The following is a 144179-nucleotide window of genomic DNA, read 5'->3' on the forward strand; positions in this document are numbered from 1 at the left end:
AACACGAACAGGTCCAGGGAATCTACGCACAGAAGCGAGTGTTAACACTACACCAAGCAATCGCAAAAGGAAACTTACACTTAGCCGGGCTTTACGAACTCAGGGGGTTCAACATTCCATTGATGAGCTGCTCCAAGCTGTAACCTTAGATAGCCATCCATCCATCCATTTTCTTCTGATTTATCCGGGGCCGGGTCGCGGGGGCAGCAGCCTAAGCAGAGAAGCCCAGACCTCCCTCTCCCCAGCCACCTCCTCTAGCCTATCTGGGGGAACACCAAGGCATTCCCAGGCCAGCTGAGAGATATAATCTCTCCAGCATGTCCTGGGTCTGCCCCGAGGCCTTCTCGCGGTGGGACATGCCCGGGACACCTCACCCAGGAGGCGCACAGGAGGCATCCTTATCTGATGCCCGAACCACCTCAACTGGCTCCTTTCGATGTGGAGCAGCAGCGGCTCTACTCTGAGCCCCTCCCGGATGGCCGAACTTCTCACCCTATCTCTAAGGGAGAGGCCAGCCACCCTTCGGAGGAAGCTCATTTCTGCCGCTTGTATCCGTGATCTCGTTCTTTCGGTCACTACCCACAGCTCGTGGCCATAGGTGAGGGTAGGGACGTAGATCGACCGGTAAATTGAGAGCTTCGCTTTTACACTTAGCTCTCTCTTCACCACGACGGACCGGACCTTGCGGAGCACATCACCCACCGGGAATGAGTCCGACTTATTGCCGGCAATGCAACGGTTGTACAGTGGGGCAAAAAAGTATTTAGTCAGCCACCGATTGTGCAAGTTCCCCCACTTAAAATGATGACAGAGGTCAGTAATTTGCACCAGAGGTACACTTCAACTGTGAGAGACAGAATGTGGAAAAGAAATCCATGAATCCACATGGTAGGATTTGTAAAGAATTTATTTGTAAATCAGGGTGGAAAATAAGTATTTGGTCAATAACAAAAATACAACTCAATACTTTGTAACATAACCTTTGTTGGCAATAACAGAGGTCAAACGTTTACTATAGGTCTTTACCAGGTTTGCACACACAGTAGCTGGTATTTTGGCCCATTCCTCCATGCAGATCTTCTCGAGAGCAGTGATGTTTTGGGGCTGTCGCCGAGCAACACGGACTTTCAACTCCCGCCACAGATTTTCTATGGAGTTGAGGTCTGGAGACTGGCTAGGCCACTCCAGGACTTTCAAATGCTTCTTACGGAGCCACTCCTTTGTTGCCCGGGCGGTGTGTTTTGGATCATTGTCATGTTGGAAGACCCAGCCTCGTTTCATCTTCAAAGTTCTCACTGATGGAAGGAGGTTTTGGCTCAAAATCTCACGATACATGGCCCCATTCATTCTGTCCTTAACACGGATCAGTCGTCCTGTCCCCATAGCATGATGTTTCCACCCCCATGCTTCACAGTAGGTATGGTGTTCTTGGGATGCAACTCAGTATTCTTCTTCCTCCAAACACGACGAGTTGAGTTTATAGCAAAAAGTTCTACTTTGGTTTCATCTGACCACATGACATTCTCCCAATCCTCTGCTGTATCATCCATGTGCTCTCTGGCAAACTTCAGATGGGCCTGGACATGCACTGGCTTCAGCAGCGGAACACGTCTGGCACTGCGGGATTTGATTCCCTGCCGTTGTAGTGTGTTACTGATGGTGACCTTTGTTACTTTGGTCCCAGCTCTCTGCAGGTCATTCACCAGGTCCCCCCGTGTGGTTCTGGGATCTTTGCTCACCGTTCTCATGATCATTTTGACCCCACGGGATGAGATCTTGCGTGGAGCCCCAGATCGAGGGAGATTATCAGTGGTCTTGTATGTCTTCCATTTTCTGATGATTGCTCCCACAGTTGATTTCTTCACACCAAGCTGCTTGCCTATTGTAGATTCACTCTTCCCAGTCTGGTGCAGGTCTACAATACTTTTCCTGGTGTCCTTCGAAAGCTCTTTGGTCTTGGCCATGGCGGAGTTTGGAGTCTGACTGTTTGAGGCTGTGGACAGGTGTCTTTTATACAGATGATGAGTTCAAACAGGTGCCATTCATACAGGTAACGAGTGGGGGACAGAAAAGCTTCTTACAGAAGACGTTACAGGTCTGTGAGAGCCAGAGATTTTCCTTGTTTGAGGTGACCAAATACTTATTTTCCACCCTGATTTACGAATAAATTCTTTACAAATCCTACCATGTGGATTCATGGATTTTTTTTCACATTCTGTCTCTCACAGTTGAAGTGTACCTCTGGTGCAAATTACTGACCTCTGTCATCATTTTAAGTGGGGGAACTTGCACAATCGGTGGCTGACTAAATACTTTTTTGCCCCACTGTATAGGGATCGAATGGCCCATAGCAATGGGCCAGACACCCCATACTCCCGTAGCACCTCCCACAGGACACCCCGAGTGTCACAGTTGAATGCCTTCTCCAAGTCCACAAAACACATGTAGACTGGTTGGGCAAACTCCCATGCACCCTCAAGTATCCTTGAGAGGATAAAGAGCTGGTCCAGTGTTCTGCAACCAGGACGAAAACCGCATTGTTCCTCCTGTATCTGAGGTTTGACTAGCGGATGAACTCTCCTTTCCAGCACGCTGGCATAGACTTTCCCAGGGAGGCTGAGGAGTGTAATCCCCCTGTAGTTGGAACACACCCTCCGCTCCCCCTTCTTAAAGATAGGGACCACCACCCCGGTCTGCCAGACCAGGGGTACCGCCGGCGTGTCAACCAGGACAGCCCTACAACGTCCAGAACCTTCAGGAACTCAGGGTGGACCTCATTCATACCAAGGGCTCTGCCACCAAGGAGTTGTTTAACTGCCTCAGTGACCTCGCCCCCGGAAATTGGCTGGTCATTCCCCTCATCCCCAGACTCTGCTTCCTCCTCAGAAAACGTGTCAGTGGGATTAAGGAGGTCCTCGAAGTATTCCTTCCACCACCCGACAATTTTCTCAGTCAAAGTCAGCAGTGCTCCGCCAGCACTATACACAGTGCAGGCGGAGCACCGCTTTCCCCTCCTGAGACGCCTGACGGTTTACCAGAATCTCTTCGAGGCAGTCCAAAAGTCTTTTTCCATGGCCTCTCCAAACTCCTCCCACACCCGAGTTTTCGCTTCAGCCACTGCCCGAGCTGCATTCCGCTTGGCCTGTTGGTACCTGTCAGCTGCCTCCGAAGTCCCACAGGCTAACCAAACTCAATAGGATTCCTTCTTCAGCCTGGTGGCTCCCTTCACCTCTGGTGTCCACCATTTGGTTCGGGGATTACCACCACGACAGACACCAACCACCTTGCGGCCACAGCTCAATGCAGCAGCTTCGGCAATGGAGATGCTGAACATGGTCCATTCCCTCGGAATGCTGTTGAAGCTCTGCCGGAGGTGTGCATTGAAGATCTCATGGACTGGGGCCTCTGCTAGGCATTCCCAGCACACCCTCACTACGCGTTTAGGTGCACCGGGTCTGTCCAGCGTCCTCCCCCGCCACCTGATCCAACTCACCACCAGGTGGTGATCAGTTGACAGCTCAGCCCCTCTCTTTACCAGAGTGTCGAGAACATATGGTCGCAGGTCCGGTGATATGATTACAAAATCGATCATCGGCCTGCGGCCTAGAGCATCCTGGTGCCACCTGCACTTATGGACACTCTGTGGCACGTTATGGCCAAACTGTGATTTTGCACAGAAGTCCAATAACAAAACACCTCTCATCCACCAGGAAGAACCCCAAAGTACAGGCAGCAAGCCGAGGGGATATTTGAATACCCACCCCAGCCCACCGCCTGTCACCAGGGGCAACTCCAGACTGAGAAAAAGTCCAGCCCCTCTCCAGGAGACTGGTTCCAGAGCCCAAGCCATACGTAGAGGTGAACCTGACTATATCTAACCGGTACCTCTCAACCTCACTCTCAACCTCACGCACTAACTCAGGTCTCCTTCCCGACGAGAGAGGTGACATTCCATGTTGCAGTTGCCAGTCTTGGTAGCCGGGGATCAGTCTGCCAGGGCCTCCGCTCCTGGCCGCTGCCCAGCACACAATGCACTCGACCCCTACAGCGCCTCCTGCGCGTGGTGGGCCTGTGGGAGGATGGGCCGATGTCCCCTTTTCGGGCTGTGCCCGGCCGGGCCCCATGGACTAAGGCCCGGCCAACAGACGCTCACCCTCGGGCACCCTCGACGGGCCTGTCTCCAGGGCAGGGCCCCGGTAACCCTATTCCAGGCAGGGTAAACTATTACCTTGATGTTTTCCTCATAAGGGTCTTCTGAATCGCTCTTTGTCTGGTCCCTTACCCAGGACCAATTTGCCATTGGAGACCCTACCAGGGGGCAAAAGCCCCCTGACAACATAGCCCCTGGGATCCCTGGGACACACAAACCCCTCCACCACGATAAGGTAGGAGAGGACCTTAAATAGCGGCCAGGGAAAACAGGAACTAATTAACGGCAGGTGCAGATCACCTGAGTTCTGCCCAGGCAGACAGAGAAGAGTGAAGGAAAGAGAGGAGGAGAGAGAGGTATGGAGAAACAACAAAAACAACACTGTGGCCCAACGTGAGCCAGCTGGAGAGACATGGGGACCATGACAGTACCCCCCCTTCAACATGAGCCTCCTGCACTGAAAAAAAGGGACTGGCCATCTCTTGGATTTATGTAAGCATCTTGCATGTATTTAACACAATTGCCTCATGTTTTAAAGTTAAATGTAACTATATAGTGTAAAAACTACATGATATGCAGAAAGGGTGTATTAAATTGTTCATATCATGTTCAGGTGAAGTAAGTCAATAAGATAGCAACGTTAAATCTCGTGAAACCACGCGTGATTTCATCTCGCGGGCTTTGGATCGTGGTTTAAAAAAGGCATCCATCTCAGTCAAGTCGAGCAGCCAACTCTACGTTTTTGGTATGTCTTGATTTTTTGAATTAATATTTACCATATTTCAGCCAAATGTAGTTAAACGTCTAGAGTGTCGCCATGTAACATGCTAAAAAAGAGCCGTTAGCTTATTTGCTGTTTTATCTGTTGTCAAAGAATTGGCGCTTTTTCATTTGAATTTGTCTTTGGCACAAGAGCCGTAATATCACATTAAACCTAATTATGAGGCACTCATAACATAATTTGGTTTTCTGTGTGAATAGATTTGCCAACTGACTCTTCAGTTACAATGTGTATTTACTGCACCGTGGTGTTAGTGAGATTTTGGACATTGAACAGCTTTAGCTAATATCATCAGCGGCATTATGCTAGCTTACATCCCTACCCCTCCTGCCCTCACCTGCTGTCCTTTTGTTTTTGTTTTTGTTTTTTTTGCTGCACATTGAGAGACGACCTCTATTCTGCATTTCACCAGGAGTCAGCTGATGGATTGTGGGTTCAAGGTGTTATGGTAAGAAAGTATATTCTATTTTCGTTTCTGTAACTTAATTATAATAGGTTTTTTATAATTATTAGGTGCATGCATACTCACCCTATTAATACAACAGAGAAATCCAAAATCTGCCATAGGTTTAACCTGTATGTATTGCCAGAAAGGTGATTACTGGACTCACATTAATGCACACTTGAACTAAAATGAGGTTGTAACTTGTGGGTTGTTGGGTTGCAAATCAGAAACAAACATCTTTGGATTTTTTTTAATCCCATAAGATCTGGAAACACAGTTTTTATTCAACAAAACATTACTGATTAACCAAGCACAGTGCCTGCTGTTATTTCAAAATAATTTTATGTCATTTCAGATGAAATGCAGCATTCCAGTGCATCCCAACCTTGCCTTTACAGTCAAGGTTTCTGACGGAGCTGAGTTTCTCTCTGACAGTCTGCTGAAAGTGTTTGCAAAGTGATCGGGGGAACAGGGCACAAAGCTAATGGATGTAGCTGCCATAATGACAGTAAGAACTTTAAAATTCTTTAACTACAAAGTGTATATGTATTGCATTAGGTCAGTAAAAGATTTTTATGCTACATCCATTGAAACAGTCAACTATTACCTGTGAGTAATGATTCCACTAAAAGGATGCCATAATTTTCGTCATGCATTTACTGGCCCACTGAGAAAAAATTATCTTTTTTTAAAAATAAATGTTCTGGAAACTATATATCCATAAAGTTGATGTCAAACAGGAACTTTTGATATTGCTTTGTAGATGCTGGTGTTGCATGTTGACTGGTTTAAAAAGTCAAGAGTTTTTGTCTGGGATCATTTTCTTCTGTGCTACTGAAAAGTTCACAAATCTTTGTTTTCTTTGTTATAATACTCAAGGATGACATTAATGCTCGGAGTCCCTCATCAAAGTGCTCCGCATCTGTGTGAAAGACAATTGCAACATCTTGGTGCAGGAGTTCATGGTGAGTGTTTTATGAGTAGATTGTGGCTTTGCAACATCTAAAAATGCATTTAGTTATCCACTTGATCCTCATTGGACTGGTTAGGACCAGTAGTCCTCTTTAATAATTTGAAGTTCACATGAGGCCTGGTAGTGAACTCGGCCGCCGGCCCTTGAGGCTCCACCCCTGTATTAGGGGTCACATCAGTGTGAAAAAAACTTTAAATTTGTCATTCTAATGAACAAAGGAAAATCCCACCAGTATTTACATTAGCTTTTGTTTGAAAAAAAAAAAAAAGACCAACTGACCAACAGCTAACCACATTGTGGGGCTGAAAGTCTAAATTCTAACATCTTCTGAGTGACATAACCTGGATTTCTGATGGGCCGGTGTCTTTCTAACAAAAACGAATGTAAAGCATTTGAAATTATTATGTTTTTCACCCTCTCTTAGAAACTCTGTTAGACCATGAATGGCAGCATGGCAGGCCACTCTTTGGCTATAGCTATTTACTATGTTGCTTGCATTGGTTTAAATTACTCTAACATTAGAACTGGTAGATTCAAAAGAGATGAGCTTAAAAAGGAATCTTAAAGAAATGTTTTGTGTTTAACCAGGACTTGCCTGAGGCCACTGCACAGATTGAGAAAACCACAATGAACATCTGTCTCCAGAGATGCGCCAGGCAATGACTTTTCTGATGTTGTTCTTCAAGATCTGGATAACGTGACCTTTGCAGTAGCCATGCTGTTTGGACCTTTTTTATTCCTTCAACATGAGTTACCCATCACAACTCTGCTACACTTTTGAGGTGATTCAAAGGGTGGTAATGGAGTTGGATGCAACTCAGCTCTCAAGAAAAGCTCACAACTAAGACAAAACTGCTCCTGCAACGAAGCTCACTGTTATGCATGTGAGGTGACCAGCTCTAGGTGAGAGGACATTTAAATCTCACACTTGTTCTGCTGCATTTTTGAAGCTCAATTCCAGGAACGGATCGCAGGGTTCATTTTTATATACTCTGCAACTGCCATGAGGACGAGCTGTTTTTTGTTGTTGTTTGTTTTTCCTTTTGCTCTGTACAAGTTCTGTTTGTCTGTTTGGCAGCATTTTTAAATTTCTCTTTGTATTTTTTCTTTCTTTTACTAGTGAAGAGATGTAGCGTGAACAGTTATACAGTCTAAATATCCCATATGGGTCGTGTGAAATGGTATTTTCAGTTTCATTCAGTTGAAGTAAAGAACGTTGAATATTTCTAAGTGTGCTGTTTTGAACCAAGATGTCACAGTATGATCAGTGCTGTATTTTTTGACAGTCACTGTATCAATGTTATTTTTGCGTCTCTTGAATAAAGGTTTTGACCTGCAAGTGCTAATTTCTTTAGTTATTGGGGTAAAATGGGTAGTGTTAATAGGAAGGTGTTTGCCAATTCAGTAACCTAATTTAATGTTAATGGAAACTAACATTACCTCAAATTGTTTAGTTATAATTGTTGTTTAACTGAATCTTGATGTCAGAGGCCTTAAATAGAATGTTTTGTATTGTTCTTTCCCAACATTTTTCAAAAGAAACAGTCTAATTTCTTTGCTGCGATTGATTCCAGAGAACACGGAAGAACTGACATTATTTAACTGTTGATTTATATAGATTCAGTAGAGGAGTAATGTCAGTTTAATTCTTTACCTACTGCAGTGAAATTAGACATGTTGTTTTGAAAGGTTACTGGTGGATGCCAGCAACCATCTTGGAAGAGAACAATACAATCTGTTATAAGGCCTCCATTTGAAAATTGTGTATTTGATACTAGAATATAATAGCAAAATGTAATTTGAAGATAACATGTAGTATTTAAGTGACCAAGTAGTATTGGGTAAAAGTTATTGAATGGTGTTGGGATAAAGTGAGAAAATTGTGAAGGATTAAAATATTTCAAGAGCTCAAATTACTTCATCAAAACATGTTTAAGTCACATTTTATCAACACAAATTGCACAAGTTTATTGAACATGAATAAATTGTGTTAATTTAACTCAATTGTTTAAGTTGCTGCCAAAGCAAAACATCTGTGTGCAACAAATGTCCACCATTGAATTAAGTAAATCCAACAACATATTTTTTTCAGTGTGGTGACCCAGGATGGAGATGTGTTGCACCTTGTGAGGCAAATGGTGTGCAATGGGCCTTGTAATCGGAAGGTTACCGGTTCAAGCCCCGGCTCGGACAGTCTAGGTTGTTGTGTCCTTGGACAAGACACTTCACCTACCGCCTACTGGTGATGGCCAGAAGGGCCGATGGCACAATATTGCAGCCTCGCTTCTGTCAGTCTGCCCCAGGACAGCTGTGGCTACAACTGTAGCTTGCCTCCACCAGTGTGTGAATGTGTGTGTGAATGGGTGGATGACTGGGTGTGTAAAGCGCTTTGGGGTCCCTAGGAGGGACTAGTACAGGCCATTCCATTTACCATGCAAATTGATTGTTGCTGCAGTTGTCCAGGTGGCTGGTCTCCACCTGGTCGACCATCCTGGAGGTGAACATGCTGGATGTGGCGGTCTTGGGCTGGTGTGGTTACATGTGGTCTGCGATTGTGAGGCCAGTTGGATGTACTGCCAAATTCTCTGAAACGCCTTTGAAGATGGCTTATGGCAGAGAAATGAACATTCATTTCACAGGCAACAGCTCTGGTAGACAGCAAATTGCACGCTCCCTCAAAAACTGCGACATCTATAGCATTGTGCTGTGTGATCAAACTACATATTTCAGAGTGGCCTTTTATTGTGGTAGTCTAAGGCACACCTGTGCAATATTCATGCTGTCTAATCAGCACCTTGACATGCCACACCTGTGAGGTGGGATGGATTATCTCGGCAAACGAGAAGTTCTCACTAACACAGATTTAGACAGATTTGTGAACAATATTTGATAGTAATGGGTCCTTTGTATATGTAGATAATGTTTCAGATCTTTAAGTTCAGCTCATGAAAAATGGGAGCAAAAACAAAAGTGTTGTGTTTATAATTTTGTTCAGTGTATAGGGAGTGCAGAATTATTAGGCAAGTTGTATTTTTGAGGAATAATTTTATTATTGAACAACAACCATGTTCTCAATGAACCCAAAAAACTCATTAATATCAAAGCTGAATGTTTTTGGAAGTAGTTTTTAGTTTGTTTTTAGTTTTAGCTATTTTAGGGGGATATCTGTGTGTGCAGGTGACTATTACTGTGCATAATTATTAGGCAACTTAACAAAAAACAAATATATACCCATTTCAATTATTTCTTTTTACCAGTGAAACCAATATAACATCTCCACATTCACAAATATACATTTCTGACATTCAAAAACAAAACAAATCAGCGACCAATATAGCCACCTTTCTTTGCAAGGACACTCAAAAGCCTGCCATCCATGGATTCTGTCAGTGTTTTGATCTGTTCACCATCAACATTGCGTGCAGCAGCAACCACAGCCTCCCACACTGTTCAGAGAGGTGTACTGTTTTCCCTCCTTGTAAATCTCACATTTGATGATGGACCACAGGTTCTCAATGGGGTTCAGATCAGGTGAACAAGGAGGCCATGTCATTAGTTTTTCTTCTTTTATACCCTTTCTTGCAGCCACGCTGTGGAGTACTTGGACGCGTGTGATGGAGCATTGTCCTGCATGATAATCATGTTTTTCTTGAAGGATGCAGACTTCTTCCTGTACCACTGCTTGAAGAAGGTGTCTTCCAGAAACTGGCAGTAGGACTGGGAGTTGAGCTTGACTCCATCCTCAACCCGAAAAGGCCCCACAAGCTCATCTTTGATGATACCAGCCCAAACCAGTACTCCACCTCCACCTTGCTGGCGTCTGAGTGGGACTGGAGCTCTCTGCCCTTTACCAATCCAGCCACGGGCCCATCCATCTGGCCCATCAAGACTCACTCTCATTTCATCAGTCCATGAAACCTTAGAAAAACCAGTCTTGAGATATTTCTTGGCCCAGTCTTGACGTTTCAGCTTGTGTGTCTTGTTCAGTGGTGGTCGTCTTTCAGCCTTTCTTACCTTGGCCATGTCTCTGAGTATTGCACACCTTGTGCTTTTGGGCACTCCAGTGATGTTGCAGCTCTGAAATATGGCCAAACTGGTGGCAAGTGGCATCTTGGCAGCTGCACGCTTGACTTTTCTCAGTTCATGGGCAGTTATTTTGCGCCTTGGTTTTTCCACACGCTTCTTGCGACCCTGTTGACTATTTTGAATGAAACGCTTGATTGTTCGACGATCACGCTTCAGAAGCTTTGCAATTTTGAGACTGCTGCATCCCTCTGCAAGATATCTCACTATTTTTGACTTTTCTGAGCCCGTCAAGTCCTTCTTTTGACCCATTTTGCCAAAGGAAAGGACGTTGCCTAATAATTATGCACACCTGATATAGGGTGTTGATGTCATTAGACCACACCCCTTCTCATTACAGAGATGCACATCACCTAATATGCTTAATTGGTAGTAGGCTTTCGAGGATGATGATGTGGACAAAATACTCATTTGCCTAATAATTCTGCACTCCCTGTATATAGTGCTTTCTACGCTACCTAAGCACACATGCTTCATTCACCCATTCACACTCGGTCATACAAGCTTTTTTTTTTCTTGGCAAGTGCTCTCTATCTAACATTCACACACATTCATACTCTAATGAATGCAGCAGAGAGCAATTTGGGGTTACCATCTTGCTCAAGAATATTTGGCATGTAGAATGGAATAGCCAGAGAAGCACAGTGTTGCAAGCCGTGTTTTTTTATTCACAGTGTTGCTTGGACTTCGAGTTTGCCCAGCTTTTCAGCTGCCCTCATCAACCCCTCACAACACACGGCTCTCCCATCAGGCTCCAGCATCCAACTTAAATGGGGAGATACAAACCACACACTGTCACAATGTCAAAGGCTGCAGGTTTGGGAGATTTGCTCCTTGCTGGCGCACATGTAGTGGGCCTTTATCCAAGCCAATGACAGGTACCAACCAGGAGTCCACAGAGACAGATGTGAGAAACCAATTCCTTTTGGGACAGGGAATCTTTGGGAGAGTGGGACAACCAGGCCTTTAGTTTCACTACCCACCCACCTCGCTTATCTGTGAGACGTCCACCTGGTGAGAAGGAACATGACCCTGGACCTCGGTGGAGAAAGTTTTGCATGCATTGATCTAAAACAAAGCGTACTTATAAATATGCATATGCAGGAGTCTGTATTTCTGTCTCAGTCTTGACCCCAGCTAACTGTTGCTTCGTATGACTCTAGTCTGCGGTGTGTCTCGCAATACTTTGGAATGCTGGCCATGCTGAAGTATTTCATATCCCCTAAATGTCTGTAGAGTGGCCCCTCTCTCTCTCTCTCTCTCTCACACACACACACTCACGCGCGCGCACACACACACACACACACACACACACACACACACACACACACACACACACACACACACACACACACACACACACACACACACACTATAAAAGAATCTTGGCTAGACTTCAACATGGAGACAGACCTCCTGCACAGTACTGCCTTTACCCTTCACCAGAGTTTTAAGTATGTGTGTATATGTGCTTCTGTGTCTCTGTGTATATGTCATTTTTGGGCCTAGAGCCTGAGGCCTGTATAATAAGTGTCACTCTATCTGTCAATGCTATTCGCCAAATTTGAAGCAGCTCATTTTGTTCACTGTGGACTCTACACTTCTGCAGATATAATCAATTATTTTTTAAATCAAGTAATTCATTGCATTACTTTTAACATAACTAACAACTAGGGTTATAAATTATTTTTTCCATAATGACCCAGCCACCTTAAGAGTTTGAGTTGGTTGATAAGTGCTTTTTGAAAAACAGTACATCAAAACTACAATGCCTGGCTCTATTTGCCTCATAAACTTTAAATACCTACTCACCTAAGAGGCACCCTATTCAGACACCTGACCCACCACAGCTAGGTCTTTTTGATGCTGAGGAGCAGTGGTTCTGTTATGAGCTTTTTTTAAGCCTTAATCCAGAAACCGTTCAGGAGAATCTTATTATCAACGCTTTGAAAATAGCTACTCGCCGCTTGTGGCCATAAATGAGGAAAAAATATCAACCACTAAATTGATAATGCACCAATCTATTAAAAGGTAGATCTGCATCTATTATAATGAAGCTAATTACACACCCAGTGACCAGACTCAGAAAGCAGTGGATAGATTTTAAATGTTTATTTACTGTGCGCTGGCTGAAAGTTAGTGGGCTGATACAGGGGATATTCCACAGCTCCAAAGAATGATGCACAGGAGCTCTGCCAAAAGACACAGAGAGTTAGCAAATATCCAGCGGTGATAAGGTGCAAACAGAGGCGGGGGGAATTTACTGAGTTGGTCTTTCTTAAATAGCTGGCTTACAAAGGCATGGAGAGAGTGCTTGTGCAGCTTTTGACTGAACACAAATCTATGAATGATCCAGAGTAAGAGTGGGCAGGTCAGGGAACAGGTGAGTGCTTACTTTGAGAGCGTGCAAAGTTTGGATTCAGTCAAACATTTACAGTCTTGACTGAATGACTGGAAGCAGGAAAATATGAAGCAGGTGTAGGAAGGATGACACCCACAGAAGATCCCACTCAGGGGTGGGGCCAGTGCATTGTTAAAGAGACAGAGTTAAAGATACACAGAAAACCAGTCTTCAAGGGCCACCAGCGACACCACAACAGCAGCAAAGGAGACCACAGACCAGCATAAACACCAGCAACTAGTTTAATATAATGGGACTGTTGACCACTCAAGGCACATTTTTGAAGTCATTATACAATATTAAATGATATACGATATATCGACTTGCTTCCTAAATCATTTGGTGTCCATCATTGACAATAAGCAGAGAAGTCTTTGTCCTGCTAGGTTTTTGTGGCAGTAGTCTTACCATGGACCTACAGACTATTAAAAAGTTTGCAGATGAATGATTTTGTAGGTTTTGCATGCAGCTGTGATAGCACTGAGGCTCTGCCAAGCTCAACACACACAAGGAATAATAATTGCATCTTCATAAGTACCAACAGAATGCTGAGGTGTACAATTGTAAATGGCTTCATTAAATGCAACGCATGCATGAATTCACTCTAGAATGCCCGGAACAATGATACTCTGTTTTGTTCAGATGTGGGTGATGTAGGATTGAAGACATATATTGCATCAACATAATTGATGGCATAAATGACATATTAATGTAATATGTCATTTAGAAAAAAATAAGAAAAAAGTGTGATGATGAATGAGCCAGTTTAAAAGGTAGCTGGTTAGTTTGACAGGCCACCAGGGTCAATGACCTGCAGTCCAACAGTATATAATGTTTATGTGACCTTCAGTTTCAGTTCCTCATCAAAATGTGTTGTAGCATTAATAAGTTATGGCAGATATTTTTCCTTTGTTTTCTTTCAATCTAAGGGCAAAATGGTTAATAAGAGATAAGATAAACCTTTATTAACTCCTGGAAAGTGGGAAATTTTTTGGTCAAGGCAGAAAGTACAAGTTAAGAGCATTAAAAATGAATAGCCCTGAAAATGAAACATTAAAAAATTAGATCCCTGCCTCTGCTAAATTATTTATATCCCCACTGGGGATAGAAACATACCATAGAAACATTCCCACTTTGTGTTGACCACATACCTGATTGCTGAAGTTAGGTTATTCAAAACCCAACTTGTAAAATACATTCAAACCTGTGCTATCTCACTGTTATTGAATGCAGTGAAATTACCATAAATGCATCTTACTTTTTTGGTGTCATTTTGATTTTCCCACGAACAACTGCAAAATACTGCATTACTGCAGAAACCCATGCTTAAATTATAGTAAATATTGTCAAATCTTGAGACTAAATTAGTTATCAAAAGCTTGCAAAACAACTTTTTCCCATCAAATCATAATTGAGTTTAACCGTGATAGCACCACAACAACCATGAAAGAATGAATATGCTAATGTTTTATTTTTGGAGTAAGAGTTTCAGCTGTGACTCTGTCCATAATTTCGTCGTACACGTACAATAACAATAAAGGGCTGTTCTTCCGTTCTTCAGTACTATTCTACACATATAACTTATTTGTATTATATAGCATTCTACAAAAGAACTAAAAACCAAACAAAAACAAAAACAAACTGTTGATGCAGTTTCTGTCACCTGGGGCCTGTTCTTCGTACCTCGCTAAGTAAGTTAGCTGGATTAGATTGTTGACGATTTCGCGTGATCTTGGATCGTTCGGTTCCCCGAAACTCATCCGGGACTTGCTGTCATAGCAACAGAGCCGTAAGCGTAAACCTGCTCGGGAGCAGGCTCACTTTATGTAAACAGGATTAGATCGCGGCCACGCAGGTATGTCCGCTTCATTTATACGAAAGCAACAGCGATATTTTTCCACTGTTTCACCATAAATAAATATTATCAATGTAACTAAAGATAATGCAGCACTTGATCCTTTTATTGATGTCCCACAGATACATACAGGTCATTTCCTAAAAAAGGGAAATGTACTATTAACATTCTATTACATGTATGTGATTATTACAGATGTAATTCATATTTCAGAGTAGTAATTGTAAATTACTTCGTGTAATCAAGATGAGAGACCACGGCTATAAAAGCGAAGGTGGATTTGGGAAGCCTGTCGCAGCCATGTCCTGTCCGTTTACGCGAGCAACCCATTGCGGAAGGTGCAAGATTGATAAGGAGAGTCCTCAGAATTCACCGTATATTGCGGGATAGACAGGATCCTTTAGCTCAGCGCGACAGTGTGCTCATAGAGAGATATCGATATTCCCGTGAGGGTATTATTTACTTAACCAACTTGTTGACGAGGGGGTGCAGGACCACCACCTGTCTTTTTTTTGCTCTGCCCTTTTCTTGGCTGCTGTTATAAACAAACAGATTATTCCAGGGTCTCTTTCCAAGAGACGAAAAGCAATAAAAGTGATAAATATTACCATTCTGTAGAATATTCTTATATTTCACTTTTACTTGTTCCCATGTTCTAGTGGGTCCTGTTGTGGCTCTAATGTGAAAGGGGATATAATATAACATATTATAATATAATATAATATAATATTGGATAATATAGTGTAATATAATAAATCTATGAATAAATAATAAAGTGACTGAATAGTGGTATTGTCATGCGCTTTGGGTGCCTTGAAAAGCGCTATATAAATCCACTCCATTATTATTGTTATTATTGAATTACTTACGAGTTTAATTTGTCAGCAACTTCCTGCCAGCCCTCTCTCCTTGCTTTTGCAGCCTTTGCAGTGTTCTCTTGCGTTTTAATTAAACTCTGAAACTCCTGAAATCCCTCAATCAAGAGTTCTTGCTCTGCTGCCGGAAAATACCGAGCGCGCCCCTTCGACATTTTCGCCGACCAATCAGCGGGTTGCCGATCAATGTTTCTACTATCGATGCGTAGCCCCTTTTACGACACCCAGTGATGTCACATTACTGCGTCCAGCTGTACTAATCGTCAACAACAGGTGTGTTCGGGGAACTGGATTAGCGAGCTCACGGTTAGCGCGATGGTTTGGTCTTGGATGTTTCATTTGATCTGTGAGCGACGTACGAAGAACGGGCCCCAGGGCCCTATTTCAGGAAGCCGGTTTAGAAAACTCAGAGTGAAAAACGATACTCAGGGTTGAGTAACCCCGAACTGTCCAACTCGGAATATTCGGTTTCAGAAAGGCTGATAACAATTAGTTCAGTCAACGCGGAGTTGCTTTAACCCCAAGTTAAGCGCACGCACGAGGATACATAAAGCCCTGATTAGTGGAGCACAGATTAAGCGAGTCACCATGGAGACGGAGGGAAAGAAGGCGCGGTCAATGTATTTTACAGCGCTTGAGGCCGAAATACTGATGGCAGCATATGCCGATAACATGCAAATTCCGCGGAAAAAAAGTAACACAGCCTCAGCTGCAAAAGAAAGTGAGCATGCATGGCAAAACATAGCCGACAGAGTCAGTGCGTGAGTGTTAATTTAAACATTGATCTAGGGATTTCCACCCATTTAACACGTTATTTTATCATATGTTATTTTATTTGTTATTTTATACATTTTATTTTGTGACGTGATGTGAGCGCAGGTGCAACCCAACAGGCCCCAAACGTGCCTGGCAGCAAGTAAAAATGAAATATAAAAATATAGTCCAAACAGGTAAGGTGTAATTGTATTATGAGCCATAGTGCTTGGTCTGTTTGTCCCATGTAAATCAATTGCAGTTAGAGGCTACATTAATTTTCTTTCTGTAAGCACTTATTGAAATTATCTGAGCACATTACAAGTACATATTTGCTTACTCTGTATGCTCAAATGTGACCCGTTATAGCCAACAGAAAAAAAGCGGAGGCCCGAAAAACAGGTGGGGGTCCTCCACCACCACCACTCACAGAGGCTGAGCAGTTGGCCCTCAGCCAAAACAGTGGGCGCCCTGTGGCCGAAGGCATCTCTGCGGGGACATCCTCTGAGGCAATAACCCCGCAAGACACAAGTGCCTACATAGGGGGTGAATTCAAAATAATACATGATGTGCATACATCCTTTCTTCACAGTCACCTTTGCAGTGCTACTCATTCATTTGATAAACTCTTTACCATAATGGATTATTTTGTAGTGAAGTTATTTTCCTACTGATTTTGCCTTGCCTCAGTCTTGGTTGTCTTTGAGAGCATAATGACAATGAAGTGTAAGGTGATTGGTATGTTTGTTAATTGCCATTTGGTCCCTTGTAAGTTATAAGTGACCTGTATAAACCTCATATTCTATCAGTTGATGGTGATGGTGTACTGCATCTGGTGCAGCCTCCTGTTGAGCCAGACCAACATGCAGTTGTGAGTAATACTCCACAGATTATATGAGTTTACAGTAGAACAGCAATGTTGTTTATTTCTTTACTACAGGAAAATAATGAAGAAACATTGACAGCTGTTACAGAGGAGGAAGCAACAGAGACACTTTATGAGGTTTACATCTTTTAATACTTTGTGTACAGGAAATACAGGCGACCAATAAAGCCAGTTGAACAAAAAATCTGTTTATTCTTCTTTCAACATGTTGAGGTGATGGGTCAAAGGAAATGATTGTGACATATGGTGTCTCTGACTGCGCTTCCATCTTGTATGTCCGTGGGAGGGTCAGGATGTTCATGGTTTGGATCACTGCTGATGTTTGGTTCAGAAGGACAGTGTTCTCCTCTAATTGTGGCAATGTTGTGAAGAATCACACATGCCACAATAATGTCACATGCCCTTTCTGGGGTGACCCTGAGTCTTTGCAGGCACTGGAACCGGGCCTTAAGCATTCCGATAGTCATTTCAATTCTGGCTCTTGTCCTGCAATTAGCCAGATTATATCGCTGCTGTGGGCCCGGTTCAGGGTCAGGGTAAGGGGTAAGCAAATAGGGTAAACATGGATACCCCCTATCACCAAGCAAGTAGCCAGTGAACTCTCCTAAGACAGAAGGATACACTTCAGTTCAAATGTCCCTGAAGCAATTGGTCTTTATATATTTTAAAGTATTCTCAACTCACCATGTCCAAATTTTGTGCTCAGTGTACATTCACGGAATATTTGTGAGTCATGGACAGAGCCTGGCCACTTGGCTTCCACATTTGTGATAATGTTGGCAGCATCACATATGATCTTCACAGTGCAGAGAACACAAATTAGCATCCATTACTATAATGAAATAATTTGTTAGTTTGAAATGCTACAGGGAACTATGTACCTGTACATTAATGCTGTGGAAAGACTTCCTGTTCACATAGTCTCCTTCATTTACTGAAGGAGCAATGATTGGAATGTGAGTGCCATCTATACAGCCAATCACGCCTGGGAACCCTGAAAATAAATGTAAAATTTAAGTAGTAGTCCAAGTATCACCACATCATAAATTAAGTTTTGTTCATCCTGATACCTGCAATTTTGTGGAATCCCTCTTTGATAAATCTTGTGGGTCTGTGATCGGGGAACACCACAAACGAGTGCAGGAGACGTTTCAGTGCAACTGTAACATTCCTGACTGCCCGACAGACGGTAGCCTTGGAAACGTGCTCAGCATCACCAATATTATACAGAAAGCTCCCGTTTGCAAAAAACCGAAGTGCAATACAAATAATATGTAATGAACTGAGAGCATGTCCGCGATGTGTCACATGCGTAATATATGGCCTGAGGATGTTATTCAAATAAATTATAGATTGTGCTGAGAAACGGTAACGTTCGCACAGAAAATCATCAGGAAATGATAAAATGTCCAAACGCGCTCTGATCACTCTCTCCCGGCGGAGAGCTCTGCGGAGAATTTGGGCTTCACGATCTACCGGCTCTTCAAGGAAGGGACACGCCATGTCCGACACTTCCTACTGTCAGGTTTCCGACAAAGGGGCGGAGACAGTCAGGGTTAGTTGTAGTAAACCTGCTAGGGGGCAGGTTAGCTTCACGGAGTGTGTCGTCATAGTGACTCACTCAGGCTTCAGCTGAACTCGCTTTGTGAAACCGAAAACCCAGAGTTTTCGTTAACTCAGGGTATACTTACTCAGATTTTGCTCTAAACCGGCTTCCTGAAATAGGGCCCTGGTGACAGAGGTCAGTAGAAATGATCGATTACTGTTGCCATCCTCTGAGCTGTATTTTCAGAGACGTGGTTACTAGTATGCTCTTATTTTGAAGGCAGCCTATTTTCCTGTAATTGTGCGCCTTGGCGTTCTTAATTGCCGGGACAGCCTCTGTTGACCCTCCGGATTTATCAGTTTCCATGTGACCGGGCTTTCATCCACACACACACACACACACACACACACACACACACACACACACACACACACACACACACACACACACACACACACACACTGGCCCTCCAAGGAGAAAGTACTGGACCTTGCCAAGAAGACAAAGGAGAGCGAGAGAGAGCGAGCGTGTGTTTTCAGCGACAGAAAGAGGGGAGCGCAGATACTGGGGAGCTTTCTTTTTTTTTTTTAATTCCACATTTTTTACGATTCTCGGATCATAAACACTTCAGGAGTTGCTCATATAAACATGCACTTACGAGGATTTTCTCTTTTACTGGCATACCTTCTCAACACCACGCTCGGCAGCGCATTGAGTCTCAACGACTATTATGAATACTACGAGCAGGAGCAGCTGGATGAGCCGGTGAGTGTGAAGCTGTTTGAAAGGAGCGCACGTCTCTGCTTACAGTAAAGTTTCAGCTGATGCAGTCACTGAGGACGTCCAGTGACTCAGAGATGGCGTTCCCACTGAATCACAGTATATTATCAACTTTGTTCACGCTGTGGATATTTAGGGATTAACGTGATCAGCTGAATATCTCATTCATTTTGCGTTCATGAAGGGATCAGGAATGAGGTGCAGGGTTCCCTATGTGACTCTGGTTCCTGTTGCTTAAGAATGCAGACAGTTGTCTTCACTGACATTTTGTTAGTTTAGAATAGACAGAACTCTACACAAGTGTCACTCATGCATGAAGATGTGTATCCGAACAATACAGCACTATCTAAAAAGTAAAATCGAGAGTGAATATAGAAAGAAAACCTTGTTGTTGCATTCTTTAACTGTGTTTTAAGCTAGGGTGGGAGTGGACTTCTAAAGACTATGAAATAATCCCGCTGTTGTCCAACTGAAAGTTAGTATGGATGAAAGATGGACTGGTGATCCCTCTCTGTCTTCTCTTGCCCCTGTTTTCTTAAAGATTCTGGGACCAAAAATCAGGAGAAAAGCAAGTTTATGATTTGCAGCCATTCAGACTTTGACTAGTTTAGTATTAGTATTTAAGAGACCTAGAATAAAGTGAAAGCTTAGAGGAGTCAATAATGTAAGTCTCACATGTAACTTTATTTACTGGTCTCTTAAAGGAAATAACTGCTCATCATAAGAGTTAACACCAATACTAACTATCCCAGCTGTTCACGCTGGTACAGCTGTTTTTCTGTTGACAACTATCTATATCCAACATAAACTTCTGCCAAATCCCAAACTCAGGGAGCAACCCACTGTGGTGACCTCTTGTGAGCAGCCAGAAGTAGCTTCTTCTCTTCTACGGTATGTGGGATATTGTTTGTTAGCCTAAAAGTTCACTTTTATTTTTAAATCAAGTTGAAGTCTTTGCATATTGCAGAGAATTTATTTGCACAAGTAACTGAATGGACAAGAATATTCAAGTTTTTTTGAAACACAAATGATCTCTTCATCTATTTGTGGGTGGGCTATGTTAATGATAATAATAATAATAATAATGGATACTTTATTGATCCCCATGGGGAAATTACTTGTTTTTCTCTGCATTTGACCCATTCACTCAGTGAAGCAGTGGGCAGCCCACTAAGCAGGCGCCCGGGGAGCAGTGTGTAGGGACGGTACCTTGCTCAGGGGTACCTCAGGGTAGCCGTTAAGTGGATTTGAACCGCCGACCTTCCAATCATGGGGCGACCACTTTACCTACTGAGCTATCCCTGCCCCGGGACAGTGGCAAACAGTAGTGAACCAGCGATAGGGACAAGGCTCATTGATTTCATGTGGGGGTGAAGGCTGGCTTGCGTGGGCCAGTCCAATTGATTTGACAAACTTCATGCTGGTTCTGATAGAAAGGTGTCAGAATACCCAGTGCATTGTAGTTTGTTGCGCATGGGACCGCACAGTGGCAGACCGGTCCCATGCTGACCTCTGTCCACAACCGAAAGCAACAGTGGAGGCAGTGTGATGTTTTGGGCTACGTTCAGCTGAGAAATCTTGGGTTTTGTGGCTGTTACTTTGAAATGTACCACCTACCTAAACATTGTTCCACACCATGGACACCCTTTCATGTAAACAGTATTTTCCGATGGCTATGGCCTCTTTCATCAGGATAGCGTGTCCTGCCACAAACCAAAAATTCCCCAGATTCCACAGATATCGATTGGATCCCATAGACATTTAATTGAGCATCCGTGGGATGTGCTGGAGAAACAAGTCCGATCAATGGGGGCCCCACCTGGCAGGAGTTCAATGATCTGTTGCTAACATCTTGGTCCCAGGTACCGCAGCACACCTTCAGACGTCTTGTGGAGTCCATACCTTAATGGGTCAGAGAGATTTTGCCAGCAAAACGGGGACCAACACAGTATTAGGCAGGTGGTCATAATGTGCGTGATCAGTGTATATAGTTCATTTCATCTTGATTCAACACTTTTTCCCCGCATCTCAGGTCAAGGAACACAGAAACACTTGATTTCAAGCATTGGTTCATGAACCAGCATCTTTTTTTTTTTTACATAGAGGATCTTAACTGGCTTGTGTTAAATTGCTATTATAATAATAATAATAATGGATTGCATTTACAATTCCACTATTCATTCACTATCACATTCACACACTGGTGGAGGCAGCTACAGGTGTAGCCACAGCTGCCCTGGGGCAGGCTGACAGAAGCGAGGGTGCCATATCGCGCCATCGGCCCCTCTGACCATCACCACTAGGCGGCAGGTGAAGTGTCTTGTCCAAGGACACAACGATTGAAACTGTCCAAGCCGGGGCTTGAACCGGCAACTTTCCGATTATAAGACGAACTGCCAACTCTTGAGCCACGATCGCCCTTGATCATGCATACATACCTGTTGAGTGTTACAGCAATAGTTGGACTAATACACCACCAAAAAGCTGCCAGCAACACAGATTGAACTGAATGAACAGAGGAACTGGAGGAGAGGAAGGGAACATTTTTCAGGGCAGCAGGGGTGGGTAGCAGTAGGGATTAGGAAGAGGTATTTTCAAATTAGCCACAGAAAAGAGCCAATGGAGGCAGGTGTCACAGGGGTCAAGGGTGTTTGTGTGTGTGGGTCTGGGTGGGGGGCCTTTCACTGTGTCTGATGAGGGTGAGGTGGCAGAGATAAATGCTGAGCAGTGGCATGAAGTCATGTGATCTCAGGGTATTGTAAGCTGCAATGATGAGTTTCTCTTGTAGCTCTGGCTGTTACTCTGAGAAGTTTCACCAAGTCATCCCTGCTGTCAACCTTTTCAAGACAGACTGGCTTCTTGCGTTTTCTTTCCCTTGCTAGTTGCTGCTAAGCACCAAATTTAACATAATCAGATTTTTGATTGCTCAGACTTTAACTGAGCAATGTTGTCCAAGTAAATTACCCCAAGCTCTTCCTTTCTTCTGTTTCCTTGAGGCTGACAATGCTGCTCGGGTGGCAGTCCTTAAAGTCATTCAGCTGTTGTCAGTGAGGCAAACTCCAACTCCACAGTGCTGGACTGCAGCTGGCACTGCTATTTCTTATTATTTTCTGGAAACTTGCCATGGGTTACTTTAAGTTGAACCTTCACCAGATGGAGAACTAGTTCATGTTCACGTGCAACTTTGCAGTGCCCACTGAGCCTATAGAAGAAGGACTGCTGTTGTTTCTTACAGTTTTACACATTGCTTTGGAGCTCATCCATGGGATTTATATATTAAGCTATGAAGCGTAATGAATATTGGAGCCTCTATTGGAGCGCTCCCTACTAGGTATCTTTTCTTCTAAGACAGGGGTGTCAAACTCATTGTACACTGTGGGCCACATACAGCCCGATTTGATCTTAAGCAGACCAGACAAGTGAAACTCCTCTTATGTGAGTGTAAACAAATGGCCTATTTAACTGTTTTTCTACATGTTAAAGAAAAAGCTCTTAAAATTCTGGTAGGTCATTGCTCAAACTTTCAATTTTTTTGTTGATATTGTTCTTTTTTAGCTGTAGTCATAAAACAAACAGATTTCTGTTGTAGAAAGTGAAAAACATAAACTTTCCTGAGAGGTAGAGCCGTGAAGGAAGTGCAATTTTATCGTGGTGGCAGCAAGACAGCCAAAGTAAGATCTTTTTGCAGAATCTGTTTACCTGCTCTTTAATTGTTTGCTGTTTTTGCTGTTTGGTGGTCGTTGAAATGGCTTTATGAGCTTTTAGCTGAGATTCTGATGTTTCTGTGGATACCATACACATCTGTATTTTAAAAATCAGATCTGGCGGTACATCACGTCAAACTAGAAGTTCTCCCTCTTGCCCCTGCTACCGGGGGCATTAGGGTTCAACCAATCCAAATGCATTTTGGGAGATGTAGTTTATAGTCAGTGTGCGCTTTTAAACACCATATAGTAAACTTATTTTAAGACAATCATGCACATGCTCTCATGGGCCACATAAAATAACATGACGGGCCACATTTTGCTGGTGGGCCTTAAGTTTGACACGTGTTCTAATATGTGATCTAGAAGAAAAAACATGTTTAACTCCTTGCAAGGAATGTGCGTGTGTGCGTGTGCATGTGTGTGTGTGTGTGAGACATTATAATGCACACTTGTGTATCATCCTTCCCTGATTCATTTGACTTACTACATTTGGCTTGGTCTTGAAGGAAGGATTCCCAGTCAGCCTCTCCAGTGAATCTTGTTGTCATTTATCTTTACCAGTTTCCTGTTAGCTCCTCTTTGTTTTTACCTCTCCTCCACGTTTTCATTGGCCCACAAGATTTTAACTTTATTTTTTTTTGCTTGATAGCTTTATATGTATATTTTTAGTTAAACCCTATCAACCTACTGATCACAAAAACAATTTCAGAATATAAATAGTGTTGCAGGGTAATAATAACACATTACACAAACCCACTCCTGGAATAACAGATGAACGTTTGTTTTTCGTTTGTTTTTTTTTAACCACAAATTGAAATACTGCATGTGCTAGGGACTTTTAACAAACACATTAAAGGCCAAATTTGTTGTTACTGGCAGCATACTGGGCATTAATTTACAGCGTGCTAAATGTTAGCACATTGAAATGAGTTTTTACTGAGACTTTCAGTGGAACTACTCTCACTGTGTGGTTCTGGCTAGAAGGCATTCAGTTGCTTTTATATTAAGTAAGGGTGCAATTAAAGTTTAACTTGGTAGTCAACTAATCTGTCAATTATTTTTCTGACTGGTCAGTGAGGCGGTGATTAGGTCCGGAACGTGTTGACTTTCATTTTTTGGAGGTCATCTCCTTCCGCCGAGGCATACTCGTGGGCCCGGTGTGAACTGCAGTGACGCCAGCGACCAGCCTAAGCAACCAGACTGTCCAACACCTTTGTTCAGGGCTCATACTCCTGCAGCTGTTCAAACTGGTGGCAAACCACTGCAGCCTGCTCCTGCTGCATGTCAGCTCGGCCACCATCTGGGCCTGCGCCTCAGCTGGCTGATTGCAGGTCCACCACACTGCAGCTTGGGTTTTGGCACCAATGTGTCAATAAATTACCCATGCACACATGGGTCCTTTATTACATGTGGAGGTTTTTTTTATTTTTTTTTATTTTTGAACAGTTTCTGCAGCAGCTGAGAAGACAGCTGGAAACCTGTTGCAGATGCTCAAATGGGGAGATGTGATCAGATGATAAAGGTCAACTATGTGTATTAGCCTCCCCTGACACCACACCCTGAACCCACTGCTCCACCCCTGCCACAGTGGACTTCAAAGGCCCTCTGATAAGAGGAGGCAGGCCAGAGACTGTTACAACTTTAACCACTCAAGTAGACAGTGGCACATTCAAAGACTCAGTGGATCCTACCAGAGGAACTGGCAAAAGCTCTTCGATTGTCTTGAGGTTTAGGTATTGTTACCATAAATCAGACAGAGTTTCAGTCAGTTGCCACCTCTGTTCCAACATCTTAGAATAGTTGCTGCTCTGCCTGGTAGAGGCTAGAGCTGTACTATAGCATATTGTCCACGATAATACTGATAAACTATTTTAAGTGTCATTGTGATATCATTGTTATAGCAACAATACGGGACAACCCCAGACATGTGTGACAGTCAGAGCCACAGGTTAACTTCCAGTGAAGATTTAATAATACAGGTAAGCAAAAAATCAGAGCCAAACTAAGATGCGGAGATTTTTAAGATACAGTAAAATGCTTTGTATTCATATGTACAATTAATCACGTCGTTAGAAGTTGAGCTACATTTGTGAAGAGATTTGTAATTCAAATCATTCTAACTGAAAAGGCTTTGACATGTGGGCACACTCATGCTTGTTTGCCTTTTTTGAATTCACATTAAATCTAAATCTGGTGGGTGTCTGAAGATCCTCTCCTTTATTTCTGTGTTTTGAAAGAAGGTGAAAGACCGCTGGTTTGGCAGCATTGCTAAGGTATAAGTCAGTCATCATCGAAGAGCTGACTATTATGAGCAGGGCCACAGATTGTGCGTAACTCTTGAAGTTGGAAAGATCAGTGTTTTCATAGATGTTGTAGTAATGTAGTTGTAAGTTTACATGAATGGCTATTCATACTGCCACTATGAATGCTGACAAGTTTGGCTAATATATCAATAAATAAAAAGATTTTTTTGTTAAATATTGAAAAAGTAACCACAGGATGAGCCCAGACAATGGCATTGTGGGTGTCAAAGTCATATGTTTGTGTTAGAGATGGGCCGATCCAATATTACGTATTGGTATCTGTCCGATACTGACCTAAATTACTGGATCTGATATAGGAGAGAAATAAAAAAATTAATCCGATCCATTAAATATCACTAAAGCACCTTAGAAAACTTGAGACATGGTGTAACTCAGCTCATAACCTTAGCACGTCGGAGCAGTATGCGTTAGTGATAGAGCGGCTGTGGCGTGTGAGACGTGTCTAATTGAGCATTTTGGAGCCTCGCTACCAAACTGGCATTTCATCTCAGAGAAAGTTATCCCATTATCCCAGAGAGAAGTAAAGCAAGTGTGTAAGTTCATCTCTGAATGTTTGTAAAGCATTCCAGCGTTAAGCTTAACAACTGATATATGGAGCGACTGCCTCTCTCTCTCTCCCTCTCCTGTTGCTACTTCAATCATGAAACTGATCACTGATCAGCTTTTCATGACTCCGTCTCTTTTGTTTGTTTATTGCCCACTTTGTGCCTGAAAGAGGAAGCCAGCGGCTAAACAACAGCAGCACGTTTAAGCTTGATACGCTGTTGTTAGAAAGTAATATTAAATAAATTCTACACCAGGATCTTTTTCTACGTAGCTGATAGCTGGTAACTGTGCAGGGGCGGATCTAGCAAAGTTTTGCCAGGGGGGCAAAAGGGGGGCACAAAGAAATACTTTTCTTTCTTATTCTCATTTAAAATGTCTAGCTTTTAATAAATAATTATCCGAATCTTACACCCAAAGTTTTAATCTGATGTAAAATGTGTGTCCGTTACTGTATATAGTAACTATTAAGTCTAATATACCCTAGTCAGCTATAGTACTTTTTCCTTTGGGAACCATCTGTGCAGTCTGCAATTCTGTTGAAGAAAGATGTTGAATCTATGTAATTATTGTAGAAAAATAATTGATTTCTGTGCATTTTTATTTATTTATTTATTTATTAAATTTTTTTTACACGTGCATTAAATTAAAGTTGACTACGTCGATTAAGCATCACGAGGCGGGGGGTGGTTCCCTATTTTTTTTTTTTTGCTGGGAGTTGGCAACCCTATTAGTTAGGTTGTTTAATATTTCTTTACTCTTTAAAATACCAGAATAGGGTGGAAGGTGTAGGGTTTAAGTTTATTAGCTCCGTATTAGGGCTGGGCGATATGGCCCAAAATTCATATCTCAATATTCTTTAGCTGGATGGTGATATACGATATATATCTCGATTTTTTTTTTAGCCATAAAGTAAGAACAAAAAGAGAGTTCTTATCAAAGCTGTGTCCCAGATCTCACACATCTCTGTAGTAACATACAGTGTAGATGTACATGAAAGATTACTCAGAAATAAATTATCAGCATTTATTAAAATAATGATCCATAAATAAAAAAAAATGTTGTTTTTGTGCATAACAAAAAGCTCACAATTGTGCAGTCGAAATGTAAACTAAAGACGCTGAGCATAATAACAAAGACTACTGTGAAACTGACAGCCTCGAGTGACGCCATCCAGCCCCAGGCACGGGGCGATCCGTGGTAACTCGTTAACGGTGATTCGCCGCATTATGGCATTAACGTCATTTTAACAAGATTAATGCTAACAGCACTAAAATGGTAACCTCCAAATGTTTTCTTTTTACCGACCAGCTAATCTTTGATAGCTGCCGTGTCCATCTTGTCGTTGCCTGCAGGTGAAGCGATGGGGGAGGGGGAGTTGTGTTCAGTGCAAGAGAGAGGCGAGGTGGAGAGTAACGTTGCGTACAGACAAAAGTGGACGAAAGAGATGCAAACTAGCTTGCTTGCTGAACTATGAAATATTTTGGGTGCAGTGTATTTTTTGCATACAGGTTTAACAGAATAGCTTTAGTGTTTGTTTGCTTTTTTGTTTTTTTTTTAAACTTGAGTATGAACTTATACAAAATGCAGCAAGATTAAAAAAAAAACACTTTTATTGATTAAAAAATACACTATATCGGATTCATGTCAGTATCGGCAGATATCCAAATTTATGATATCGGTATTGGTATCGGACATAAAAAAAGTGGCATCGTCCCATCTCTAGTTTGTGTTAAAAGTGAAAAGGAGTGAGCTGAAAGATGCTGAAACACTGTAGAGCTGAGCTGAAAAGGAGATTGAGAATGGGAATTCTGTGTGGGTTTTATTCAGAAAAACATATTTTAGCTACCACCCCGCATTTGGCCTTATATTTGCTACTGGCACATGTTTGCACATGTTTGCCAGAGCATTTTTGGCATATGCTGTCAAATTTTTCCATGCTGTTCTTATCTTTCCTCTTTGAACAACTTTATTTTTCCGTTTCTTGGCCTGTTTTTGCCTCTTTAGACCTCAGATGTTGGCATGGTGGAGCTTTGAAAAGTCCACATCACAATAACGCCTGTTTTTAAATCTGATGTCTTCAATTAATAATGTTTATCTTCTGTCTCCTCATGTGCTCAAGAAACATTTTCTTTAATTATGTATTTTTGACCTTCTGTGTGGACAGTTGACCAATTGTTTGATGTCTATACTAGAGGTAATAAGTGGTAACTTATCGGTTGCAGTAAGTGAAAAAGAATTATTAAAGTTGACACATGGTTTAAAAATTGGTTTGTATAATGAAACGTGAACATTTCTGTTAATTAGGTAGAAGTATAAAACTTGAAATGAACACTAATGCACATAATAATAATAATGGATACTTTATTGATCCCCATGGGGAAATTACTTGTTTTTCTCTGCATTTGACCCATTCACTCAGTGAAGCAGTGGGCAGCCCACTAAGCAGGCGCCCGGGGAACAGTGTGTAGGGACAGTACCTTGCTCAGGGGTACCTCAGGGTAGCCGTTAAGTGGATTCGAACCGCCGACCTTCCGATCATGGGGCGACCACTTTACCTACTGAGCTATCCCTGCCCCTAATCCTGCTATTTTCATTAGTATTTTCTTCACCAATAGACTGATGAGTGGAGGTTTTGAAATTTAAATTTTCCAACCAAAGTCTAAAGCTGTGTTAACATGCCAGTTTTTTACATAACAAAGTGGTCTTACTCAGGAGTGTCTTTAGAGTATGTTTCCTGCAGAGGTCATTACACAACATCTCATGCTTATATTACTACACTTGTTCATGCTGAGCACTAGATTTTCCATCTGACTGAACAGAAACAGTGCAAGTTGTGTTTCTGGTATTAATTTTCACTCCAGGAAATCTTGACAAATTGAGAATAGAAGTAGGGATGAAAAAGCAAGTCAAATATTGCTGTTTCTGTTATCTTTTAAATGAGTTTATGGTTTACACTGATCTGTAACATAGAAACTGTAAATGACCCTAAATTCTGAAATAGATGTGGTGAATTAACAGTGTATTTCCCTCACTCTCTCACTGAATCTGTCTCAGTATCATCCTGTATGTGGGTTTATGTTGGTCCATCACTTACTTCATCTTATAGGACTAAGGATAGATTTTAAGCTTTTATCTTGAACCAGTTACCACAAAGTTTCTCTTTCATCTCTTAGTTTCTGTCTAGCCTCTACCAATCTCCCCCCTACTGCTGTCTGTCTGTATCTCTCACTCATATTTCACAAACCCCTGGAGTCTGCAGAAGAATGTAGTGTGTAATTAACAACCATTTTGAAGGAATGTTTTGTGATTTATCCAGCTTAGGCTTACTACTCTGCCTCAGTACAGAGATATGTACCCTTTGGTTCCACGTACTGCCTGCTGAAAATATACATAACCTTACCACTGTGAAAAAATAAAATGACTGTGGTCGATTTAAAAAAACACCCAGAAGACATTGTAGTCAGATGTAGTCATAAACAATACTTTGAGATACTTAAACTTCTCCAATTAGGGTAAACCTCCTTTCCAATTCTACACCTAGAAAAGATCTTGGGGACTGGGGCCTCTGCCAGGCGTTCCTAGAGTAGTGTCACTATATACTTAGGTGTGCCAGGTCTGTCCAGCATCCTCCCACACCACCTGATCCAACTCACCATGTCCCAATCACTAGTTTTGGTAGTCAGGGATGTTCGCCAGGGCCTCTGCTCAACAAACATTGCACCTGACCCCCTGTGGGTGGTGGGCCTTCAGGATGGGACCCATGTCCCTTTAGGGCTGTGCCCACCAGCACCACACGCTTACCCTTTGGCACCCTCTCCTGTCCTGGCTCCAGGGCGAGGCCCTGATAACTCTATCCTGGCAGCGTGAACAGTTCCGTCAATGCATACTCATAGGGGTATTTTGAATTAGTCTTTGTCTGGTCCCTCACCCAGGATCAGTTTGCCATGGGTGACCCTACCAGGGTGCAAAAGCCCCCCGACAACATAGCTCCTGGGAACCCTGGGGCACACAAACCCCTCCACCAAGGTTTTGATTCATGGAGGGAATACATTTTTTTAAAATTTATATAGCACCAAATCACAACAGCTGAAATGTCAGTCCTATGTCACATAGAACAATGGTGTAAAAGAAGTAGGCATTATGCTAAACCAAATACTCTTAAGACACCCATTCTGTCCCGCCATATCACATAGTGACTCTAGGCAGCATTCAGGGACGTCACACTATCACATGCTATGACACACTGGGTCCATCTTTCATTATACTACATAGTACACTGAGCTAGTTACCCCAAGCACAGTTCGCCTCTGTCAGTGCGCCCCAGGGCATCTGTGGCTACAATGTAGCTTGCTATCGCCAGTGTGTGAATGTGTGTGTGAATGGGTGGATGACTGAATGTAGTGTAAAGCGCTTTGGGGTCCTATGGACTAGAAAAGCGCTATACAAATGCAGGCCATTTACCATTTACCATTTCTTAACCCATGCCAGCTAAGATAGGCAGTGAAAAAAGAAAAAAAAGGGGTCCTAGATAGCATGCAAATTCATATCAAGGTTGTGAGACTGCCTCATAATGTGGATCTCTGTAAGCCTATGTTGTTCATCATGTTAGAAATCAATGCTAAAAGGGGGAGGGTATGCCAGTGTGGCCAAGGAGTATCCTTGAGTTAAAACATGACAAGAGATTTCTGTCAACTCTTAACAAAGTTGCATCTGCTCTTATATAACTATCATTAGCTTACAATTTTAAGTGTTTAAGGTATGTGCTAACTAAAAATAAAGACAAGATGATAGTTTATTACATTTTAATAAAATTTGCAGATTGTTTCGGTGAAGTTTAATAAACTCCTTGCTATCTAAAATATAACAGGACACCGGAGTATATTCTCGAGCATCTCACACTTCTGATAATCAGCTGTCTGCTTGATGTTTATTCAGCTGTGTAAAAACTATAACTTTAATCTCAGCCAAGCAGATTTACTCAGGAACAAATAAAATACTACAAAAAGCCAAACAGTAACATTTTTAAGTTATCTACGTGACTTATATATCATGTTTAACCTGAGTAGCGAAAGACGGCGGTGGGTTTAAAAACGATTTGCTGGGAGTCCGGTGTTCTCACGGCTCTAGTGAGCCTTGCCCCCGGCTAGCTATCGAGCTAGTGGGTAACAGACGTCTCCAAAAACATCGGAGCGCTTTTGAAAATATGTGGTGTCCTGATAAACTGAGCAGATATTTGAGGCTTACACAGCTACATTCTCGCTTGAAAATATGTTAAACGTTTATTTTGTGACCCAGAAAGAATAATAAGAGTAATATTAAAACTAACTAGCTGCCGCCATTGTTGGAAACTAAGCAGGGCTGCGCTATGAATTCTGGGACAGAGCTACTTCTTCTTCGGGGTTTAACGGCAGCTGGCATCCTTGTACATGCAGTGCTGCCATCTTCTGTTTCAGTCCATTATTACACTCTTAAATCCTGCTACTTATTCCTGCGTCTTTTGGGATCTTACAAAGCTTCAAATGACGCGTCGACTATTAAATCAGTCATCGACGATTTTGATAGTCGACGTAATCGTGGCTAATATTTACAGTGTTGGGGAGTAACGGAATACATGTACCGCCGTTACGTATTTAGAATACAAAATATGAGTAACTGTATTCCGTTACAGTTACAGTTTAAAAAGGTGGTATTCAGAATACAGTTACTTTGTTGAAATAAATGGATTACACTGCGGTACTTTCCCGTTTCATTTTGTCGCGGGTCAGGACTGTTTGGGTTTTGTTTGACAGCTACGTTCTGTTGTTCCAGGCGGCAGCGTTACGGTTGCCATGGTTACAGGGCGACGCTCGCTCTCTCTCTACGACTGTGTGTTTCCTGGGTGAGAGAGCGCTTTTTTGTTGTTGTTGTTGTTGTGCTAAGCTAACAGGCAGAATGCTACAAGCATAGCTCTAAAGAATGTAGCATCATGGGCAGTGTAGTCCGTGCTGCAGGGAGAATGGACTGCCATACACGTTATGGTTCTGTGAGCGCGAGGAGGGAGAAAAAGGAGAGTGGAAAGGTACGAGTTGTCATCGAGGAAAAACGGGAGCTGGAAGCATGTAAATATAATAATAACCACTGCAGCCAAGAAGAGAGCCTGATGAGCCCAGTTGTAAGTAAGCTATTAAGACTCGACTGTACACCGTGTTCGTGTTTTCCTCCGAAAACAATAAGCTCTGTTGGAGCAGCCTTTCAACGCCTGCCTCTGTCTTTCGCAAGAAAAGTTGACCCACACAACAAAGTAAAGCTATTTTTCGGCTACGAGCTGACAGGCACCCCGCCATATTAGTCAGAGGTCCCTTTACTACAGTTCGGAGTCACGGACCTTCAGTAATAGTAATAAATCACACAGCAATAGTACATTCATGTTGTTGTAAAAACCACGATAATATATTAAGTAATCCAAAGTATTCAGAATACGTTACTGTCATTGAGTAACGTAACGGAATACGTCACAGAATAAATTTTGGGGCATGTATTCTGTATTCTGTAATGGAATACATTTTAAAAGTAACCTTCCCAACACTGAATATTTAGGTATACACACTTCTATCAAGCAAGCAAGTTTTGATTGTAACCCTTTTCTTTAGTATTTACTTTTAGCACATATTAATTAAACATCTGAAAAATCCCATTAACACAACATAAAAAACATAATGTCACTAGACAATCATTGTAGACATGAAGATAATTATTATCAAATTAAATTGCTCATATTCTTCATACCAACAAACTATCCAGAGTAAATGTGTGCTCAATAACAATGTTGATCCTTCAGATGAAAGTTAACAGGTGTTAGTTATACAAAATATTTGTTAGATACTGCTTTTGGTGTTTCAATGGGATTTGGTGACATTAAGAAAAAAAAAAAACAACTCAAAAAACAGCCTTATCTTAAAGAATGCAGTCAGGGCATTTTCTAGTACTATATAACATGCTGCGTGCAACTCTCTGTGGCTATTTGAGTTTCATAGTACAGAAAGTGTACGAGTGTATGACATCTGACACAACTTGAACAATATCAGAATTGTGTGCTGGACATGGTTTAGTGAATAACTGTGAATAACTGTCTGGAACAACAGAAGTCTTTACTAACCGAATACCAGAGTAACTTCTCTGTGATCTCTGCATTATAAATATTATTATTCTTAGGTGATTTTCCCTGAAAAGTATCTGGAACTTGTTCTGTCAGTAAAAGTTCCAGCTTCAAGGTTTCTTGAGACTGCAAATTAGTAATTAATAAAGCAATGGCAGATAGACATAAAGCAATGGCAGCAGACACAATGCTACTGGACTTCGAAGATTAGGCATCACAAGAGATCTTAACAAACTGGAGTCGGAGACATCCACCTCCCCTATGAACAGCGTCGTCAGTTCAAGTTGAATGAGGCAAAACACAGTTTGCAGCTGTCAAACGCTTTTGGAGGCAGAGTTGTTCCAATGAAAAACAAGTTGGTCAATGGTAAGGCAATTTTATAGAAAACACACCGGCAGCAGCTTTTTCCTCCAAGTACAGGTTGATAGGCTGGTGCTGCATAAGCCGCTTGTTGCATTCCTCTGACTCACTTCCTCTAAGGCCATGTTCTCTGGGGGCAACCCATTCAGTTCTTAAAATGGTTTGACCTGATGATCCATGGTAGTTACAGTCTCTTCGTCTTCTATGCTTCCGCACGTTGTCATCCATTCTGATACACATAAAAACTAAGACAGGCCTTTGTCTGCCTGTGAGTACAGCTTTCAGCAGCTCAGCATTACATGTGTCACACATTGTTGCTGCTGTTTCACAGCTACTACCCGCTAAGAAAGCACCACATAAACTGCCACTCACCTGCTTTATTTCTACAGTCACTGGAAGGTTCACATAAAGCCCACGCTCCCTACTTTAATGACATTCAAATGCAAATGTAGTTAAAAGTAACACTGATGAGCTCTTTTTGACTGCCTGTGATATATTCAGATTTAACCTATACTTTACTAAAACTGTGGCTGCTGTGTTGTATTCTCTCTTTTCTTTTTTCAGCTAGAAAATCTTGAGCAGAAAAGCAGCATACTCAATCTGTAGCCACTGTGTGGGTTGATGAGTTTTGGAAAGCAGATGTTATCTGATTTATCTTTTTTATTTTTTTTAAATAGTGTGACAGACTTTTAAATGTGACATATTTTTTACGTTTGGGAAGAGAAATTACATGATTGTTAAAGTGAGATGTACTTTATCCCAGATTAGGGAAACTGTTCTGTTACAGCTGTTCAAGATAAATTAAACAATTAAATAATTAAATTAAACACAAAGAATAAATTTGAGAATTAAGCACACTTAAGAATAAATAGACAAATAGTGTAAATAAAAGCTTAAATGTATAAAAACACAATTTAAAATGGCTTACTAAATTAAAGTGAACAAACTTAAGTGTGTAAATTTAAGTCTAACTTGAAGTGATCCCCTGCTGAATATCAAAAAAGTGCAATAACATGTCTTAGTGTGCAGGGTGGGGAAAAAACTATTAAGATTTCAGTGTTGTGTGTGGTCAGGATTGTCCATGTTGGACAGAAATTTGTTCTGTGGCCTCCTTCTGTGAGCCAGCTTTCCTACCCAATTTATTTAGTCTGTTGATGTTACCAGCTCCCAAGCTGCTCCCTGGCACACCACAGCAAAGTACTTTGTGCTCAGGATTAGTGACTGAGAAAAGATCTTCATCTTTTTGCTGCACAAATTGAAGGATACTGGCTTCCTAGAGAAATAAAGCCTGCTTATCCCCTGTGTTTGTCCTCCTGTTGTCATTGAGGATGCCAAGTTACTCGTATTCCCATACCACATGAGAATCCTTTCTCAGAATAGACGCAGGCTGAAGTCAATCACCATCTCTCTGGTCTTATTTATATTGAGAATTTTCCCTTCCCAATCCACTCAACAAAAATCATACACTCAATGCTCTGTACCCCTCCTCCTGTCTGTGACTGATGCATCCAAGCCCTACAGAATCAGAGCATTTTTGTAAGTGGCATGACCCAGAGTTATACTAAAAGTCTGTGGCTTATAAGGTGAACAGGAATGGAGACAGCACAGTCCACACACTGCACAAGAGCAAATCAGAGCACTGCCAAGTCTCACGTACTACCTGACTTACGTAGTCAGTAATCCATAAGACAGTAGGGGAAAGTGGGGTGCCACCCACTATTTCTAGGGAACCAAAGAATAAATTGGTCATGTGACCGCTCATTTTTGAAGAGTCAGCCACTTTACTCATCCTGCAAAGAAGAGAGCCTCTTTGAGAATTAAGCACACTTAAGTTCAAAAACTGATTTTTGCCTTTCAGAGTAAGGCAAGTGTGGCAGTGGCACAACTCACCCCAACTTATGAATATTTTAAACACATTTTAATGTAATGATATGAAAAGAAAAATAATGAAACTAAAAATAGATCAGAGTTTTAATTGGGAGGACAGGCAGGGCTTCCACTCCTTTAGAGCACATGGAGAGCAGTGAATGAGGTGGAGAAGGGGAAGTCCATTCATCAGGTGGCAAGGAAAATGAACATATTCAGGATGACATTAAAACGATACATGGAGAAGAAAAAGCTAGTTGGAAAAGAAATAAGACTAAAAAGAATATAGCCTCATTTCTTTTCCAACTAGCAGAACTAAAAGAACCGGACTTGCCAATCAAGTCTTTGACAAAAATATGAAGAAAGCGCTGGCAGATCATTTAAAAGCACTAGCAGCTTTTATGTGTTCTTTACTTTGTGCATTCTCAAAAGCCAGTTCACAGTATTTGAGTATGCACAAAGAAATGATATTTTGATCCAGCTGGCAGAGATATCAGAGGCAAAATCAGGTTGGGTTAAGTGTGCATTTAAGAAAAAGTAGTAGAGAACATTAATAATTATTTACCCAGGAAATGCTCATTATCAGTTATCAAAATGCAGATAGTTCACAGAGAAGCAAAATTGGGTACTTGGAGCGTAGAGCTTCAACTTTTCTAAATCTGAAAGTAATTGTGATTATCATTGTGAACTTTGCAGGCAAAACCAAATCCTACAACCGCGTTGGATTAGTTGAGAAGGTTGATGGTGCCGACACTGGTGCAAAGTTTTTAAGGTGAAGTAGTAATAGGTTTGTGAATGGAAAGCCCATTTTCACTTTCAAAGAAAGTGATGGAGTCATCCCAAGAGAAGATGTGCATAAAAAAAACAAAACAAAAAATAAACAAACATAGGTGGCTGTGGCTCAGGTGGTAGAGCAGATCAGCTACTGATTGGAAGGTTGGTGGTTCAATCGTTGGCTTCCCCGTTCTGCATGTCAAATATCCTTGAGCAAGATACTAACCCCAAGTTGCCCTCCGATACGTTCATCGTAGTGTGAATGCAGATTAGTTTGCACTTGTGTTTAGAAGTGGGTGTGAATGGGTGAGTGTGGCATGTTGTATACAGCGCTTTGAGTACTCTGGGAGAGTGGAAAAGCGCTATATAAGAATCGGTCCATTTACCATTTACAAACAAAAAATAACCACACCACAAAAACTTTGCAGTACACCCAGAAGGGAGCAGTGGGTAGCATCAACAAGTGGGATGCTATGGAGCTGGCCAGATGTGTGAAGAGAATTCCAGTTAATTTTGTCTTCATTTGAATTTCATTTTGTTCTGAACATGTGTTCATGTGGTGCTAGGCCTTGTTTAAGAAAATTGACTTTTGATGTGCTCACGTGACACAGTTGGCCTTTGATGTTGTAAAATAACTTTAAATAAACCTTAAGTAATTTTGTGTTGATTTTGTCTAACTTTTATATAGCTAGACAGTTTCTGAGATCAAAATCTACAGTTTTACTTTCATAATCAATGGCACAATTTACCCAAAGGTATTCTCTTTGGGTAAATTGTGCATATGCAAATCACCGTGTGAAAGAAAGAAAGCAGTCCTACATATTTGTTAAATAATCACATTTTAGGACATGTTCTCATCAAAAATGACTCAAAGTGTTACAGGAGGCCAAGAAAGGCCATAAAATGATGATATTTACCAGAGGATGAGAAAATATAAACTGACTTTCTTTATTTTAAGTGAACTTTGCACTTTTTTGTTTAAGTAAATCATCAATTAGTTTCCATAGCTTGCTGTCCTTTGTTTTACTACATGCACATGCACTCAAGTCTATTTGGGATTGTTGAGTTGGAATATTTGACACAACTAAATGCATATACAAAAAGAAATTTTGTTATTTCATTTGGGATTTCTAATTGTACAGTTTTCAATTCTCTGAATTCTCTAAGTCTCATAATTACAAATATTACCTCAGGTCTCTGACACGCATGCAGGCCTCTGGCTTCTCAACTGATTCTTCTGTGTTTCTATTCGTATCAAAACTCCTTCCTTCTTCTGTTTCTGTTCCACAGGGTTCGGTGCTAGGACCAATTCTGTTTACATTGTACATGCTTCCCTTAGGCAGTATCATCAGAAGACATAGTATTCATTTTCACTGCTATGCAGATGACACCCAGCTCTATCTATCCATGAAGCCAGATAACACACACCAATTAGTTAAACTGCAGGAATATCTTGAAGACATAAAGACCTGGATGGCCGCTAACTTCTTAATTCAGATCAAACTGAGGTTATTGAACAAGGCCCTGAAAATCTTAGAAATATGGTATCTAAGCAGATTCTTACTCTGGATGGCATTACCTTAGAATACTCACAGAGACTAGCAAGGGCGTATTTCTCCTGTATTGGCTCCATTGACTCCTTGTTGAGAACCAAAATTGAATTTAAAATCATTCTCATCACAAACAAGTCTCGAATAGTTTGGATTCAGAAGACAGAGACACTCTCTACTAGTTATTATCAGTTATTATCGTTAGGTATTATTAGTCTTTGGCTCTCTTCTACATTGTCTCCTTGTTCTGCCTTGGGATGACTTTTGCCATAAATTGGATCTTGTGAATGAACTCTTGTTGTGAATAAACTACACTGAAATGCATTTCGAGGTCATTAATTTGAAAAACTACAGCTTATTCATAAGACATGTGCGTACTAAACACAGTCAATCACACAAGTTCTTTTACTTATTTTTCCCAGGGTAGTTGGTTTGCTTAAAATCTTGGAAACTGCATTGAACTCTTGGTTCAGCTTTAGGTCAACAAAGTGGAGTGTGATACTTCAAGGACATCTGGTGTAACAGAAATTTGGAACTTTTAGAAAATTTGAAAAAGCTTGCTGGTAAAAGCTAAAGAGCCCCTATCTGTAACAAAAATCCGTGCTGTGAGCTGTTCACTTTGCTGGATAATTAACCTCAAGGATCCAGTCAGATATGAATGATTGTGTTTTGATATCTGTCTAAGAATGTATTCCACACTCGGGAAAATTACAGCAGTTTACTACATGCACATTTAGAAGTTAATAGGCTAACACAAGTAAAATGATCAATAGGGTGCTTTAATATAATGCCAACCATATTAAAATGTTTGGCTGATTATGGCAATGTCTGTGTTAATTTTCCAAAGTAGTTTCTAACCATCAAATGTTTAAATCTTCTAGAAAAAGTAAATAGCAGGAAAGGCCAAAATGGTGGCTGATTTGATGTCAGTTCTATTGAGTTCCCAGTCAGCTTTGTGATTCCTGCTCTGAAGTCAGAGCAGGAAACTGTGCCCTTTATCAGGTGACAAACAAGTCTTATTTAGGAGCATTTTGTTCTCAATTGTTTTGGCTTCCAGTCCTGCAACCCTGAACTGGGTAAAAGTAGGAAAATAGATGGATGGATGGAATTCATGCGACAGCTGGGAAAAGTTTTTCCCACGTAAAGGGTCAGAGTGTGTGTGTGTGTCTGTTTGTGTGTGTGTGGAGAGGGTGGGTGGTTTGGGGATTTAGACAAAAACAAAACAATAGTCAGACATATGGAGACATAAACATTAGGAGAAAGGAAAAAAAATCTGTACGGAGAAACTCCAGTAAGTATATAGAGACATGTAAGATAACATTACTACATTTTTCTAGTAGGAAAGTGTGTGCTCCACTTTCTGCTGTGTGTTCCTTCTAATTATTAAATGACAACATGTATAAATGCATGCATGTCTGTGTGTACAGTGTTGCTTGCACAAAACAGTTGTATTGTTACTGTCAGTCTGATTCTTTACATTGTGATCATTCATAAATATTATTCTAAACACACACACACACACACATCAGAAAAATACCCCTCTTGCTCCTGTGGGCAGTCTATCCTTTAAGCTCAGGTCCTCTACCTGAGACTCTATTATATCTGTATATTATAGGTGGGAATCACCAGACACCTACCGTGTCCCACCTGGAGCAACAGGGGAGCTACACGTTGTGGAAGAGAGCTGGAGATTCATAATAATAAATAATATAATGTAGAGTGGTGTAGGGCTGTTCGATATAATGATATATATCGGCTGACAATATAAAAAAGTCTATCGTTTCATTTTATGCTATCGTTTGTTTTGTGGTGTCGCAAAATAAACTGTTTATGGCAATATTTTTTCATCGTTTTGATGGTCACTGTAGTGGCTATATTAATTTCTTAAAGTTCTCTCTTTCTCTTATATTTAATATAACCACACTACAGACGGACAAGCGCCTGCTTTTATGCGTTGTCGTTAGCAACAACGACGGTAACACCATCGCGTGTCCGCTTGTTTATGTTCCACATAAACCTTTCACAATAAAGCTCAAGATCCTGTTGAGACTTTTCAAAATAAACTGAATCACGTGAAAGAGCAGATTAAATAATAAATACTCACAAGTAGTGGTAGATACAAAGCCCTGTACTGCCCTATAGATTACATTAGATTAGATAAAACTTTATTTATCCCTCGGGTGGGTTCCTCCGGGAAATTCAGTTTCCAGTAGCACAGCACCGACAGAAGTTGCAGAATGTGAGCAGAAATATACCATATATACACAAATATAAATACAGAGAATACAAAAGGGATAAATAGAATAAATAGGAATAAGAATACAAGGGAATGGCACATTTCAAGTATTGAAACTGTTGGATATGAACAAAAACTATTGCACAGTGAAAAGGCACTACAGCTTACTTGTTCCCCCCTCCTTTGTCCCTGTTTCCCCTCCAGCGAGGAGTTAAACAGTTTGATGGCTGGCATGTGGGACAAAGGACTTTTTAAGTCTACTGGTCCTTGACTTTGGGAGAAGCAACCTTTCACTGAACAGACTCCTCTGGTTGTTTATGGCTGTGTGCAGAGGATGCAGAGGATGCCCAGCATGGTCCATAATGTCCATATTGCACCTTAATTTGTTTTTATATAAGTGCCTGGAATGAGTCTTCAGTTGAATGTTTTTTAATAGGCAAAAAATATTTAAATAAGGAAATGGCGAGTCGAATTTTTGTCTTTTTTTTCTATTTTTGCTGATCCGAAAATTGATCCAATCAGTGACTTAAAACCGTGATCTGATCTGAACCGTGAGATTTTTGATCTGTTGCACAACTAATACATATGTATGCATATGTATACATATGTACTGCATATATATGCATACATATGTACTGTGATTGCATGATCTCTACCTTATAATATAAAGAGCTTGCTGTTGTAATTTAAAGCTATATAAATGAAATTGAATTGAATGAAATATGTATGCAGTACAATGTGTCTAAGACATTGTAGAAGTGAATTTGTGAACCCTCATGTTTTCTGATTCCTATGATTCCCGTCAAATATGAGCCTGATTTTACATATTTGTTGTCATCGCATCAGCAAACTATTAAAATTAGGAATAAAACTCCTGGAAGCCCTGATAAGTATGCCCAATAATAAGGCTCGAGGTCCAGATGGCTTTCCTGCAGAATTCTACAAAGAATTCTGGACGATTCTAGCCCCAATTTCTTACAGAACGTTGTTGGAAATCAAAGAAAAGGGCAGACTTCCATCAAATATGCTTTCTGCAAACATTAATCTACTGCTAAAACCAGGCAAAGACCCTCAAGCTATCGTCCAATATCCCTTATAAATGTAGACCTTAAAATAATCTGCAAAGCTCTCTCAAAGAGACTGGAGAAAATAACCCCCCTCTTAATTCATCCTGACCAAACTGGTTTCATAAAAGGTCATCAACAACTCCACATTCACAAATATACATTTCTGACATTCAAAAACAAAACAAAAACAAATCAACAAATACACGTAGACTACTTAATTTGATAGACTACTCATACAGTAAAAACATCGAAACTACAATATTTTCTTTAGATGCAGAAAAAGCGTTTGACAGAGTTACTGGACATTTCTATTTGCAACTTTACACAAATTTGGTTTTGGATCCTCTTTCATAAACTGGTTAAAAATATTATATAATTCCCCAACAGCTTGTGTCAAAACAAATGACCAGACATTCTCCAGCTTCTGTCTCCTGAGGGGCACCAGGCAGGGATGCCCACTCTCCCCTTCACTGTTTGCAATTTTTATTGAGCCACTAGAAGCAGCAATTAGACAGAATACAGTAATTAAGGGCATAAAATGCAAGAATGTGGAACATAAAATCAGCCTTTATGCGGATGATGTGTTACTTTTTCTCCAAAACTCACAAACCAATATCTCTGGGGTAATTGCATTGATAAACTCTTTTGCAAGAATATCAGATTACTCAATTAACTGGTCAAAATCTACAGTCCTTCCGATTAATTGCTCCTTCCATAATTCTTCTTCTACACCACTGCAATCGGGAAATATAAAATATTTAGGTATTAATGTTTCTCCCAAGCTTGCAGATCTAACTAAATTAAACCATATCCCGCTTTTAAAGAAAGTAGAAGGTGATCTGGCTAGATGGAAATGTCTACCCATATCACTCATGTGAAGGGTTGCCACTATAAAAATGATGGTCTTACCAAAAATAAATTATTTATTCTCAATGATCCCAACTAAACCGCCACAAGATTGGTTCAGATCTCTAGATTCATGTATGTCCAAATTCCTTTGGAAAAATAAACCCCCACGTATAAGCTTAAAAACACTACAAAAGACCAAGGATAAAGGAGGACTAGAACTGCCTAACTTTCAGCACTACTTCTTAGCCAACAGGCTTCAATTTATCTCAGGATGGTTAAAACATACCTTCTTAGACGAACCTTGACTATGAAGCGCCTTGAGGCGACTTTTGTTGTGATTTGGCGCTATATAAATAAAATTGAATTGAATTGAATTGAATGTAGAACAAGCACTTTAATCTAAGAGATTTCAGACCTACCATTTATCAGCTCAAACATCCAACGACATGAATGCTTCAAAGCGTCAACATCAGCTCTTCTCTGGCAGCATGGTGGGAGTTTCTAAAATTGACGGAGTCTTCATTAATCCCATGCAAATGTACACCTATCTGGAACAACCCTAACATATTCCAAAACAATAATATGATAAACTTTCCAGATTAGAGTGGTAAAGGAATCAAATACTTAGAACATATATTAGAAGGAACAGAATTTATTCCATTTGACAGACTAGTTACACAATATGGGATCAAAAAGGAAAGATTTTTAGAATATCAACAAATTAAATCCATAGTAAAAAAGAAATTTAAATCCGGTCAAGCTGAACTACAAACACCATCAAGTGTGGTACAATTTCTTACTCTTAAAACCCCCAAATTACTATCCAGAATATACAGAATATTTTCTAAAACAGATAAATCAATACAGGGAGTGCAGAATTTTTAGGCAAATGAGTATTTTGTCCACATCATCCTCTTCATGCATGTTGTCCTACTCCAAGCTGTATAGGCTCGAAAGCCTACTACCAATTAAGCATATTAGGTGATGTGTATCTCTGTAATGAGAAGGGGTGTGGTCTAATAACATCAACACCCTATATCAGGTGTGCATAATTATTAGGCAACGTCCTTTCCTTTGGCAAAATGGGTCAAAAGAAGGACTTGACAGGCTCAGAAAAGTCAAAAATAGTGAGATATCTTGCAGAGGGATGCAGCAGTCTCAAAATTGCAAAGCTTCTGAAGCATGATCATCGAACAATCAAGCGTTTCATTCAAAATAGTCAACAGGGTCGCAAGAAGCATGTGGAAAAACCAAGGCGCAAAATAACTGCCCATGAACTGAGAAAAGTCAAGCGTGCAGCTGCCAAGATGCCACTTGCCACCAGTTTGGCCATATTTCAGAGCTGCAACATCACTGGAGTGCCCAAAAGCACAAGGTGTGCAATACTCAGAGACATGGCCAAGGTAAGAAAGGCTGAAAGACGACCACCACTGAACAAGACACACAAGCTGAAACGTCAAGACTGGGCCAAGAAATATCTCAAGACTGGTTTTTCTAAGGTTTCATGGACTGATGAAATGAGAGTGAGTCTTGATGGGCCAGATGGATGGGCCCGTGGCTGGATTGGTAAAGGGCAGAGAGCTCCAGTTCGACTCAGACGCCAGCAAGGTGGAGGTGGAGTACTGGTTTGGGCTGGTATCATCAAAGATGAGCTTGTGGGGCCTTTTCGGGTTGAGGATGGAGTCAAGCTCAACTACCTACTGCCAGTTTCTGGAAGACACCTTCTTCAAGCAGTGGTACAGGAAGAAGTCTGCATCCTTCAAGAAAAACATGATTTTCATGCAGGACAATGCTCCATCACACGCGTCCAAGTACTCCACAGCGTGGCTGGCAAGAAAGGGTATAAAAGAAGAAAAACTAATGACATGGCCACCTTGTTCACCTGATCTGAACCCCATTGAGAACCTGTGGTCCATCATCAACTGTGAGATTTACAAGGAGGGAAAACAGTACACCTCTCTGAACAGTGTCTGGGAGGCTGTGGTTGCTGCTGCATGCAATGTTGATGGTGAACAGATCAAAACACTGACAGAATCCATGGATGGCAGGCTTTTGAGTGTCCTTGCAAAGAAAGGTGGCTATATTGGTCGCTGATTTGTTTTTGTTTTGTTTTTGAATGTCAGAAATGTATATTTGTGAATGTGGAGATGTTATATTGGTTTCACTGGTAAAAATAAATAATTGAAATGGGTATATATTTGTTTTTTGTTAAGTTGCCTAATAATTATGCACAGTAATAGTCACCTGCACACACAGATATCCCCCTAAAATAGCTAAAACTAAAAACAAACTAAGAACTACTTCCAAAAACATTCAGCTTTGATATTAATGAGTTTTTTTGGGTTCATTGAGAACATGGTTGTTGTTCAATAATAAAATTATTCCTCAAAAATACAACTTGCCTAATAATTCTGCACTCCCTGTATCACTTCCTATTGCAAAATGGGAAGCGGATTTATCAGTTAACTTAGACCAAAACTTCTGGTCTCAGATACGCTTAAAAACCTTTCATTTATTTAGAAATCCCAGTCTTAAAATAATTCAATACAAAATACTACATAGAGTACACTATACAGGTCATCGGATGTTCAAGATGGGCTTTACGTCTACCAACAACTGCTCACACTGTCAAACCAATACACCGGACAATTATATCCACGCTCTTTGGTTCTGTCCACCAGTTCAGAAGTTTTGGCGCGAGATATGTGAAGACTTATCAAAGTGTCTGAAGTGTAACGTTCCAACTTCCCCTTTAGTGTGTTTGTTGGGCAGCTTAGATAATGTCACTACAGAAAAAAATATAGCCCATATGGTTTTCAGTGCCCTATGCATAGCCAAGAAAACAGTCCTCGTGAACTGGAAAAATAAAAATAATCTTAATTCTAACCAATATAGAAATTATCTAATAGATTACATTAGTCTTGATACAGCCTCTACCACCACATCAGATCAATTGCTCTGGGCTCCTTTGATCAGCTCCATCACCTATTGGGGTAGGGGGTCATAGTTTGGTCCCACCTTCACTGTTGTGATTGGTGTGAGGGTGAGGACAGGCTTGGGGTGTCGGGGGATTCCCCAGAGGCGTCTTCCTTGGAGGGCTCAACCCGGGGTTGTGGTCATGGCCTGTTAAGGGCTCTGTTGGCTCTTAGGTGATGGTTTCCTCGTGGCTGCGTGCAGCGGGGCTAGGGGATGGTCTGTGCTGACGGACGTGGGTTACTGACCTGGGAGCCTGGCTGTCCCTGGGTGGGTCCGGGGCAGGTGGGGGGTTCTGGGGATGCTCCGTCTCCGGGCTGGGGCCCTGGCTGGGCCTCGGGGGCTTGGGAGCTTGGATCCTGGTTGGTGTGTCGCCGGGGTTGTGGGCGGGTGGGTGTATGGGGGCTCAGCCCTGGTGCAGGATGCCACCGGTGCATCGAGCCACCTGGTGGGCTCTTCAACTAGTGGGGGAGGCTGTTACATCTTGCAGGAGGTCTCCTCTCTCCAAGAACTGACTCTGCAGGTGGAGAGAGATATAGGAGAGGTGGAGGAAGAACTCAGCCTGGGTGTCTATGGTCTTGTGTAGTCTGGAAGATAAGTGGATGATGGGGTGGGTGCAGTTTTCTCTGTGGTGGGGTCGGGTGGGCTGTCCCGGGCTCTGTGGGGCCGGGCGGCGCTGCTGAACTGGGCCCCGGTCCGGATGGGCCTGGGCCCCCTTTCCCTACTGGGGACAGCGGGGGAGCTGGCCCCAGGGAGGGGTCACCTGCCTCCCTCTCCCGCTCCACCACAATCACCCACACATGCAGGACCTTAGGGCAAAGGTGTGTCACCAGGGTGCAGGGGGACATCTGGGGGGGATGTCCCCCTCTGTCCCCTTCTGGCTGCCTGTGCCTTAATTTTATCCCACAACTTAGACATTCACATTACTCACACTCTCATAACACATACATATCGGACCTTGGGGGTGGGCATGCTACACGTCGTCCAGAAGACCATCAGGGTGTACAACCTCACCCCTGGCGTCGTTGCCCACCTCTCAATTTTAAATACATGTAGACATTGAGGGCTATCAGGAGGGGCTATGCGCTTACCTGCTGCTCTCTGGCAGGTAGCTCCATGCCCCCCTGGCTTTTAAATGCACCTTAGGACACACATGCATCAACACTACAGGGAGGTTTGGAGTCTTCACAGACCCCCGTTCTCTGTTGCCTGTTGGGGTGGGGGGGCTGGGAGGAGGAGTTGGTCATCCAATTGGGGTCTGGAGTGTGGTGCCTCCCTGCTGCTGCGGAGTCGGGGCCGTCTGCTTCTCTCCACCCCAGGGAAGAGGGTAACACTACCTGGGTCTGGTGCAGTTTCCCCCTCCAGGGGCAAGGGTACCTAGACCTGGGGTATAGAGTACGCTTGGGGAGTGTGATTGAGTGTACAGTGTCTATTTATTTCTGTCTCCACGTTGGGTGAGTGCTGAGTAATTGCATATGAGAGCATGGTGGGAATCGATGTTTGTATCTGTGTGTGCCTGTATGCCTGTGTCTATATGTCAGGTTGGGTATCAGACGCCACCTCTCTGGGGACATCTCAGACCCTCAATGGTATGGAGGCCTATCTCCCCCCACCACTCCCCCTGCCAGTGGCGGACTCCCTCAGACATCGGTGCATTGGTGGTTCTTTGTGTCCGGGTACGGGCGTCCAGGTACCCACCGTCTCACTCCTGGTGGCTGCTTGTCGGGGCCTGGAGCCTGGGGCTCGCTCGGGCTCCTTCGGGTGTGGGGTACCCTCGGCCTCTCGGCCTGGGGCTCGGTCACTCTGGCACAGCTGGCTGCCGGCGGAGCTCACGGGCACGTCACTGCAACCCCCCCTGGCTTCTGCTCTGCAGCTGCTGAGCAACCCCTCATCTGGGGCTCTCCTCAGCTCTTTCCGGGATAGTGGCGCGGTTGCCCCTCTGTTGGTCTTCCTTGGTCTCCTTTGCTCTTGGGGCCTCTGATGGCCTTGATCTCCTCCATAACTGCTTCATGCCCAGAAGGACGGGGCTATGGCTCCCCACACCCTCTAGCAGATCATTACATGAAGGAACCTTTTAAATATAAGCTCGCTCACGCTCACAGGTGTACAGACGGGTTCTCACAGACACAAAGTACACCCTTTTTGGCTTCTACCTCAATGCACACTGTGCGCTGTCGATCTTACGTGCTGCACAATAATGTTTAATATTTAGTATTTACTGTTATATTCACATAGATCATTGCGATGATGTTATTTTTTATATTGCTCTCTTTTTTTGCTTGTTTTCTCTTTTTTCTTTTTCAACAGGTGATCCAGGTGATTGATATTTGTATTTTTTGTCTGTTTGTTTTGTTGGTTTTTGGTTTTTGCCCTTTATCACCGTCCCTCTTCCCCTCTCTTTTTCTTTCCCTCTTTCTTTCTCCCTTTTCTTTTCCCCAGTCAAGTCTGTCCCATGTTCAGCAAATGAAAATAAAATAAACAATAAAAGCAAAGGTGAATCAAATAGACCAATACGGCAAGGCTGGGATGGTCCATTTTGGTAAAGTAAATCCGTTGGGCATCTTTCTTTGCCTTTAGACAATAATTCTGATGGCAAAAGAACGAAACGGGACAGGCAAAAAAAAAAGAAGAAAAAAAGACTAAAGACTGTTTCCAGTCTGTTTCCACCAATAGACTGGAAGTCTTTAGTACCCCACAGAGTAAATGAAAAATCAAAATATGTCATCCATAAACAGCATATTATCTGCAGTAGAAGATGGGATCTGCACAGACACCCAAGCTTGGAGAAGCAGCCAAAAGAATGAGTTAACCAAACACTTCTGAAAAGCTAAATGGAGTTTAGCCATTTAAAATGGGCTCACCTGTGGACTAATGCATTGATATGTCAAAGTCACCCAAAACGCACAAACTGACTGACGGAGTAATGGACTAGCAGCTCCAGTGTTATTTGAGGTAGAATTGATGTTCCAGTTCTCCGTTAATTATTATTATTATTTTTTTTTTGCATTTTGTTTTGTATTGTTTCTTTTTTCAGTGGGCTTTTTTAAGGTGTTTTAAATATGTTGTATGGCTGCCTACGTTCACAGCAGTAAATTGCTTTATCTATTCAATAACTCCATCAGACTGGAAACCTTATAAGTGATGCATACTGTAATTCTTCCCACCCTCCTGCCCTTTGGTTAAGATCCTCGTCATACTGACAGACATTTGGCAGTGAGTAACCACTAGCATGTGTTCTTCATTTGTGATATCCAAAGCAAGTGTTTGCTCATGGTAAACCAATAAGATGAACTGCCTCACTGATCTTGCACAAACTTTATTTGTTGTTGATGCAACAAAAATGTCTTGTTACTTCACATACTTTTGTAGTAGAAAAGAAAAGTGTTTTTTCCCAGTGTTCCTGTGGTTTCACCCTCGAGTCTTCCAACTGGCAGCAGTAAGAAAGCTGCAGTGCTGAAGAATGCTGAAGAATCCTTTTCTATATTCATAAAAGTCATAAAGTCAAAGCCATTTAAAGTGCTCCCACAAAAACAGGTGATATACAAAATGAATAAAGGTCCCCAGTATACATAGGTTACATAGGAAAAGGCTTTGAGTCATTAGGCTGATAGTCTTGTCAGAGTCATATTTCTGAGACTCTGATTAAAGATTTTGTTGTGAAGAATTTAGGGGTATTTAACATTGACATTAAAAAGTAGGAAATTTTTATTTGCGTTTAAGAAAATAACCTTTAAGTTTTAGGGCATGCTTTGGACAATTTGAAATGAATTAGTTTGGGATGTTTGCCTTAACTCCAATATTGATTTGAATTGTGTTGATCCAAACTTGAAACCAGTCTTTGGCCTTGACTGTTACCTCATTGAAATTTCTAGCTTGCAAAAATACAATTTTACGATCATTCATTTAGGTAGAAAAGTGTTTCTAGCCCTCTTCATTTGACTATTATAAAATATGTAATAATTCTCAGTGAAAGCAGTGTTCTGAGTAAAGGTGTCTGTTTTCACTTTTAGGACACTTCACCAACGCCAGACTTGGAACAGAGTTTGCGTTCAGCCTCCAGTGTAGATGAGCTGATGAGTCTCATCTATCCTTCATACTGGGCTGCTGTGAAGTGTAAATCCAAACTTTCTGCTGCTGCATCTTCATCCTCCAAACTCTCCCAGCAGTCACAGGTCCGTCAGCTTAGGCCACTGGGTGATACAGAAGAGCCAACATTTGCTGCTGTCTACCTCAACTTGGATATCCTGAAAAGTATGTTTATGTTTTGTTTATTATGTTCTTTCTTCAAATTCTACTTCTTAATTCTTTCAGTTTCATAAAGAGGAGAGTGAGTCTTCTTTGATTTTGGATCATCTAGAATTACTATAATTAAGCTTTAGTGAATGTATCCAGTTCTAAATCTAATCCAAGGCCCATGCTCATTTGAGATTGAATGAGTCAACTAGGATTTGACATCTTGCACAGAAATCATAGCCACTGTAATAAAACAAAATGTATCTATTCAAATGATTGTTATTAGGTCTGCTTTTCTCTCCACAATATACATGATAAATACTACATTAGGAAGAACAACAAGTCACCGTAACAGTGGTCTGACTGTCTCTCTGTGTGCAGGTATAGAGTCAGAATGGAGGAAGACTCAGTGTTCTCCCAGAGAAGTGTGTATTGATGTGGGGAGAGAGTTTGGTGCTCCTACCAACGTCTTCTATAAGCCACCATGTGTGTCCGTCTACAGATGTGGAGGATGCTGCCACTCTGAGGACAAACAATGCAGGAATATCTCCACTGGTTACCTCAGCAAAAATGTAAGCACATTGTTTTATATCTTTTAAAATGTTCCCTTCTATTATTATTATTGATAAGCATTAGTAGTCCCCAGTCAGCACACCTTAAGACCACTTTGTCAGTCCGCCCCAGGGCAGCTGTGGCTACAATGTAGCTTGCCATCACCAGTGTGTGAATGTGTGTGAATGGGTGGATGACTGAATGTGTAAAGCGCTTTGGGGTCCTTATGGACCAAGTAAAGTGCTATACAAATACAGGCCATTTACCTACAATGTTTGGACACAATAGACAGATTCAGGACACTGATAGTGATTTAAAAGCTTTATTGAGCACTAAGTTAATGGCCTTGGGAACCGGTGGGCAGCATGGAAGTGCTATCCGTGAGAGAAAAGAGGCAAGATTACTCAAGGTCAACGTTGGAATGAAAATGTTGTCAGAGGACAAGGAATGGAGTTATCCTCGGGGGGGTCCAGGTTTGAGTCAATGGGGGAGTCTGGTTGGCTGGTGGATTACTCTGCCTCTCACCCTGTGATAGACTAGAGCACCCCCAAGGATAAGCAGAAGAGAATGGATGAATGGCAAAGCATGTAGTGCCAGAGAGTGGGCAGTCAGGTGAGGGAGGTTGATGATGGCTACTGAGCTCTTCCGACAAGCAGGTAAATCAGAACAGCAGATGAGCTTGATTTCAGGAAACGAGGAGCTGTGGAACAGACTGAAACAAGGAGTTAAGGAAAGCTGTGAAGTGATAACAGGTTTTCATTGGGATCCACATAGTGCCAAAGGAGGTTAAATGATCTGATGGAATTCTGCCATCTACCCAGTAAAGTACTGTACTCAGATTCAGCAGAAGTGCAAAAGTCATCAGTGCGGTCACAGGGCAGGCTGAGATGACAGCTTCAGCCATGACTCTGCCTGCAGAGAACAAAAAAGATATGGAAGTACAAGTGTGGAAATAGACAAAAACAAAACCCAAATCCTTTGAACTGCTTGTGTAATGACAGTTTTCTTTGATACAAAAATAACTGAAAGTTAAGGTTTTATTATACTAATTTTATAATAAATCACAGATTATCCCGTATTGTAGTTTGTCGCTGCATTTTTGGTTTTTTACTTTAAACCTGCTTTCATAATGAAGAAATAAAGCCTGGTGAATCCAATTTTAACTGGTTCATTATTTGGTGGCATTTCTGTGTTAACATCAGGTACATCTTAACCTGCTTCTATGTTCTATGTTTGTGTATTGTCAAGGGGTAACTAGGCAGGAGGCACTCAATCGAAAGGTTTACTGAGGACAGAGTGAAGATAAACCAATAATTCAAACACAATAATAATATAGAAAAAGTCCTGATTCCACAGGGCCTCATGGCGACACTCCAACCTTGTTGGGATGCCTACGGTGGAATTCCCTGACTATCTGTGACACCCAGGAGTGTTCTTTTGGACCATAACCTTCCCAGTCAACCACATATTGGAAGCCTCTCCCATAGTGTCTGGGATTCGTGTTACAGGGAAGGCTGGCTGGCTGTCATTGAACTGGGCTCGTGGGGGGCCTAGACATAACAGAGTGGTTTTTACTGAGAGGCATGGAAAAATGTATGAATCGTCAAGTTACAAGGCAGTTTCAGGTGAGCAGACACTGGGTTGGTCATGGATTTAATTTCAAAAGATCCAACGAAGTTGAGAGATCATTTCTTTGACTCAGTATGCAATGAAACATTTTTTGGTAGAAAACCAATTTCTGACCTGGAGGATATGAAGGTGCGACTGTGGTGAAGGTGGTGCTGCATGGAAGGGACAGAGAGCTCACCTTTTGTAGTGGGGAATAGTGGAAGATGATGCCCAAGTGATGATTCAAATGGGGACCGTCCAGTAGCCGAAGTGACACAGCAAAAGCTGGCTTCCAGCTCCTGATTTACTCACTCAGTTTGACACTTACTCTGAGGATGAAAGACTGACCTGGCTGCAATTGCTGAACAGTGTTGTTTCTATACCTGCGAGGTGAACCAGGGCCAACAGTCAAAGATTATGTCCAAGGGGATGTCGTATAGCCAGAGTACATGATCAGTGAGCAAGTGGGCAGTGTTTCTTTCACTTAACAAACATCTCTAAACTGCGACATATGGTCTCGTCAGCTGAACTGGAAAAACTCATTCATGCATTTGTGTCATCGCGTTTAGATTACTGTAATTCCCTGTTTACCAGCTTGGATAAATCATCTCTCTCTCTCTCCTCCAGGCAATACAAAACGCAGCAGCCAGACTACTAACTCGTTCTAGCAAGCGTTGTTTTATCATACAGAGCATTAAACGGCCCCAGATTATTTATCCAAGCTTCTTACAAAATACACTGCTGCTCGTCGTCCCCGCTCACAGACTCAGAGTCTGTTGGTTGTTCCCCGAACACGACTGAAGACAAAAGGGGATAGAACCTTTCAGTCTGTTGCACCAAGGCTGTGGAACAGTCTACCACCAGTTATGTTTGGTTGACTCTGTGGATTCTTTTAAAAAGCAGTTAAAAACTTTTCTATTCAAACAAGCCTTTTGTTGATCTACGTATTTTATATTCTTCACATTATTTAACTTATATTTGACCTTTTACATTGTGCATAATGTCTATTGATTGTACTTTTTATTTTAATCTTTGTGTACAGCGCTTTGTGACTGCCTGTCTGTGAAAAGCACTTAATAAATAAACTTTACTTACTTATTTACAGTCTTGAAAGTAGAAAGAAGATTTGGAAGAGCAATAAAATGAGCAGCCTTCAAAAAGCAATCAGTTATGTAAGTACAACAGTATTAGGGTTGTTGAAAATGGAGGAACGCCGGTAACAAAGTCCAGGATAATGATGAGAGGTAAAATAATTTCTTTCTCATCACACAAAAAGAAAGAAGAAAACAAAAATATTCAGGAATTAGAAAAAAAACACCAAATCACTAGAAGAAGCCTACGCGTGTGACCAAGATCAGGAAACATTGAACAAAATACGCAAGAAAAAACTAGAATTAAATGAAACTATTAATAAAAAAAACACAATTCCTTATACAAAGACTTCTCTTGCAGAATTTTGAACACAGTAACAAATCAGGTCGATTTCTAGCTAACCAGCTAAAAATAAAGAAAGAAAAAACAACTATATGTGCTGCTAAAGATTTATCGGGGAACACAATATATAACCCTGGAAGAATAAACAACATTTTTAGGGATTTCTATGAAACTTTATACTCACCACAAATAAACCCATCTAAAAATGAAATTGATCTGTTTCTTGACAACGTAACTCTTCCAAAATTACTAGAGAGTCAAGCAATGGAACTGGATTCGCCACTGACGCCAAGTGAACTCCAGGAAGCCCTGATAAGTATGCCCAATAATAAGGCTCCAGGTCCAGACGGCTTCCCTGCAGAATTCTACAAAGAATTCTGGACAATTTTGGCACCAGTATTCCACGGCATGTTGCAGGAAATCGAGGAAAATGGCAGACTACCACCAAATATGAATTCTGCCAACATTAGTCTCCTGCTAAAACCAGGCAAAGACCCTTTATTTCCCTCAAGCTATCGTCCAATTTCTCTTTTAAATGTAGACCTTAAAATAATCTGCAAAGCTCTCTCAAAGAGATTAGAGAAAATAACCCCCCTCTTAATTCATCCTGACCAAACTGGTTTCATAAAAGGTCAGCACTCCTCAACAAACACTCGTAGATTACTTAATTTAATAGACTACTCATACAATAAAAACATCGAAACCATAATATTATATCTAGATGCAGAAAAAGCATTTGACAGAGTTAACTGGAAATTTTTGTTCGCAACTTTACACAAATTTGGTTTTGGAAACTCTTTCATAAACTGGATAAGAATATTATACAATTCCCCAACAGCTCGTATCAGAACAAATGACCAGACATCCTCCAGCTTGTCTCCTGAGGGGCACCAGACAGGGATGCCCACTCTCCCCTTCACTTTTTGCAATTTTTATCGAACCTCTAGCAGCAGCATTTAGACAGGCTACAACAATTAAGGGCATAAAATGTAAGAACATAGAACATAAAATTAGTCTCTATGCGGATGATGTGTTGCTTTTTCTGCAAAACACACAAACCAACCTCTCTGAGGTAATTACTCTAATAAACTGGTTTTCAAGAGTTTCAGATTATTCAATTAACTGGCCAAAATCTACAGTTCTCCCCATTAACTGCTCCTTCCATAATTCTTCCTCTGCCCCACTGCAATCCGGAAATATTAAATATTTAGGTATTAATGTTTCTCCTAAGCTTTCAGACTTAACTAAATTAAACCACATCCCACTTCTAAAGAAAGTAGAAGGCGATCTGACTAGATGGAAATCTTTACCCATATCACTCATGGAAAGGGTCGCCACTATAAAAATGATGATCTTGCCAAAAATAAATTACTTATTTTTGATTATCCCTAACAAACCATCACAAGATTGGTTCAGATCTCTGGATTCATATATTTCCAAATTCCTTTGGAAAGATAAACCCCCGCGTATCAGCTTAAAAACGCTACAAAGAACCAAGGATAGAGGAGGATTAGATCTGCTTAATTTTCACCAATACTTCTTAGCCAACAGGCTTCAGTTCATCTCAGAATGGTTAAAACATACCTTCTTAGATGAGCCCTAGCTAGATGTTGAACAGGCACTATGCAAGGATCTAGAGATTTCAGACCTACCATTTATTAGCTCAAACATCAAAAGACATGAATGCTTTAAAAGTATCAACATCAGCTTTTCTCTGACAGCATGGTGGGAGTTTCTAAAAATAACGGAGTCTTCATTAATCCCATGCAAACGTACACCTATCTGGAATAACCCTGACATATTACAAAACAATAATATGATTAATTTCCATACATAGAGTGCACTATACAGGTCATTGGATGTTCAAGATGGGCTTTACATCTTCCAACAACTGCTCACACTGTCAAGGCAATACACCAGACAATTACATTCACGCTCTTTGGTTCTGTCCACCAGTGCAGAAGTTTTGGCGCGAGATATGCCACACAATCACTGCTTGCACCTTCACGGCATCTACTTTTAACTGGCATTTTTCAACAATGAAACCCAAGGAATGACACTGATTCGACATGAATTTCACATTTCTCACCTTTTACATACAGGCGGCTCTCCAGAAGCTGCTGAAGGCAGACATCACATTCATGTTCTGTAACTGACTTAGAAAAAAATCAGAACGTTATTATGGTACACAAAGAAGTGATTGATGAAGTCACACAGGACATCACTGACTAGGGTCTGAAAGACAACTGGTATTGTCCCAAACGGCAATACCAGTTACTTAAATGGACTGATGACACCTGAGACTCCAACTGGAGATACCGTTTGTGTTCCATCAATGTTCAGGTTATGTGTGCTGAGCCAAGGGTGTCTGAGAACCAGGGCAGTGTTGCCTGCCTCAGTGTTGGGTGATTGCCAGACAGAGAGAGAGAGAAACAGGTTGAGTTTTACGGATTATTTGTGGGAGCCACGTGCCATTTATTGCAGAAATTTGTAATCCTTTGGGAAGTGTGATCAGGGGAATGACTGAATCATTACCCAGAGTCTGATCAATAAAAGTCTGTTCGGTGTCTGAGTCAACTAATGCTTCAAGTGAGTGGGTCTGAGAGTTGACAGTTAGCTTTGTTTATTTTACCCACCAATATCCCTACAGTTACTGACAGGCTCTGCTTTTTTGGTGGCACAGGTCAGGCATCAATGAAATGTTACAGAATTCCTCTGACTCATTTCTTGTACGGCCAAGCTTTTGCAGGGCAACCCCTTCAGTTCCAGAAATGGCTCGGCCGATGATCCATGGCAGTTGCAGTGTCTTCTCCTATGCTCCCATATATGGTCATCCATTCTGATACATTTACACAGAAAGTAAGGCATCAAGTGAGTCATTAAGATCCTTTGTAGCTAATTTGCCTTTTACCACACTCCTCGACTCCTTGATCAGGGTTCAATCCCTTGTCAGAAATTTTATACTCTGCGATGAAGTGCTCAAAAAAGAGTTTTCGATTAGACTTGAGGACAGCTTGAGCCCATCTCAGGGCTTGTAAATGGTAAATAAACTGGTTCTTATATAGTGCATTTATACTCTGCCTGAGCTCTCAAAACACTTGCAGGCAATAGCTCAACCATGCAGGCAATTTTACACAGCCTGAGGAAAAAGTTCTACTGCGTTCCCAAAAAGCTAAAAAACACTGTGTGAGATATCCACCACTATTTTCTAGCTCGCCAGAAAAAGTGGCTTCTGTGGAAGCTCCAAATGCAGTACCTGTGTGGAACTCAAAGATGGAGTAGGGTTAACATTTGGTTAAAAATTTGGAGGTTTCATCATATCTTTTAATTTGGCAAGCTTTTGAACAATTGTGCCCTGCTCTCCAGAGCATTTTCATGTTTTCTGAGCTAAGCTTTGTGAATTGAGAGGATCCTACAAACTAACTCTGATTCCATGTTGCTCTTCCTCTCTGGAATACCTTTTTATTCACTGCAAACCGTTTTACTCTCCGCGCTAGTTTGCTTCATTCATCTTGGCCGCTGTTTACATCCCGCCAGATGCGGATGTGCAGGCAGCTCAGTGCGCACTCGCGGAGCAGATACTGCACATGGAGCGGACATTCCCGGACTCTCTCATTATTGCTCTTGGGGACTTTAACAAAGCCAATCTGAGCCATGAGCTTCCCAAATACAAGCAGTATATTAAATGCCCGACCAGAGAGGAGAGGACATTAGACCACTGTTACAGCACGATCAGCGGGGCCTATCGTGCGGTGCCCCGCGCTTCACTCGGACTTTCTGACCACGTCATGATCCACCTAATCCCCGCGTACAGACAGAGGCTGAAGCTCTCCAAACCTGTTGTGAGGACCAAAAAACTGTGGAGCAACGAGGCTGAGGAGGAGCTTCGCACGTGTTTGGAGACCACAGACTGGGACACAATGAAGGCTGCTTCTAACAGCTTGGACGAGTTTACGGACACTGTCACCTCCTATATCCACTTCTGTGAGGACAGCATTGTGCCATCACGCACCAGGGTGAGTTATAATAATGACAAACCCTGGTTTACTCCTAAACTCAAAAAGCTGTGGCTGGAAAAGAGAAAGGCGTTCAGAAGCGGAGACAGGGACTGCTACAGAGAGGCCAAGTACAGGTTCACTAAAGAAGTGGACATTGCTAAACATCAGCACTCTGAGAAGATGCAGCAGCAGATCTCAGAGAATGACTCTGCCTCTGTGTGGAAAAGTTTTAGGAATATCACCAACTACAAGCCTAAAACCCCCCACTCCACTGATGACTTGCTCTTGGCCAACACCCTTAACGACTTCTACTGTCGTTTTGACGAGCCATCAGGCAGCCTTCACACCTCCAACGGCCCCAACAATAGAGACACTTTGGACACTCATTCCCCCACCTCTCCCCCCTCCATAGAGCCATCACCATCATCAAACACTTCACCTACAACATCCCCCTCCTCACCCCACACAAAAGAGGATTTCACACCACCTCCTCCCACCACAACTCTTCATATTCATGAAGCAGGTGTGAGGAAGCAGTTTAAGAGTCTGAATGCTCAAAAAGCTCCTGGCCCAGACGGTGTGTCTCCTGCCACCCTCAGACACTGTGCAAACGAGCTGGCCCCAGTGTTTTCTGGCATTTTCAACTCCTCACTGCAGGCATGTCATGTGCCTGCCTGCTTCAAGTCCTCTACCATAATCCCTGTCCCCAAGAAACCAAGGATCACTGGACTAAATGACTACAGACCCGTGGCTCTGACATCTGTGGTCATGAAGTCATTTGAGTGCCTGGTTCTCTCCTATCTCAAGACCCTCACGGCCCCCCTCCTGGACCCCCTGCAGTTTGCATACAGAGCCAACAGGTCTGTAGATGACGCCATCAACATGGCCCTACACTTCATCCTGCAGCATCTGGACTCCCCAGGAACCTACGCCAGGATCCTGTTTGTGGACTTCAGCTCTGCCTTCAACACCATCCTTCCAGACCAGCTCCGAGGCAAGCTTTCCCATATGAATGTGCCTGATCCCATCTGCCGGTGGATCACTGACTTCCTGACCGACAGGAAACAGCATGTGAGGCTGGGGAAGAATGTCTCGGACTCCCGGACCATCAGCACCGGCTCCCCTCAGGGCTGTGTTCTTTCTCCTCTGCTCTTCTCCCTGTACACCAAATGCTGCACCTCCACCCACCAGTCTGTCAAGCTAATCAAGTTTGCAGATGACACCACCGTTATTTGACTCATCTCGGACGGGGATGAGTCTGCCTACAGGAGGGAGGTTGAACGTCTGGTGTCCTGGTGCAGCCACAACAACCTGGTGCTGAATGCCCAGAAGACAGTGGAGATTATTGTGGACTTCAGGAAACACACAGCTCCACTCCCCCCCATCATCCTGTCTGACACCCCCATCACCTCTGTGGACTCATTCCGCTTCCTGGGTACCACCATCACCCAGGACCTGAAGTGGGAGCCCACCATCACCTCCGTCATCAAGAAAGCCCAGCAGAGGATGTACTTCCTGAGGCAGCTGAAGAAATTCAACCTGCCAACACGGACGATGATGCAATTCTACACTGCAATCATCGAGTCCATCCTCACCTCCTCCATCACCGTGTGGTACGCTGGAGCCACTATCAGGGACAAACAGACTGCAGCGTGTTGTGCGCTCTGCTGAAAAGGTGATTGGCTGCAGACTTCCATCTCTGCAGGACCTGTACACCTCCAGGACACTGCGGCGTGCAGCTCGGATCTCAGCTGACCCTTCTCACCCTGGACACAGTCTGTTTGACCTGCTCCCCTCAGGCAGGAGGCTCCGGTCCATTCGCACCAGAACCTCTCGCCATAAGAACAGTTTCTTCCCCTCTGCTGTTGGACACATGAACAATAACCGTATGACTGTTCCCACCACTAACACATGACCCTACGCTGTGTTCACTGCATCATTCCATGTTTGGCACTGATCACCACCTGCACTCATGTATATATCATGTATATATCTATCTATCTACGTAGCACTTTTAATTCTTATTCTTATTTTTATTTTCATGTCTATTTAAGCGTAATTTATGACAGTATGTTTGCACTGAAGCACCGCAGCAATTTCCTAATGTTGTAAACCTGCTCAACATTTGGCAATAAAACCCTTTCTGATTCAGATTCTGATGTTAATTGCTGATTTGTTCTATCAACGGACCACTAGGTCAACAGGACTCAATTGCAGAATGTTTATTTACAAGGTGAAGGTAAAGCACAATCCAAAACACAAGAACAATATCAGGGATGGTCCTGATTCCACAGGGCAAGGTTCTCCAAGGGTCCAGTCTCTCCACAGAATCTCTCTCACAAAAACAGATCCACTCACCACTCTCACTAACAGTTTTTGCCACAGGAATCTGTGCACAGGTAGACAGGGGTATTTATTCTAGAGAAAAAGACGACCAGAGTGATCACAGATGACAGAACGGGGGCCTCACTAACTGTTAGTTCTCCAATGATTCTCCAAAGATGGTGGAATCCCTTAAGTAGTGGCAGCCAGGCAAGGTTATCAGGAACAGGTGTGTGATCACTCCAAGCTGTGTGTAGATCGAGGGGGGGAACCTGGTATGAGTCCCTCCACTGTCTCTTCTTGCCATTTTACTCCAAAGGTGGCAAATGTCAAACTCCAACAGTCTCCTCAGTTCTCCTCAAATGTTCTTGTCACATGCACAGTGAAGGTGCAGCTTGTTGGAAACACAGTGCCATTCATCCAGTCAGGCAGGATGGTGGGTTTGCCCTTCTTCTCTGATGCTGTTTGTCCACACTGCTGCTGCTTGCTGGGTCTCTTTGCTCAGGACTTTGCTGCTGTCTCTTTATCTGCCATGTTATTGCTCTTTGGAGCTGCATTCCTTGTCTTCAGGGAGGAGTGAGAGCTCGCTTGTGAGGTTGAGGGACACATGGAGCTGTAAATAATAAACTTGGCCTGAACGTTTCCAGTGATGTTAAACTATAACTTTCTTCCGACCGCTGCATGTGGAAAATTGATTCAGGTCTGCTTTTCATCTGAAAGTGACAAACTAAGACATCACCGCTCTCACAATCGGAGGCAATTACTTTTACACAGTGCACAAAGACACTGTGACGTCAGACACATTCACAATTTTTTCATCTATCACTTCACCTCATATGTCATTGTACTGAATTTGAGCAACCCTAAGCTTAATGCAGATTACTTTTAACAACTGACACAGACGTACACAAACAACACAAATAGGCCTATAACTTTCCCCAGCCTGCGTGAATCCGCACGACCGTTGAGCTCCTGGACTCGCGTGTACCCGCGCAGTCACTGAGCTGCACCTGCCTGCGTGAAACCGCACAGCATAGGCGTTGCTCTCTTTTGTTTATAAGCCTGCGATTAACCGCACGGCTCAGGTCCGCGTGAACCCGCGCAGCTACAGCGCTCTTCTTTGAACAGTACTTACTTGGTGCTGTTCTTGCATTAATCTCGAATCCCGTCAATCACCATCCAGCGAGGAGAAAAAACAGACAGCTAATCCACCGGCCCGATGACAAATTCTCATGTCTCGGGACTTTACTACAGGAACTTCTATACGTCTTGGCTGACGTCTTTCGGCATGTCTCCTTTTCCCCTCGGTGAATGTCAATTCTAGGGATCCGGCTTTGAAGGACCAATTAATGTTGGGTCTGTCTAGCACAGGCCCACCGCTGGAACGAGACAATTTAAAAACGCAGCAAAAGCATTGAACACCAAGTAGGCAAAGTTCTTCGTGTTACTCGTGCATGAGGGAGACCTGCCTGGAGCCAAGTGTCGTTCCACCACTTGACCTCCGTCAGACTCTCAGCCAGGTTCCCCATAGCGCTCCTTTTATTGTGGTTACATGAATATGCATAGGGTCATTAACATATAACATCTTACATAGGTATACATGTGAACAATACTAGTGTGTGTGTGTGTGTGTGTGTGTGTGTGTGTGTGTGTGTGTGTGTGTGTGTGGTCAGAGTGTGACCCCATAAAGACTTCCCTAAACCTGCTGGGAAGCACTTAGACTAAAACAGATATAGCTACGTTTATCCTACCATAAAACAATAAGAGAAGGTACGACCTCTCCCATGCTCCCAGAGTGCTCTCTAATGCACACAAAGTTTGCAGACTATCAAGGATCAAACCTCTACCAATCTACAACTAATTATAAAACTCTAAGCATGTATAAGTAGATATTTATAAGCATAAATGACAATCAACAATACAAAACCTAACAGGCCTCTCACTAAAACACATTTGTTCCCATTTCTTTAATTGAATCTAGGAAAAATGCAAAACATAACACAGCTTGATAGGCATAAAATAGTCATATTCAAAGCGCTGTTACCCCAAACCTTGCCAGCATGGTATAAGGTGTGAATTTAAAAATAGTGAGGAAATTGAAAAAAATGCAAAAACGTGGTAGGCCTAAAAAATATCTAAAGTAGATGAATAGTATCTGAAAGTCATGGTCTTAGTAAAAAGGAAAAATTCCAGCAAAAACCTTACATAGGAACGGAGAAATCTGGGAATCTGAAACCGAGAATCTCATATTTACAGGAAAACAACAGGGAGAAGAAACTGAGGTATGCCAAAGAAGAACTGGACTTAAAATCAGTGGCAGCAGGTTGTATGGAGTAATGACTGAAAAATATTCCAGCCACTCACTTGTGGTTTAGGGCTGCATTTCAGCCAGCAGTGTTGGGGATCTTGTCAAAATTGAGTATTGTCATATTTGGATCCACTTCCATCTGGAAAGTGTGTGATTTGTTTTTTTTGTTCTTTTGTAACGTGACAGTGATCCCAAACATACTGCCAATACATTAAAAGCATATTGATGGACCTTAACGTTATTTAAGCAGTGCAGGATCATCCTGACAGGGATCGAAACCAAAAGTCAGCCAACATCCAAAGAAGAGCTTTCAAATGTCCCTCAAAAACACTGGAGAACTGTTTTCATTGCATATGCCAGGAGCACGTAGGAAACAAGCTTTCATAGCCAGCTGTTGCATCTCTCTCTCTATCTCTTGTGCGTAGCAGACAAATGTTTTCTATTCTGCATTTCCCCATCGAGGGCACTAAACCTGTGGATCTCATTTCTTCCATCTTCTTAGAATGACATCCAGAGTGGCTTGGGTCAGCATAAGATATTTTCTCAGATTAACCTGTTCTTATTGATTATTATAGAAATCGATTATGCATTGATTATGGTAGGGTAGGTGGAAGATGTCAACCAGCCTTTTGGGACATTTACAAAGTGACTTGCTTAATTATTCAGTACCACTGTTAAATTCCGGAAGTTCCAGTTCAGAGGAAGGTCGCGCGCTGGACGGATCAATCGGTGGCCGCGTTACAGGACGCACTCGATGACGCAGACTGGACATGTTCAGAAACAGCTCCGATGATGATGTCAACGTGTTTACGGAAGCGGTTGTGGGATTCATCGGGAAACTAGCGAATGATACCGTGGAGACAAAGACTATCACAACGTTTCCCAACCAGAAGCCGTGGGTGGATAAAACCATCCGCGACGCTCTGAGATCCCGCACCGCTGCCTACAACACGGGACTCACGACGGGGGACATGGACCCGTACAAAGCCGCGTCATATAACGTGCGGAGGGCGGTGAAAGAGGCGAAGCAGCGCTACGGGAGGAAACTAGAGTCACAACTCCAACAGCGTGACTCTAGGAGCCTGTGGCGGGGACTAAGGACAATAACGGACTATAAAGCACCAACAACCGGTATGACGAACGCGGCCGTGACTCTGGCAGACGAGCTGAACACTTTCTATGCTCGCTTCGAGGCTGCAGCTAAGGACTCCAACAATGCTAGTGCTAGCGGCGCTAACGGCTGCAGACAAGAAGATACTGCCAGCAGCGGAAACGTGCTCGTCATCTCCGAGCATGAAGTAGGGAGAGCCTTCAAGAGAGTGAACACCAGGAAAGCAGCAGGACCAGACGGCATCCCAGGTCGTATCCTAAGAGACTGCACATACCAGCTAGCTCCTGTGTTCACTGAGATATTCAACATCTCTTTATCTCAGTCGGTGATCCCCACATGCTTCAAGGAGTCCATCATTGTTCCTGTCCCGAAGAAACCCCACCCTGCTTCTCTCAATGACTATCGCCCTGTAGCCCTCAGCTCAGTAGTGATGAAGTGCTTTGAACGCCTGGTCAGAGACTTCATCATTTCTTCACTACCAGACACACTGGACCCACTACAGTTCGCTTACCGTCCAAATCGTTCCACAGACGATGCCATCTCTCATCTCCTCCACACATCACTCACTCACTTGGACACTAGAAGGGGGAATTATGTTAAAATGCTCTTCATAGACTACAGCTCTGCATTTAACACCATAATTCCCTCCACACTCACCACCAAGCTGGAGCATCTGGGACTCAGCTCATCTATGTGTCAGTGGATCTCCAACTTCCTAACTGGCAGACCACAGGCAGTAAGGATGGGCGGACATGTCTCAGCCTCCACCACTCTCAGCACTGGAGCCCCCCAGGGGTGTGTCCTGAGCCCCCTGCTGTACTCTTTGTACACATATGACTGTGTGGCCACTACCAGCTCCACCACCATCATCAAGTTTGCTGACGACACCGTCGTGGTGGGCCTGATCTCTGATAACAACGAGACGGCCTACCTGAAGGAGATTAGGAATCTGGAGAACTGGTGCCAGAGGAACAACCTCCTTCTAAACGTCAGTAAGACAAAGGAGCTGATAGTGGACTTCAGCACTAAGCAGGAGAGGAACTACCAGACCCCCGTCATCAACGAGTGCCCAGTGGAGAGAGTGGACATGCTTCAAATACCTCGGAGTTCACATCACGCAGGACCTGTCATGGTCCTGTCACATCAACACCGTGGTGAAAAAGGCCCGTCAGCGTCTCTACCACCTCAGACGCTTGAGAGACTTCCAACTGCCCTCCAAGGTGCTCAGGAACTTTTACTCCTGTACCATAGAGAGCATCCTGACGGGAAACATCTTAACCTGGTTCGGGAACAGCACCATGCAGGACAGACGAGCTCTACAGAGGGTTGTGCGGTCAGCTGAGCGCACCATCCGCTCCGAGCTCCCTGACCTGCACTCGATCTACAGCAGGCGGTGCTGGACCAAGGCCAGGAAGATCGTGAAGGACCTCAGCCATCCCAACAACAGACTGTTCTCTCTGTTGAGGTCAGGAAAGCGATTCCGCTCCCTGAAGACCAACACAGAGAGACTGAGGAGGAGCTTCTTCCCGCAGGCGATACGGTCTCTCAATCACACCACCACACAGTCCTGACCCACACATATAGTTCTTACACACACACTGGACTTTCTGGACATTGTTTTCACTTCATTACTTAAATCACGCTGCTGTTATTGTGTATATGCTGCTGTTATTGTGTATATATTTATTTATATTTCTTCATACATTCTTATATAGTTCTATATTGTGTATTTTGTTGTACAGTTTTTTTATTTTCAACTTTAATTTATATATTTTATCTTATTCTCCCAGTTAAATTTACCCTTCATTCTAATTTGTGTTGTACAGTTATTTCATTTTTAACCTTAATTTATATTTTATTCCTTCCTAGTTAAATTTACCCTTTTTAATTTTTCATATTTATTTCCTATCTTATTCATAGCCTTTTCCTTTTTTGTTTTCTTTAGGTCACGAGCAGTTGTCCAAGCATTTCACTACATATCGTACTGTGTATGACTGTGTACGTGACAAATAAAATTTGAATTTGAAATTTGAAATTTGAATTTGAATTTGAATTTGAATGTGAAATTAAAAGACACTCAGGACCAGATATGGGCAGCAACGGGTTACTGAGTTTTAGTCTGTAAAAAGTGACAAAACATTAGTGTCTGCTGTACACTCTGCGTGGGAATAAAACTTGTTTCCAAAGTGAAAAATTAAACTTCAAATCTGAGCGAGCACCCTGCACGCTGCCACGGGAATGTGACGTTCACAGAGAAACCCCCGGATCCCCCACTGACATGACCGCAAAGGGCAAACCTCCACCCACCGGCCCCACTCCTGCTAAACAGATGACAATAGATTTAAGAGTGACAGGACTCAGTGCCGCTGAGTCTTTGATTTTATTTATTTTTTTGCTGTGTTTTACTTGCATCTATTTGAAAGAGTGAGTGTAAACAAAAAAACATTATTTTATTTTATATGCTGGAATATGCAGAACATAGGTTTAAATGTTAAACACATTTCTTCAAGTCAGAGACTGTTGCATATGAATTATTTTTTGCTTGATGCAATGTGCATAAAGTTAAAAGATTCAAATTAACATTTTTTTTTTAAAGAGGCTTTTTCATTTGATTCAGTTTTATATACTCAAATATGCAGAAAAAATAGAACTGGGTTGAAAGGTCTATTACTTTATTACCTATTCAGGTTTTGTATCATGCTTTTTAAAACTAACTAAGTAACTAGTTACTTTTGAAAATAAGAAATCAGCAATTAGTAACTAATTACTATTTTCAAGTAACTTGACCGACACCGCTCAGAACACAGACAGCTGTGACAGATAACAATGATGTTTCGCATGGAGAATGCACACAAGGAGCCGAGGCATGCAAGCAGTCGTTCGAGGCTGATGTCTCATATAACATGATAATGTTTCATTTGGAGTAAAGTAAATGTTACTGCTTGCTGCTGATCCAGGCCAGTGTTTCAAAAATGTGGAAGTTGTACAGATTAGATTATGTTGTCTTTAAACATTTCCTGAAGAGGCAGATCATGCAGTATGTAGTTCTCTAGCAGCTCGACAAGGAGCAGAGTGCAAAACATTAGAACACCATGAGGACATGCACAGCTAAGTACATGATGAGACTGTACAGGGTGGGCCATTTATATGGATACACCGTAATAACATGGGAATGGTTGGTGATATTAAAGTCCTGTTTGTGGCACATTAGTATATGTGAGTGGCAAACTCCTCAAGATGGGTGGTGACCATGGTGGCCATTTAGAAGTCGGCCATCTTGGATACAACTTTTGTTTTTTCAATAGGAAGAGGGCCATGTGACACATCACACTTATTGGTAATGTCACAAGAAAAACAATGGTACTTATGGTATTTATCATTCGAACTGATGTATTCAATCAACTTATTTAGGACTTCTGTTGTTCCTCCGTTGGGACTGAATTAATCACAACAAAAATTGGACTTTTGTATGATACTTAAATGTCCATTGATTAATTGCACTTTGCAAACTGAAAAAAGCATAGCATAAATATGTTTCTGATGTTGTAATTTTGAGGCGTTCCTTCCTTCAGATTCTAAGATTCTGAAAAGTCAAGAAGAGTTTTATATTTAAAAAATGTGCCAGAATTGCAAAAGTTTACCTGAACTTGTTTCTCCTTAACCATAGCAAAGTGGGTGCAGTGGGTTTGTATGCAGACATGGAAGGGCAAAAAACCCCAAATAAAACAGAGGGCTTGCAGCTGATCAAAAGTCACACAGTTTGTGTTAAAGCAGAGGCACCAAGTGGTTCATTGGATTTTCACTTACCTTGAAACAAAGAGTATATTCCCTCACCTTCTAATTGTCACATAGCTGTTTTTATGGACTCAGTTATGAATTGTAGGATGGCTTATTGTTTTAAGTTTTAAGTTTTAAGTCAGCTGTGTTATTCATTTCCTATTCATTACTGCTTGAATGAACGGGGGGTAGCATTCTGAGTCAGATGAACTGTTTTAGTGGATTCACTCAGCACAGGAAGTTAACTATTTAAGTTAACTATGTTAACTAAGTTAACTATGCCACAGAAGAATGTGAATGTAACTGTTGCTCACTGTATTTGGGTGTATATTGTATGCCATTTTTTCATGCAACTTTTCATTAGTTTATTTTAAGCCCAGATGAATGAATAGTTGTCATAAATATGAAAGTAAATTGCTTCTCTGTTATCACTGCAAGTATGATAAATTTCATGTTGACATAAATCATTTATTCATTCTCTTCCGCTTTTACTTATCAGGGTCTGAGAGGTGGAGTGGGGTGGAGCCTATCCCAGCTGTCATAGGGCGAGAGGGAGGGGGGTACACCCTGAACAGGTCTAGCACATAGAAACAAATAACAGTTTGCACTCACATTCACATCTATGGGCAATTTAGAATCATCATTTAACCTAACCCCATTTTTTTTAAAAAATTGGGGTTAGGTTATATTGAAATAGATTTTTGGTTAAATTGATTAAACCAAAATTAATTTTATGTATATTATGGCTTTAACTATGGACATAAGGTCTGTTAATAAAGACTGATTGATGGATTGAATTGCATGTCTTTGGACTGTGGGAGAAAGCTAGAGTACCCAAAGAGAACCCACAAAAACACGAGGAAAACATGCAAACTCCACGCAGAAAGGCCACAGCCAGATGGTGGAGTCAAAGTCAGGACCTTGTTGCTCTGAGGCAACGGTGCTAACCACCGTGCCACGGTGCTGCCAGTGTGCTAAATTTAATGCTGTCATAAATCACTAGAAGATATTTCAAAGAATCCCTATGCTTCAAATAAGACTTGTTTTTTCAGAACCTGTAAACATAATTTGATTTAAAATGTGACACAGAATCTACACTGGCAGGTTTTTAAAACTCATTCAAGACATTACCACTAACCATATAGAGAAACTGTGTTGTAGTTTCTGATGCATCAGATATGAGCACACATACTTTAAAACACTTAACCCTAGATTATACTCAGACATGGACACGGACACCTGGGGATTCAGTGACCGAGTAGTCGTTCCTGTTAAACGTCTTTGATATCTGCTTGAGCTCCAGCACCTGCGAGCATGTGCAGCTGATGCATGGTACTGTAAATTGGCCATGAATGAGTCTGGGCAGTCAGAAAGAAACAGGCAAGGTCTTCAGGTCCACTGGACCCGTGGCTAGTGGAAGTGTGGAAATCATAGGCCCTGTGTACCCTCATTTCTCCTTCCTCCTCTCTGGGCTTGTGTGTGTGTGTGTGTGTGTGTGTGTGTGTGTGTGTGTGTGTGTGTGTGTGTGTGTGTGTGTGTGTGTGTGTGTGAGGAAGAGAGAGAGAGAGAGAGAGAAGGAGAAAGTAAAGCATTGTGAATTGACCCAGGTGTGACCCAGCAGTGCTGTTCCCGCACAAGGTTGCAAAATTGGAGCACCCAACACTGTCTGCACACACATTCCCACACGTTTCACCCTTTGTCTTGCAGGAATGAATATTGGGGACCTGACACTATAAATATCTCATTGTGGTTCCACACCTGATCAAGATGGCAAAGCGATTCTCTGTTCAGACTGCCTTACAGTTGCTATTGGAAGAGACAGAGGGTTTTGATGGCGATGCAGAGGAAAAAGTTTAAGAATGTGAGGATTGAAGAGGACGATGAGCATCGGCCAGCTCTAAAGTTTAGCAAGCTTCAAACCTCAGGACCAGCCTGCAAGCAGCCAGCCCCAAGACCAGCAGGGAGCAGCCAGCCCCAAGACCAGTGAGCAGACTGTCAGCAGCTTGCAAATAACACCGTATGGATGGTAAAAGATGGCAAAATTGAATGGTCTTCCTGCTTACGAAATGAACCAATGTGAACCAATGTGATTCGAATAATACCAGAACCTACACGCTGGGCAGTCATGCAAAAAACATCAAGTCTTCTTTTGACCTTTGCATGCAATACCCTATCAAGAAAATCATCCTGGATTGCACCAATTTAAAGGAAGCAGAGTTTTTGGAAAGACATGGAAAGTCTTGGACAAACCCGATTTGGATGCTCACTTTGGGGTTCTTATCCTTGCTGGTGTTTTCAGGTCCAAATGGGAGACCACAGAATCCCTGCAGGATGAAGAAACTGGCAGAGATCTTTTTTGGACCAGGATGTCTCTGAAAACTTTCAAAATAATTTCCAGGACCATCCGTTTTGATGACCATGATCATAGACCAGCTTGACGGCAGAGAGACAAGCTAGCTGCCATCAGGATGGTGTGGGGCAAATGAGCGGCCGGTCTCAACTGTTTTACAACCCTGGCCCCAATGTCATCATTGATGAGCAGCTGATGCCATTTCAGGGCTGCTGCCCAGTATATACCATCTAAGCCTGCCAAGCATGGTATAAAGATTTGGGCGCCTGTGATGCAGGTTCATCTTATGCATGTAACTTGCAGGTCTACACAGGGAAACGCAATGGAGGAGCCCCTGAAAAAAATCACCTTCTGACGCTGCCGGGTGCTGGGTGGTCCTTTCCAACTCGTACCAGGGTGGCTAGGCTCTAGCAGGGTTGACTGCCCATTGCCCCTGACTCTCTGGGATTCTCGCCCTTTGGCAGTGGGAAGCCCATCGGGGCCTCCCATCTTCTTCTGCTGGAACGGGTGTGCGGTTGTCACCAAGATGTGTGGCCTTGAGTCTTCAGTACTCTTGGAGGCTGCGGATGGTGCAGTTGTCCTGGTTCCATGTCTGTCTGCCTCTGGCTTCCGGGGGGCATTGTTGAGGCTTCCCACCCTTGTTATTAAGTACATTTGTGACAAAGACAGGCATTCTAACACAAACTCTCTCCCACTCACACTACAACAAGACTCTTGATTTATGTATCTGTGTATTTTCTAATTTCTGTGGTCCTGGTGCTCTATCTTTCTTTGCTTTCTTTTCTTACAGGACCAGTTGGCAATATATTGTGTATTTCTATTTGCACTCTATCATTTTATTGTACCCCTACCCCTCTTTTCCCCTCCTTCTCCTGCCTTAGACATCATCAGATATATATATATACATTATACTATATATAATGTAATAACTGAAATAACACAAATTCAGATTCCTTGCTTACATTGTCAGAGTCTGCAATCAAAAATACTTTTTTGTGATTAAAGATGTATAAAAAATTCTATAATAATGCAAATGCTTTGTTAAACCTTTGAACTAAAGCTGAAATTCTGCACTTGTTTGCAGAATCTGCACATCTTTGATTGGATTAAAATCCACTGTTTTGATACAAAAGGCACAATTTAATAAAAAATGTCATTGTTCAAAAGCTGAGAGAACAAAATGTTTCCTTTACAGAAAACATTTTTTTGCTCTTTTTTGCTCTCTTGTAAAAAATTAAGAAGCCATTCCCGCTGTACAAATTGTGGCTGTGGAATTGGTATCTTAAAATTGTCCACTACGCCCTTCTCCACACATTGAGCTTTCATACTGCATAATCAGAGCAAATCTTATTTTAAAATGCCAGTATAATTTGCACTTGGCCCCTCTTTCAGCCAGTGAAAACTAACATCTTATTGCTGTTGTCTTCTCTCGGTCAAATTGCAACTTTGTGCATTGACCAGGCAAAAGATGTTATACAGATACTTCACTGTATTCACTGAATCATATTTTTTTTTAAAAATTTTTTACAACACTACAACTGGCAGTGTAGAAAAGTACTTACTGGTAACTGGGTATGCTGTACCAGAATGCTCACCAGATTGACTGTTTAGCAAAGTAAAGCTGGCTAAACTGCCTCACTCAGAATCACACAATGCCACAATGAAAGGAAGTTTAGAGGAGATTGGGGATAAGGTGATGCAAATGCAGTACCAGTCAAAGTTTGGACAGTTCTACTCATTTGTACTCTGTGATTTGATACATGATATATATGATATACTACTATATACTGAGAAAAAAGTGATCCAAACCAAAGTACTGGTAATGAATTGAAGCCAAATTTTTTTTGGTGATCTTTGTAGAAGCAGTAGAAGCACTGCTATAGGGAAATCCAAAGTGGCCAACCGCAGGTGTTACAGTCTAAATGTAATGTTCTTGATCTCTCTTGGCTGACTGAAATGTGTTTGTCTTACAGTGCCCAATGTGCTCAGCATTAATGCACTTGAAATCTGAGGTGTATGAAAAAAGAATTCAGTTAACTGTGATCTGCAACCTACTAGGATCTAGCTGTGATATTTTACACACTGAACCTTTGATGTGCAAGTTTAAGTGTGATGGAGCAGCTGAACAGACTATATTTGGGAGTGAAGGATGACACTGATTGACATTTGACTGGGTGGTAAATCCATTTGAGGGTTACCTACGCCACTGGAGCCTTGAATGTTCACTAGCTACCAAGTGATGTCTGGCAAGCAAATTATTTTATAAGTGTATGGGGCTTTAGACTTTTTCTCTTTCTTTTAATTCATTTTCAAAACACATAAACCATATGTAACACGGGCTAGTTATTCTCTAGTTATATTGTGATCCCCAAACTAGTAAAAGAAAAATAAAGCTAATAGGTTTTAGGCCTTAGACTATGTTTCCATTCCTGAATAGTTGTTTAGAGAAGGCCCTTATCTTCTCAGTGAGTATAGACCATTACCATAGTAGCTATTTCACATTGTAATGTACCATTGTATTGACTTTTTTGAGATACTCTCCTTGACAAATTGATAGGATGTGCATTGCTATTTTTACAGTGCATATCAATATACATTCTTTTAATTCACGTTGCTTCTTTACAACTCTTTGCAGCTGTTTGAGATCAGAGTGCCAATCACCCAAGGGACGAAACCAGTGACCATCAGTGTAGCCAACCACACCCAGTGCAGCTGTCTGTCCAAACTGGATATCTACAAGCAAGTTCACAGCATCATCAGAAGAGCATTGCCTGAGTAAGTCTCTGTCAATGTACATACACAGATTAGCTGTATGTGCTAATTATCACAAGATCTGACTTAATAACCCGGCGCACGCGCATATGTGTGTGTGTGTGTTTGTGTGTGAAAAGGAATAAAACAGCCTTTGCTTTTCCAGTGGTGGTTTCATTCTATTATGACGATGGTTGGTTCCTGGACTGTGTGTATCTACAGCAGGTGTTGCAATTCAACACATTGCAAATTTTTCAATTCAATTCAATTCAACTTTATTTATATAGCGCCAAATCACAACAAAAGGCGCCTCAAGGAGCTTCATAGGTACAGAGAAAAACTCAACAATCATATGACCCCTTATGAGCAAGCACTTTGGCGACAGTGGGAAGGAAAAACTCCTATATAACAGGAAGAAACCTCCGGCAGAACCAGGCTCAGGGAGGGGCGGGGCCATCTGCTGCGACCGGTTGGGGTGAGAGAAGGAAAACAGGATGAAAGACATGCTGTGGAAGAGAAACAGAGGTTAATAACAGATATGATTCAATGCAGAGAGGTCTATTAACACATACTGAGTGAGAAAGGTGACGGGAAAGGAAAAACTCAATGCATCATGGGAATCTCCGGCAGCCTACGTCTATTGCAGCATAACTAAGGGAGGATTCAGGGTCACCTGGTCCAGCCCTAACTATATAGAATAGAATTAGAATAGAATTCAACTTTATTGTCATTGCACATGCACAGGTACAGGGCAACGAAATGCAGTTTGAATCCATCCAGAAGTGCTTTAGTGATATAGATATATTACAATATATATTAGCAATAGTATAGATATGTAAGTATATTACAGAATGGGTCTATTATGGTATGTTATAATGTACACGGTATGAAGTATGTTGTGAATATTCTATAACTATAGGTATGTACAGGCTGTAGTGAGTACAAGCTATGAACAGGATATAAATATGAAAAACTATACAGAATATGAAATAAATAACTTTACAGAAATCTGAGATATACAGTTATACAGAAATGGGAACTATGCAAGTTGTAAACAGTTGTAGGGTTAAAAATTATCGTATGTACAGAATGATTATTTACAGAGCTATACAGTAGTGCAGTTAAGATAAGTGAGATATGTGGATAATTTCTACAGAGGCTATATAAAGTGCTATATGCTTTAGCAAAAAGGAAAGTTTTAAGCCTAATCTTGAAAGTAGAGATAGTGTCTGTCTCCCGAATCCAAACTGGAAGCTGGTTCCACAGAAGAGGGGCCTGAAAACTGAAGGCTCTGCCTCCCATTCTACTTTTAAATACTCTAGGAACAACAAGTAGGCCTGCAGAGCGAGAGCGAAGTGCTCTAATAGGGTGATATGGTACTACAAGGTCATTAAGATAAGATGGGGCCTGATTATTTAAGACCTTTAACCTTTTCTAGGTTAACTATGGCATTTGTATGTTCCTGTGCTTATACCTGCATGATACATGCTGGGATTTATGACCAGCTGACCCTTGGAATTCTCTTAGCAAGTTCTTCTTGCCAGTTTGTGTCCTCTGAAAACACTGCTGTTATAGAATGGAATAAAATGGCAAATAATTTAACACAAATCCGCATATTTACAGTGACAAATGTTTTTTACTTTGTTCAGCCAAGTGTGATCTACTTAGGTGCAGACAAAGTGGCTTACGCTGTGGAGCATTACCTGAAACAGAGGTGTACTTTTCATATTGGAAACGATTGACGGTGAGAACTAAGATTTCTTCCATCAATCCATCCATCTATTTTCTGCTGCTTATCCAGGGCTGGGTCGTGGGGGCAGCAGCCTAAGCAAGGACCTCCCTCTCCCCAGACACCTCCAGGCATTCCCAGGCCAGCTGAGAAAGGTAATCTCTTCAGCGTGTCGTGGGTCTGTCCCATGGCCTCCTTTGGTGGGGCATGCCCGAAGCACCTCATCCAGGAGGGATTCTAGTCAGATCCCTGAACCACCTTGACTGGCACCTTTCCATGTGTAGGAGTTGTGAATTTGCTCTAAACCACTCTTGGATGGCTGAATTCCTCACCTTCTTTAAGGGAGAGCCACCCTTCGGAGATAGCTTATTTACCACCGCTTGTATCCAGGATCTCATTTATTGTGTTCACCAGATCTCAGTACTCAGATCTTGTGATAATAAGCTAGGCTAGGGTAGGGTTTTGCTTTTTTACACTCATCTCTTCCCTTAATTACAATAACCTGATGCAATGTCCTCATCACTGCAGCCGTAGCCCCAATTCACCTGTCAATCTCCTCTTCCTTTCTCCCCTTAATCAGTGCGAGCTGGAGGCCACCAGCTGATGAACCCAGCAGAACCACATTATCTGCAAAATTAAAGACAATATTCTGAAGCCACTTGGCCATCAACCTGGATATGCCTAGAAATTCTCTATGAACAGAACTGGTGTCAAAGCGCAGCCCTCACTCGGTCCAACACCCACCAGAAATGAGTTATTGCTGACAATGTGGACCAAGCTCCTGCAACAATTACAGAGCTCAAATGGCTAATAGCAACAGGCCAGACACCCCATGCTTCCCATGCTCCTCCCACAGGATACTCCATGGGACCAAATTGAGTGCCTTCTCCAAATCAACAAAACACATGTAGAGTGGTTGGGCAAATTCACACACAGTCTTATATATCCTTGAGAGGATAAAGAACTAATCAAATGTTCAGCAACCAGAGAACAAAAATCGCATTGTTCCCCCTTTATTTGAGGTTCGAAAGATGGATTAACATTCCTCTACAGTACCCTGCCATAGACCGTCCCAGGGAGGCTGAAGAGTATAATTTCCCTGTAGTTAACCCTCCGATACCCCATCCTAAAGATGGTGACCACCACAGCAGTCTGATAATCCAGAGGAACCACTCCAGAGTGCCACATGATGGAGTAGAGTTGCGTCAACCAAGACAACCCTGCAACATTCTGGGCCTTCAGAAACTGTATTGACAGAAACCTCATTCACCCCAGAAACCCAAACACCAATGAGTTGTTTAACTGCCTCAATGATTTTGCCCTAGTGATGGGCAAGTCTTCCCCCTCATCCCCATACTCCCTTCCACCGCCCGACTGTCTTGTCAGTTGAAGTCAGCAACATCCCACCTACACTATACAGTTTACCTCCTCACGTCAGACTCTCCAAAAGCCTAGAAACTTTTAAAACCGCTCTTAAAACTCACCTCTTTTCATTGGCTTTTAGAAAGGTTTAATTTATTTGTTTTATATATTTTTATTTTATTTTTATCAGCGAGGTGTTATTACGAAATTGTGTTCTATTGTATTTTTATCTGTATTTACTGTACAGCACTTTGGTCAGCCTTGGTTGTTTTTAAATGTGCTCTATAAATAAACTTGACTTGACTTGACTTGACTATACACCATGTGAGTAGAACACTTCTTTCCCATCCTGAGTCTCCTGATGGTTTGCCCAAAATTGTTTTGAGGCAGGCTGAAAGTCTTTTTCCTTGTCTCACCAAACTCCTCCCTCACCTGGGGTTTGGTTAAACTATTACTTTAGCTGCATTCCGCTTGGCCTGCTGGTCCACATCTCATTTAGGAATTACCACCACGACAGGCACCAACCACCTTGTAGCCCCAACTCCTTCGCAGCAGCCTCAAACAGAGGTGCAGAACATAGTTCATTTGGACTCAATGTCCCCAGCCTCCCTCAAAATCATTTTAAAGTTCTCCTAGAGAACATTATATCAGAATTTTTTATTTAATGTTCATTACATGTTGTTATTTGTTTACATATTATATTATATAATAAATTGGCTAAATGCACACATATAAGCCAAAATTATGACCACTAAAAGGTGGGGTAAGTTACTTGTGCAGTCTGCATATGTCCAGTCACATGCAAACTATCATTGTTCACTGAACAAACTGCTCTCCCTCATGGACAATTCATCTCAACCACTCCATTCAACACTACTGAGCCATCAGAAATCCTTCCCACTTGTGATTTAACCCTGCTACTAAAAAGAACACCTCAGGAAATCATTCCCACCATTCTCTGTAAAGCTGTAACATAATTCTTCTTTCTGTGACAGGCATGCCACAGAAACGTATGCCCGACAGAACACGCCTGTTAGGCAAATGTTTTCACACATACTTTTTCATACATGTAATAATAATAATAATAATGTATACTTTATTAATCCCCATGGGGAAATTACTTGTTTTTCTCTGCATTTGACCCATTCACTCAGTGAATCAGTGGGCAGCCACTAAGCAGGAACCCAGGGTGCAGTATGTAGGGACGGTACCTTGCTCAGGGGTCCCTCAGGGTAGCCGTTCAGTGGATTCGAACCCCCGACTTTCCAATCATGGGGCGACCACTCTACCTACTGAGGTATCCCTGCCCCCATGTATTTCTGCATTATACCCTTTTGCAGTTGTTTCTTCTTTATGGTATACATATTATGTGTTAATGCAATTTGCACTGCTCGGTTGCACTCCTACCTTTTACTCATCACTCAGGAAAAAATTGTCATAGTATAAGGCCTATAGCACTTGGAATGTGGCGTTTATTTATTGTACACTGTACCATTTTTATTCTTTATCATGCTACGGTAACAGAAAAATGTATCTATGATTGTCATGTGTATGTTTTTTAAAAGACAGTCACTTCTAGTCATAGAAGTGACTAGATGACAGAAACCAGCATGACAATTTACCTGCTAGGAAGCCTTTGGACAAAAGTTTGCCCCACTGACTACCTCCTGCCTCAAAATATGAACTCTAGCCTCTTGAATTCCATATCCTGCAACCACATTTCCTGTGCTAAAACAATACTTACAAATTTGTTTATTTAGAAGGAATAAATAGTAATTGTGTTAATGCCAGAATCTAAGACAATGAACCACCACAACAGAGGCTCTAATGTGCTACATGTAATGTGCAAAAATCTCAATGTATTTGCACCCATTCAAACAGCCCAAACAGTGGAGATTGGTGGACTGTTTCTTTTACAACCCCATAAAAACAAGATCACTCTCATAATCAGGAGAAAGAATCAGAATCAGAATACTTTATTAATCCCGAAGGAAATTAGGGGTATATTTTCAGACAAAACCTAAGCCATTGTTTATCTCTATCTAAAGACCAAAAGATAGTGTAGGATCAGTTTTTGGTACATTCCATGGTCATTTCACCTGTGTCTTTCTTCATCCGTTTGAATCTGTATTTTTACTTTGTCACATGACAAAGCCGAAAGAGAGATTGGCTCAAGACAGCCAACCGGAAAGCTTGGCTTATAAAAAATATTGCTAAGCTCCATGATCCACCATTGCTGTAAAAACAATGGTCCATTGGCGTAAAAAAATTTGATGAACTTTCAGCAGCTCTGGCTTAGAAATAAAGAAATGCCATTTCCTTAAATCCATTTGATTCCAAATTACAATGCAGAAATGAGAGAAAATCACCCAATTGCATTAACATAGCCTTACGAGGCTTTTTAAAATATGAGCTGGTAAATGACTATCTTGACTGTTTCTTTGTCTTGCCTGATTCTTGTTATAATGTGCTTATTTTTGTTGAAAAAAAAATAAGAAAAGACACTCAGTAAAGCCGCTACTCCTCAATGTCAAACAGGAGCCAGTAGAGTCAGTTGCCCAGAGAGTGCAAAAAATTTACATTTTCACTCAAACTTAATTTCGTTCTCTTTTCATGTATATCCTACTGCTAAGATGATTGAAAAAGAAAAACAACTATTTTTATAGAGCAAAAAAGAGCAAAAAAATTTAGATTTCTACAGGGAAAATGTATTTTATTTATTTTTATTTTTATTTTATTAGTATTTTCCTCAAATGTGTCAAATATATATTTTCTCATCTAAATGTCCACTGAGCTGTGAGCCAGGGGGTGGTAATGCACCTTAACAACCAAGAAGAAGAAGCTGTGAGCAAAGGAGGGGGTGGGGGGGGAGTGAGTGAGAGATTTGCTTATGCTACGATTCAGCACAGGAAAGGAGGGGGTGGGTGAGTGAGTGAGTGAGTGATTCGTTCATTCTACGATTCAGCACAGGAAAGGGGGGGGGGGTGAGTGAGTGAGTGACTGAGTGATTCTTTCATGCTACGATTCAGCACAGGAAAGGAGGGGGTGAGTAACTCAAATGTGCTGTTAGCAGAGCGATGCTACTGTGAACTGAGGAGCTAATTCAAATTCAAATTCAAATTTTATTTGTCACACACACACAACCATACACAGTATGACATGGGGGTGAAATGCTTGTAGCTGTACACTGCCCGACCATTAAATGACAGAAGAAAAGTTCTACAATATTTACAATTTACTACAAAAATTTACAAATTAACTTAGGAATTTACAGTAAAGAATGTGCAAATAGCAGAAGAGATTATAAAGATAAGGATTATAAATTATAGGAATTATAGGATTATAGGAAATGTGTGGTGGTGCGTGTGGTGACGTGTGTGAGAGTCCAGTCTTATAGTGACGTGTTTGGGAGAGTCCAGTCCTACACCTGGTTCAGGCCCCGAATAGCCTGGGGGAAGAAGCTCCTCTTCATTCTCTCTTTTTTGGCCTTAAGGGAGCGGAAGCGCTTCCCAGACCTCAACAGTGAGAAGAGTCCATTGTTGGGATGGGAGAGGTCCATCATAATCTTCCTAGCTTTGGACTTGCACCGCTTGGTGTAGATGGACAGCAGGTCAGGGAGCTCTGATTGAATGATGCGTTCTGCCGAGTGCACCACCCTTTGCAGATCTCGTCTATCCTGCTATTGTCTTGATGTGAACTTTCTACTCAGGGTTTTTTCTTCCAGTTCAGAGCAGAAATGTTTCTGTTAAGAAACTGGCTGTTGTTTTTTTCCGCACAATTTTAATTACAAGCTAGATATATTTCTACTATTGAAATTAGTTTGCTAACAGCAACAGGGATGAGTCAGTGAATGAGTCATTTGGGCTTGTGAATCATGATTCACGAGTCAGTAAAGTGATTCTCGAGTATTGAATGATATGATTCGCATATCACTACTCCTGAGCACCTAGTAGGTGAAGTGTTTCAGATATGCTCTGGAGGAGGAGGAGACCCAGGAAAGAGGGATTAAATCTCTTGGCTGGCTTGGGAGTGCCTCAGTATCCCTCCAGAACAACTGCAGGCGTGGCAAAGGTCTAGGTACCTCTATCCCAACCCAAGCCTGGATTGGGTGGATGGATAGATGAATGGAGGGCACAGTTTTTCTAATATTTGCTCTAATGGTCTGAAAACTTGTTCTTCTTTCACTTTAACTTTAATGTTTCTTTTTCTTTCTTTTTTCCTTCAATTTTTTGAATTAGAATGATTATTGTTCACTTATATTTATGAGGTCATAGGAACAGAACTGGCTTGCGTACACATTTTGTGATGGCCAACAGTTTTCCTGGGACTTGTGAGAATGAGATCGAAATAGGAAATGGAAGAAGCCCTCTTCAGGTGTGAGTCTGCTTGAAATACACTAATACACTACAAATTGGAGAGTAATGACTTGCTCAGATATGGAAGGCGAAGTTATATGTCTCCTATACCTCAAGACTAGATTTAAATTCGGGAAAGTAAGACAGTTAAGATTATGTTTGTAGGTAAAAAGTAGTAAGTGTATAATATGATGATCTGCCCAAAGATCTACTAACAAAATATAAATCACGTATATTTAGACTTCAAACCCATTAACCAACTTTTTACATTTAGTCCATAAATATTTGAACAGTAGATGGTGAATTTGTTTTCATGTCTGGAGGTTGTTGTAACTCTTCTGTACAAATATGGAGACACATATATGTGCACAAACGCAGACAGTGAAGTTAAACAGGTTATAGCTGCAAAAACTCATGCATCAACATGAAGCACACAGATATGTTTCACATTAGGTGAAGTCCCCTCTGCTCACGCCAGAAAGCTATCTCTCTCTTTCTATCACTCTCTTAAACTTTTCCTTTCCCTTTCCACTTCATCCTGTAATACTTTGTATGTGTGCTTGTGCATCCAAACCACTGCAGCTCTAATTGAAACCATGTTGGGTCTTTTTTCACTGCCAGACGCTTTCACGACTTCAAACAATTTCCCTGTCTGCAAACACACTGTTGTCCATCTCTGTGTCTAAGTCAATGGTTCCCCTAAATATGGCATTTCAGATCAACAATTTTTACATTCAGGTGGTTTATAATTGATCATGTGTGTTTCTATGTACAATGTTTTCAAGGGTAATATATTTTTTTGTTGGCATTTTCTAAAAATCCAAACTAGGTATCTGATTTCCAGAGTAATTCACAGTTCAGTTTATTTTCAGTTACATAGATATTAAAAGATTAATAACAATATTTAGTTACTTATAACATAATGGCTTACAAGTGTTCTACATTATATGTAGGAGTAGCATCATTATAAATTGATACCTTCCCTTACAGCCAGAAAAGGGTTTTGCCACCAGTCTTAACGCCTCTGCATCTGTTTGCCATTTAGTCTCTTATTATACAATAATTTACAACCCCAATCCCAAAGAAATTGGGATGCTGTGTTAAAATGTAAATAAAAACAGAATGCATAGAGTTCTGAATGTCACGAACAAATGTTTTATTCACAATAGAACACAGAAAACATATCCAACAGTCAAACTGAGAAGAAGTACAATTTATTTTAATTATTATTTTGAATTTGATGAAATACTGTGATACAGGGTAATGTTTATTACTGTGGTATTGCAAACAAATGCAGAACCCAGGCAAAAAAATTAGGCACACGAATCAGTTAAAGACTTTATTCAATCATGATATGTTTACAAACAATGATACAAATGTTTACAGAGATGAACAAACAAACAAAAACTCATGAATGAGCCTTTACTTAGGCAAGAGTCAGAGATTGACTTAACACAAGGATTACATTAACTAGAACGAGAGAAAATGGAAACTGGCAGTGAGAAGCTGGGCAAGATCTGGGAGGGAGGAGAGGGAGGTGAGTTTAGCAACATTTTCCACAGGCTTCCTGTGAGAGCAGGAAGGCTGTGTGGAGTGGCTCCTAACTAAACATACAGTTTAGTTGGGATGCCAGGCAACAGGAGATATATGGCATCCAGCAGAGGTTGGTGAATGCACATGGAAATAGTTTCTGAGGCAGGCAGGGTTAACACTGGAGACAAAAAAAGGTATGGTATCACACGGGAACAAGTAGCAAGGAAAGAGCAAACAAACTGGCCTGTTTACCACACAAGGTGAGCTGATAATCTGGTGGAGTCTGGATTGGCAGGGGAATAATGTGAGATCAGTCCTAGCAAGACTGGAGACAGAGCAATACTGGAAGAGCATATGGGACAAGGATGCAATCCATAACAACAGTGTTCAGTGGCTAGTGGTTCTGAGAGCTGACTACAGCAACCTCCCTGAACAGGATTCAGTAACCATCACAGTGGCAGACTGTGCCAAATGGAACAGCTGCTAGTAGATGAGACACACCTGGAATAGCTAACTGAAGGCCAGACAGTCCTAATACCCAAGGATCCCATCCCACTAGCAGCCAATAACCTGCCTCAGTACCACATGATCAGGCATCATAGCAGCTAAGATGAACAGGGACATGGCTCAATACATGAGCAGGCCACAGAAAGGAACTGGCAGGAATACCAGAAGGGGCCACCAGCTCCCGGTAGACAGAGCAGTCGCCTAAGACTGCAAGACCAGGCTCACCAACCTGTGCATCACCTGGATTGACTAGAAGAAGGCCTATGGCTCAATGCCCCACCCATGGATCCTGGAATGCCTAGAACTACACAAGATCAACAGGACGTTAAGAACCTTACTCAAGAACTCAATAGGGATGTGGCGAACAACACTCAAGGCCAACTTCAAGCCAACTGCACAAGTCACCATCAAGTGCTGGATTTACCAAGGAGGTGTTCTGTCCGTACTGCTGTTCTGCATAGGGATGAACCCCCTTAAGTGAGATCATTGACAAGACTGGCTACAGATACCGACTATGGAATTGAGCATGCGTCAGCCACCTCCTGTACATGGATGACCTCAAACTTTATGCCAGTCGTGGATGAGACATTGATTCACTGATTCAAACCACTAGGATCTATAGCAATGACATTGGAATGTCATTCAGACTGTTGAAGTGTAGTCGACTGGTAACAAAGAGAGGGAAAGTAGAACTTAGGGGATTGTACGACTTCGGGGACAGCTACAAGTACCTGGGAATCCCACAGGAAAATGAGAACCATGGTAAGGCTGATAGGAAAGCTGCAACCACCAAATACTTGCAAAGAGTAAGGCAAGTCCTGAAGAGTCAGCTGAACGGGAAGAATGAGATCTGGGCAATCAACACCTACGCCCTCCCAGTGATCAGATGGGATAATAAGATGAAGGTGCAGATTGTGTAAAGATGCCTCTGAGACAATCCAGCAGATAACAGTAAGGTGCAAGCAACCAGGGCATACATGGAATGCCATAATCAAGTGGCCGCCATAGTATACAGGAACATTTATGTCAAGTATGGCCTGGAAGTCCCAAGGCCAAGGTGGGACATGCCCCCCAGAGTGGTGTAGAATGACTGAGCTAAGATCCTGTGGGACTTCCAGATACACATGGGCAAAGTGGTGATGGCTAACCTAGTGTTGGATAAGCAGAAGAAGATAGCCACAGTAATAGATGTAGCTATACCAAGTGAAAGCAACATGAGAAAAAAGGAAAGTAAGAAGCTCGAGAAGTACCAAGGGCTGAAAGAAGAGCTTTATAAAATGTTATCTCAGATTGTATTTTGACAAGTCTTTGAGCTTGATGGTTTGGGTTATGCTCTGACATCCACTGTCAACTATGGGACCTTTTAAAGACAGGTGTGTGCCTTTCCAAATCATGTGTAATTAACTGAATTTAGCACAGGTAGACTGAAATCAAGTTGTAGATGATCTGCGGAAACATAATGCTCAATTTTGAGAGTCATGGCAAAGACTGTTACCTATTTAAATCAAATCAAATCACTTTTATTGTCACATCACATGTGCAGGTACATTGGTACAGTACATGTGAGTGAAATTCTTGTGTGCGAGCTTCACAAGCAACAGAGTTGTGCAAAATACAATAACGTAGACAAGCAAAATACAAGAATGGCTACATCTGAAACTAATAAATATATATACAATATATAATAGTATATGCATTTCTGGATGTGTATACTAAATATGTTTCTACGTGTGTGTGTGTGTGTGTGTGTGTGTGTGTGTGTACACATATTTTACTAATTAAATAGAGTAAACAATAAAATAAAATAAAATAAAATGGGTATCTAAGATGGCGCCGAGTATGGCAGCCTCGTCACGAGCTCCCCCAAGCAACAGCTTTTTTCTGTGTTTAATTTTACTTTTCCTTCATTTTTTCGCGAGTAGCACATGTCTCCTTGTGTACGACCGACAAACCTTACTGGACATAAAAGACGGTCTTTCTTATAACTTTCCGGAGTTCAAGGTTTGCAACACGGACGCTCCATTTTCAGACCCCCCATTCATCTCACCTGAGACGCCTTTGTTCTCTGTCCCTGGAGGCCGCAAACGCCGACGCAGAGGGAGAAGATCTGGCGTTCTGGTTCGACTGAGACGGCGCACTTACAGACCACCGTTACCCAGTTTATTACTGGCTAATGTGCAGTCTCTGGAGAACAAGCTGTGTGAGCTTCGGGCATGGATCTCATTCCAGTGAGAGATGCGGGACTGCTGCGTGATCTGCCTCACAGAAACCTGGCTATCGGACAAGGTACCGGACTCCGCAATACAACTGCCGGGGTTCTCTGTGCACCGCGCGGACAGGTCACAGGATCTTACTGGGAAAAGCAGAGGCGGTGGTGTATGTTTCATGATCAAGAACAGCTGGTGTGATTATGCGAACGTGCACCCGGTCAAATCCTTCTGCTCACCGGACCTGGAGTACCTGATGATTAAGTGCCGGCCATTCTGGCTACCGAGGGAATTTACAGCAGTGATTATTACGGCTGTTTACATTCCCCCACAAGCCGACACTGACCGTGCACTCAGGGAACTGTACAGCGCGATCAGCAGCGAGGAAACCGCACACCCAGAGGCAGCGTTTATCACAGCCGGAGACTTTAATAAGGGAAACCTGAAGAAAGTCTCACCCAAACTCCATCAACACATCCATTTTAACACTCGTGGAGACCGGCTACTTGACCACTGCTACACCTCTTTCCGGGATGCGTACAAAGCCCTCCCCCGCGCCCCATTCGGCCAATCAGATCACCGCTCCATCCTGCTCCTGCCCGCCTACAGGCAGAAGCTGAAACGGGAAGCTCCAACCCGTAGGGCGGTGCACCGTTGGACGGACCAATCGGAGTCTGCGCTGCGGGACTGTTTTGATCATGCGGACTGGGAAATGTTTCACGTGGCTGCTAGGGACATTGATGAGTACACAGACTCAGTCTGTGGATTTATCAGGAAATGCGTGGAAGATGTCGTCCCATCCAGAACAGTTAAATCCTTCCCAAATCAAAAACCCTGGATTAACGGAGATGTTCGCGCGGCACAGAGCACCGCCTTTGCCTCCGCGAACACATCGGACTACAAACACGCACATTACCAACTCCGGAAGACGATCAAAGCAGCCAAACGTGAGTACAGGGACAGGGTGGAGCAACAGTTTGACAACCCTCGGAGGATGTGGCAGGGACTAAACACGATCGCAGACTTTAGAGGGGAAACCAGCACACCGCAGACCACGGCCTCTCTGTGTGAGGATCTAAACGTATTCTACACTAGATTCGACACAGCGAACACCATGAGACCGGACAGTGTGCGCACCGCGGATGACGTCAGTGCGCACACTGTGTCTGAGGATGATGTGCGGAAGTGCTTCAGGAAGGTGAACGCGCGCAAAGCTACTGGTCCGGACGGGATTCCCGGCCGCGTCCTCAAGTCATGCGCGGCTCAGCTGGCTGGAGTGTTCACGCACATCTTCAACCTTTCCCTCTCTCTGCCTGTAGTCCCAGCCTGCTTCAAAATAGCCACCGTCCTCCCTGTACCCAAATCCTCCACCATCTCCTCATTGAACGACTGGCGACCTGTAGCCCTGACCCCCATCGTAAGCAAATGCTTCGAGAAGCTGGTCAGGGACTTCATCTGCTCTGCACTACCCGACTCACTGGACCCTCTACAGTTTGCATACCGCCACAACAGGTCCACTGATGATGCCATAGCCCTGACACTACATACTGCCCTGTCACACCTGGAGAAGAGAGACACGTATGTGAGAATGCTGTTCGTAGATTACAGCTCAGCATTCAATACCATCGTTCCCTCGAAGCTGGACAGGAAACTGCAGGATCTAGGACTGAGCAGCTCCCTCTGCAGCTGGATCCTTAACTTCCTGTCTGACAGACGCCAAGTGGTCAGACTGGGCAGCATCACCTCATCCCCCGTCACACTGAACACTGGTGCTCCACAGGGGTGTGTACTGAGCCCTCTCCTATACTCACTCTACACCTACGACTGCACAGCCACTAACAACTCCAACATCATTGTGAAGTTTGCGGACGACACTACAGTGGTGGGTCTTATCACCAATGGTGATGAGACGGCCTACAGGGAGGAGGTCAGCGCCCTGACCCACTGGTGTCAAGACAACCATCTCACCCTCAATGTCGCAAAGACAAAGGAGTTGATAGTGGACTTCCGGAGGTGGAGAGAAGTACACACCCCCATCACCATCAACGGCGCTGCTGTGGAGAGAGTGAGCAGCTTCCGGTTCCTTGGTGTACATCTGGCTGAGGATCTTACGTGGTCAGTACACATAAACAAAACAGTGAAGAAGGCGCAGTAGCGCCTCTTCTTTCTCAGGAGACTGAAAAGATTTGGCATGAGCCCCCGCATCCTCAGGACCTTCTATCACTGTGCCATTGAGAGCATCCTCACTGGATGCATCACCACCTGGTATGGCAACAGCACCGCCTACAACTGCAAAGCTCTCCAGCGAGTAGTGCGGTGCTCTGAACGGATAATTGGAGGTGAGCTTCCCTCCCTCCAAGACATCTACAGGAAGCGCTGCCTGAGGAAAGCGGGGAGGATCATCAAGGACTCCAGTCACCCCAGCCATAAACTGTTCAGACTACTTCCCTCGGGAAGCAGGTTCTGCAGCATCCGGTCCCGAACCAGCAGACTGAGAGACAGCTTCTTCCACCAGGCCATCAGACTGCTGAACACGTCATAGACACCTCACCTTCACTACTGGAACTTCAACATTATGCACTACATACTGTACAGTAATGCCACTGTTTTGCACATGTCCCAACTCAACTATCCCTAATATTTATGATATATTTTGTTTTTATTTGTAATAACTTTGAAAGAAATTCAAGCAAGCTTTTTCCACATTGTCATTATGGAGTATTCTGTGTAGAATATTGAAATAAAAAATAGAAAAATTGGCATTTCCTGTGAAAATGCTGTGTAGATGCTGTAAAGCTGAAGCTGTTTGCTAAAACTAGCTGAAAAAGCTGAAAAGTTGCAAAAAGTGTAAAAACTTTGCAGAAGCATAAGAACTTTGCAAAAAATGTAATTACTTAGCAGAACTGCAATAACTTAAAAGAAACATGATTCTTGGCAGATATTCAATAAAAGAGCAGAAGTTATATTGTAAATATTGTAACTTAGCAGGAACATGGTAACTTCTCAGAAATACAAGAATTTAGGAGAAATACTATAAGATAACAGAAATACTATATTTAGCAAAAATACTTAAACATTACAGAAATACTATGATTTAGGAAAATACTACAATATAGCTGAAATACTCTGATTCAGCAGAAATACTGTGATTTAGCCGAAATGCTGCAATTTGGCAGACAAACTATGATTTGGTACAAATATTATAACATACCATGATTTAGCAGAAATACTATATTTAGTAAAAAAAAAACAACAACTATAATTTAGTAGAAACACTATGATTTGGCAGAAATACTATGATATAGCTGAATTAATATGATTTAGAACAAATACTATGATTTAGCAGAAAGTAATAACTCACTTGGAAATACTGGAAAAGCAAAATGACCAGCTGAAAAAAGCTGAACATGGTTAAGTTCCCTCAAAACTAATTGTTGTTCACCTGTGACAAATGAGCAGAAAAAAAACAAAAAACAAAAAAACAAAAACAAGAAAGAACAGCCAACAAATACACACAATTACAAATATGGACACATATGGAAAAGCAAGTGCACAGAGACACACACACACACACACACACACACACACACACACACACACACACACACACACAGGATCTCTGCCAGTCACCCAGTCTGAATATATTCAATTTGAATCCTACAATGAGATTTTGCCAAGAAAGGGTCTCTCTCTCTCTCTCTCTCTCTCTCTCTCTCTCTCACACACACACACACACACACACACACACACACACACACACACACACACACACACACACACACACACACACACACACACACATTAACTTTGTGTTACACTATCTCATACCGTACATTACCAAATCTCCATTTGCACTATTTGCCTATTTGCACTACTCTGCCTGGTTTGCACTCAATGTCATTTACCCTTATATTGTATATTGTATAGCTTTCTTGTTATATGTAAAATTGTATTATATTATTTAATTTTTTTTACTTTAAAATATTTTACTTGCATTTTTAATCACTCTTATATTTAAATGTTCATTTTCTATTTTATCTAGGGATTGAGAGTAACGAAGTTTCTATTCTCTGTATGTCCTGTACATGTGGCAGAATTGACAATAAAGTTGACACACACACACAAACACAGTGCTTCTGTGAAGTTATTACAAGTTCAAAACCTTTTTCAAATACTGACATCAGCTTTTTTCAGCTTTATATTTTCAACTGTATCTATGACAGCTTGGATCTGCCCAATTTGAATCCACCAATCAGAGATGCTGCTTCTGTCTGCTTTGTCAGGCTGTGTAGTTGTTCCTGTCAATACAGCTGCACCCCTTCCTAACATAGACAGAGACATGGGCTTTCTGCAAAATATTTCTGACATGGAGCATTAACATAACATCTTAGTTCTTTTGCCCTTCTCCCCCGTCCCTCTTCTCAGCTGTTTCTCTTTCCCTCTTTCTTTCTCCCCTTCTTTCCCCCAGTCAAGTCTGTCCCGTATTCAGTAAGTGAAAATAAAATAAACAATAAAAGGTGAATCAAAGGGACAATTACAGTAAGGCTGGGATGGTCAATTTGGTAAAGTAAATCTGTTGGGCATCTTTCTTTGCCTTTAGACAATAATTCTGATGGCAAAAGAGCCAAACGGGACAGGCAAGAAAAAAACCAAAAAAAAAAAAACCCAAAAAAAACCCCAAACATAACATCTTAGCAAAAATATTGTGACTTAACAAAGACATGATATTTTAACAGAAAAACTATAATTTGGCAGAAATACTATGATTTGGCAGAAATACTATATTTATTAGAAATACTATATTTAGCAGAAATACTATGATTTAGAAAAAACACTATGATTTACCATAAATACTAAAAAATACCCGAAATACTATGTGATAGCAGAAATACTATGAGTTAGCAGAATATTAATAACTTAAATAGAAATATTGGAAAACAAATATTACCAGCTTAACAAGGTGGATTTTCCTCAAAACTACTTATTGTTTAACTAAAACAAATTTTCACAAACTTTAGAAAAACAGCCAGCAGATACGCAAAATTAGAGCAATGGGCACATATGGAAATACATGTACAGAGAGACACACACACATACAGGATCTATGCCAGTCAACCAGTCTGAATATATTTAATTTGAATCCACTAATGAGATGCGGCCTAAAAACGGTCTCTCTCTCTCTCACTCTCATACTCACACACACACACGCAAACACAGAGAGATAGAGAGGATGTGAATAGGGGTTGTTAATAGTGTTTCTTCTAATGTCGTGTCCAAATTCATGGGCTGCATCCTCCTGAGGCCGCATTTGTAAACCAACGTCACAGCGACGCGCCAAAGGCTGTCCAAATTTGTAGACTCCTCCGAATGCAGCCGACAAATGCGTCCTCCTTTTCCCCGAATTTGAAGGATGGTCGGGTGTGTCCTTTGTGGCCTACCATATCCCAGAATTCATAGCGCGGCCGAGCCAAACTCCAGTTTCCAACAATGGTGGTCACTACTAAGTTTTAAAATTACTCATACTACTATTTCTGGGTCACAAAATAAACTTTTAACATATTTTCAGGGTAGAAAGTAGCTGTGTAAACATCAAATATCTGCTCGGTTTATCAAGATATTGCATATTAGCAAAAGTGCTTCGACGTTTTCGGAGATGTCTGCTACCCACCAGCTCGATAGCTAGCCGGGAGCCCGAGAGTCACTGAAGCCGCCGAGAACGGCACAACTCCCAGCACATCATTTTCAGATCACTGCAGACTTTCGCTACTCGGGTTAAACGTAATATATAAGTCACTTAGACAACCTAAAAAATTTATTGTTGGGCTTTTTTCAGTGTTTTGTTTGTTTGTGAGTAAATCGGTTTGGCTGCGATTAAAGTTATTAGATTAGATTAGATAAAATAAAACTTTAGGTGGGTTCCTCCTTGGTTTTTACACAGCTGACTAAACGTCAAACAGAAAACTGATTAAACAGAAGTATGAGACGGTCGAGAATTTACGCCAGTGTCCTGTTATATTTTAGATAGCAAGGAGCAGACGACCGAGTTTATTAAACTCCGCCGAGACAGCGGTGACGCTAATCAGAAGGCTAGACCGTCCAATTTCGCCAGCCATTTACTTCCGGCCTACCCGACCTTCTGAGGACCCGGCCCACATAGACCGCGAAGGCCGGGTCCTCAGGAGGATGCAGCCCATGAATTTGGACACAACCTACGTTTCCAGGTCAGTCAAACAGCCTGGAGCTGCTCAATTTGAATCCACTGATCAGAGAGGCTGCCTGTTACCCCCTAAACAGCTGCACCTGGTGCAGCCCTTTACACACACACAGGCACAGAGAGAGTTCATGGCCAAATGATAAAAGGTTAATGAAAAATTCTTGAATTGTGAGTGTCTTCAGGAGTGTCTGAAGATATATTGGCACAAGACAAGCTTCATGTCTTAACTTTGCTTCGTTAAGGAGATATGACGATTTGAAAATGCGTCTCATTAGAGAATTCCAGCGCTGATTTTGAACAAGCTCTCCATTGACCGTCTATGGAGAATATTCAGACTTTGTGTTGCTCTGAGGAGATTTGCAAAAACCTGTAACTCCCACAACAATGATAGTGACATTTTCTGAAAGCCAGCAAAAATACCTACATTTTGATGTATAATTTGTGGGGTTTGAGTAGAAATTGAGCGAGTAGCAAGAAGTTGTTCGGACATGAAGAGAAAATTCAAAAAGCTCAAGTGTCCACTCTAAGTTAATTGCATAGCAACCATAACGACGCATGTATTTTCTGAAAAATCACAAAGCTGCAACTGAAAACTTGAAGAGGCATTAAATTAAAACGGTAACAGATATGAAAAAGCTGAATCGTACATGGATAGCCCAATAATTTGAGAACGTTTTAAAGTTTGAATGGCGTTTCTACGTGAAAGTATGAGGATGTAGTTAAGTTTCAAAATCAAGCAAGTTTTAGCAGAATTTTGGAAGTTAAAAAGTTAAAAAAGTATAATAGTAATAAGTACCAAAAGTCATAGCAAGCATTAGCAGAAAGAGCAGAACAGTTGAGAGTTTGAACGGTGAAAAACGGCTGAAAACTGAGGGAGTAGTTAAGCGGCAAAGAAAGCAGCAACTTGAACAATAAAGGATAAAGAATAAAGAGAAACAGGAACTCAATAGTGTGGATGCCTTAAAGCATCCACACAACAACGACAACAACAACGACAACAACAACAACAACAACAACAACAACGACAACAACAACAACAACAACAACAACAACAACAATAATAATAATACATTTTATTTAAAAATAGCACCTTTCAAAGCACCCAAGGACACTGTACAACAAATAAAAACACAAAAACTGGAAATATACACAATAATAAGAATAACAGATAAAAGTTAAGAGCATACAGAGGTTTAAACATAAGCAATTTAAAACAGATGAGTTTTGAGGGTGGACTTAAAAAGAGGGAATGAACTAATATTTCTGAGGTCAGGGGGTAAGGAATTCCAAAGTCGAGGGGCAGAGCAACTAAAAGCCCTGCTCCCCATTGTAATCAGATGAGCGGAAGGAACAGATAGAGAAAGAGAAGATGAAGATGTGAGGCCGGTGCCTCACATCTTCATCTTCTCTTCTTTAGTACAGATGAACTTCACAGATGTGAAGTTCATCTGTACTAAATCAGAGAGGTATGGTGGAGAGAGAGAATGAATAGCCTTAAATGTATAAAGGATTATTTTAAAATGGATGCGAAACTTAGAGAGGTAAATCTGGGTGTCATCGGCATAGCAGTGGAACTGAATGTTATACTTATGAAAAATGTGTCCGAGTGGAAGAAGGTAAAGGATGAATCAGAATCAGAATCAGAATCAGAATACTTTATTGATCCCTGGGGGAAATTATTTTTTGTTACAGTGCTCCATTTTAAACCAACATTAAGACAAGACAGACAATACGCTAACTAAGAATAGTACAATATATACATATATATACATACATACATACATAAGTCACTTATAAATAAATATTTGGAAAAGAAACATGTGTAGTTGTAGCAGCAAACAGTGTGTTAAGTGGATGCGTTGTACAGGGAGATGGCCACAGGCAGGAATGATTTCCTGTGTCGTTCAGTGGTGCTTTTCGGTAATCTCAGTCTCTCACTGAACGAGCTCCTGTGACTGACCAACATGTCATGGAGTGGGTGGGAGGTGTTATCCAACATTGTCTTTATCTTGGACAGCATCCGCCTCTCCGACACCACCTTGAGGGAGTCCAGCTCCATCCCCACAACATTGCTGGCCTTACGGATCAGTTTATTAAGTCTGTTGGCATCTGCGACCCTCAGCCTGCTCCCCCAGCATGCAACAGCATAGAGGATCGCACTGGCCACCACAGACTCATAGAAAATCCTCAGCATTTTCTGGCAGATGTTGAAGGACCTCAGTCGCCTCAAAAAATAGAGACGACTCTGGCCCTTCCTGTAAAGTGCTGTGGTGTTTTTAGCCCAGTCCAGTTTATTGTCAATGTGTACTCCAAGGTATTTATAGTCCTCCACAATGTCAACACTGACCCCCTGGATTGAAACAGGGGTCAAGTGTTTCCTGGTCTTCCTGAAGTCCACGATCAGTTCCTTGGTCTTTGCCACGTTGAAAAGGAGGGGCCCGAGGACAGATCCCTGGGGCACCCTAGTAAATAGAGGAGAAGGCTGAGAAGTGAAGGATTTTAATTGAATGAACTGAGTGCGGTCAGACAAGTATGATTTAAAGCAGGCTAATGAAGTATGACAGAGACCAATAGAAGCTAATCTGCTAAGAAGAATGGGATGACAGATGGTGTCAAAGGCTTCACTCAGATCAAGGAGAATAAGGATGGAGAGGAGACCAGAATCAGCTGCCATAAGAAGATCATTTGTTATTTTTATAAGAGCAGTTTCGGTGCTATGCAGAGGACGGAAACCAGACTGGAACTGTTTGTAAAGGTTATTATCAGTTAGGTGTAGATGGACTTGTGAAGCAACTATTTTTTCAAGAATTTTGAGAGGAATGGTAGATTGGAGATAGGACAAAAATTGTTAAAGTTGTTGGGATCTAGACCTGTTTTTTTCAGGATTGGGGTAATGGCGGCAACTTTGAAAGAAGCAGGAACAGTTCCAGTGGTGAGTGAAGAGTGAATAATAGCAGATATGAGGGGAAGGAGAGAGGGTAAACTGGCTTTGACAAGGACAGTGGGGATAGGATCAAACTGGCAGGTAGAAGGCTTTGATTTGTGGATGAGATCAGCATATCAATTAAAGACAGAAGTTGAAAAACAGAGAGGAAGTGAGAAGGGGGTGGAATTACGACAGAGGAGCTACATTGAGCATTAGGGACCAAGTCAAGGTGTATTTCATATTTACTTGGGTTATCTCAATCTAATAGTAAGATGTTTTTGGTGATCTTACACATTTATTAGAGTGATAAATATACAAATACTTTTCCCCAGCACTGAAAAAGCATAAACCATCTATTAGGAGGAATGTATTTGTTATAATAATTAAATCCATGACGTTTCCATCATAATCTGTCTCTTCTCTGTCCATATATACACATAATGCGTGTCCAAATTATTATTTTCCTCTTGACCAATTACCCAGACTTGGGAGAACAAATAAACAAAGGCACTCTCATTAAAAATGTTTTAGGACTGCTCATCACTGATGATCATATAAAATACATAAGGTTGAATTAAGTCATTTAATATATTCAAGAAAATTAAATTCAGGATTTTCTTGCATATTGCTAGCACAAAGGTGCAGAAAGACCTTGCACAATGGTTTGTGTGATGGGCTTTTCTTTTGATGCTGCATTTTGCTGCATTCTGAGTGAACCAGTGAGCACATCTATATTGCCTAACACAGAAAAAAGGAAACAAAATGTCAGAACATGTGGATTAACTAAGTACTATCAATCTTTTTTGTCTCCGTCTATTGAAGGTGTCCATTAGCCAACAGGACGTGTCCTCTTGGTCAAACCTGGAGCAACAGGCAATGTAGGTGCATCAGTATCACTGCCAGTATGCATGTCAATCCTCTTCCTCCACTAGTGTTCCCTACAAAGCCCTCCCAGCAGCACACTGGTGAGTGTATCTTTTTTTTTCATTTTTTAAGAAAATACTGCAAAGTTACAGTTGGTTATTTTACCCAAGCAATTTTGAAAAAAAAAAAAAAAGAGAGAGTAAGAAAAACAACAATTATAGCTGGTGACAGGCATGCAGTAGGCATAAGATTATCATCTGCTTCCACAAAGTTAAATCTGCAGTACTAAGCAGTGTTAATGGTACTGTGGGGTTCTTAATTTTGCATGTAGTTGCACTACTTAAAATCAAACCTCATCACCGAATTCATGTGAAATTAAAGTACTCTAATTAAATCAGCTACTGTTCAACAGTCCAGCCTAGAAGTAATAAATGCATAAACTAGTTTTTCATTATGGCTCTGAAGAAAATGTTTCTAATTTTAGAGATATGCATATTTGTTGTGTACATTGAAGGACATATGCTGGTCAAAAAAGACCGTAATTCCATCCAGAGTAAGAATCTAGTTAGATACCATGTTTTTAAAATGTTTAGTACCAAGTACAATAACCTAATTTTTATCTGAATTTAGAATTTATGTGTTAGGTTTTGTATTGTTGATTGTCATTTATGCTTAGAAATATTTAACCATATATGCTTAGAGGTGTATAATCAATTGTGTAGTGATAGTCTGCAAACTTTGTGTGTATTAGAGAGCACTCTGGGAGCACGAGAGAGGTCGTACCTTGTCTTATTGTTTTATGGTAGGATTAACGTAGCTACGTCTGTTCTAGTCTAAGTGCTTTAACTGCTGGACTTCCTCACCGTGTTATCTAGGGTGAGACTACCCTCTTTTGATGTGTAATTATATTGCCTTCAACGTTCCAGCGAATAGGTTCAAGCTACAAACCTATCATTATGTCTTTAACATGTACCTACAGTAAAACTAATTGTTGTGAGTCATCTGGCATCATGGATAGATAAAGCCTTGTTAGCCTTGATGTAGCCTTTTTCAAAAGGCTACAAGAGCTACATGCCCACAGTGGCTTAAGGGTATTTTCAAAAGTACAGCATGAACTGTTTAGGAATTACAGTTATTTACACATTGTTCCCATTTTAAAGGTTTTTAATAATAATAATAATAATGGATTTATATAGCGCTTTTCAAGGCACCCAAAGCACTTTACAATGCCACTATTCATTCACTCTCGCATTCATACACTGGTGGAGGCAGCTACAGTTGTAGCCACAGCTGCCCTGGGACAGACTGACAGAGGCGAGGCTGCCATATTGCGCCATCGGCCCCTCTGGCCAACGCCAGTAGAGTAAAGTGTCTTGCCCAAGGACACAACGACCAGGACAGAAAGCCCAGGGATCGAACCGGCGACCTTCCGGTTACAGATACGCTTCCCAACCCCCTGAGCCACGATTCTTGGATGAAAATCTTTTTCATTCATTGTTTGACTGAAGTCTACAACCCTGTGCTATCATAAATGCGTATCTCCCCCGTTGAGATACTCTGCCAGGACTTTAAGATGAGATAGAAAATAATTCATTTATCAAATATTTGGGAAATTCTTTCGTCACAATAACAAAAGTGTTATATGATATATAACATATATATATGATATATGTATGATATATATATGATGAAGATATGATAAATATATTGTAAAAAACTATTGAACATGATCTAAAAGAATCTGTCCTTGAGGAAACAGAGCCAGAACCTTTGGAAACATCTCCAAAGGTTTCCAGTTTGCAGCCAACAATAAAGTCTTCCTGATCAGTTTGTTTACTTTGTGGTATCACCAGCTCTGGTGTTGCTCCCACAGGACACCTCAGCCAAGTCGTCTGTGTAGCCTAGTGTAATTTCTGTGTCTCTCTGCCCAACATCCTCTGTGCCATTTCTGCTCTTCATCCCGTGTTTGTATGATTTTAGGTTTGTTCTTTAGCTGTTCCCAGTTTAGGTTATGTTTTAGTTTTGCCCTTGCTTTTGTTGTGTTCACCTTCTGCAATAAAGCTTACTCGCATCACAGCCAGTGCCAGCAGTTTGGGTCCTTCCTTCACTACACCACACGACTGCTGCCACAGCCGTGACAATAGTTGTTTCTGTGTGGCATGTACTTAAGTTACGGAGTGAATTTGTATCTGAACGGCAGTCTTGGAACTTTTTCTGAAAGCCAGGTCTCAGTGAAAATTAGAGCTCTCTTATTTCTCATTGTGTTGTAATCCTGGCTCTCAGCTTGTCCAGTTTATTTTGCGGAGACCTAGAAAAGGGTTTGGACCCCACTGGGTAGTACTTGACACTATGGCAGACTGCAAAGGCCTGGCATTGTCTCAATGGAGGAGATACTGCATTTGTGATGGCACAGGGTTGTAGACTTCAGCCAAACAATAAGTGAAATAGATTTTCATCCAAGCATCAATAACAATCCTTACATTGAACAATATGTTGTGCAGTGACTGTTGAACCTTTAAAAATGGGAACAATATGTAAATACAGCTGTAATATCTAAACAGTTCATGCAGTACTTTTGAAAATACCTATTGAAAGCTTGTATTTTAATCACATAATAATTGGACACAGGGTACGGAGCAAAATTACAAAAGTGGTGTCACTGACAAAACACTACATGTACAACAACACAAGCAAATTCAACTGAGACCAAAAAATTCAACAAAGTCAATAAACTGAAAAAAGGACAAATTAGCAGTTTCTATGAGACCAGTTGCAAAGTTCTAGAATCGAAAAGACAAGTTTCATTTTCATCTGCAGCCAGGTTCATGGCAGAAAGCTAGGCTTTATAGTGCAGGTAAACTACAACACCAAAATTCCTATACAACCTCTTTCATGTCATGTAAGTTATTGTGAGTTGACTGTATTGTAGCCTTGTTTAGAAATCTAATGACTATAATGAAGCCTTTGGGCTGTGAAATATTATTGTTGGTATTTAAGGTTAGAGTAGAGAGATTCAATTAGATTAGATAAAACTATTAGAGGAAATTCAGAGTAACCTTACATGATAACACTATTCACTCATAATAATGAGGATGTCTTTTTTTATGTATGTGTGCAGAGTGGTTTGCCCTGGTGCAGGTGTGCGCAGCGGTCAGTTGAAGAATCCGCAAGTTTCTCTGTGAATTTCCCATTACGTCGTTGCGCACTTTGTTCTTGTTTAGGGCTTTTTTTCGCTGTAAAAAGAAGTTTTCTTCCCACGCACAGCAGACGCTAATATTTTTTGTCACTTTTTATGGAATCAAACTCAAAGTAAGGTCAGTACTTCCGCGCTTTAAACGCTGCACGCTCATACTCTCTCCCACAATCGATATGTGATCCATTGTTGATCTGCACACAGCTGTTGTCACCAACGTCGCACTCGCTTACGTCACTGTCATGAGACATTCTCGCAAAAAAATCACGGTTTTAGTAACGCAGTAACGCAGCGTTCCTACGGGAAAGTAACGGTAATCTAATTACCGTTTTTGCAATAGTAATCCCTTACTTTACGCGTTACTTGAAAAAAGTAATCAGATTACAGTAACGCATTACTGCCCATCTCTGGTGCTAAATCACAACAACAGTCATCTCAAGGTGCTTTATACTGTATAGTAAAGTGCTCTAATAGGATGGTATGGTACAAGGTTAAGGGCCTGATTGTTTTAAGACCTTGTATGTGAGGAGCAGAATGTTAAATTTGTTAAATAATTAACTTCAGTCTGTGAGGAGGACTCACCATTTACATGAACAAATTGGAGTCTATTAGGATAGATGTGATTCAAACCACTGCAGCTCAGTACCTTTAATTCCTAGTGTATGCTCTAATCTTTGTAATAAAATATTATGGTCAGCAGTATAGAACACTGCACTGAGGTCAGGTGAAGCACAGAGATGAGTTCATAGAGGCCATAAACAGATCATTTGTAACTTTCACTAACGCTGTCTCTGTACTGTGATGAGTACTGAAACCTTACTGAAACTGCAAATTAACCACTTTTCTGCAGATAATGAGTTAGCTGTTTTAGAGTCTATATGTTGACCTATAATTAGCTTAGATGGTTTTTAAGCAATGGTTTAATTACTGCAGCTTTTTTTCTTGTGGAGTAGCAAACTCATTTTCCAGGTTAAATGAAGATTTTCTAAATTAGTGAGACACCCTTTCCTCTCTAGCTTATAGTTCATCTGCTTTAAGGGGCATGTTTGAGAGTTATACTAGAGAGTCAAGTACTTTTGATTTTTTTAAGAGGTGTCACAGTATTCAGAGTCATACGCAATGACATGTAATACTATTAACAAAATAATCGACCTCGATGGGAGCACAGTTCAGGTAGTTGCTCTTCACTGTGTTGTCCCATGTGATGTAAAAGCTTCTGTCCCATTTCTGATTTGATAGTTTTTGTCTTCTTTCTTCTTTTTTTTTTTTTGCATATATATCACATTTAAGTCATCATTAAACACAATTTATTATTTGATGCATGCTCAATCATCCAGGTAAGTAAATCTCCAAAAGTTGATTCTGTTCATCTGAACGTAGCGTTTTCAGTGGGAGAAACGTTTCGTCACTCATCCAAGTGACTTCTTCAGTCTCAGCTGACTGCAGGTTTCATCCAACCTTGTAAACAGTGCATTTGCATTATGACTGAAACTAGCACCACTGAAGGAACAATGGGCTGGGAAGTCAGTTCCTTCATCATTATGCAAATTCTCATGACCATTGATCAAAGACCACTGATCAATGGCCATGAGTACCATTCACAGAGAGTTGGAGAATGGCTGCAATCACAGCATTGTAAGATGGCGAAAGATGTAGTGATGTGTTGGTCGCGAACGAAATGGCTCTTAGAGCGGGACCTTTGACGTGAACGACGCAAGCCAGCTCCTCATCGCGAGCCGTGGGTTGTTGTTTTTTTTTCTTTCTTTCTCTCACCCTCCCTCTCGCACTTTTTTTCCGCTTCACTCTGCATGCGAGCCTTGTGCTTTGCGCTGGGAAGAGGGGGGAGGGGCGGTAGTTAAACTCGCAGTAGCACAGGAACAGAGCGGGAGGGAGAGAGAGAAAGAGAGCCAGGGACAACAACGTCACATTAGAAAGGTATAATAATCCACGTACTCATATGCGTGGGTTACATAGAGAGCAAACTGAAGCATTCTAGCTTTTTAAATGGAAACCTACAACACATACATTAAACCTAACAACTACCACACCCAGACTCATCCATTGGATAACCAGACAAGGAAGCGTGATCCATCACTACACTGCTCTAGAGTACGGTGTCGCCATGCTTCATGCCATGCAGCCGATGCTTTGCATTGCATTGGGTAAGAGTTAGATGCAGCTTCATGGCCATGGAAACCCATTCCATGAAGTTTTCAGTGCACTGTTCTATAACTAATTTGAAGGCCATATGAAGTTTGGAGGTCTGTTATGATTTGGTGTAAGAAAATTGGCCAGCACCTTAGCATCCCGCTCTGTGATTTTAACGAACCTATCACATCATGGCTGAGTTGCTGTTGTTCGCAGTTGCTTCCACTTTGCTATAATACCACTAACAATTGACTGAAATGTTTTGTAGCAAAGAAGTTTTACGACTGGACTTATGTTGCTGGTGGCATCTTATCACGAAACAACTCATGAATTCACTGAGCTCCTGAGAGCGATCCATTCTTTCAAAGATGTTTGTAGAAGCAGTCTACATGCCTAGGTGCTTGATTTTATGCACCTGTGGCCATGTAAGTGATTAGAACATCTGAATTCAATGATTTGTATGGGTGAGGAATAGTGATGTGTCGGTCGCGAACGAAATGGCTCTTAGAGCCGGATCTTTGACGTGAACGGCGCGAGCCGGCTCCTTATTGGGAGTGCTTTTTCTTTCTCTCACCCTCTCTCTCGGACTTTTTTTCCGCTTCACTCCATAGGCAAGCCCTGTGCTTTGCGCTGGGAAAAGGGGGGAGGGGCAGTAGTTACACTGGCAGTAGCACAGGAACAGAGCAGGAGGGAGAGAGAGAGAAAGAGAGCCAGGGACAACAACGTCACATTATAAAGGTATAGTAATCATCCACAACTATTTTCAGTTGCAGATGATAAAGGATTCAGAAAGTTTATTCATGCAGGCCCATATGACAGAGAATGTGCATCTTCTTTTTGTTTTCATATTGTAATTTCTATTTAATTGTGTTGTGGTTTGCAGTGTTTTGTGTTGTTTCACTTTAAATTTGTAAAAGGAAAAAGCTGAAAATTTAAATATTTAAAAGCTGAAATGTGACTAGTTGGTTTTTGTATTATATGATTTCTTTATTACATTTTATGTGGAGTGAATAAATAAAAGTATATTTACGGTACCCTAGAGTCAAAACACGTAAAAACTCCAAAACATGTACAAAAGACAACAGAAGTGCTCCAGGATGCTAGAGCGCAGTGTTGAGCTTTTGTTACCTAGTGGCTACACAAGCCAGGACCTACCAACGACCGGATTTGGTGTGTGGTAGTAACAGGTAAATTAACATTTTTTTTTTAAATCATTTGAATATATATATGAGTGCTTGTGTATAAATACACAAACAATATACATATGCTTTCAATTGTATAGTAGCTCTGTTTTGGAAGTTCAGTTAACGCTAGAAATGTGTTTTGGAGTTTGTACGTGCTTTGTCTCTACGGGCCACTGCATATATTTATATTTAAGCATATATAAATAAAACCACTTTTTTTTACATCAGTAATTCCTTTTCCATATTTTTATATTATTGTTAATAATAAATTAATTAAAGCAACAAAACAACCTCAAGAGCCGGTTCGGAGCCGAAAGAGCTGGTTCTCTAAAAAGAGCCGGAAATCCCATCACTAGAAAGATGTACCCTTAAGCCCCCTCCTCGATTCAGAGATGGCTTTTCCCTTTTCTTGTAAAAATGGACAACCGTTGCCTAAGAGAAAATCTGTAGTGATCCCGTATGTGTCAGGAGTATCGGAACAGTTGAGACGCATTTTTTCTAAACACCAGGTCTCTGTGGCTTTTAAACCCCAAAGCACGCTGCGCCAAAAATTGGTCCACCCCAAGGATCGGGTCCCCCGACACAAACAGAGTAATATAGTGTACACTGTTAATTGCCAGGAGGATTGCCAGGATTTATACAGCGGGGAAACCAAACAACCTCTGGCGAAGCGGATGGCACAACACAGAAGAGCTACCTCGTCAGGCCAGGACCCTGCAGTGTATTTAATGGAAATCTATTAATGGAAAAAAAATTATATTCAATCTATTCTATTCTACCTGGATCTGTGTGAGAAAGTAATTCTGCTCTGTACCAGAAAATCCTGAAGTAGAATGTTTGGCCATCAGTTTGTGCTGATCTATGTAGTTCATGCTAAGTTTAAGTAACCAACTTCATCAGTGTCTCTCTTTCTTCCAACTCTACAGACATATTCTCAGCAGATTTATGTGGCCCCAATAAGAAACTGGACGTGGAAAGTTGTCAGTGTGTGTGCCACCAAACTCAAGACTGTGGTCCTAACCATCACTTGAATCGCAATACCTGCCAGTGTGTTTGCAACTTGCCACCTAGCCTATCCTGCCATGTATTCAACAAGGAGACCTGTCAGTGCACATGCAGCAAGACATGCCCAAGACATCAGCCTCTCAACAAGACAAAGTGCTCCTGTGAATGCAATGAGTCGCCAAATAAGTGCTTCCTGAAAGGAAGGAGGTTCCACCAAGCCACATGCAGGTAAGGAAAGATGTCAGAAGTTCACTACCTTCCATCTGCCGTTTACTCATTTAAAATAACATTGTTGGCAAGAATAATGGGATTGGAATAGATAGAACCTTGTCTTCAATCAACAGCGTGAATATTAAATCTAAGCTTATACATAACCGATTAGATACACCAAAGACTGTTATCAGCCACGTTAAATCAACGTCTTTTAAAGTTTTAGACGCATAGATTTTGTCACAGTTTGCCGAGGCAAACTGCGTGGAGTGTGAAGAGTGGACCCAGGTACAGACATTCTAAAACTCAAACTTAACTGATGATTAGCTGTTTATTAAGGCAGACAGAACAGTACAAAATAAAAGGGCAAAAACAATGCAAACTAAGCAATAACCTAAACTGGGTAAACTAGAAAGGAAGCACGAACTATGAAAAACCCTGGCAAACAGAAAAACAAACAAAACTCTAAACATGGCAATGATGATGAGCATATATATATGAAAACCTGAACGCAGGACTTGGCATGGGAACAACACAGACGACCCGACAAAGACTGAATGAGAACGCACAGACTAAAGTCCAAACAAAGTCCAAAACAAAATGTCCACCAGAAGCACAGGGGACAGTCCAAAGCTCAGTTCAGTGGGCCAACCCGGAGGACAGCAGCACCAGAGCCTAAACAGTTCTGGCAGCCGACCGTGCGGATGGCAGCGGTGTGGAAACAGTTCTGGCAGCCGACCGTGCGGACGGCAGCGACGTCCAGCTGGTGGCCCGGAAAGTGGGCTATAGACTGAGCTATAGACTGAAATGCATGCAGTAGTAATGGTGGAGATGATGGTTGTGGACTGAACTCTCCTGAGCCTCTGGAACACAGGGAGGACTGCTGGGCGGGCATATATATATGAAAACCTGAACGCAGGACTTGGCATGGGAACAACACAGACGATCCGACAAAGACTGAATGAGAACGCACAGACTAAATACACACAGGAGGCTAATGAGAGAAGTGGGAACACATGGCTGACACACATGAACATAACGACGTCACAGTGGAACACAGGAACACCAGACCTCTTCAAAATAAAACAGGAAACATAAGACGCTGACATGACAACCTGAACTAGACAACGTAAGACACAGACATGAAACACATGAAGGGCAAGGGAGACTTAACATGGGTGGAAGACACAAGGGGAATCTAATAACAAAGAACTATAACAACCTAGGCATGATGAAAAATGAACTTAGAAAACCTGAAGGGCTTAAACATAAACTAAAACTCAAAATGCTGGGTCAAAAGACCCAGGATCATGACAGATTTGACTAAAAGAGATCACCAGATGCAAAATATTCAAAAATAGATAGAAAATAGATCATTTTGGAAAGGTTTGTAAAGTTAATATAAGCCTACAGGTTTTCCTAGATCAACATTCAGAGACTTTATATACATTTGGACAAGATTTATGTTCAGACAACCTAACAGTATGACAGAAAGCTCTTTTACATGAGGCATAAACCAAACACAGATGTCCAAAAATAGGATATTGTACCTATGGTCGAGGCTTGAGGTAGCAGTATAAGTTGGAATGATTTATTGCTTCAGGGACGGGTGATGCACACTGAAGAAGAAACCAAAAGGGACCAAAATAACTTCAAAGAAAACATCAGTTTATTAGTTTTGATTCATGGTCAATAAACTAGGGAAGGGTTTCCTAGAAAGTTGTTTTTGTTGTTCTGGATGCAGTGTTTTCAGTTCAATTTGATTCAGTTTTATTTATATAGTGCCAAATCACAAAAAATCTTTTGCATTTTCAGTAGGAAAAATGCATGGATTTATACATGGTCCAGATGCACAATGACTAAAACTAGGATCAGATCACTAGCTAACAATGAGTTTCAAGCTCACTTTCATTATTATTAATATGACCATTGATCAATGACCATGAGTACTATTCACAGAGAGTTAGATAATGGCTACAATAAATTTATTTTCCATAAATGATCAAAAGTAAAAGTACTTACAGTGGGGCAAAAAAGTATTTAGTCAGCCACCGATTGTGCAAGTTCCCCCACCTAAAATGATGACAGAGGTCAGTAATTTGCACCAGAGGTACACTTCAACTGTGAGAGACAGAATGTGAAAAAAAAATCCATGAATCCACATGGTAGGATTTGTAAAGAATTTATTCGTAAATCAGGGTGGAAAATAAGTATTTGGTCAATAACAAAAATACAACTCAATACTTTGTAACATAACCTTTGTTGGCAATAACAGAGGTCAAACGTTTACTATAGGTCTTTACCAGGTTTGCACACACAATAGCTGGTATTTTGGCCCATTCCTCCATGCAGATCTTCTCGAGAGCAGTGATATTCTGGGGCTGTCGCCGAGCAACACGGACTTTCAACTCCCGCCACAGATTTTCTATGGGGTTGAGGTCTGGAGACTGGCTAGGCCACTCCAGGACTTTCAAATGCTTCTTACGGAGCCACTCCTTTGTTGCCCGGGCGGTGTGTTTTGGATCATTGTCATGTTGGAAGACCCAGCCTCGTTTCATCTTCAAAGTTCTCACTGATGGAAGGAGGTTTTGGCTCAAAATCTCACGATACATGGCCCCATTCATTCTGTCCTTAACACGGATCAGTCGTCCTGTCCCCTTGGCAGAAAAACAGCCCCATAGCATGATGTTTCCACCCCCATGCTTCACAGTAGGTATGGTGTTCTTGGGATGCAACTCAGTATTCTTCTTCCTCCAAACACGACGAGTTGAGTTTATACCAAAAAGTTCTACTTTGGTTTCATCTGACCACATGACATTCTCCCAATCCTCTGCTGTATCATCCATGTGCTCTCTGGCAAACTTCAGACGGGCCTGGACATGCACTGGCTTCAGCAGCGGAACACGTCTGGCACTGCGGGATTTGATTCCCTGCCGTTGTAGTGTGTTACTGATGGTGACCTTTGTTACTTTGGTCCCAGCTCTCTGCAGGTCATTCACCAGGTCCCCCCGTGTGGTTCTGGGATCTTTGCTCACCGTTCTCATGATCATTTTGACCCCACGGGATGAGATCTTGCGTGGAGCCCCAGATCGAGGGAGATTATCAGTGGTCTTGTATGTCTTCCATTTTCTGATGATTGCTCCAACAGTTGATTTTTTCACACCAAGCTGCTTGCCTATTGTAGATTCACTCTTCCCAGTCTGGTGCAGGTCTACAATACTTTCCCTGGTGTCCTTCGAAAGCTCTTTGGTCTTGGCCATGGCGGAGTTTGGAGTCTGACTGTTTGAGGCTGTGGACAGGTGTCTTTTATACAGATGATGAGTTCAAACAGGTGCCATTCATACAGGTAACGAGTGGGGGACAGAAAAGCTTCTTACAGAAGACGTTACAGGTCTGTGAGAGCCAGATATTTTCCTTGTTTGAGGTGACCAAATATTTATTTTCCACCCTGATTTACGAATAAATTCTTTACAAATCCTACCATGTGAATTCATGGATTTTTTTTTCACATTCTGTCTCTCACAGTTGAAGTGTACCTCTGGTGCAAATTACTGACCTCTGTCATCATTTTAAGTGGGGGAACTTGCACAATCGGTGGCTGACTAAATACTTTTTTGCCCCACTGTATTTTCTATCTTTATTATTTTGCAGCAAGGTGTTACCATCAGTGTTATATGGATTAATATTACTGTTGCAGATGTTTAGATTGAGTTTATTTTAAGCACTTAATACTTGATTTAATCGACAGCATTGCATCATATTTTATAAAATCATAAGTTTTATAGTGGCTGTGTCATGGTCCTGAGTCTGGGGACCCAGTGTTTATGACAGTTTCTGATTTTGAATTATCTTTGATTTGGTATCATTTTTGGTACGGTCATTTGTATTTCAAGGTTCCTTAGTTATGCCCCGGTTATATTTGTTAGTTTTGTTACTGTGCCTCCCCTGTGTTCCATGTGTCATGTCAAGTTAGTTGTGTTCTCATGTCTGTTCTTCACTGATCACAGTGTAAAGTTTGCGTCTTAGCCTCTGTCTCATGTTTCCTGTTTTATTTTGATAGAGCTGTGTCTGTGTTAGTGTATTGCTTCTTCCCTGTCTTGTTATGTCAGATTAGGCCCAGCTGTGTTACCCTATTGTCTGAGGAGCTTGGAAAGAAAACCGTCTGGACTTCTTTAAGTTGCTTGAAGACGTTTCACCTCTCATCCGAGAAGCTTCTTCAGTTCTAGGGTCAAATGGTGGGGAGTCCCAGATTTAAGCCCTGTGGGATAATCCCCCTGAGAGGGACAAAAGGACCCCCTAATGATCCTCTACCTAATCACATGAGCCAAGGTGTGAAAACGAGTGTAGGTCACAGTCAGCCAAGGTTTCAGGTGAGCTCATTGTGAAACCTAGCCCCACCCTATCATGTGATTTCCTGAGGTCAGATGGCCCAGGATGTGAGTGGGCGTTAAGGCATCTGAGAAGGATCTCAAAACTGGATAGATGGCAGAAAGCTGGTGTTGTAAACCACCAAAGGTCAAGGTTCTTTATTTGTCACATGCATAGTTATACAAGTATAACACACAGTGAAATGTAGCCTGACACGCTCCTCGACATGTGCAAAAAAATTGGGGGGGGGGGGGGGGGGGGGTGTAGAGGAAAAACATTATATATATATATATATATACAGTGGGGCAAAAAAGTATTTAGTCAGCCACCGATTGTGCAAGTTCCCCCACTTAAAATGATGACAGAGGTCAGTAATTTGCACCAGAGGTACACTTCAACTGTGAGAGACAGAATGTGAAAAAAAAAATCCATGAATCCACATGGTAGGATTTGTAAAGAATTTATTCGTAAATCAGGGTGGAAAATAAGTATTTGGTCAATAACAAAAATACAACTCAATACTTTGTAACATAACCTTTGTTGGCAATAACAGAGGTCAAACGTTTACTATAGGTCTTTACCAGGTTTGCACACACAGTAGCTGGTATTTTGGCCCATTCCTCCATGCAGATCTTCTCGAGAGCAGTGATGTTTTGGGGCTGTCGCCGAGCAACACGGACTTTCAACTCCCGCCACAGATTTTCTATGGGGTTGAGGTCTGGAGACTGGCTAGGCCACTCCAGGACTTTCAAATGCTTCTTACGGAGCCACTCCTTTGTTGCCCGGGCGGTGTGTTTTGGATCATTGTCATGTTGGAAGACCCAGCCTCGTTTCATCTTCAAAGTTCTCACTGATGGAAGGAGGTTTTGGCTCAAAATCTCACGATACATGGCCCCATTCATTCTGTCCTTAACACGGATCAGTCGTCCTGTCCCCTTGGCAGAAAAACAGCCCCATAGCATGATGTTTCCACCCCCATGCTTCACAGTAGGTATGGTGTTCTTGGGATGCAACTCAGTATTCTTCTTCCTCCAAACACGACGAGTTGAGTTTATACCAAAAAGTTCTACTTTGGTTTCATCTGACCACATGACATTCTCCCAATCCTCTGCTGTATCATCCATGTGCTCTCTGGCAAACTTCAGACGGGCCTGGACATGCACTGGCTTCAGCAGCGGGACACGTCTGGCACTGCGGGATTTGATTCCCTGCCGTTGTAGTGTGTTACTGATGGTGACCTTTGTTACTTTGGTCCCAGCTCTCTGCAGGTCATTCACCAGGTCCCCCCGTGTGGTTCTGGGATCTTTGCTCACCGTTCTCATGATCATTTTGACCCCACGGGATGAGATCTTGCGTGGAGCCCCAGATCGAGGGAGATTATCAGTGGTCTTGTATGTCTTCCATTTTCTGATGATTGCTCCCACAGTTGATTTTTTCACACCAAGCTGCTTGCCTATTGTAGATTCACTCTTCCCAGTCTGGTGCAGGTCTACAATACTTTTCCTGGTGTCCTTCGAAAGCTCTTTGGTCTTGGCCATGGCGGAGTTTGGAGTCTGACTGTTTGAGGCTGTGGACAGGTGTCTTTTATACAGATGATGAGTTCAAACAGGTGCCATTCATACAGGTAACGAGTGGGGGACAGAAAAGCTTCTTACAGAAGACGTTACAGGTCTGTGAGAGCCAGAGATTTTCCTTGTTTGAGGTGACCAAATACTTATTTTCCACCCTGATTTACGAATAAATTCTTTACAAATCCTACCATGTGAATTCATGGATTTTTTTTTCACATTCTGTCTCTCACAGTTGAAGTGTACCTCTGGTGCAAATTACTGACCTCTGTCATCATTTTAAGTGGGGGAACTTGCACAATCGGTGGCTGACTAAATACTTTTTTGCCCCACTGTATATATATATATATATATATATATATATATATATATATAAAACAAAAAACAAACACCCAGCACGCCCCTGCGGGCGGTTTATCCTTCAAGCTCGGGTCCTCTACCAGAGGCCTGGGAGCTTGAGGGTCCTGGGCAGTATCTTAGCTGTTCCCAGGACTGCGCTCTTCTGGACAGAGATCTCCGATGTTATTCCCGGGATCTGCTGGAGCCACTCGCCTAGCTTGGGAGTCACCGCACCTAGTGCTCCGATTACCACGGGGACCACCGTTACCTTCACTCTCCACATCCTCTCGAGCTCTTCTCTGAGCCCTTGGTATTTCTCCAGCTTCTCGTGTTCCTTCTTCCTGATATTGCTGTCATTCGGAACCGCTACATCGATCACTACGGCCGTCTTCTTCTGTTTGTCTACCACCACTATGTCCGGTTGGTTAGCCACCACCATTTTGTCCGTCTGTATCTGGAAGTCCCACAGGATCTTAGCTCGGTCATTCTCCACCACCCTTGGGGGCATCTCCCATTTTGACCTCGGGACTTCCAGGTTATACTCGGCACAGATGTTCCTGTACACTATGCCGGCCACTTGGTTATGGCGTTCCATGTATGCCTTGCCTGCTAGCATCTTGCACCCTGCTGTTATGTGCTGGATTGTCTCTGGGGCATCTTTACACAGCCTGCACCTGGGGTCTTGCCTGGTGTGATAGACCCCAGCCTCTATGGATCTTGTGCTCAGAGCTTGTTCTTGTGCTGCCATGATTAGTGCCTCTGTGCTGTCTTTCAGTCCAGCTTTGTCCAGCCACTGGTAGGATTTCTGGATATCAGCCACCTCCTCTATCTGCCGGTGGTACATACCGTGCAGGGGCCTGTCCTTCCATGATGGTTCCTCGTCTCCCTCCTCTTTCTTGGGTTTCTGCTGCCTGAGGTATTCACTGAGCACTCGGTCAGTTGGGGCCATCTTCCCAATGTATTCTTGGATGTTCGTTGTCTCATCCTGGACTGTGGTGCTGACACTCACCAGTCCCCGGCCCCCTTCCTTCCGCTTAGCGTACAGCCTCAGGGTGCTGGACTTGGGGTGAAACCCTCCATGCATGGTAAGGAGCTTTCTTGTCTTTATGTCAGTGGCTTCTATCTCCTCCTTTGGCCAGCCTATTACCCCAGCAGGGTACCTGATCACGGGTAGGGCGTACGTGTTGATGGCCCGGATCTTGTTCTTACCATTCAGCTGACTCCTCAGGACTTGCCTGACCCTCTGCAGGTACTTGGTGGTTGCAGCTTTTCTAGCGGCCTCTTCATGGTTCCCATTCGCCTGCGGGATCCCCAAGTACTTGTAACTGTCCTCTATATCTGCAATGTTGCCTTCTGGTAGTTCAATCCCCTCAGTTCTGACTACCTTCCCTCTCTTTGATCTCATTGAGGGGGATCAGGCCTATGCAGAACAGCAGTGGGGACAGAGCATCTCCTTGGTAGATCCCGCACTTGATGGTGACTTGTGCTATGGGCTTGGAGTTGGCCTCTAGTGTTGTACGCCACATCCCCATTGAGTTCCTGATGAAGGCTCTTAGGGTCCCATTGATCTTGTACAATTCTAGGCATTCCAGTATCCAGCTGTGGGGCATTGAGTCATAGGCCTTCTTGTAATCAATCCAGGCAGTGCACAGGTTGGTCAGTCTGGTACTGCAGCAGCGTTCTGCTGTACGGATCACTCTCTGGAGAGCTTTTTGGTCCTTCACACAGCTGTTCCCAAACCACGATGTCATGTTCTGTGTGAGGATGCTCTCCACAGCGCCTGTATAGAAAATCCTGAGGATCTTTGGAGAGACCCTGAACTTCCTCAGTTGTCGTAGGTGATACAGGCGCTGCCTAGCCTTTTTGGTCTGGACCTGAATGTGGGCAGCCCATGTCAGGTCTGAGGAGATGTGGACACCAAGATACTTGAAGGACTGCACCCTCTCCACTGGAGCTCCATTGATGATAATGGGCTTGTAGTCTCTGTGCTGACCCCTTCTGAAGTCCACCACCAGCTCCTTGGTCTTGCTGACGTTCAGCTGGAGGTGGTTGTCCTGGCACCACGATGCCAGATTCTTCACTTCATCCATGTAGGCCGTCTCATCGTTGTTGGAGATGGCACCCAACACCACTGTGTCGTCAGCAAACTTCACAATGGTGTTGGAGCCATGGGTGGCCACACAGTCTGAAGTGTAGAGGGAGTAGAGCAGTGGCGAGAGGACACATCCCTGAGGTGCTCCTGTGTTGATGGTGATGCTGTTGGAGAAGCACCTGCCCACCCTCACCACCTGAGTTCTGCCAGTGAGGAAGTCCAACACCCATGCACACAGACGGCTGTTAAGTCCCAGATCCCTGAGCTTTGTGAACAGTCTGCAGGGCACTATTGTGTTAAACGCTGAACTGTAGTCAACAAACAGCATTCGCACATAGTTACCCTGTTTCTTGTCCACATGGCTGAGAGTGGTGTGTAGGACGTGGGCGATGGCATCCTCTGTGGATCTGTTGGATCTGTAGGCGAACTGCAGCGGATCTGTGGTGTCTGGGATGGAGGAGGAGATGATGTTCTTCAGCAGCCTCTCAAACACCTTCATTACTACCGAGGTCAGTGCAACTGGCCGGTAATCGTTCAGGGATGAGGGTTTGCTGTTCTTGGGATGATGGTGGATCTCTTGAAGCATGTGGGGACCACAGACTTCGCCAGGGACTCGTTGAAGATGTAAGTGAACACACCTGCTAGCTGGTCAGCACAGCAGCGCAGCAGACGGTCGGTGATGCCGTCTGGCCCCGCCGCTTTCCTTGTGTTCACTCTCCTCAGTGCCGCTCGGACGTCATGCTCCGCGATGCTGGTCACCGGTCTCTCGCTGATGACGTCACTGTCCTCGGTAGTCAGGCGGTAGATAGCATTAGCTGCCTGGCTAACCTCGAAACGGGCGTAGAACTGATTCAGCTCGTTGGTGAATGCAGAGTCAGCGTTGATCAGCGCAGTGTCCCTGGCTTTGTAGTCCGTAATGGTGCGTAGTCCATGCCACATACTCCGTGTGTCGCCCTGGTGGAAGTGGGACTTCACACGTTCCCGGTACCGGCGTTTGGCATCTCTCACCGCGCGCCGCACGCCGTATGAGGCCGCTTTGTAGGCGCTCATATCGCCAGTGGCGAGACCCGCGTTGTAGGAGGCGGTCCTGGCGTTTACTGCAGTGCGGATCGATCTGTCCATCCACGGTTTCTGGTTTGGGAATGTGGTGAGAAGATGGTCGTTCACAGTGGACGTAAATGGCTTCTTTCACTCCTCTTTCAAACTCATCTGTCCTCTCTGTCCAAAATGTGAATATTGGCATCCTCGAAAGAGTGACCTTTGTCCTTTAGATGAAGATGGACTGAGTCTTGTCCTGTGGAGGTGGCTCTTCTATGTCTACATTGTTAAGTTTGTGTTTAGAAACTTAACAATGTAGTGTATGCTGTACAGTGTATGGCCAGCCCTCTACATGCAATAATAAAAGCTTTCTTTTCTATTTTCTGGTCAGTGTTTTGTGACTCCTCACTCCTTACCTTACTGACTTGGTAGGTGAAGCATGCTAGTATAAACATTTTAGCAAATTTACTGTATGTACCAAGTATTTTTTAACTAATGATGTACTTTGCAATTCATTTTTTTCACTTTCATGGAAAAGATCTCTACAGCTACACATAAATGCACACACTCAAACCTTCAGGATGTTAGTGGCACTGTGTAAGGCACTGATCCCACACCAGTATGTAGGGGTTTGTTGCAGTACAACGGTGTGTAACACAAGACCCTAGTGTGCTAATGACTTCTCCTAGCTGTCAGTTAACCATTTCCTCTATGGCACAGGAGGAAACGTGCACACATACACACACATCCTTCCATCTGGTCCACTTTCAACCCACTGTGACCCTGTCTGAGTGTGATTTATGAGTAGAACATAACAGTAGGAATCTAGTGTCTGGGATCTGATCATTATGCATATGTAACTATGAACATGCGTCTAAAAGAAATTATGCTTGTCCATTTGAACTCATCTGTGTATTTCAAAGGGGCTTTATTGGTCGTATTAAGTAACAGCAACTAAATATTCTGTCATTCACCACGTGAGACCCTGTGCAGCTGAAAAAGCATGGGCGATTGCAGAATTTATAATGATAAAGTATGTATAATAAAGGATTAAATCATTGTTTGTTCCTTAAACTTCCTTGGCTACAAGGCTTGTCTGTCTGTTTGGACAATGAGGCCTACGTTTTAGGTTATAGTCAACCAAACATGAGCTAGGACATATCATTTTAAGATATGTAAGCTCTTTTTCTGTTGCCAATTATGACTGAGAAATGAACATTTTTTTTATTTCCAAAATAGCTAAGTAGTCAGTTATTTGACTTTTTTCTTATTAGGCTAAAGAAAAACTCCAGATAATTTCAAAGAAGATTAATTGCATCAAGATGGAAAGTAAGAAATTTAAACATTCACATTGTTCTGTTGTGTTGAAAGCTCTGGTAAATCTGGCATTGGCTATAAATCATTTGGTAACTCTAAAGGGAGTAGTTTGGGCTACTATTTGTAACCTTTGACCTTTTTAACATACAGGAAAGTGTTTGTCTTAAAGCCGTGTTGGCTGAAGTGAGAACTTGCAGGCTTCTGGGACACAGAACACAGAACATTTATTACACATATGTACAGGGATATATACAGTCCCAATCAAAAGTTTAAGACCACTTGAAAAAAGGCAAAAAAAAAAAATCGTATGGTTGGATCTTAACCTGCAACAAGAAGAAATGGGAGTGCGACAAAACATTTTTTTGAGCATGCAATTTATTGAAAACAACGCTTAAACTGAAACAGGCTGATTAACAGCTGATCAAAAGTTTAGGACCACATACCTTTAAAATGTCAAATCTGTGCAAAAATGTGCCACTGAACTGACCGTTTGGACTTTGCAAGAGAGCACCAAAGATGGGACACTGAAAGGTGAAAGAAAGTTTTATTCTCTGATGAGAAAAAAATGTAACCTTGATGGTACTGATGGTTTCCAGTGTTACTGGCATGACATGCAGATCCCACCTGAGATGTTTTCCACACACCACAGTGGAGGTGTTTTCTCTTTCAGTGGAACAATAGAGCTTCAGGAGGTGCAGGAGCATCAAACAGCTGCTGATGTTGCAGATGTTGCAGAGAGCATCCGTCATGACTGTGTGGTAACAACTGGGTTTTTAAACAAGACAACGCTACAGTACACAATGCCTGCAGGACAAGGGACTTCTTCCAGGAGAATAATCACTCCTTTGGACCATTCTGCATGTTCCCCTGATGTAAATCCAATTGAGAACCTTAGGGGATGGATGACAATGGAAGTTTGCAAAAATAGACAACAGTTCCAGACAGTAAATGCCCTTCATGCGACTGTCTTCACCACTTGGAGAAATGTCCCCACTCACCTCATGGAAACGCTTGCATCAAGCATGCTGCAACAAATTTTTGAAGAGATCAACAATAACGGTGGAGCTACTCATTACTGAGGTCATGTTTGGAACTTTGATTTCTGTTTTGGGGGGGTTGTTAAAAATGTTTTGTCTCACTCCCATTTCTTCTTGTTGCATGTAGAAGCTCTACTTAAAACACTGTTAAGATGCAACCATGCAAAATATGATAATTTTTTTTGCCATTTTTCAAGTGGTCTTAAACTTTTGATTGGGACTGTATGAGCCCAAGTATATTTGTAGATATGCAGTATATTGTGAACTCCAAACATGGTGAGTATTATGGCATCCAAAGAGTTTAGCTTTGGTCACATCCTACCAGACTGTATTCTCCCAGTATTTCACAGGCCTATCTAAATGTTGTTCCGCTAAATTTAAACCCCCTTCCACATCCCTTTTGTTCTTTAGCAATGGAGCCTTGCATAGTGAGCGTGCATACAGGCCATAGCAACTAGCATATTACTTATTGTTTTCTTTGAAACAATTGTACCTGCTGATTCCAGGATTTTATGTTGCTCACCACAAGTGATCCTTAGTTCTTGGACAACTCTTCTGATAATTCCTTTTAAACCCTTTGTCTGAAATCTTGCAGTGAGTACCTGGTTGTTGCCGGTTTATAGTAAAATGATGTTCTTACCACTTCTGAATTATGGCTCTTTTAATAGTTTTATGGAAAGGGAAATTCTTGTGTAAACATTGCCATCAGTATGCTTTGCAAAACTAAGGTTGAAAAGGTCTTGAGAGATGGCCTTGATTTTACCCATCATGAGCTGTTTCTTGTGTCTTGGTAAAGAGGCACTTTTTATAGGCCATTATTTGGAGGCCATTAGACAGAACCAGTTGATTTTAGTTCTGATAATAAATTTCAGCCGGTGCCATGATTTTCTGTGCTTTTTTGCACCTCCCTTTCTTTGTGTGTTCAGTACCTTTTCCCTATGTCATTTCTAATTATTACACATAATTTATGGGCATCTGAATTTATGGACATCTATGGTTTGATTTTGTTATGTGCGGATTGGATGGGTTGTTATTGACATTAGGAAAAAATGTCATGTCAATAGAAAAAAGTTGACATGCTCATTTAGTTACTTTGAGCATGCCATACAGTTATTTAATTTTACCCACTATGTGTGTCACATATCTCCCCATCTGATTGGTTAACCATCACCATTTTGTCCATCTGTATCTGGAAGTCCCATAGGATCTTAGCACGGTCATTCTCAACCACCCGTTGGGGTGTCTCCCATTTTGACCTCGGGACTTTCAGGCCGTATTCGGCACAGATGTTATGCCAGCCACTTGGTTATGGCATTCCATGTATTTCCTGCCTGCAAGCATCTTGCGCCCTGCTGGGTGGATCCCAGTGTCGATGGATCTTGTGCTCAGAGCTTGTTCCTGTTCTACCATAGTTAGTCCCTACGCGCTATCTTTCAGTCCAGCTTTGTTCAGCCACTGGTAGGATTTCTGGATGTCAGTTATTTCCTATATCAGCTGGTGGTACATACCGTGCAAGGGCCTGTCCTTCCATGATGGTTCTTCTCCTTGCTTCTCTTATTTCTCAGGTTTCTGCTGCCTGAGGTATTTACTAAGCACAGAGCCGATTGTGGTGATCTTCATGGATGTTTGTTGTCTCATCCTGAACAGTGGTTCTGAGACTCACTAGTCCTTCCATTTCTTATGGGGTGACACTCTCCATGGGTGGTAAGGAACTTCCTTCTCTTGATGTCAGTGGCTTCTATCTCCTCCTTCGGCCAGGCTATCATCCCAGCAGGGTACCTGATCACCAGCAGGACGCAGGTGTTGATTGCCCAGATCTTTTTCTTCCCATTCAACTGACTCCTCAGGACTTGCCTAACCCTCTGCAGGTACTTGGTGGTTGTGGCTTTCTTAGTAGCCTCTTTGTGGTTCCCATTTGCCTGTGGTATTCCCAGGTACTTGTAGCTGTCCTCGATGTTTCCAATCCTTCAGTCTGGTAGTGCAATCCCCTCAGACTATGTTCCCTCTCTTCGTTACCATCTGACTACAATTCTTCAGTCCGACATTCCAATTTTATTGCTGTAGATCCTAGTAGGTTATATCACTGAATCGATGTTCACTCTTGGTATACAGCTCGATGTCATTCATGTAGAGGAGCTGGCTGACAACTGCTCCATTCTGTAGTCAGTATCCGTAGTCAGTAGGGCTGGGCTATATCATACAGTTCACGGTAATACCGGTATAATTTTGTGCAACGATAAGAAAATGAAATATCGAGAAGTCGAGGGAAAACCAACAACACACTCGGCAGAACATTATGTTATTTACACGGGTGCACATAAGTGGTCCGCGTGTGCGCATTTGCTGTCAAAATAAAAGACGCGCACCAGATAAGAAGTTGCAACGCGAGTTTGCGTCCATATAAAAAGCACTGTTTTTGTCCGCTAGAGTGGGATTTTCAGGGCACATTCTGCACCAAATCTCTGTGCGTTCATCATTTGTTTGAAGCCAGCTCACCTCCTGCAACCACTTTTCCGAGAATACGCGCTTCTTTTGTGGTTCGGACTCCTGACATTTCTTTGGAGGTGGAGGAACATCACAGTAATTGCTTAAAGGAGCTTCTTCGACATCTTTAAGAGTTCTAAACAAATGTCTGTCCTCCTCCAGAAAATCCTATGTATGCAAACACGCGTTGCAACTTCTTATCTTGTGCGCGTTTTTTATTTTGACAGCGAATGCGCACCTGTGGACCACTTATGTGCAGCCCTGGTTATTTAGCTCGTCATATCGCAGCCACAGAAATTCTTTTGTCCATGAAACCATAAAGCTGCACTTTCTTTTTGCCTTATAGTCTGATTTGTCATAACTTCTCCGTTTTGTGGTAAGCTTTTCTTTGGCTGTCACTTCTTCACCCTGACCTGTCTTATTTGGCTCAGCAGAACTAAAATATATATGCTGCTGCTTTTACACACACGCACTCACATAATGCTCAGCGATTCTCTGCGCAATCAACCTCTCACATGTTTAAGCTGCGGGAGATTTCACTTGTCATGTTTGCATAGTAAGCTAACGATTGATAAGACGATGTCAGAGGAATTGGTGCGCAAATTATCATCACTCACAGATCAGTGCTGTCGCTCTCTATACACAGTTCGCGCGATTGCAAAGTGAAAGCAAAAAACAAGCGCAAATTCAAACGCGATTTCAATATGTCACATATTGACAGTGGCTCACCGATGCCAATGACATAATTACCCAGCTACATTTCCGAAAGAATGCAAAAGCATTGACATATATTTTTCCTTCCTATGATAGGCCGACGGGCAGGGCAGAGATAGATTTTGGTAGCCTGACTGGAAAAATCGCTAGCCCCGGGACGTCGGGCTAGCGATTTTGCGAGCCCTGTTGTATATATGTGTATATATACATATATCTATATATATATCTATATATATATATCTATATATATATGTATCTGTATATATAGGCATGATATATGCCTATGAGTGTATGTAAACAGCTAACTAAAACTGTACAATACATATCCTGACCTACACTGGACTGTTAGTGGTTTTGAAGCTAATCCTGTCCTGTCTTTTTTTTTTTTTTCATTGCAGTTGCGTCAGGCCTTCCTGTGAAGTAAGAAGGCGAAGGTGTGAACCAGATTTCTTCTTCAGCGATGAAATATGTCGCTGCGTTCCATCCCACTGGAGAAGGATAGACTAACCTCCATGCTATGGGACATTAACAAGATTATATTAAACTTAAAAAACAAAAAAACTATTTATCACCCATTCTCCTCAGATCTACTGGTCATAAGTATCCCTATTAGATGTGGGGGCAGCTACGTGTGTGGGCCCTAAAAAATGTGGCGAAACCTTAGTGATTAGGATGAAGATATGGGAAACTGATGAGTTGAAGGTGATAAATGCACTGATTTTGATATAAAGATATTTTTATGGGAGACTGATCTGAGATGAACATTGGAAGGAAAGACACTTTTTCTAAGATACTGTCTAAGTAATTTCTCTTAAAATATTTGAGGGGTTTTTGTATCAATTATGTCGCAGTATTCTTATGTCAGATATTGATTATATAATTTATTAAAGGTTATTTTTCAACTTTCTTGCAATTTCTGTATTTTTCATAAAAATACACCAATCAGTATTTTTGTATCATATAAAATATATATGTGAAATAAAGTATACTGAATGTTATATATTGTTAATTTAGGTTGTTATCCAGTCTGTTATCTCAGCTTTCACAGCAGAACAGATCACCAGTTTATTGCTGGGCTAACACAAACAGACAGACAGCCTTAAATGTTCATAGTAACTGGTAATTTTAAATTACATAGCATGAATGTCCTATGGGAGGATACCCGGAAGAAGTCCACACTGTTCCAGTGAGAACACTCAAACTCCACAAATAAGCTCTCTGGCAAACCATAGTGGCAGCGCTGTGTTATTGTTACAATGTCTAAACACAGACATTATGATCAAGAACCATGTTTTTCCAATTACAATAGCTGCAGCTAGTGACTCTGAGGATGCAAGGCATGTTTGATAGATATTATGTAGATATTTTACAGAGCAGTTGTTTGAGCCGTTTACACAGAAATGAAATGTAAACTGTATACTCTGGCAATGGCATTTATTCTGCCCGTATCTAATCAACGTACTCTGAGTAGATCTTGTGAGGAGGATCACACTTATCTCTGTCTTTTCTGTTATTTAGAAATCCAAATCCTCTTGATTCTATAAAAAATGAGCAGAGAAAAAGCCAATTTGCAGGTTCACAGTTTGGGCAGGGATTGCCTCTGGGGCTCGGCTTTCATTTCAAACTGTCAACATATTAGGTCCAATCGTCTGAAATGCTCATTTTACAGAAAATGAAGGGAAGAACCACTTATCTCTTCTGCACAAAGTTTTATACCTGGTCATCTTTTCTCCCTGCTTTCTAACTGGATGTCACATCCTCTGAGTTGACACCTCACCTATGATGACATCCAATCACATCTAATCACCTGATTTCCAGCCACACCTTATAATCTGACTATCTGACTTTTCCGCATGCATAATTTAAAACAAAGTTTACATTTTAAAATCACATAATCACATTTTCTTCTTTTCTATGTTTTTCTTAACATAGAAAATTCCGTTATCTGAACATTTAGTCACATAATATTATATTTTACTTCATGTTTCATTAAGCTCATACAATTTATCTTCAATTAGATCTATCCTCAGTTCATTCTCACATGAAAATCGATTTCTACATAATCTCCTTTTAATCTAGTTATATAACAATACTTTCTTTTACTTGTCTTTGAAACTGAGTTTGTTGATCACAATATGCTCAATACAATTTCTTTTATTAAAATACATACATTTAAAAAGTCATACATTGTTTTAGATTAGTGGCTCTTTGGTGTCGCTCAATCACCCCGCCCATCCTTCCAAGGCCGTCTTCACACAGACTCAGTGTGAGGCCTATCCTAGAGTCATTACTGTATTTCTCTTTTTTGTTATATCTGTTAAATCTATACCTGGTTATTCTCTGATCTAGATTAAGCAACTAAGCATCAATTAACTATGAGCAAAATCACATTTGAAGTATTGTTCTATGTTCAACAATTGCGACACTTAATACCATTTCTCTTGTCTTATCTTTCATATTCTTGCAGCATTACACATACACTAATCTACCTAGGTCAAAGCTGGATCATGTCTATGCACACGAAATCCAGAAAGGATACTTTTCATTACTCAGTTCATTTTTCATTTAACTTTTATTTTATCTTTGATTAAAAATAAAGTATAAATTATTTACTATTAGCAAAGGAACTTCCAAAAACCCAAGAGTTACATTAAAAAAAAAACGCAGACCTCAGTTAGCATATTAAATGTTGAAGTCAATTCAATTTTATTTATCCATCCATCCATCCATCCATCCATCCATCCATCTTCTTCCCCTTATCCGGGGCTAGGTTCCGGGAGCACCCTAAGCAGAGAAGCCCAGACCTCCCTCTCCCCGGCCACGCAAACGAAGCCTACACATCATTGACGACGAATACCATTGGGTATACTGAATACTCTGCATCTTGGAGAAGATAATAACGCAATGCTGGCCTCTTCTAAGTTGCCAGACTAAGTATTGACTGGACCGGAGTTGAGTGTAAAGAAGCGAATTTGAACTTGAGAGAACAGACTTAAAGAACTTGTGTTATTACGTTTTTATTTGTATAAATCCTACCCATACCTACTTTGTAGTGGCATTTAAAAATTTTTTTACATTTGATTTGGTTTGGAATCACCGTTCATTTTTACCCAGTAAATGTAGTCTTCTAAGTTGTTTATTGTGCTCCTGCATTGCAAAATATAGTGAGTGTTACAAACACTGTCAAAGCCTCCAGTTATTTCCTTGTAATCTCACACCTTTAATGCCTACCTCTCGAACCTAAACACTGATCCATTCTTTTGTAGCAACACTGTACAACACTGTAGAAGCAAGTTTGAATAAAGTTAAAAAAGCAAAGCAACAAAGGATTTTTGAGTTCACTCCAGTAAGGGCTATAATGTTGTGTCGACTTAAGTTTAAAAAATAAAAAATGTGGCATAACATTATGACTGAACTATATATATATATATATATATATATATAGTATAGAAATTGACAACATGCGACAACAGCACTGCATATTTTTAGTTAAGAGAACATTACTTTTAACTTAAAGTATTTTGTTAGTTTAGCTTCACTGCTCGATAGTTAAGTATATTCAAAAATCTTTTGCTGTGTTGCCCTTATTTTTTAGTTAGAAACTATACAGTTTTGCTGTGGACAAGCTGAAACAAAAGGACCATGAAAAGTTTTCCACAATGGGCTTTTAAATATCAAAATTTGCAAACTTTTCTGTAAACCAAAAATACCATTTCTATTAGGTCTACATACATCCTTAAAATGAGTTTTTCTAGCAATACAAAGTCCTGTGTCACCCCTAAAGTTCTGCCATGTAAAGTGAATAAAAAAAACCCCAACAACCTAAGAACACCTATTTGATAGTACATGAAAGCAAAACAACAACAAAAAACCCAACATTAAATTCTAATACATCCTGAACGCAGAACCAGACATATCGGCTAGCATGTTACAATAAGCAAATACACATCTACTAAAGAAGGGGTATGAATTAGGAACCTCCTCCTAGTTGTTGGATCTTTCATAAGTACTTCAATAATAACTTCAAAGTCAGCAGTTACTTTTCTGTATTTTTCTGTGTTGGAATTACATTTAAGAAGAAAGAGACAATTATGAACAACTTATTACATAATAATTCAGGCCCAGTAACTATTTTGGACTTCCTGATTTATTTCACACTCGTTCTCTAGTAACTACATTCCATTGAAATGGTATCGTATGTCGTATATATTATCGCATCTAACTGTATCCTAACCCTGGATGATTTGACAACAAAACGAAGTTGCTCAAAGACCACAGGTAGCGTGACTGACCATTCCTGAATAAAACTTTAATATTTTACCCTTCAGTGTAGTGCACATGAAAAGCTCTGCAACAAAGTTAAAAAGATATTACCTCAACAAGAACTGCTAAGATACCAAATAAAAATGCCATTACCAATATGTTTTATCTTTACAATATCAAAATGGGACATTTCTGAAATATTAGTCAGATATTGCTTTTTTTCCATTCTAGAATGAACATAGAATAAATAACTGCAGTGTATGCACTAAGAATTCATCATTACTTTATTGACCAAGTCACAGTCAAATCATATCACTTGGTCAGTAAAACAAAAAGAAAAGAAAAAAATCCAGCATGAGAACAGGCTTTGTTATCATGAGCACTTTGCTGACAGGCTATTTCAGCAAATGATTCTTTAACGTCTTAACCCAGGCAGAGCAATGGGTACCAAGACCAATGAACACCCTTTGAATTACTTCAAAAGTCCTCTGGATAGTCCACATTAAGTGCATAGATGAGTCCAAACAAAAGGGCAAATACAGTTTGAAAGTCACAGACATCATCCAGGACAATCTGCTTTTCAATAACCAGGGCAATGCTTCATATTGTCCCATCATCTTGTCAGTATCCCGATTTCAGCTCTCTTGGCACACATATTTTGGTTCTGTATGGATGTATGCAGCTGCACAGCACTCTTAACTAATGCTCTGTGGGTTATTGTCGGGAACAGCAAGCAGCGCAGATGGTGCAGGAAGAGGAAACAAAAGTGAGGATGCAGAGCTGGCTATTGCATCCAGCTGCAAAAATAACAGCACAAATCCCTGCCTCCATCTTCCTCACCGACGCCAGAACCCTCGCAAACAAAACGAGGAGCTACAATTAGAGATTTAGTACAACCGCTTTGTGCTTTGTCTCGAAGTCTACTGATTGTAACTAAATTCAAAATCCATCCAAACATCCGCAGGCCATTAATGGAGTTACTGGGCTGGACATTACACTGCCAGGACTGCAACAAAGAAACCAGTAAGGGAAGGGGTGGTAGGCTCTGTGCTTATGTGCTTCAGGACTGGTGCCATAATAGAAGAAATATAGACAGTCACTGCTCACCTGACTTAAGCTCACCTGACTCAATCACCTCCAACTTATCATCAGCAAACAGCAAAGAGAGCACCCAGAGGGCATCCATATTGTTCCAGGGGATATATTAAGGTATGGTTAAAACCTGTACTCCCCAAATTCCACCAACATGTTAAGTGACATGTTGGTCGCTTCAGAGAGACACTCCTCCCCAACCTGGGACAATCTGACCACCTCTCACTGCTCCTCATCCCTGCCTACATCTCCCTCAGGAAACAAAATCCTCCAAGAAACAGGGTCATTAAAAGATGGCCAGATGATGCTCTCCTCCAACTACAGGACTGTTTCGATCTGACAGAATGGTCCGTCTGTGAACAGCAGGACCTGCAGACATTCACTCAGTCTGTCCTTTTTTACATTAAGTGTTGTGTAGAAAATGTAACACTGACAAAAACCATCTGGGTTTTTCCTATGATCAGAACTCGCAACTCAGCCTTCAGGCTGAGGAAAAGTTCTCTGCACAACATTTTGCCAAAGCCAATCTGAGTAAGAGCATCAAACAGGCCAAGGAGGCCAGAGGGACTCCTCACTGACAACAACCCCCCGCCAGGTGTGGAGAGGTATCCAAACTTTCACTAACTACAAAGGATAGAACCCCCCAAACCCCAACAGCAGCCTCAAACTCGCAACCAACTGGCAGGGAAGAAGACGGTCTCCACCTCTCTGAAGGCCTTCACCATCATTCCCAAAAAGACTGGCATAGACAGCCTTGATGACTACAGACCTATAGCCCTCATGTCTTTAGTCATGAAGTACCTTGAGCAGATAGTGTGTCAGCACCATCAGAGACTATCTACCCTCCTCCCCTAACCCACAACAGTTTGCTTACAGAGCAAATCGGTGGAGGATGCCATTACCATCAGATAGCTATCTGATGGTAATGGCGAGAGAGAGAATTTCGACCCGCATGTATAGACTATGTGCACGTTAGCATATGCTACTTCCGGTGCGGAAACTCCTGTGGGGAGCTTTGTTTCCGGTGTCCTATTCGCGCCCTGTTTACGGTCCAAAACAAATTAAGCAAATGAATGAATCAAGCAGTGATTTACATTTCTATAGATGTCTCGGGCATTTATCCAATATCTCTGTAAATGATGTTCATCGACTTGTCGATATTTTTTCCCCCGCGCCTCAGAGCAAAAGAGAAAAGGGATTCAAATGTTATATTTCTCAGCTGTCCCTCGTGTATCGCGGGTGTTATGTCCTAAAAACAACCAGTGATAGGTGAAATCAAGTAGCCAATTTTATTTTTTGACGGTGCAAAACGTTTCATGGACATCGTGGACATACAGTACTGCACTTCAGAGTCACACTGCCAGAGATCGATGCAGCGATTCTGTACTGTACAGGAGAGACGTCACGGAGGAGATCGTCTGCAGCGATCAGGACGCAGGACGCAATGTGATGTAAAAAAAAAAAAGCATGCAAACTTGCACTAAAAAATCTGCGAAACAGCGAGGTGAAAGGTGAACCGCTGTAATTTTGAAGGTAAGTCACAACATAGCCTTCGTAAATACTAACGTATAGAAACCGTTACCAGCAATCATTCATTTTTTGTGTGGCTTTTTTTCAGGGTTTGTTAACATGCTGTGTAGGTGTGTACTTGACGAGCTGATCTCGACATAACGGGGGAAACATCTGGTTTGACTATTCTTCACCTGTAGTTTGAACGCTGAACATTTGCCTGTTTAAATCATGAGACCAGTCACTACACAGAGATGTGCTTCTGAATGTGGACGATGTGTCTTCTGCTGCAGTGATGCAGTTCTGCTTGTGTTGAGTGATGTAAACAACTGATCGATCTAAACTCTTTAAACGTCAAAACTGATCATTAGATTTTTTATGACACAACAGTGGTGAGTGTTCCCACCTTCTGCTCTTTGCAACTTAACGCGATCTTTCCGTTTTCGAGTTTTGGACATGATTTTGGAGGATATCTTCGCAGTAGTGATTGACCGCAAAGTAAAGCTACCGAAACTGTACAACCCCACATCCGGTCTCAAACCAGGAAGTTAGCAATTTCTCGTGCACAGGGTCTATTTGCATACATTATAGGGCTTTGGAGCGTGATGTCACGGGGGTGGGCGTGGAAAGGATTTTGGCCCGATCCGCCATTTTGGGGGTCTAAACAAAGCGCAAGCGAAAAAGGAGTGAAGACACGCAACAGCCATGGTTTGTATTTGCTGTGTGGTCGGCTGCAATGTTCGATCGCACGACCAGCAAGAGAATAAGCTTGAAAAGGGTTTGTCTTTTCATTCTTTCCCAACCTGGAAGCAACATGACGCAGCTCGTGTATCGGTTACCAAACGAAGGCGTCTAGCCTGGATAGCAGCTGTGAGACGAGCTGACGTGCAGTTCTCTTCCATCTCCAAATATCTGTTGGTGCTCCAGACATTTTCATTCCGGTAAGTTCTAAATATGTTCATATCACTCTTTATAGCCTATTAGTTTTATTTGTGATGCGCTCTGAGCTCATAGCAAATTAGAACAAACTGAGTGATTTTGCAGAACTACCTCCTATTTATAGAGTTGCTAATTATTTGGCATTATTGCAGCAAACCAGCCAATGAAATGTTAGTAGTGGGTGATATCATGTAAACACTGTCATGATTTTGTGTAAACATTTTGTCATTTGTAAACTATAAATGACATGGATTCTACACTGTAACTGATGTGATGTTCTATAAAATTGTTTTAATAAAAAAAAAAAAAAAAAAAAAAAAGAGGCACACATTTGTTTGTTTCTTTATTCAACTTTTGAACAGTGGGACTCAGTCAGTACATATTCAGTAAATGCAAATTATTTACACGGCTTCTACATTAAACAGAAGAGCAGTGACATGGATGCAGGTCTCCGCGACTCCGGCCTTACAGGTGCAGTGGGCGGCTTCGACCTTCCCTGTGATGCTCACCATGACCCAAGGCTGCAATGCTGGTTCATTCAGTCTTTGAGAGTGCAGTACCTGAAACACACACAGACAAAGTTAATTTACAGACAAGAACTATGAGCCAAGGCCGACATAAATGTGTTTAATCTACTTTATCATAAATGTAACAAAGTGTTTAGAAAGTTAGCACATACATGTCATTTTTCATTTCTTTATGTGTCCATCTATAGAACGCTGCATGTTATAGTGTAAATCTGCCTGTTCTCTGTCAGAAACCTGCCTGCAGAAAATGAACCTAAAGTATGTAATGCAAGGATGTCATCACTTTAGAGATGGAGAAAGCATAAAGTGACAATTATGAATCACTTAATATGATGAGATTCTGCAGGTCATTAATCAATGTATAAAATTTAAATAAAATGTATATCAAACTGCACACAGACAGTTTGTGTGTTTGCTGATGTTTGTTGACCTGATAAAAACCTTAAATTTGAAATCATCTGCCACAACATGTTACACCTTTATGCTTGCTCATCTTCTATATGGCTGGCTAGAGGCTGAAGTACCGCAACTGCAACTTTAACCTGGAGTCCAGTGCCGGTGTTGTGCCAAAGAAAAAAACAAAAACAAAACAAAAATACCGGCCCACTTTAACCCCTGACTATGGCACACACTGTTTAAAAATGTAGGGAGTAAAAGTAAAAAGTTGTCAGACAAAAAAAGACTAAAGGAAAGTACAGATACCTGAAAGTTCTATTTAAGTACAATAGTGAAGTATTTGTACTAATGATGTATTTCTTGCACAAACAAGAATTGTTGTATGCAACTAAAACATTAGATAAATTAAAAATAAAAAAAAAACTCTTTACAGCCAAATCTTAGTCAAAAAACAGACATAAACAGAGAACCCAAATATTATTAGGAGTTTATGTATATTATACTTACTTCCATCATCACAAGTTAGAAAAGATTTAAATAAAATACATTTTGAAAATATCTCTTAATGACTACTATTGTTCTGGTCTCACTGCTATTTTTTTCATTGATAGACCCTGTTTTTCAGATAATTTGTGAAATCAAAAGGTAAATGGACTGCTTCTTATATAGCACTTTTCTACTTGAGTACCCAAAGTGCTTTATACAACGTACCTTATCCACACCCATTCATATAAGCACTTTTTTCTACACCTAAGGTTTTTCTAACATTCACACGCATTTATACTCTAATGAAAGCATCAGAGAGCAACTTGGAAGTCACTATCACTTAGACACTTAGGCATCCAGACTGGACACTGGAGCATCCAGGGATTAAACCACCAACCTTCCAATTAGTAAATGACCTGCCCTTAGCTAAAGTGATCACAAATCAAACAGCAAATAAAGCAGTAACCAGTGCTCAAAACACCTGCACAGATCCACTAATTTTGGTGTGAAAAAGGTGTGTGCGTTTGTCCCACCAAACTATGAACAGGTCTCAAAGTGCCTTCTGGGCAATGAATAAATTAAATAATAAATGAAAACGTGAAAAGTGGTCTATATGTTATGTTTTTCTTTTGGATATCTTAGGGATTAGATTCTGGTATTTTTGCTTTATAAATTTGCTTTTGTTGTAGTTTCCAGGAAGTAAAGGTGGGACAATTGTAGAGGCTCCAGCAAACAGCGCAGTGCACACAACTCATACACAAACGTAAACATGACTCTCCATAATAGCATAATAGGGAAGGAAGCTAATGGAACTACCCAGGTCTGCTGATGAAGCGATAAGATGTTGGCACACAGCATTTGTGATTGTGTATGTCTGTGTGTGTGCTTGTGTGCGCGCATTTGTGATTGTGTGTGTGTGTAGAGGGGAGTTAGACTTTCTGTACTTGGTGGAAGAGAAAGTTGTTCACACCATATATTACTGTAAAGTCCAGTATTAACAATCCCACTCCCTTCCTGCCATTGAAAATCCTCTTTGACTTATGACATTTGTGTGTTTGTCAGTGTGTGTTAATGACAGGGAGAGAGAGTGCTACCATGTAAGAGGGAAATGGGGGTACTGGGTGTGTCAGTTGCTTAGATAAACAATAGAATGAAACACTTCAAGTATGTATGTCCATGATATACATGCGCTTTTAAAAGTGAATGACCTCTTATAGTTTATGCTTACATAACATATATACCAAAAATTTCAATGGAGCCTGGACTCTTTGCTGTTGTTCCATTTCAAAAAGCAGATCAAACATAAAATAAAACCACAAGATTATACTATTGATCTTTTACAACATTCACTTAAATGGATTTATAAGTTCATGGAAACAAATACATATTTGACATTACAAAATACCAACTAGATTCAAACACATTTAAACAGAAATTTAATCCAAAATTAAACTGCAAAAGTAACTTTAAATCATAAAGTAGAGACAGATGTGGCAAGTAATAAAAAAGTCACACACTTTGTCCAGCTACAACACTAAAACCACCCATTTATTGTTATTGACCCTTGTGAACAGCTTTAACTCATTCTGTTCTCAGAAAGAGGAACAAAGGTCACTCTTCTCCTCTTGGTCCAGGAGGCTGGACAGTGGACTCTGTAACCAGATGGCAGCTGCTCAAATGAAGGAAAAGGAGCATGGGAGGAGTCCTTGAGAATTGGGACAGCCAGGCCGCAAACCTGCTACTCTTAAATAGATGCCAGGAATCGGGGAGGAAGTCCAGTAATCTTAGAACACAGCTTTACATTCTTGTGTAAGTTTTTTTTTTTTTTTATCCACCAGTAGACAGTAGAAAATGTGATGACACTGTCAATGAAAGTGTAGTGGAAGGTCAGTAGAATTTTATTACTGACAGAGAAAGCAGTTTTCTAAGGAGGTACAACCCCTGGGTGCACTTTCTCAGGATCACCTCAGCGTTGGAGGAGAACCCCAGGTGGGTGTTGAAGATGGTCTCCATGTACTTGAACTCCTTTAAGTAGAGTCTATTTTTTGACCCAGACTCTCTTTATGATGCCTGTAAGAAAGTCAAGGCTCCAGAGAATGAGCTAGTCATCCAGGGTAAAGGTGTCGATGATGAAGGCTTTGACTTAATTGATACCTCTACCTGTCCGACATGCAAATTGGAGCCAGCTGAGCTGTGAGTTGGCAAAAGAGAAGATGTGTTCTTTCATGATTCTCTCTATGGCTTTCATCACAAGGGAAGTGAGGACCACAGGGTGAAGTTTTTTTTCAGGGTCTTGGGTCAGTGCAGTGTCTGAGGACCTGGCCACTAATGTTGTCTGCACCAGGTGCACTATTAGCTTTGGTCCTCTTGAGGGCCCTCACCACGACGTTGGTTTGGAATCTGATTGGAGAATAGCCAGGCTTGATTGGCTATTTAAGTAAATATGTTGGTCTCAAACCTGGTGAAGAAATGCTGGAGTGATGCATGTAATGAGGTCAAGCTGATTGGTGGTTCCACTGGGTGTTTCTGTAGTTAAGCTTGGCGAGCTTAATGGCTCTCTTGGAATCTCTGTTGACCTCCTTTTAAAGCTCAGAGTCAGAGAAGAAGATGCTTCTTATTATTATTTATTTTCCCCTTTAACTCCTTTGTTACCCAGGGTTTGTTATTAGGGAAGATGGTGACAGTTTTAGAGGGGATCATGTTTTCCTCAAAGAAGGTGATGTAGGAGGAGACCCTGTCCACTTGCAGTTAATGCTAACTTTGACATGAGCACATCTGTTGTGATTGAGTGATTTAGTGACAAATTCATTTAACAAAAATAATTTTCTCCTTATTAGCTATGTATCACATGAGTAGTAAGCTCTCAAACTCAACTGAAGTGCACAAGTCTTTAATTAAATCATGATTGCTGTAGGTAATCATGAGAATGTACTTAAAGGGGCCATGAAATGCTACACATACAAAGGCTAATTTAAACCACTGAGCCCTGCTCTCAAAAAAATGACACAGATGCAATCCCTGGTTGGGTCCTGAGAGCCTGCGCTGACCAGATAGCACCAGTGTTCACGGAGATCTTCAACCTCTCCCTGGCCCAAGCAGCAGTTCCCACATGCTTCAAACAGTCCATCATTGTTCTTGTTCCTAAGAAACAACAACCCGCTTGCGACAGTGATTACCGCCCAGTAGCACTGACTTCAACAGTGATAAAGTGTTTTGAGAGACCGGTGAGAGACCACATCACTTCTTCACTTCCTGCCACCATTGACCCACTTCAGTTTGCATACCGGACTAATCGTTCCACAGACGATGGTTCACCTGGACACTGGCAATTATGTTAGGATGCTGTTCATGGACTACAGTTCAGTATTCAACACAATAATTCCTCCAAAGCTTTTCACCAAGTTGTAGGATCTAGGACTCAGCTCATCACTATGCCAGTGGATCCTCAACTTCCTCACAGACAGACTACAATCAGTGAGGGTGGGAAAACGTGTCTCTCCCTCCATCTCACTCAGTACCTCCATCTCACTTAAGCCCCCTGCTGTACTCACACTTATGACTGTGTAGCCACAACAGACACCATCTCCATTGTCAAGTTTGCCGATGACACTGTTGTTCTGGGCCCAATCGCCGACAATATCGAGAAGGCCTCCCTGGAGAACTGGTGCCAGAAGAACAACCTCTTCCTAAACGTCAGCAAGACGAAGGAGCTGGTCGTGGACTTAAGTACAAAGCATCAGCGATGCACCAGTGGAGAGTGGACAGCTTCCAGTACCTGGGTGTCCACATCACTCAGGACCTGTCATGGTCTTGTCACATCAACACCCTGGTCAAGAAAGCCCGCCAGCGTCTCTTCTTCCTCAGAAGACTTAGGGGCATCCATCTGCCGCTGAGGGTGCTTAAGAACGTCTACTGCTGCACCCTCAAGAGCTTCCTAATGGGAGACATCTGCACCTGGTTTGGGAACAACACCAAGCAGGACAGACGAGCTCTTCAAAGAGTGGTGCACTCCACCGAACGCGTCATTCACTCTGAGCTTCCTGACCTGCTGTTGAATCATCACTAAACAGTGCAAGACCGAAGCCAGGAAGATCATGATAGACTTCTCCCATTCCAGCAATGGACTCTTCTCACTGTTGAGGTCTGGGAAGTGCTTCCGCTCCCTTAAGGCAAAAACAGAGAGAATGAGGAGGAGCTTCTTCCCCCAGGCTATTCGGGCCCTGAACCAGGGGCAGTCTGGACTCTTATACATCACTTCACCGCATGCACACTGTTTATTTGCACACTTCTTACGATTTCTTTCTTAAATTTTCTATTTGCACATTCTACTTTCTTATCTTATAATTTACCTGTAACTCTTAGTTTAGTCTTTACTTGTTAGGTTAAATTCTTTATTTATTCTTTACATCTGTTAGACTTTTTTTTTCTATTAAGCAACTCTTATTAATGGTAAATGGCCTGCATTTGTATAGCGCTTTACTCAGTCCCTAAGGACCCCAAAGCGGTCCCCCAAACACTACATTCAGTCATTCACCCATTCACACACAGGCAATGGCAAGCTACATTGTAGCCACAGCTGCCCTGGGGTGCACTGACAGAGGCGAGGCTGCCGGACACTGGCATGCTGATGGATGTTAGGATTTCCAGTCATCGTCAGTAAGAAACTGTTATGTTTTTGGTGTGATGCGCATGGAGTAACTGTAATGTTCTTATTCATCAAACGATAAAACATCAAGAATTGCTCCTTGTGCTAGCTATTTGTTTTCTTGACCTCCTGTCTTCTTCCATATTCTTATTCATTCCTGAGCACCCCCTGTGGGTAGCTTATTTACTATTAACTATCATAAGCTGTGTCCCAAAACGTAGGCTTCATCCTCCGGAGGCCACATTTGGTAAATGGCCTGGTAAATGGCCTGTATTTATATAGCGCTTTACTAGTCCCTAAAGACCCCAAAGCGCTTTACATATCCAGTCATCCACCCTATGTCACAGCCAGGCGACGAAGGCTGTCCCAATTCATCGACTCCTTCAAATGCAGCCGACAAATGCGTCCTTCATTTCCCCGAATTTGAAGGATGGGTCGGGTGTTTCCTTCGTGGCCCACCATATCCCAGGATTCATAGCGCGGCCCAGCCAATTCCAGTTTCCAACAATGGCGGCTGCTACTAAGTTTTAATATTACTCTTATTAAACTTTCTGGGTCACAAAATAAACTTTTAACATATTTTCAGGCGAGAAAGTAGCCGTGAAAACTTTAAATATCTCCTTAGTTTATTAAGACATCACATATTTGCAAAAGTGCTACGACGTTTTCGGAGACGTCTGTTACCCACCAGCTCGATAGCTAGCTGGGGGTTTCAATGGTCACTCGACCCACCGAGAGCAGCGGACTCCCGGCTTCATTGTTTTCAGAATCCTGCTGTCTTTCGCTACTCAGGTTAAACATGATATATAAGTCACTCAGATAACTTAAAAATGTAATTGTTTGGCTTTTTCGGTGTTTTATTTGTTCCGGAGTAAATCGGTTTGGCTGAGATCAAAGTTATTAGTTTAGATTAGATTAAATAAAGCTTTATTAATCCATTGGGTGGGTTCCTCCAGGATTTTTACACAGCTGAATAAACGTAAAAAAAAAAAACCCCAAAAAAACCCTGATTAAACAGAAGTGTGAGACGGTCGAGAATTTACGCCAGTGTCCTGTTATATTTTAGATAGCAAGGAGCAGACGGCTGAGTTTTTTAACTCCACGAGACAGCGGTGACGCAAATCTGAAGACTAGACCGTCCCATTTCACAGCCTCGCACTTCCCGCCTTCTCGGTCTTCGAAGGACCCGGCCCACGTAGACCACGAAGGCCTGGTCCTCCGAAGGATGCAGCCTACGTTGTGGGACACAGCTCTTATGTCCCCCTTCCCAACCGGTCAGTGTTGCATTACCCACAATTACCACAAGTACTGTCACTCTGTAAAATCTTTACATTCGTGTCTAACATTCAACATGTCACAAATAGTGAAACAAACTACATTCTTTAGCAATTTTCTGCATGACCAAATGTCATAGCACAATCCAAATAAAATAAATTCAGTTTATATCCCTTATATTTCCCCGACTGAACCAAATGAGTACCATACACCCCTCAATCATATTATAGCGCTTCACATTTTACAACTTAAACAGTCAATAACACATTTATAACTCAGCGGATTTGAAGTAAGTGTGAACAATTACTATTCTAAATGAATTACTATCATTTGATCCGGACCTAGGTAGCTGGAAAAGAAAAATATAGTTACTGTTGTGGAGTTTCCATCTATATGACTGTTGTCATATTTAAACATTTTGCTTGCTTGCAAAAAAACCTCCTGATGATTGCTTTGGTTGCTAGCAGATTGCTGCAGTTGCCCATAGTTGGAATAAATGTCCACAAACACTTGTTAACTAACCACTGAGTGTTAGTGATCTTCAAAAAGTAGAGCACAAACTGCTGACGGAGAATCGGTGAAATGGAGAATTTAACTCACAAATACAGAAGCAGAAACTTCTTAAATGGTCTGCACCATACAACAAGCCATGACATTACTTACACTAAATATGCAGGAAATGTAATGTTTCTACAGTGAAGAGGTTTAGTCCGGTAACTGCAAGTAGCTGATGTGGCCTAACAGATCCTACAATAACACAGAGAAAACGCCCAACAACTAGATTTGCCCTTTCACCAAGCACTTGGTGACAGTGGGGAGTAAAAACACCCTCTCAACAAGATCCAGCCTGATCTAGTCATAACCACAGTATATTTAAAAGGAACGTTTCAAGTCAATTTTTTGTACAAAGTTAAAGGGAGGTGAGGTATGGTATGTGCTTGGTCAGTTGGAGTTTCAGTAAAAATTCAGTATAAAGTGTATCTAAATCTGTTACACCGCTGAAACCTCTGCACCACCTGGCCTTCCACTAACCCTGAACATGCTTTTATCACATGGGGTGCCTATCAGCCAAAATGTTTTTTATGTAACACATTTGAAGCCCTCCTGGGTATAGTGAGTGTATATGACAGAGAGACAAAAACAAAGAGGCAGCACTGCTAGTCCAATCTTCTGGTTATAAAAACACAGCAACCGCCAGCACTGGCAGATCCTTGGCCCAGCTAATATTAAATCCTTAAAAAAAAACTAAAAAAACCACACTATTCTATATAAGGTCATTTAATCTGACTTCCAAACATGGAAATGAAACAGTCAATCACATGGAGCATGAAATATTTAATAAAAACTGGTCTTTATTTATGGCAGATCACCTCTCACATCATTGAATGTTTTCAGATGGGTCTATTGGAGCCCAGGAGAATGTCTCGGTTCAGAAAGGTCTTCATATCAAATATCTGACATCTTGATTCACTTTATTAAAGTACTGTGTGTGTAATAGAGTGATATAGCTTTCAGCACCATTTCCAAATGTATGCTAAACATCATAATGAAGAGATGCATGGTGCACCTATTTATTCTGATATTCTGAAAGATTAAATAAAAGGTCTGAAAAGGTGTAAGGGACACAGCAAAGACAAAAAAAGAAGGCTAACTCCCTAGATGTTTGTCATTTTCCAAATAAGGCAATATAAAGAAATATGCCGTCTTTGTCTGCCCATTAGAAAGCTGTAATAGTAGTCATCTACAAATAGCACTGATGAAAGTGATTTGATACAACAATTAAAACTGAGTGAGCAAAAAATGCACTACACCCAATTTTGATGTGAAAGAGCTTACTGCTTTGGACCAGTAGGTTTGACTACGTACAGGAGAGGCAAACTGAATGAGACTCAGGCAACTGTGACTTTTGAAAATGCCGGCTTTTGTATTTTACTCACCCAGAAAGCAAAAGAAAGAAAATGACAAACATACAAAAACTTTACAAATAATAATGGATTGGATTTATATAGCGCTTTTCAAGGCACCCAAAGCGCTTTACAATGCCACTAATCATTCACTCTCACATTCACACACTGGTGGTGTCCAGGGGGGTGTGTGTGAAGAAGGGGAACAGCAAGTTTGTTTTTTTTGTTGCAGCTGGCCTACCACACTCTGCTGTGCAGCACAGAACAAAGTCAATTGGTCCGTCAACGGGCTTGGCTCGCCATTGATTACAGGATTTGTTGCAATGCATCAAAAGGAAGACACAAAGGGAAACAAAAAAAACCTGACCTGTCAACGACAGTGTCATAGGACATATTAAGTTCTCATATAATCACAGTTCACTATCACCTAAAATGTATTATTTGCAACGTTACCCATGTTACAAATTGAAAATTAACAGTAAAACACACAATAATCTGTGCATCAACTTCAAATGCTTTTTCCCCCAATAGATTGAATAAAGTTTTCCACAAAGTGTTTGTAAACAATTTCCCAATAAACACTAGAACACTTTGCCTACAATGGACTCATGAAAAGTGCAGATAAACAATGAACAATTAAAACACTACTCACCAATCTCAAAAGAGAATGTGCTGGATACAGACTGGATACAGGCCATCCAACAGTAGAGGAGTCAATGAGTTGATTTTTTTATTTTCAAAAGATTTGGCACTGCAGTTAATTCTCACCTCTCACCTGTAGTCAGCCTGCTCTCCCTCTGTCTCCACATTGCACCTATGAAAGTCCTAACATCCTTCCCCCACCTACCACTCTCAGTCATGACCAGGTTCAGAGACAAACTAGAAGACTCCACTCAGGCAAGTCTGCTTAAAAAGTCATGCTTGACTATCTCCGAGCTATTGCAAGGCCACATCAGGATCCCCTTCAGTTAGGTTACCAGCCCCACCTTGGAGCTGAGGACACCATCATCTACCTACCCATGCATCCTGGGGCAGCAGGTTGAGGGTTGCAGATGCCAACAGACTCAATTAACTGATCCGCAAGGCCAGTAATGTTATGGGGATGGAGCTGCACCCTCTCAAGGTGGTGCCAGAGAGGTGGTGTTGGAGAGATGTTGTCCAAGATAAGGCCAATGTTGGACAATATCTCCCACCCACTCCATGACGTGCTGGCCAGTCACAGGAGCACATTCAGATTTATACATCCTTTTTCACATCTTCTTACCATAAATAAAGCTTTACAGTTCACAAGTTCACAGTTTAGAGTAAAAAGCCATATATATATATATATATATATATATATATATATATATATATATATGTTTCATCATAATATTCTGGATATTTATAATTTATAATAAGCTATAGTGAACTCTGTGAAGTTATGCTCAATGTGTGCCAGCAGGGGGAGACATACACCGCAGTGCAAGGGGTACAAGGAAAAGAACAAACAGGGGAAAGGCCAAGTGGAAACCCAAAAGGAAAGAAAGAGAAGAGCATGGAGATTCAAAATGTGGAGGATGTGAAAAAATACAGCACAAAGGCACAGAAAAGTGCCCCACTAAGAATTCAAAATGCAACAAGTGTTAAAAGGTGGGTAATTGAGAACGGAAACGTCACAGCAAAATATTTACAGAAGTGACAAGGGAGACTGCTGCACAGACACCTTATTTCCTGGGTGCAGCCACAAAAAGAAATAGGGCTTGATGAACAATGGGCAATACAGTTTACAATTGGAGCAATACAAGTGAAATTCAAAATAGACACAGGTGTCGATGCAAACATAATGGGACAAGAGACACTTAATAAATTAACTCCCAAGATGGAAATAAAGCCTAATGTTACAATGTGCAGCCCGGGTGGTCATTTGGTCTATTTAGGTAAGTTTCAGGCTTTCTTTATATTTATAAAATATAAAGAAAAGTTGTTATTTCTAGTATATGTCAGAAGTGGCCAAAATACAAACAATGTGCTCAGAAGAAACACAACAATGAAGACAGGGCTGGTGAACACTTAAAACAGAACCTGTTAAAATCTAGTAAAAAAAAAAATGCTCAGCCATGCAGAGTGCACACTGCTCATGTGTTCCCCTTGCCTCTTTTGCAAAAAGTAAAAGAGGAATTAAAGCTAATGGAAGAGAATTGTATTATTGAATTTGTGATTGATCCTTCAGACTGGTGCGCACTAATGGTGCCGGTTCCTCGGAAAAATGATTTGCATCTGTGTGGATTTGAAGAATTTAAACAAAGCAGTAAAGAAAGAGAGATACATTCTCCTGACTGCAGAGGAAATTACTGCAAAACTGAGTGGGCCATAATGTTTTCATTACTAGACGCAACCTCCAGATTTTGGCAGATTTCTCTTCACCCTGTAAGGGCGACAAGTAGGGCTGGGCCATATCATACCATTCACAGTAATACTGGTATAATGTTGGGCAACGATAAGAAAATGAAATATCGCGATAGAATATGGGTAAAACGCACATGCGCAGTGCCTTTGTTTTCATACGCGCATGGCGGAAAAAGCAGGAGAACGAGAAGGGCGAAAGTGGATCGTTGAATGAAACGATGAACCAGAATTGGTTTGTAAAAATGCTGCGACTTCAGTGGTGTGGAACTGGTTTAGCTTTTCGTCCGTCAGATACACAACAAAGCACTAATCAATCCTTTGATTTTTCTGAAAGTTGACAGAGCCCCTTTAAATCCCGTGTGCCTTATGTATGAATTCTGGTTGTGTTTACTGACCTCGAAACGATTTTATGTACACGGTGCTCGAAAATCTGTCAGATGTTTCAGTACGCCTACGAAGCCGCACCGCTTGATGGATTGTTGGAGCATTACGGCTATCGTAGGTGGAGCCTCGCGGAGTGATACTGTCAATGGAAAATTGTATTTAGTAGTCAGTATAATCTTTTAGTGATATAAGTTTGCATATGGTAGAATACTGCATGTAGTTATTTGTATTAGGAAATATTCAACCATGTATACTTAGAGGCATATAATTAATTGTGTGTGATCACTAACAGGCTGCAGGCTTGGGGTGCACCCCAGGAATGCACCCCCACGTCCTGGGAGCACGAGAGAGCTTGTACCTGGTTTTATTGTTTTATGGCAGGATTAACGTAGTTACGTTTGTTTTAGTCTAAGTGCTCTTTGTTTAGATGAACTGCAGGACTTCCTCACCGTGTTATCTAGGGTGAACCATCTAGGGTGAGGGGGAGGCTACCCTCTTCCTGACCAAGGATGTTTGACCCTTTGATCAGCAGTAACACACACACACACACACACACACACACACACACACACACACACACACACACACACACACACACACTGAAGTATAAATAAAGACCGGGGCAGTTTCTTAGTGCGAGTCTCTCAGTAGGGAGCTGCCCTTGCTAGCAAGAACTCTGTGTGTTTCTCTTCTCTGAGTCTTTACTGAAGAAGTGTTTTAGAATATTTTCCCTAACAGATACGTACTGTGGTTCAACATAATATTACCGTATTGTGTGTGTATAACCTCTTTTTAAGTTTTGTGGATATTCTACATGGCTACGCTGAGGATACAGTGGGGCAAAAAAGTATTTAGTCAGCCACCGATTGTGCAAGTTCCCCCACCTAAAATGATGACAGAGGTCAGTAATTTGCACCAGAGGTACACTTCAACTGTGAGAGACAGAATGTGAAAAAAAAAATCCATGAATCCACATGGTAGGATTTGTAAAGAATTTATTCGTAAATCAGGGTGGAAAATAAGTATTTGGTCAATAACAAAAATACAACTCAATACTTTGTAACATAACCTTTGTTGGCAATAACAGAGGTCAAACGTTTACTATAGGTCTTTACCAGGTTTGCACACACAATAGCTGGTATTTTGGCCCATTCCTCCATGCAGATCTTCTCGAGAGCAGTGATGTTCTGGGGCTGTCGCCGAGCAACACGGACTTTCAACTCCCGCCACAGATTTTCTATGGGGTTGAGGTCTGGAGACTGGCTAGGCCACTCCAGGACTTTCAAATGCTTCTTACGGAGCCAGTCCTTTGTTGCCCGGGCGGTGTGTTTTGGATCATTGTCATGTTGGAAGACCCAGCCTCGTTTCATCTTCAAAGTTCTCACTGATGGAAGGAGGTTTTGGCTCAAAATCTCACGATACATGGCCCCATTCATTCTGTCCTTAACACGGATCAGTCGTCCTGTCCCCTTGGCAGAGAAACAGCCCCATAGCATGATGTTTCCACCCCCATGCTTCACAGTAGGTATGGTGTTCTTGGGATGCAACTCAGTATTCTTCTTCCTCCAAACACGACGAGTTGAGTTTATACCAAAAAGTGCTACTTTGGTTTCATCTGACCACATGACATTCTCCCAATCCTCTGCTGTATCATCCATGTGCTCTCTGGCAAACTTCAGACGGGCCTGGACATGCACTGGCTTCAGCAGCGGAACACGTCTGGCACTGCGGGATTTGATTCCCTGCCGTTGTAGTGTGTTACTGATGGTGACCTTTGTTACTTTGGTCCCAGCTCTCTGCAGGTCATTCACCAGGTCCCCCTGTGTGGTTCTGGGATCTTTGCTCACCGTTCTCATGATCATTTTGACCCCACGGGATGAGATCTTGCGTGGAGCCCCAGATTGAGGGAGATTATCAGTGGTCTTGTATGTCTTCCATTTTCTGATGATTGCTCCCACAGTTGATTTTTTCACACCAAGCTGCTTGCCTATTGTAGATTCACTCTTCCCAGTCTGGTGCAGGTCTACAATACTTTTCCTGGTGTCCTTCGAAAGCTCTTTGGTCTTGGCCATGGCGGAGTTTGGAGTCTGACTGTTTGAGGCTGTGGACAGGTGTCTTTTATACAGATGATGAGTTCAAACAGGTGCCATTCATACAGGTAACGAGTGGGGGACAGAAAAGCTTCTTACAGAAGACGTTACAGGTCTGTGAGAGCCAGAGATTTTCCTTGTTTGAGGTGACCAAATACTTATTTTCCACCCTGATTTACGAATAAATTCTTTACAAATCCTACCATGTGAATTCATGGATTTTTTTTTCACATTCTGTCTCTCACAGTTGAAGTGTACCTCTGGTGCAAATTACTGACCTCTGTCATCATTTTAAGTGGGGGAACTTGCACAATCGGTGGCTGACTAAATACTTTTTTGCCCCACTGTATGTCGGCCAATTTCCACTGGAAATGCCTTTTGTGTCATGGGCTGGGTCTGTGACCCAGTGTTTGAGTTCATATATATTTTGGTATTCATTTGTGCCCTAGTTTAGTTCATCTAGTTAATTTCGAGGTTGCTGTTTAGTCCTTTGTTTCTTAGTTGTTTATGTCATCTCCTCCTGTATTCAGTCTCCCTGGTCCGTGCGTCTTCCTGTCATGCGTCATCAGTGTTGGGAAGGTTACTTTTAAAATGTATTCCACTACAGAATACAGAATACATGCCCCAAAATGTATTTTGTAACGTATTCCGTTACGTTACTCAATGAGAGTAACGTATTCTTTTTTTTTTCTTTTTTTTTTTTGCCTGTCCCATTTGGTTCTTTAGCCATCAGAATTGTTGTCTGAAGACCAACAAGGAGACCCAATGGATTTACTTTGCCAAATGGATCATCGTGGCATTGCCGTATTGGTCCATTTGATCGACCTTTGTTTTTATTATTTATTATATTTTATTTTCAGATGTTACAGACGGGACAGACATGAGTGAGGGATAGGAAAGGGAGAAAGAAAGAGGAAGGAAAAGAAAAACAGAAGGGGAGAGGGACAGTGAGAAAGGGGGGGAGGAAAAAAAATCTCCTGAATCACCTGTTGAGAGAAGAAGAATAGAAAACAAGCAAAAAAAACCCCCAAAGCAACATACTAAACACAACACCATCGCATTAATCTAGCTAAGTGTAAGCAGCAGTAAATACTAAATATTCAATGTTGTTGTGCAGCACGCAGGACAGACAGCGCACAATGTGCTTTGAAGTAGCAGCCAAGAAAGGTGTAATTTAAGTCTACGAGCAGTGAACACCCGTGTGCATACCTGTGTGGATCAGCGCGCTTGTATTCAAATGGTTTCCACATGTGGCAAGAGGATGTAGCGAGCCATAGCCCCGTCCCCCAGGGCATGGAGCAGGCATGGAGGAGATCCAGGCCCCAGACATCCAGAGGCCTCAGAGTGCGAGAGCCCAAGGAGGACCACCGGAGGGGCATCCGTGCCACCCTCATGGGAAGGGCTGAGGATCCCCAGACGAGGTGTCACCCAGTAGCCACCGAGCAGAAGCTAGAGGGGGCTGCACCGGCGCGCCCGCCGGCTCTGCCGGCAGCCAGCTGTGCCAGAGTGAACCGAGCTGCAGGCCCAGAGGCCGGAGGCCCGAGGGCCCCCCGCACCCCGGAGGAGGCCTGACCGAGCAACAGGCGCCAGGCCCCGCCAGGTAGCCACCGGGAGTGAGCCGGTACATACCTGAGTGCCCAGTCCCGGACACCAAGAACCACCAATGCACCGACCCCTGAGGGCATCAGTCACCGGCAGGGAGTGTGGTGAGGGGAGATAGGCCTTGGAGGGCCTGGGAGTTCCCAGAGAGGTGGAGTCTAAGACCCGACCTGACATATAGACACAGACAAACAGGCACACACAGACACAAGCATGCATTCCCACCCTCATGCACACATATACAATCACTCAGCACTAACCCAATGTAAGGATTGACATAAATGGACATGTACACACAATCACACTCCCCAAACATACTCTATACCCCGGGTCCAGGTACCCTCGCCCCCAGAGGGGGAAACAGAACCCAGACCCAAGAGATGTTACCCTTCTTCCCCGGGGTGGAGGCAAGCAGACCGTCCCAGGCTCCGCAGCAGCAGGGAGGCCAATCGGACAGCTAACATCTCCTCCCAGCCCCCCCGCCCCAATGGCTAGCAGAGAACGGGGGTGTGTGAAGACCCCATACCTCCCTCCTCCCGCTCATGTGTAGTGTTGCTGCGTGTTGTTCTAAAGTGCATTTAAAACAAGGGAGAGCATGGTGCTGCTGCCAGAGAGCAGCAGGTGTTAGCACGGCCCCTCCCGAGAACCCTCAATGTCTACATGGATTTAAAATTGAGAGGTGGGCACCAGCACCAGAGGTAGGTTTGAGTACACAGACCGTCCACTGGACGCCGTTAACGTGCCCACCCTCAAGGCCCTATATATATGTGTGTGTTATGAGAGTGTAAGTAATGTGGATGTCTAAGTTGTGAGATAAAATTGAGGCACAGGTGGCCAGAAGGGGACAGAGGGGGGGGGGGATGTCTCCCCTGCACCCTTGTGACACACCCGCACCCCAAGGTCCTACCTGTGTGGGTGAGTGTGGTGGAGCGGGAAGAGGGAGGTAGCCGGGGATGGGGAGGAAAAGGAGGGAGGGGAGGATGCCCCTCCCTAGGGCCAGCTCCCCCGCTGACCCCAGTAGGCACCCCCGTCCTCTGGTACCCACCAAGGCAAGGGAGCCCAGGTCCATCCAGACCGGGGCCTACGGTAGCACTGCCAAGCACCACAGGACCCGGGGCAGCCCACCCTACCCCACCGCAGAGGTAACTGTACCCACCCCAACATTCAATTGTCTCCCAGACTACACAAGACAACAGACACCCAGGTTAAGTTTATTCTCCACCTCTCTTATGTCTCTCCCCCACCTGCAGAGTGGACTCCTGCAAGGATGGAACAACCTCCCCACCAGTTGAAGAGCCCCCCAGTTAGGCCGATGCACAAGAGGCCCCCTGCGCCAGGGCTGAGCCCCCGTGCACCCACCCGCTCACAACCTCGGTGACACACCGACGAGGACCGAAGCCCCCAAGGCCCAGCCAGAGCCCCAGCACGGAGGCGAAGCACCCCCGAACCCCAAACCCCCATGCCTGCCCCGGATCCACTCAGGGGCAGCCAGGCCACCAGGCCAGTAACCTACGTCCACCAGTACAGACCATCCTCCAGCCCCGATGCACGCAGCCACGAGGAGAACAACCTCTAAGCGCGACCAGAGCCACTAACCAGGTTATGAACACAACCCCCGGGTTAAGCCCTCCAGGGATAACGTCTCTAGGGGTCCTCCAGGCGCCCTGAGCCCGTCCCAACTCCATATCAACCACAGTAGCTAAGGCGGGACCAAACCACGACCCCCTACCCCCGCTAGGTGATGGAGCCGATCAAAGGAGCCCAGAGGGATTGATTTAATGTGGTGGCAGAGGCTATATCGAGACTAATGTGATCTATTAGAAGGTTTCTATATTGGCTAGAATTAAGATTCTTTTTATTTTTCCAGTTCATGAGGACCGTTTTCTTGGCGATGCATAGGGCAGTAAAAACCATGTGGACTGTAGTAGTTTCTGTAGTGACCTCATCGAATTTTCCCAACAAGCATACTAAAGGGGAGGTTGGAATTTCACATTTCAGACACTTTGATAAGTCTTCACATATCTCGTGCCAAAACTTCTGCACTGGTGGACAGAACCAAAGAGCGTGAATGTAATTGTCTGGTGTATTGCCTTGACAGTGTGAGCAGTTGTTGGAAGATGTAAAGCCCATCTTGAACATCCAATGACCTGTATAGTGCACTCTATGTATGGAAATTAATCATATTATTGTTTTGTAATATGTCAGGGTTATTCCAGATAGGTGTACGTTTGCATGGGATTAATGAAGACTCCGTTATTTTTAGAAACTCCCACCATGCTGTCAGAGAAAAGCTGATGTTGATACTTTTAAAGAATTCATGTCTTTTGATGTTTGAGCTAATAAATGGTAGGTCTGAAATCTCTAGATCCTTGCATAGTGCCTGTTCAACATCTAGCCAGGGCTCATCTAAGAAGGTATGTTTTAACCATTCTGAGATTAACTGAAGCCTGTTGGCTAAGAAGTATTGGTGAAAATTAAGCAGATCTAATCCTCCTCTATCCTTGGTTCTTTGTAGCGTTTTTAAGCTGATACGCGGGGGTTTATCTTTCCAAAGGAATTTGGAAATATATGAATCCAGAGATCTGAACCAATCTTGTGATGGTTTGTTAGGGATCATCAAAAATAAGTAATTCATTTTTGGCAAGATCATCATTTTTATAGTGGCGACCCTTCCCATGAGTGACATGGGTATAGTCAGATTGCCTTCTACTTTCTTTAGAAGTGGGATGTGGTTTAATTTAGTTAAGTCTGAAAGCTTAGGAGAAACATTAATACCTAAATATTTAATATTTCCAGATTGTAGTGGGGCAGAGGAAGAATTATGGAAGGAGCAGTTAATGGGAAGAACTGTAGATTTTGGCCAGTTGATTGAATAATCTGAAACTCTTGAAAACCAGTTTATTAGAGTAATTACCTCAGAGAGGTTGGTTTGTGTGTTTTGCAGAAAAAGTAACACATCATCCACATAGAGACTGATTTTATGTTCTATGTTCTTACATTTTATGCCCTTAATTGTTGTAGCCTGTCTAAATGCTGCTGCTAGAGGTTCGATAAAAATTGCAAAAAGTGAAGGGGAGAGTGGGCATCCCTGTCTTGTGCCCCTCAGGAGACAGAAGCTGGAGGATGTCTGGTCATTTGTTCTGATACGAGCTGTTGGGGAATTGTATAATATTCTTATCCAGTTTATGAAAAAGTTTCCAAAACCAAATTTGTGTAAAGTTGCGAATAAACATTTCCAGTTAACTCTGTCAAATGCTTTTTCTGCATCTAGAGATAATATTAGCTGTCATGTGTGACATGGAGCGCATGTTTCACCAGTTTCATGTTGCCCCAAAAGATCAAGATTACCTCTGATTCCTATGGTGGGAGGATGGTAACATGGAAAGGTCCACATCAGTGTTTCGCATGAGAGTCCACTTGTTTGGTGCAGCATCTTCACCAGGATGCGCAAACTTTGGATTCAAGCATGTCGCTGCGCAAGGTGAAAATAAGTTCAGTGAAGCCACGGTGAAGTTCATGCAACGCAACTTCTACGTGGACGACGGTTTGGTGAGTGTGGATTCAGTGCAAGAAGCTATTCAACTTGTAAAGGAAGCTAGAGAACTGTGTGCCATGGGTAAGCTGCACCTGCACAAGTTCATTAGCAATAGCAAGGAAGTGATTGCTGCTATCCCAAAGGAAGACTGTGTAGCAGGAGCAACTGATCTGGATCTGGCACTAGGAGAGCCAAAGATAGAAAGAGCCTTAGGGGTCCAATGGTGTGTAAGCTCAGACACCTTTCAATTCAGAGTGATTGTAAAGAATAACCCCTTCACTAGAAGAGGAGTGCTCTTGACAGTGGCCTCAATATTCGACCCACTTGGATTCGTCGCTCCGTTCATTTTAGTTGGTAAGAAACTCCTCCAAAGAATGTGTCAGGAAAAGCTGGACTGGGACGAGCTGCTTCCAGAAGATCTCAAGCCTCAATGGGAAGCTTGGCTCAGAGACTTCCAGAACATGTCCTCCATAAAGATATCACGTTGTTATGTCCCATCAACATCTGACCAAGTGAAGCAGTATGAGTTACACAGCTTTTCTGATGCCAGTGTAACCGGTTATGGTGTGTACTCATACTTGAGAACAGTGACCAAGTTTGGAGAAGTACAGTGCACTCTTGTGATGGGTAAAGCAAGAGTCGCTCCTACTAAAGTGACAACCATCCCAAGATTGGAGCGTTCTGCGGCTGTAGTAGCTACGAGAGCAGCTGACTTTCTAAAGAGAGAATTGGAGATCCAAAATATTCAGGAGTACTACTGGACTGATTACAAAGGAAATGTCCAATGAAAGTACTACATTGGAAGAAAGGAAAGAAGCCGAGGAGTTCATCATACGGACAGTTCAACAAGAAGCATTTGGAAAGGAAATTAAGATCATAAAGGATAAGGAGGAAGTCAGACCATCTCACTCAAAGCTACTTCAGTTAAGTCCATTCCTTGATCAACACAATATCTTGAGGGTAGGAGGAAGACTTACAAAAGTGTCAATCCATCCAGTACTGAAGTATCGTCACTTATATACAAATGTGTCAAATGTAGAAAGTACAGGAAAGGCAATCAAGAACAAAGGATGGGCGACCTGCCACCAGAAAGACTGGAAGCTACCCCTCCATTTGTATACAGCGGTATGGACTGCTTTGGACCATTCTGTGTAAAAGAAGGGAGGAAAGACTTGAAGAGATATGGACTCTTGTTTACATGTATGTGCTCGAGAGCTATACATATAGAAGTTCTACAGTGGGGCAAAAAAGTATTTAGTCAGCCACCGATTGTGCAAGTTCCCCCTCCTAAAATGATGACAGAGGTCAGTAATTTGCACCAGAGGTACACTTCAACTGTGAGAGACAGAATGTGAAAAAAAAATCCATGAATCCACATGGTAGGATTTGTAAAG

General features: G+C 42.1%; 1 protein-coding gene and 3 long non-coding RNA genes across 8 annotated transcripts; 3 read left to right on the forward strand and 1 right to left on the reverse strand.

Annotated features, from left to right (window-relative positions):
* Window positions 1-5240: 5240 nt before the first annotated feature.
* Window positions 5241-7688, forward strand: LOC145429607 (uncharacterized). The gene is made up of 4 exons (XR_013909863.1): window positions 5241-5379; window positions 5732-5884; window positions 6256-6341; window positions 6938-7688. It is a non-coding gene; the product is annotated as an uncharacterized LOC145429607 (long non-coding RNA).
* An 8252-nt stretch (window positions 7689-15940) lies between these two features.
* LOC145429611 (uncharacterized) lies at window positions 15941-17888 on the forward strand. The gene is made up of 2 exons (XR_013909867.1): window positions 15941-16862; window positions 17257-17888. It is a non-coding gene; the product is annotated as an uncharacterized LOC145429611 (long non-coding RNA).
* Window positions 17312-18764, reverse strand: LOC113024556 (uncharacterized). The gene is made up of 2 exons (XR_013909866.1): window positions 17887-18764; window positions 17312-17806 (listed from the first exon to the last, which is right to left on the reverse strand). It is a non-coding gene; the product is annotated as an uncharacterized LOC113024556 (long non-coding RNA).
* Window positions 18765-18830: 66 nt separating this feature from the next.
* On the forward strand, window positions 18831-116751 carry vegfc (vascular endothelial growth factor c). Of its 5 annotated transcripts, none has more exons than XM_026172105.2 (7): window positions 18831-19513; window positions 48926-49166; window positions 49530-49720; window positions 71244-71383; window positions 93015-93157; window positions 100508-100814; window positions 116152-116655. In XM_026172105.2, the coding sequence occupies exons 1-7, from the start codon at window positions 19397-19399 to the stop codon at window positions 116258-116260; spliced, it is 1248 nt and encodes a 415-aa protein (XP_026027890.1). In that variant the 5' UTR covers window positions 18831-19396; the 3' UTR covers window positions 116261-116655. The 5 variants fall into 5 exon arrangements, with proteins under 5 accessions (XP_026027890.1, XP_080159396.1, XP_080159397.1 ...); XM_080303270.1 differs by having other exon boundaries at window positions 93015-93070; XM_080303271.1 differs by lacking the exon at window positions 100508-100814 and having other exon boundaries at window positions 116152-116751.
* The last annotated feature ends 27428 nt before the right edge of the window (window positions 116752-144179 follow it).

This window comes from Astatotilapia calliptera, chromosome 6 (assembly GCF_964374335.1).
Source record: "Astatotilapia calliptera chromosome 6, fAstCal68.1, whole genome shotgun sequence".
Lineage (NCBI taxonomy): Eukaryota > Metazoa > Chordata > Actinopteri > Cichliformes > Cichlidae > Astatotilapia > Astatotilapia calliptera.

Excerpts from the sequence above, each read along its gene's own strand:
- vegfc (XM_026172105.2), top strand. The coding sequence starts at position 19,397 with ATGCACTTACGAGGATTTTCTCTTTTACTGGCATACCTTCTCAACACC. Across the intron at positions 19,514-48,925 it reads AGGAGCAGCTGGATGAGCCG|GACACTTCACCAACGCCAGA; the intron begins GTGAGTGTGAAG and ends TTTCACTTTTAG. Across the intron at positions 100,815-116,151 it reads TTCCACCAAGCCACATGCAG|TTGCGTCAGGCCTTCCTGTG; the intron begins GTAAGGAAAGAT and ends TTTTCATTGCAG.